The 106313-nt window shown below is 45.9% G+C and overlaps 1 protein-coding gene across 2 annotated transcripts; it reads left to right on the forward strand.

Moving 5' to 3' along the window:
• Window positions 1-43015: 43015 nt before the first annotated feature.
• nrp1a (neuropilin 1a) lies at window positions 43016-102239 on the forward strand. 2 transcript variants are annotated; one of them, XM_068709655.1, is made up of 18 exons: window positions 43016-43587; window positions 45000-45445; window positions 46754-46928; window positions 63683-63864; window positions 70653-70880; window positions 73433-73588; window positions 76144-76310; window positions 85502-85657; window positions 87628-87772; window positions 91426-91757; window positions 93121-93265; window positions 95451-95561; window positions 96303-96353; window positions 98266-98409; window positions 98522-98799; window positions 98910-99006; window positions 99118-99171; window positions 99312-102239. In XM_068709655.1, exons 2-18 carry the CDS (start codon window positions 45379-45381, stop codon window positions 99596-99598), a joined length of 2775 nt encoding a protein of 924 aa, XP_068565756.1. In that variant the 5' UTR covers window positions 43016-43587; window positions 45000-45378; the 3' UTR covers window positions 99599-102239. The 2 variants fall into 2 exon arrangements, with proteins under 2 accessions (XP_068565756.1, XP_068565758.1); XM_068709657.1 differs by having other exon boundaries at window positions 95451-95540.
• Window positions 102240-106313: the final 4074 nt, after the last annotated feature.

The raw sequence follows: 106313 nt of genomic DNA on the forward strand, positions 1-106313 counted from the left end.
ATGCAACTAGACAGGGCTGTTCTTTCTGATCCCACCCCACGCCTAGTGGTTAATGGCTGCCGCCATCTTGGTTATTGGCTGTCACCATCTTGGTTTTTAGAAACCAAAAGTGACATGAGAGGGTGGAGCTATATACGAATATTAACTCTCATGAAGTGAAAACACACAGTTTAAGTTCTAAGACGAAAACACGTACAACTTCCAGACTGAACAACGGCGTGGTAGCGACCCGTCAATCACAAGGTAGCCACGCCCTAAAGCATACTCTGCTTTATTGTTTATTTAACTCTAAATGGACCATCATTTACTAAATGAACATCATGCTGAACTGAAGACTTGAAACTAGTGATTGAGACCATAAACTCATGTTTACAGTGTTTACTGAGGTAATGAATAAATTGAGAAGCAGGCTCATTTTCTCATAGACTTCCATTCAATCTGACGTCTTTTTGCAACCAGAGGAGCTGCCACCTGATGGCCAGCAGAAAGGCACTTCCGCATTCGCTTCACTTTTCAGACCCGGAGGTTGAGCTTGTTAGAGGTTTAAATACCATTGATTATGGGATCATATTATTTATCCTATTACACGAGATTGTGAAACGTGTCAATTGCCTCAGTGTCACAGTCAATGCGTGAGAATTGTCAGAGAGAAAGGACAGGATGAAAGAAGACGGATAGAACAGGCACTGCTGTTTGACAAATTGATGAGGCGATCCTCTCTTTCCTCCGCCCAAAGCTCTGCCATTTCGACCAGCTGGCAGTTTGTTACTGACTTTGCCAGCTGACTTTGCTACAAGCCGATTGGCTGTTGAAACAGGTGGTGCCTTACGCTGTACAACCGGCCACTGGCGACTTGACAAACGGTTTCGTCTCGTTGCAAATCTTTGGTCTGAACTGGGCTTTACTCCTGATCCGCCTGCAGACAACAGCATTGCAGCCCCTCTGAAATGATCTCCCTCACCTCACCGTTAAACACTCCGCCAGTGGATTTGCATGGTACCTGGGTAAAAATGTCAGGCCGTTAATTGCCAGGACCACAGCTTTTTCGCGTTTTTATACCTGAGGCCCCTGCAAGTCACGGTTTCTTTAATTGATTTTTCACCGGGTCACCAAGAAAGGAAGGCTTAAGGGCAGATGTGGACCCGGGTGACATAATTGACATATGAAGTTAAAAGTCAAGCCCTGGTGGCTAAACATTCCACAGCAAAAGACAGTTAACTCAGCCAGCAAAACTGTGTGACATTATAAGGATCATGTGTTGTGAATAAGAAAACTGGCTGCCAGATTGTGATGGCAATTTCGTAAACAGCATCCCCTTTCCAAAATACTAAAATATACTATTTCATCAATTACAGAAAACAGACTTTAACAATTAAGCAAAATAAATAATTTCTTAAATTTTTCCAGTCAACCGTTTTTTCTTTTAAATGCACTTGTGCCCACTGTCACTTGTTTGTCTGCTTTCACGACAGCATCCTTCAGGTGTGTGTGTGTGTGTGTGTGTGTGTGTGTGTGTGTGTGTGTGTGTGTGTGTGTGTCACCCTTTCCAAGGTGTCTGGGAGCTGAGAACCCATCTGTGGGCTTCCTCCTGAGCCTCTTGTGAGGGCCACAAAGGCTTCTAATTATCCCTGACCTTCTGGCTCTCCCTCTCTCTGCCTCCCACTCTGGGCCCCTGTGGCTCTCTCGGGCCTCCTCTCTCTCCCATTCACTCCCTCCTTGCACTGTTAGCCCCTGCGCACGTTCAAAATAACCCTTCCGCTTGGCTCCAGCTGCTAATTGCTGCCATTTCAGAGACAAAAGACGGCGTTTGGTGCGAGGCAATCCGGAAGGTCGGTCAAGGAGACAGGCTCCACTAACACCTGCGTGTCTGTCGAGGCTCGGTGTGTGTTTGGAATCACATTGCTTTGACAGGCACAACTCTTTGTTTCAAGGTGTTCCATTTGTGGAGAAAAGTGCCGCTTCGAAACCGGTCATTAGCAGCCAGCGAGGTAGAGAACAGACAGGGATGATGTGGGGCCTGACAGGATTGCTGTTATTGCTGAAAAACAATCATTTTCAAGCTCAATTGAGTCTGTTTCTTTAATATTTATTGTATGAAAATAAAATACATGTTACTCAATGCTACATCATATCTGTGTGCCACACAAAATTCAATTTTTTCATTAAAAGAATGTCACCCTGGCAGATTTAGTATTTTAGGATGAGATATAATCTCATTGATAAGTGGTACTAAATGGCTGTTAAAACAGCTCCCACTGTTCTGGGATTGTTTTTCACCAGGTTTTTTTTGTACCTGGCAGCATGGATTTGTTCCTATTCAGCCAGAAGAGCATTGACATGGGGTCCAACACTGATTTTGTTTGCTTTTCACAATACAAACAAACTGCACCAGAATCCCCTAGAAAGCGGACAAAGACCCACCTTTTGAGGCGGTCTCGGTTCGGTTGTTTGGTCTGCACCAGGGTTTGATTGACAGCTTTCACACCAGCCCAAACGAAGCAAACGGACCTGAGTTTGATTTAACAGAACCAACATGTTAAGTGTGAAAACACCCTAAGAGTCCACAGCCAAAACAGAAAATGTCAACCTCATGGTTGTGCTTAAGGAAAATCCACAGTCAATGGGCTTCATCCTCTGGGGACCACGACTTTCTGTACAAATGTCCATTGCAATTCATCCAAGGGGTATACAGATATTTCAGTCTCGACGTGGGGGGGCTGACCGACAGACCAACACTGCCATACCTAGAGCCAAGCTGTTAACGTGGCTAAAAACGTATATAAGATCAAAGCTAAATTCTTTAGCTGTAAACACGTTGTATTGGGTTTGGATTAACAGTGCAACAGTGAATTTTGCATTTTGTAATCCCCATTATCATTTCTGTTGCTATAACCTACCAGTGAGAGAAAACATTTTGATGAATGGGAACAAAATTGGTGGTGACGTTGGGAACTGGGGATTTGGGGGGGGAAACACCTGAAGTTGTCGTCTTTCAAGCATTTGGTTAAACAAACCCCAATTTCTTAACCACAATCTAATTTGTTTACAGTTGTCTTGCGGTATCTAATAGTTAACCAAAGTTGATCAAATGTTTAGTAATGAAAGTGAGCTGACATTGCCCCGATCTTGACAGCTGATGATGAATGGGTTTGGGACAAGGTGAACTCCATTTGTTTCTCCATGCATGCCACAGCCGCTCAGAGCACTCTTGTTCAGTTTATGGTCATGGATGAATGGAGAAAGTGAACATGGGCGGTAATTAAGACCCCAGCTTATTGAATTTCACACTTTTCAAATTTAGATTTATCACCCAGTAAAAGGTGGACTTTCCGCCTGCCTTGCCTCATTGTGAGGACGTTGAACCAACAAACAGTGATTAGCACGTAGAATAACTCTTCTAATTAGCCTTGAAGCACATACTTGAATATGAACCTTGAGTTCTTTGCAGTTTCAGAGCCCTATTAAATATGTCGTTTTTAGATTTTAACATGCATTCCCCACCTGTCACCAACAATAGGGTTTTTTCTCTCTTTTTTTCATAATAGATAATAGGTCTATTTCAAAATGTCCAGTCAGTAACCCGACCAACAGCATCGCCATGGAGACTGTAATCATGTATGTCCTGATGAGGGGTAGAAATAGACATGGGAGGAAAGGGGGTGACACTGTAAAGCATGTCGGTGAATATCAGAGCTTGAGCCCTGCAGTAAATAATGACTCTACTGCCTCACTCTGTCTCCTGCCGAAACCTTGCTGGTCTCTCGGAGAGAGTTGCCAAGGAAACAGGGAATGAAATAAATCCACAGTTTCATGTCAGAAGGTTGAGAGAGAAGCAAGACAGGAGACCACGGAGCAAAGATTCTAATCTGTAATCATTTCTGTCGTGCATACGTGTACACATACAGAATAGCGATGGGACAAAAAGGAGCCGTGAGGCAGTCCAAAAGGAAAGGGAAGCCTTTTCTGTATGGGTAGTACAGCCTGTTTCTGCCATGCCATGGCATCGAGGAACAGAATACAAAACTGATGAAAACCAGTTTCAAAATGAATTCCTTGAAGTCCACCTGAAGGGTGCTTCTTCTTCCCTGAAAACACAAACTAAAACGGGAGGTGCGAGAAACTGTATGTGAATCAAAACAGCGGCACATGAAAACAAAAAGCCCACTTTCAACCAGCCGCGGCAATGACACAACTGCAGAGCCTTGTTTGCGTCTTGTTTGTGTGCAGTCGGTGTATCTGTCAGTTATCTGGCTCGTGTTGTTTTACGTCCGTGCTTCTAATTGACAAGTTGAAAGCTGTTGCCCCCCTGTCCTTAATCCTCCCCACCAGCATTAATTAAACATCCCTCCCCTCTTCTAATTAACAGAGCATTACAAGAGCAACAAAATAAATCAGCACTCTGCATACATCCAACTGATAATGTATTCTAAAGTACTTATCAGGCAACACAATTCTTCTCTCTCATGTAATTAGACACTGATCAAAGTATTGCTTAATTTGATAGGATGCAAAAAGAAAACAGATTTACTGCATAAATTATCAGCAAAATGAATACAAGTTGGCTATAGTTGGTCATCAAGAAGAATGTGAAAGAATCCCAAAGTCTAAATTTAAGTTTAGGGTTATAGGTTCTTCATGTGTTTTTGTGGTCTCTGGTGTTGCGTCAAAGTATCTGGAATTTGTTACCAACTCTTTTCTAGTGGTGGACTCTTGGTTTTTGAAGAATAGCTATTTGTGGCAACCGGCTCCTCAGAGATCAACGGCGGAAGCTCCTTCCTTCACTGCGATGATAGTTTTGCTGAATCACATTTGTAACTTTTTTGTTTGTTTTGTTTGCGTAGGTGGAGAGCTCTCGAACACACAAGCATGCAGACATACACACTTCTTCCCCAAGCCCACGGTTCTACTCTAACTAGCTGTAGATTTTTAGTGCATGATGATAGAAGTGTCACTTTCTGTCATCCGCCCACCTCCCCATGTGGCGGGTCCTGAGCAGCCAACCTGTCTTGTTGTTCAGACCTCTGTAATGATGCGCTAAGATTTGTGTTTGTGTGTTTGGCGCATGTTCAGCATGTGTACGTGTTTATTCTTCATACATTGATGTAGCCGCCTTGTTTCCTTCAATTACACACGTACAGCTTGCCAGCAAATTCCCCAGTTCATCTATAATGGATCAAGGGATGTTCTAGCTGCTAGTACTGAAACACCTCGGTAAGCGGGCCTCAAACAGCCCGGCATGTCCTGGCACTTGTCCCAGCGAGAGGAATGGGGACCCCTATGACATGGACGGGGAGCTCAGGCAGCGCCGAGCTGCTCAAATATTGATCAGTGGGGCTGTCTTTGAGCTGGTGAGTCTCAGCCAGCCAGCCGCCCGCGGGACTCGGTGGCGGGTGGAAAAGGCCACACAAACAAAGACAAAGAACTCACAGGCTTGTCAGACTCGATCCACATTCCAGTGGTAGATGCCGCTGCTTCTATCGCGGCAGAAGTCCTCGGAGAGAGCATCACCTTTGTATTGATGTTCTGCTCAGCTCTGCTGGACGACGCATCCCTGAGGATGGTCCCAGGGCGGATGGTTGGTCAGTAGGCCATACAAGACCAATGTGTCTGATTTCAGTGGTGTCATTATGAGTGCCACATATCCATAGGCTTTATTAAATGAATGAAATGAAAAACATTCACAAAAACGTGAAACAAGTCAGGCTACATGGAAGATGTGCGCAATCCTCAAGGTTGTCACTGAGATTTTTTGGATGGACCGACCATCCAGATCAAACCACAGAAGCCACTTCATAAGGATTATGGGGGACTCGGACTTGGAAGTTGAGCCATGCTCTCTGGTGCTGAATGTTCGAAATATAACTTCTTTGGCACTGAAACTCACCTGGCTGAGTCTATAATTAAGCTGAACTTTTTGATGAGCTCTAACTTCTACCCAGGTATGCTGTCCAGATGCCAAAGCCAATCTCGCTCGCACTGCTATCCATACTCTCAGATCCCATTTGGACGACTGCCACTGACTCCCTGCACGTCAGTACAGCATCAGGTGCGTGGCTGCATTTCGACTCATCCCTTGCCCAACTTGAGTTTCCATCCTCATGACTGCATGCGGCTGAGTGGCGACGGCTGGCCGAACATCGCGGTTCTGCCAGGATCCTGACACACGCTGCAGATGCACAGAGTGACACAGGGTCCCCTCACCCTGTTGGCATGGGCCCCCCACGCCTGGCCATCTGGTGCCTCTAGAACAGGTGCCAGTCAGTCATCGCACCCGCCTGCAAGACACAGCCCTCCGCTGAGGCCTTCGGACCGGCTTCACAGCTCCCGCTCCCACCTCCTCACCTCCCTTTCGCCAACAGCGCGTTATCTGGTGCCCAGGACCGAGCCCACGGGACGTCAAAGAGCCAACACGCCGTAGTGGTTCAGAATCCGCTCACACACAAGATGGGGAGCTAGTCACTTGGCCCGGGCAGAAAAAAAACAAACAGGGATGCTCAGAATAAGTGATGTGCGCTTAGACAGATTGTCACTTTGCATGTTCCAGACAAAGAGGAATGTCAGGGGAACGCGCAACCAGGCAACCAGTCACTTTGTCTTGTCTGTTCAGAGCAAACTGTTGAAGGGGAATAGAAGTGTCGCCAGGGCAGACAAGCTCGAGAGGAAACCCTCATCAATCCTTCCTCTGTCAATCAATGTTGGGCTGAAAGAAATCTCCCGGTCGAAGCAGCTGGGAGCAGAAGATGAAAGCGCCGATTTGACTGATGACATTTCAGTGGACATTAGCACTTTAGCCGGCTTTCAGTAAAGCCCATCAATATGAACGCCTCCTTCTTATAGACAGGCGGCACTTTGCTCCAGCCCTAATTTTTTCTGTCTTTCATTTCATTAACTCAGACGTCGTCTGAAATGAGCAGCTGTTGTTTGTTTGTTTGCTCGCTGACATTTCCTTTGACATGGACAATACATCAGAGCGGCCATAATCTCTGCACGTCTTCTTGAAAGGAGGCATGGCTCAAGATTTGACACCAGTTTGCCCAGCAGTTTGTCACAGAACATCAGTGGTTACAGTTGAAAAACTAAATGAAACTGTTTGAAATGTTTTTGCATAGAAAGGCTGAAATCCTTCAATTTGTGGTTTGAAACAAGATACTTCAATTCAAATGTCTGGAAGTCCTTTTGAAAGCTGATCGCATAATGTACCACTTGCCGTGCTTTAGTAAAAGGTGTTTGCTTAAAAGTCTTCCAGCCACATCAAAACTTCTAAACAAACTAATTTAAGGCCTGATTGTGAACCCAGTCCGTCTGTTACACTCGGCGGTGTGTTTCGGGGTTGCGGGGGACGAGGTTGACATGAAGACAGATGTTGTTTGGGCTATGTAAATGCTGGAGTTGTTTAAGGGGTGAGCAGGGAGACACAATGATGAATGTGTGTCAGCGCGGCACAGCTTCCCTCGCACAGAAGTTCTCCTGGCTAGCGGGGAGGCTCGCCGCCTTGTGCTGTTATCAAAGGGCCTAAACCGTGCCAGAGCGCACGTTTTGCAAACCGCGGCTGCTCTTATCTGGGAAGCCCTTAAGCACTTCCATAAGGTTCTATCTGTGCCGGTGTCGTGGGTTTAATCATAAACCGGTGGATGTCCTTGTGGTCGAGGGTGATCTAAGCTCCACATGTGTTTTCAGCTCGGGAACTTTACTCGTGTGCCGCTGCACTAATACTTTAATGCAGGGTTATGCTTTTCAGTCTCAAACTGGACTTGCTAGGTGAACGTCATGACGCCCCTTCAACGGCTTCACCGCACACACACACACACACACGGATGCAGAGGCGTCCCCTGTCGTGCTCAGCGGTAAACCCCCGTGAGATACCGGCATTCCAGCGCACATTGCTATCTTCATCTTTCTGCTGCTCTTACACCCTGTGTATCTAACCCGCTCCTCCGAGATAAAGAGAAACTGGCCGCACGCACGCACCTCCCCGCCCTCCCCCCCTCTTAGATAAAGGCAAGCACAGATGAAAGCCCCTAAGAAAATATAACAGGGCGACGCATTTGTTGTGTTTGATAGCATCTGCATGGAGGGGACAATAGAGATGCACGAGGGGCGCTCGAGAGGAGCATTCACAGCCAATGTATTACTGGAGAAGGAGCACAAACACTGGATTCATCACGCCGGCAGCGTCTGCGCTTCCGAACTCTTGAATTCGAGGCTGAGTGTAATCTTGGTACAGTTTGGAGGGTGTTTGTATCGTTGGAAAAAAAAGCACTCAACCGACTGGATAACGCGGAACAGTCGAGGCGATTTGCAAGATTCCGCAGCCGAAGGAGTGGTTCTAAGTCGGATCAGGATGAGCCGCCTGAGAAGTTGATATCAGTTCGCCGCCATCAGAAAATGCGAGTGTGATTCACCGTTTTGGTTTAAAACCACCAAGGTTAAAACTATTTGTGCCGGCTTCCTTTTATTTTTGGATATGTCTGAGAAAGAAGAAAGAAATTCTGACATAATGGAAAAACAGTCGCACACTGTGTGATGCAGGTGGCGGTGTGGCAGGAGCTTTTCTGTGCTCACTGCTCTCGAGGTGATTCATTACTCTCATAATAAAGGCTCTTAACACAAAATCTGAAGGAAAGAAACAAAAAAGCAGAGTTATGTGGGGTCAACAGACTTCATGAATCACACCGGCACAGAGCCCTCCACCCCTCTCCCACCCCCACAGGTAGTTTACTGAGCGTTAGGCTATTACATTGTGGACACAGTGAAGGGCAACGGGGTTTTTTTTTTGCAAGTTGGTCAAGTAGTTATCTTATCAGATGTGATTTGTTGCGTTTTCGCGTCTGGTAGAACTTATGACATGCTGCGAAGTCTTAATGAAAAGAGAGCAACCAGAGATGACTCATATACCATCGTTAATTCAGGAAACTCATTAGTCTTTTTTTTTTTTTTCACAAACTGTGACTCTTAATCTGCCAATTACTTGATATAATACAGACACCAGCACTCAAACCTACTTATCCAAAGGCAGGCACTTTACCTGTTTATGAAGTTATTAAAACGTTATTATGAGGTTCAGTGTTTTATGGATCGCTCACTGAGTATGCTGATGTAGTGGACCTGGTGCGTGCTGTAGCGAACACATGATTTTGTTAATATTCTTGTAGATCGTAGCAGATTAATTGATCAGTCAGTCAATATAAAATGAAACAACAAAAATGTTATTGAAATGGAACAGATTGATGTTTTGGGGAAACACGTGTACTTTGCTCTTTTGCCAAGATAGATGAAAAAAATGTATACCACTATGAAATATGAAGCCAGCAGCTGGTGAGCTTAGTTTAGCATATAAACTGGAAACAGGGGGGAAACAGCCAGCCTGGGTCTGGACAGAAGTTACAAGTTTCACTTCCAAAGCTCACAAATTTACCCATCATACCACATTTCTTTTAGTCGCTGCACTGACTGAAGTGGAAACAAGACTAGATTTATGGGGGTTTATGTGAAAATGACTTCAGGGACACATGCCGAATGGTGATGAAAATGGTAAAAAAAAAAAAAATATCTATAGTGTTCAATTATATAATTGCTTGATTTGACATCTCAAATGGAATGAATTGTCCATTGTCTCCAAAATCTGTTGTGTTGCATGAATATAGGCAAACCTTATAGCAGTGGACCTTTAAAACTTTACAGATTGTCAGTATGAATGAGAGCTTTATTATTTTGTCTCTCTATGCCGCTTTAATAATTGACTAAGAAGAGGTCAACCAGTGAATGACTGGAGCCATTTACGTCCAATGTCAGATGCTATCTTTGAAGAGAGACAAGGATTACAATCTCTCTTCGCATGAGACCACCTGTCAGCACAGGACCGAAGTTCACATGATGTCAACTTGCATATCTCCATGACAACCAAGCAATCTCCATCTGCCGATGAATACTGTGAGATGTGCGTGGACCGTGACGTAAAGGAATAATTCAACACTTTATCAAATGCATTTTCCCCACAAGATTTACATGAGAAGACTGATATCGCTCTCATGTTTGAACTCTAGTCTTTGCTGGTTGCCTGGCAACCTCAGTATAATGACAAGACTCCAGGAAGTCACTGCGCCTGGCCAAGGAATAATCTGACACATGAGCCCCATTGCACTAAAACATGTAAACAAACAATACGGAATTAGTTAATTATTGAGCCTTAGAAGTGCTGGAAGGCAGATTGTGTTATCTTAACCTTTTGGACCAATCAAAGTCACGCTGTGTTGTCTCAATAGCAAGGGCTCTGACACATCTAGGGAAGGTTCATTGAGTCAAATCGACCAATCATAGGCCCTCAAAGGCCCCTGGAAGAGAAAAAAACTGGAATTCAGATGACAAAGTCCCATATAAACAAGTTCAGATAGGATTTAGGCTCTCAAAATAATGCCAAACTGCTGTATTTGGATAGATTGAACACTATTAGTGATAAAAGAAGTGAAATATAGAATTATATAGTATATCAAATTACAATGGAACAGCTGGAACAACAACATTTTGGCTGACCTCGCCTGACCTCTCTTTACTAAAATCTCTCTAAAGTAAAATTTTGCAGAGAGACTCTTAATGTATTGTGATATGATCTGGGAGAGGTTTAAAGCTTGCAGCTACATCATTCCTAAAAAAAAATATCCTGAAATTGCTTTTTTTTTTAGGCGAAAATTTAAATGTTCAATTTGTGCTGTGTGCCATCTTAATTTACTCTTAACCAGTAACATATATACTGATAATTACACACCTGAACAAATCTCACAAGTGTTCCCTTTATTATAACACCAAAACTATAAAAAATACAGCTCTTAGTTGCAAAACTATGCTCATTTTAGTATGGCTATGCAATTTTCGAGCAGAGGCCTAAAGATAGGCCCAGGGTCCAAGAGGTAAAGACAAAGCCAGGTGAGCTGTTTAGGCCTGGTTGCTGTCTCTTGGCTGTACTCATGTAGCATATTAGTATATTTCCCAAAATGCCGAAAACAATTTCTTTAAGATGTTCTTGTGAAATCAGTTTCCAAGGTCAAGAACACTCAGTGTTTGTCTTTGCCTTCCAAAAAAGATTAATATGGCCAGACAAAAAGGACTCCCCAAGAAAAGAAAGTAGACAAAGTGTACATCCGACCCGATTTAGGAACAGGTGGGGTTCAAAAGAAACGGGCAAAGGAACGTAAAATATAGTCCGCACACTTAAGTGTACAAGCTCCCAGAAAGCGTGCAGAAATGTGACTTCTGCTCCTGAAGTCTCCCAACCACAAGAGGTCTTTGTTAAGAAATCACAAACATTCTTATGCATTTGAAAGATTCTGACGAGAACACTCTTGTCTCGTCACAATCACTTTTTGAATGTAATATTTATACGTCAGTCTTTAACAACAACTTATCATAAATTAAATTATGTTTTGCGCTATAGGTCCCTGCCAAGGCGTGATTGTGGGTGTAACAGCAATCAGCAGAAGGTCTTCTAAGTGTTGTGTTCTTCAAAAATCAGCCATCTCATCACTTAGAATCCCTTTCAACCCTTTTGTACGACAAACAACATCTGCGAAAAAGCGCACTCGGCAATCAGCTTTTTAGAGCTCCATCTCTTAAATAGCCAATTAGTTCCTTGTTTTGCCTTTTGCTGTGTGTCAACTGAGACAGGAGTCAATTTGGTTTCCATTTTGATCGTCGGCAGCAGTCAGGAACAATTGATTGAGCGCGGTGAATGAGTCACTTTGAATCATGATATTGCACTCATAGATCCCATGAATAAACATCGGTAGTAAACACAAAGAGGGTGGTCTCTCCGCTCGCTGGGTTCTGCCTCGTATTATTTTAATTCTCACCTATTAAAATGCATAATCCCCTTTACCTCCTCACAATTGCAGAGAACAATTGCAGCCTGAGAGCCGTCTATTGTATCAACAGTATGATAGCGCGTAACAAAGGCCTAATTACTACCTGCTGGATATGATGAGGAATAATTAGCTCGATCGTGGAGAGCCGCTGACGACAAGCTCGCGAGGAGCACACCGAGGCCCATTAATGGAGTGAAATAAAATGTGTTATCTCACACGAGCAGTCAGCTGGATGTAATAAAAGCAAATCCTATCAGTATAGTTTGTTTATCTCTCAGGTGTTGCACGATTCAAATCACTTGAAAAACAGTTTGATTCGTTCCTAGATTGTTACTGAGAGTAATTGTGTTATGAAGCAAGCCAAAACATTCAAAAGAGCTGTTCAATCTAAAGAAACACTTCAGATAATTGCTCCCTCAGAGTCAGGAGACAAGGTGCCATCCTCACCGCCTGAGCTTTTAGACCCTCTCACTCTCGGTCAAAGTTTAAAAAAAAGAAAAGCCCTGGCCCCTCTGGCCCTCACTGCTGCCGGGGGTTAACTCCCCTCCCGGTTTCTCCGCGCAGCATTCCTGCCTCTCAGGATGACCGGAGATTGCCGTGGACCATTAGCATTGAACAAAGGAAGCCGACAAAAGAGTGCGTCGGGGAGAGGGGCCAGAGGAGAGGCAGGTGCATTTTAATGACTGCATGTGTGTGTGTGTGTGTGTGTGTGTGTGTGTGTGTGTGTGTGTGTGTGTGTGTGTGCCTGCCTGTTTTTGTGTCCCCATGCATGTACAGTCCCCAGAATATACTGTTAACAACTCTGAGACGCTGGTAGAGAAATACCTCCCTCCCTCCCTCCACAGTTTCTCTTCTCCAATTCTGTCACACCTCTGCCGGCTTGTTTGACAGATGTTGAGGAGCTCAGTCGGTTTCCATCCCTGCGTCCGTTGTTGTACCTACAAATAATAATGCGCTGTAGTTCGTAGGTATCCCACAAAATCAATTCATATGTAATCCACGTAATCATGAACCAGGAAGTATAAAGTCACCAAAAGCCCACACATTGAGGTGGATGGGTCAAACAAAATCCTTCACCCAGGAGACCACTGCTCGCTCTCCGTCTAAAAGGAGAAGTCAACGCGAAAAGCAGTTTTGTTGCCTAAACCTAACTTGAGTTGTTTCCTGTGAAGTTTAGTTTGAAAGGCTGTATAAGTATAAGTTGTGTGGTTAAATGTCAGTGTGTTTGCTCTCAGTGTATGAGTGTGGCCGTCTCCATCTCGTCTTTGTCAGCCAAAAAATTACAGATAGTTCCATAAGTCAGCGGAGGGAGGGGGGGGGGGGGGGGGGGTCTTTTCATCTCCACAGTGTAATTACATGCTAAAACACGAGCCTCCGAATTTCTTTGGTCGGATTACCGAACTACGTTATTGTAATGCATAGCTTTGCACACTACCGCAAGCAGAATGAGAAGGGCAGTTGAGTTGTGGAGGGAGAGTAGCGCGTGCAGATGAAATATGTTAATGAGCAGCCAAGGCATGAGCGCAACTTTGGGCTAATGGCACGACACTGCAATCTGGCCATCCAGGGGAGAGAGAAATGAGTATCTCCATCTCCACAACTCCCCTGTTTAAGAGAGAGAGAGAGAGAGAGAGAGAGAGAGAGAGAGAGAGAGAGAGAGAGAGAGAGAGAGTGGGAGAGAGAGAGCGAGAGAGAGAGAGAGAGAGAGAGAGAGAGAGAGAGGGGGACGAGTGGAGCAGACAGACGGCATTAAAAAGCCAAGTAGAAAGACAGAGCGAGGCTGCATGTCCCCGCCTCCCCCGTGCACATTATCCCTTCAACCAGAGGAGTGGGGATCATTAGAGAGAAGAATCTTTTCTTTGACATATCAGAATAAAGAGCACATGAAAGGAGATAAAAAAAAAAACGATTTTAACAAAAGTGGACAAGAAATACAAGAGAGAAAGGATGGGAGGCATGAAGCAGGGGGAGGGATGCACGATGTTAGGGGGAGCGGCAGGGGGTCGGTGTGAAAACGGCGCATCAACGCATCTCAGGGACCCCGGCGGACAGATCCCATCCCTCTCTGCGTTGCATTGCTCGCTCAAATGTGATGCTGTTTGAAACCCATCAGCCTCTCTCTCCCCTCATGTTTCTGCAAGGGTCCAAACCAAGAACATATTTTTTTTGGTTTTGTTTTTTTCATCTCTTCCCATCAAAGGCATTGCTGATTCTGGAGCTATGCGAGTGGGCGTGACAGGCGGCTGACATCAACGTCCCAGCTCTGCACTGGAAGGACATCACACAAGTGGGTGGGCCGACCGGGGTGAATCCCGGAGACGGGCCACGGCGAGGTCACGATGACAGCCCCGAGCGCGATGCAAATGGAGGAGGCGAGGTTCGGCGGCGGAGTTGCAATCAACCAGCCAGTGTTGATTAAAGCGACATATTTGTTTTGCACGGGGGTTCCAGCAAATGAAATGGGCTCATTAAACTGTGGTCCGTGTAGAGCTATCAGGGGAAAGGGAGTGTTAGGAAAAGAGAGAGAGAGAGAGAGAGAGAGAGAGAGAGAGAGAGACAATTTGACTTCCGTGCTCTCCTAATGAAACATCTCGCCACAACACAGAAATGGTTTGAGTGGCAGGCTGTTTGTCAATTCTAATATTCAGACAATTCTAGTTGGGTTCATGAATGAGAAACAATTTCCCTTCAAATATACCGCTATGATATTATATATTTTTGTTATTGTCAGCAAATCCAATGAAAACCAACAATAAATTGATCCAACTAACAGTACTGTGTGTATCTTGTTCACCATCCAAAAACTTTGATGAGCCACACTGGCAATTAATGCTGCACCAAATGTGGATTCATTTGCTGCTAAAAAATGTTCCCCAATAAACCCAATGTTTTCTAAAAATCTACAGGGCTCATGCATTTTTGGAAATTATCCATGCTTTTTCTAAAAGAGTACTACCCCTATTTAGCATTGCACTCCTATAACACTGTCAGACAATAGATTTTTTTTTTTAAGGGTCACAATTGATTGAGCAGAGCTAGATACTTTGTTCCGCGCGTTGTTTTTTTCTTGTCAAAACCTAGCGCCTTCATTACCCACAAGCCAACCCGACAGCTGACAATTCATTCGTATGTTGCGCTATTAGTAGGCTAGCATAACCAGAATACAGCCTGTAGCATAAAGCCTCCAGCATAGATGAGGAGTGGGCTTCAGAGGCCTAGTGAGCTCACTTCTTTCTTTCACTCAAGACCATTGACAGACTTCACGCAGCTCTCTCTGGAAACACAAACTCTTTTTGTACCTATCCAGTAGTACTTCCTGTACATTTAAAGGTCTGAAATCAGTGGAGTTCCCCTTTAAAAATCTGCTGAGAGCCACAGAAAGGGTGGGGAAGTCAGAAGTCATTGAGTGATGACTAATGCAGGGATCAGACAACACAGACCGATAATGGTCCAACCCAACAGATGTGGTTCATCAGAAACTAAAAAAGAGTTTTGGCTGCAATAATTACTAATCCGTGTGTCACAGGAGAGGACAACCAATCCAGAACCCTGATGGCGCGACATTATAGACTAGTCTGTTATGTTCTTGCATGTTCTTGTTCGACTACCTCCGCGACATGTTCCATGAAGTCCGTCCGCGGGAGCATCGAGCGCTCTTTTGCTTCGTCATGTTTCCAGTTGTGCACGAAAGCGGAACGACGTCGTCGGTGCTGTCTGGAACACAGAAATCGGTCCCTGGAAGCTCCCCAGATCACCTATGTGCAGCGCGCAAGTCGTAAAAGATGGTAAGCTACGACTGATCTGGGACCAACATGTTGTCTGCACGTCTCTCGGCCAAGTCCACGGCAAGAATGTATTACTCCATGATGGTCTGATCCCCGCATAAAGCATTGTTGTTCTGGTCTTTTTATGGGATTTGCAGACAATAAGAAAATCATAAAATAACACCAGCTTTATCCTTTAAAGTGCCCTTCGCCAGGCAATCCCCATCTTTCTACATTTACTTCCCAACAGTCAAAGAATTGTTTTTGAATTTCCAAGCTGAAATAAAGGTGAAGCAAAGTTTACCAGCATCACTTTAAAACTCACCTACTGCCACAAGTCAAAACTACAAAGAGATGTCGGTGCCTACGTGACCTCAGCCTTTCATTTTGGCTGCCTCCGTCCTCCCTCTATTTACACCCTGTTTGCACTCTTACTCATTTGCGCGCTTTGTTTATTTCACCCTGCAGCAGCCCTCGGGTTGCGTCTGTGTGAGCACGTGCACGCCCGCTTTTGCTCGTGCACAAACATGCGATAGGACGTCTGACGTGATGAAAAGAGCTTCTGTCTGCCTTTCCAATGGAGGCGGGTGATCATTTTGTCTTTTCTCTTCCACGCGACAGAAGAGGTCTACAGAATAATGATACACAGTGAGGATTCCGATCGCCCCTGTGGTTGCCTCTTCATTCCTCCCCGCTTGATTGATAAGGGATGTCGCCTGTGTGTGTGTGTGTGTGTGTGTGTGTGTGTGTGTGAGTGAGTGAGTGAGTGAGTGAGTGAGTGAGTGAGTGAGTGAGTGAAGAATGAGAGAAAGAGAATGAGAGAAAGAGAATAAGAGAAAGAGAATAAGAGAATGACAGAAAGAGAATGAAAGAATGAGAGAATAAGAGAATGAGAGAAAGAATGAGAGAATAAGAGAATGAGAGAAAGAGAATGAGAGAAAGAGAGAAAGAGAACGAGCGAGAGCCAAGACGATAAAATTCTAGTGCAAAATTGACACGGCTATTTAGCAGCTAGTTGTGCATAATTATGCTGCAAATCTGTTTTGCGCACTTAAGAGTTGGCATCATAGACAATCACTTCCCCTTCTATTGCACACAGAGGATAACACACATACACACCCACACACTTATCACGGTAATAGCGTTTGTTAGCGGGCCGGTTAAAAGCTCCAGTGTTGACAAGAAAATGTTTCGCAAGTTTTTTTTTAGAAATCAGCCTTTATTCACTTAACAATATTAGAGTTTTTCGAGGAAATATGAATGCTCTGCACTGTCCATGTCCTTTCCCCTAATTACATTTCATGTACATGTTCTGCTACAAGGCCCACGGTCGGGGAGAGATGAAGGGAGCGCTCCACCGCAAACCCCCGGCTGGCTAATCAAAAGATTTAGCAGAGCCTTGGAGTTGGAGACTCACCGCGTTGCACTAGTTGAAGTGGGGAAGTCTAATTATGTCCTGAGGGCCGAGAGGGTCTTCCCTCTCTACCTCTTTCTCGCACACTTTTCTCTCTTCACAAACACACATGGGCTATTTCTGCTAACTATCACACACACACACACACACACACACACACACACACACACAGAGGGGTCAGCTGAGCTCCGGCCTTCAGCTTGTTTACCATCTCCAGATCCCTCTGACAGCTCCACTCTTTACCTCTTCACACAGGAGCCTGCTTGGCCGTGGAGGCCAGGTGACAGATAAGCCGGTGGACTCTCCACCAGGCCCACAACAACGCTGACCTTTCGTAAACACAGATAATAGGTGACTCATTTGGCCCTGAGTCCCAGGACCTCTGTTGCTCGGGAAGGTTATCTCCTTTTAAAAGTGGAGTCTGGACCCTGCAGGCATGTGGACTGGGTGGTTAGCTTGCGCGACCTTGTTAGCCTTTGTGTACGCAGGAGCCTCAAAGCGGCCCCCCGGTTAAAGGTTAACACTCGACATTATAAAATGGCTTTTGTAGTTGTTGACCTGTGCGAGCGTGGATCTCGTCACCCGTGTAAGTGTGCGAGTGTGTAAAGCAGACATTCTACTCCTGAGCAAATCAAAGGGTGAAACAAAGTGCTTGTTCTGGGCTGTTTTTTAGTGGAGGCTGTGTCTTTGACCCCTGTACCACTTCACAAAAGCCCAGATTGTAATCAGCTGTTTCCGTAGCACATTCAACACATTTAAATGCAGACGGGACACCGGGATACACCCGCAATCGCACACTTCACTTAAAACTTGTTTAAGTTCATGAGGTCATTAATCAGTTTCTGACCAGTTTGAATTCAAATTCTAAACAGGTTTGTAGAGTAGTGTGGTCACATTGAAAACCAAACCTGACTAAATGAAGTATAGTCAAACCAGTGGATATGCAGACTAAAATAAAGGTTCTTGGGAAATAAAACAAAAATAAAAGTTCTCAAAAAGAAAAGGGTTAGGGTTAGGATTACTCTGGTTTGTGTTAAAAAAAAAGTAACGTAACAACCGTAAATAAATAACAACCACCCTTAGTGGACTTTTCTTACGTAACAAAACGTAAAGAATAGTATAGAATTAGTATGTGGTACAGATTTGAGGCATGTCATGAAAGTTTGGTAGATATCGACTTGATTTGTCTGACTCTGAATGTATTTTTGCAAACACTGGGGACTGAGGATTTTGTTGTCCATCTCTTACGGTATAATCAAGCTTGGAAGGGATCACTCAACGGCCTGTGTGAGGAGGACTGATTGCAGCGATCAATATGTACGATAAGGTGAGTCATTAAGTCCGTCATACCCTGCTTTAAGTTGCAAAAATCTCTTTTAGAAACCTGGCAACGCAAAATATATTTGCTCTGTCAAATCGGGTTTCTCTGAAGCGTCCAAGTTATGGAGACCGGTTTTCTAATGATGTTGCTGCAGAACCAGTTACACAGTAACCAGATTACTGGAGTTCACGCAAACCCACTGACTCAAGAATGACCAAACTCTGTCAATTAGGCCAGACATGTGACCCCAGGCAGGCAATAAAATGCTTTGTGACATTTCCACATGTTTCTCAACTCCCCTGACTTATTTTGAGTGCGACGTTTCAACATTTGTCCGGCTCCACAAGGCAGCCCAAACTCTTTTTTCCATCGCTCTGAGTGAAATCGAGCACTCAAGATCCTATCTATTTGATTTCTCACCGTCCTAATATAACCTCTTCCAAATTTCGGCTTTTTATTACCGCTCAGGGAGACAAGCTTTATTTGCAAGTTGTTTGCTATAGCAAATCGTTATTGCTCCATGGCATTTCAAATGAATAAGATATCAAGTTATTGTGTAATTCACTGGGCCTCAGACGTGACTCCAATAGGAAACTGGGATATTGAAATAGGGATTCTAATAAAGGGAGCCGAAGATATGATTCTACCTGAAGAGGGGAGGAAATATCCAACAATGGAGTGAGAAGAATAGTATTCCTAAACTGATAGCTGTTAATCTTAAGCACTCAAAGCATCCACGTTCAGAGGTCGAGGTTCTGCTGAAAGCTCACACACAAGCACTTTCACAACTTGATGTGAGAATCTTGTTGTCATGCTGTGATTTGTTAATGTCAGTATTTGTGCTTTATTTAAAGTTTAAGTTCACCCAATTCACACAAAAAAAACAACATTTTCACTCACACACATATTGTGATATTTAGCTTTCCCATGACTTTTGGCAAACTAACCAAAGGCATTGAGCCTGACAAACACTCATTTAAGATTTGTTATTCAGTGTAATTAGAGAACATAACTTTGTGATAGCGGCACTCGGAGCTCCCCGCTAATGTCATTTGTGCCATTTGGCACAAATCCAACGGTCTTTCCCAGGGCAACATCAACAGCTACTAGAAAAAAAATAAAAGTGTCATCCTGCAAGACGTTGGGGTGGCCAATCAAATATGTGCAAGCACACAGTCCTGGTATATTATTTGTAAGTTAAATGCTGTATTCCTACCATTTAACCTTTGTGACGTGAAATCATTGTCACAACTTTCCAGAATTGTCTCTTCTAGATTTATATCCCACTGTGCAGTGTTTTGGCATTTGATAAGCCTTCAAACTCATGGATCTGTTGCTCAAACTAGACTTTCTGAACAGCATGGTATCATCTGCAGCCCCTTAGCATTTTTTGAAGTGCAGGACTCTTTACCTCTCAATGCCCAGATAAATTGTTTACTTTCCAGTGAGAAGTTTGTACTTGGTGATGGTGGTATAGTGGTGAGCACAGCTGCCTTCCTAGCAGTTGACCTGGCTTTAATTCCCATCACAAATTCTTCCTTCCAGTGACAGAATACACTTGCTTTGCTTTGTTGTCAGCAATGTGTCGTGGTGTCAGTCTGAAGATGTTGTCACAGTCATTTTCCACACTCTTTAGTTGTACACCGGCAAGTGGCTCACTGGTGTTCCATTTCCAGCCGTCACAGTTGTGTTTCGTCTGTCTTGCTTTTGTCTGTCTGGATTCGATGTCAAAGATGAGTTTGGTGCATCGGTCTGAAAAGCTATCCACAGTTTAACCGTTTCATCTCTCAACTTTGTCAGTGTTTAACAATGGAACGACCTTTCCTCCTGTGGAGGGGCTTTCTTGGATGACACGTCTCTTCAACATTGTGTGGAGGTCTGGGACGGTACCTAGGGAGTGGCAGACCGGCGTGGTGGTTCCTCTGTTCAAAAAGGGGGACCAGAGGGTGTGTGCCAATTACCGCGGTATCACACTACTCAGCCTCCCTGGTAAAGTCTACTCCAAGGTGATGGAAAGGAGGGTTCGGCCGATAGTTGAACCTCGGATTGAAGAGGAACAATGCGGATTCCGTCCTGGTCGTGGAACAACGGACCAGCTCTTCACTCTCGCAAGGATCCTGGAGGGGGCTTGGGAATACGCCCATCTGGAGAAGGCGTATGACCGGGTCCCCCGGGAGATACTGTGGGAGGTACTGCGGGAGTATGGGGTGAGGGGGCCACTTCTGGGGGCCATCCAATCCCTGTACGCCCAAAGCGAGAGCTGTGTCTGGGTTCTCGGCAGTAAGTCAGACTCATTGAGGGTTGGCCTCCGCCAGGGCTGTGCTTTGTCACCAATCCTGTTTGTGGTATTCATGGACATATGGAGGCGTAGTCGTGGGGGGGAGTGTTTACAGTTCGGTGGGCTGAGGATTGCATCGCTGCTGTTTGCAGATGATGTGGTCCTGATGTCTTCATCAGGCTGTGACCTCCAGCACTCACCGGATCAGTTCGCAGCCGAGTGTGAAGTGGTTGGGATGAGGATCAGCACCTCTAAATCTGAGGCCATGGTTCTCAGCAGGAAACCGGTGGATTGCCCACTCCGGGTAGGAAATGAGTCCTTACCCCAAGTGAAGGAGTTCAAGTACCTCGGGGTCTTGTTCACGAGTGAAGGAACAATGGAACGTGAGATTGGCCGGAGAATCGGAGCAGCTGGGGCGGTATTGCAGTCGCTCTACCGCACCGTTGTGACGAAAAGAGAGCTGAGCCTCAAGGCAAAGCTCTCTATCTACCGGGCAATCTTCGTTCCTACCCTCACCTATGGTCATGTGGACTGGGTCATGACCCAAAGAATTAGATCGCGGGTACAAGCTGCCGAAATGGGTTTCCTCAGGAGGGTGGCTGGCATCTCCCTTAGAGATAGGGTGAGAAGTTCGGTCATCCGTGAGGGACTCGGAGTAGAGCCACTGCTTCTTTGCGTGGAAAGGAGCCAGTTGAGGTGGTTCGGGCATCTTGTAAGGATACCATCTGGGCGCCTCCCTAGGGAGGTGTTCCAGGCACGACCAGCTGGGAGGAGACCCCAAGGAAGGCCCAGGACCAGGTGGAGGGACTATATCTCCAAACTGGCCAGTCAGAGCTGGCTGATGTGGCCCGGGAAAGGGAAGTTTGGGGTCCCCTGCTGGAGCTGTTGCCCCCGCGACCCGATCCCGGTTAAGCGGTCGAAGATGAGATGAGACGACCTTTCCGAGACCAAACACAATGAGCAGATTGGCCTCACTGACAATATGAAGTGTGAACTGACCAATCACCAGACCGCACTGAGGATACTATTTACGTAAGAAAACAAGGTGGGTCCGCATTAGAATTTTCAGGTCATCTCAGTAAAAGACCTCCATCCACACTGAAACAAAAAATAGGAAAATGGCTAAATTTCATCTTCCTCCTCCACTTTTAATCAGTTTGGACTTGTGAGTTCACCAGGCCTCTGTGGGCAAAATCTCTGCTACTGATACATTGATTGTGATCTTTTTTTAAACTGTTCATTGTGAGTCAGGCAACTCTGTCCAGGAAAACCAAAGTGTAACAATTTCAAGTCGCGGACTGCTATTGGTTCTTGGCATCGAACCATATGTCAAACTATTCCTTCTTTATTTCTGTTACAGCACAGATAGTGTTAACAGATGTTGATAACAGATGTAATGTTTTCCATATTGACATGACTAAATATTTTGTGTAAGTCTGCTTATTTCCAACAGCAGCACTTAAAGCCCTAGATGGTGCTTTGCTTCCTCTTACTCTTGGGTGTCATGTTTGAGAATGGAACTTGCCCCCACATTGAGCATCCGTTATGCTGATGATCAAATCTCCTGAGTGTGCACCTACCGATACTTGGGTGGTATCCATCAAGTGGAAATTTACAGCCAGTTTGTGCAGTAAAGCTACGAGTGTTTGATGAAACCTTTTGGTTGACATGATTGGAGAGTTTTGTGATTAAGAGTTGTGACTTTAATTCAGCAGAGTAATGTCACACTGCAGAAAGCCTGAAGGCCCCAGGGCCCATCTTTGCAAACCTGCCTCCACTGCTGCCGTGGAAATATTTCACCAAACTTGCCCGAAATGTGTCCACACTGGTCTCTTTCCTGCTGAAAACGTTTGGACATACACAGACACTTTTTCCTTATCTGCTCGCTGTCAAAATTGTTGTGGGACGCCCAGCGCGACAACACACACACACAAGCTCACATCAAGCAAACGCAGACAAACGGACAGACTCTTTTGCCATCCAGCTGTCAGACACCTGCGCACACGCAGACCTTATCACAGCAGTGGGAGGTGGTTCTGAAGCTGTGACAAACTGTCCAGCCAGCTTAAGCTATCCATGGAGAGCTTTTCTGTTCTGTTGTTTGATGCTGTTTTAGTAATTAACTCAGACAAAAGCCCCAGCAGCTCCCTTCTGATGTGCACTCAACACGCACACACATTCCACATCTACCTTCCCCGATAAACAAGAGAGTCTGGGGACATGCGGAATGTGTCAACAGCACGAACAGGTTCATTCAGAGATAGCTTCAAAGCGGCTTTGTGGGGATCTGTGGTAATCTTTGTTTGTAGATGTGTTGAAGAAGGTGAGGTTGGAACTTTAGGTATGGTATCAAATACAAAACATTTGCTTAAACATCGCTCTACAGATCTGAAAACGTGAGACTCGCACAGCAGTAAGTGGGGTTCCCTGCAATGTAAATATGTCAGCACATGATAATTCAGTGTAAACTGCTAAAGGCAGCACCGGTAAAGTGAGATGAGAAACGAGAAAGAAGTGAGAAACTGCAAAGAGATGCTGTAAGGAGGAAAATCTCTGGAATGACTTAATTGTAGGAGCTTTTGCCCTGCAGACAGGAGTTATCCGGTATGCTTGCATTCTCACTGCACTAAGAATAATTGATTTTACACTTGCCAAAATAGTTTTAGTGGCTAAAGCCGGTTTTAAAACAGTTTACCCGTTTTGTTTTGCACTCCCATGAAGCTGGGGGACAGATTAAAAAAAAATGTTAAAAATCAAAGCAGCAGAGGCTCGAAATATCCTGACTTTGCGTCAATAGCGTGGGCCAAGTTCCAGAAAAGCTGGATCCTGCATTTACCACAGTGCAACTGGATAGTGTGTTTCATTAGACCTTCCGTTCCTTCAAAATGGCCTCTTCTTTCAAACCCCACACCTCCACTTTGTAATGCAAGCTTTACTTTAAACAGTTTAAGCTTTCACAGTCCCCCCCGATGACATCATCGGGATTACTTTTCAAACTTAACAGAGCAAACTTAAGTGTTTTCACAGGAGTAGCTCTCGTCGTGATGAGTACACCCAACCTCACACTGGAAGAGTAACTCTTTTAAATGAAAAGGCATTCAGAGAAAACTAAATGTTAACTAAATATGTGGACATGTGGTGTAGTTTAAACGTAGATGTTCTTCTGTTCATCTGACAGTAAAAACAGCAGTTGAGAGAACAAACTCAGCATAAGATCCATAGAAGCTGATCACATGATCTCCATCCGCAGATGTACTTCGCCCCGTTTACAGAGTGTAGATGTTCAAGTTTCCTTTTTTTCTGAGCACTTTAAAGGTTGTCTATACAATAGTCAATCTACCTAACCAGAGAATGAAGTCGCTTTCCCTCTGTGTGTGTGTGTTGTTGTCTGATCTTCCTTTTGCTTTGTTTACATGAGCGGGATGGGCCTTTTAGTGCATGTGAGCGTGCCTCACTGGTTAGCTCACGGCCGCTATGCTGCTTTCCTCCCTCAGGTAATCACTCAGCACTGTTGCTGATGTTGGCACCGTTAGATGCCAACCGCCAGCTCAGCCGCCTTCATGTTGAACAAGCTCACATTGTTTTGATGGAGAATTTGGTCAAAAGTTGTTACAAAAAAAAAAATATTACAAAAAAGGCAAACGGTACCCTTGATTACATGCAGTCCCTTGTGCGTGAGAAGGTAATCCATTGTGGGAATGGCAGATTAGATGCAAATACATTGAATAACTATTCCAGAAAAAAAAATTACGAGCATAAATGCTATCAAAAACAGGGACTGATTTCAATAAAACCCTCAAAACTTTGAGTTAACATGGATGAGAAGTGATGGACTGGGCATACTCTATTTACTGGGGAAGACGGAATTTGCGGCGATATTGCACCAATGACAGACTTTGTCATAATGGTACTGTCGTTACCACGGAGGTCAGCAGTGACACGCCAACTTGTACTTTTCCAACTTCAAACCAGACCAGACTGTATTTATTTAAGCCTGTGTCTCGTCTCGAGTGTTTGGTGAAACAGGAGAGCTGTGTTTTCATGTTTGGAGAGAGGGTTTCCTTGGCAAATAACTAAATACGCCTCTCATGTGGCGATGCTGCGTTTGAGAAAGGTGAACCTCACTCCATGCTGTTTGGTTTAGCTTTTATAACGTTTATTGTCCTCCTCCGGTTTGACATCGTACCCTCTACATTTATAGGGGGACTTAAATGTTTATATTATAAGGTCAAAGGAAAAATTTACCGTTACTCCTTCACAATAAACATAACTTTTTGTGGGTACATCAACCGTGAAATCGTGTAACCCGTCTGAACGTGGGTAGCAGGAATGAAGCCCTTTGAATCCTGGAATAAAAAAAGCAATAAAAGACCCAAGTATCATGTGTACAAATTTCCACCAACGTCTTATTGACTCATCCAATATATGAGATAAACCCCCAAAACCCACCTGGCGCTCTCAGCTGAACTTCAAGCTGCCCTCTCCAAAGAAAAACCTTCACCCACATTGAAAAACCGAATAGATTCCAAGCATCGCATAGCCGAGCCAAGTAAAACATTCCACATGTCCCGGTATCAGAGGAGCTTTGAAGAGAGTTGTGGGTTTTGCGTAAAAGACTGTCAAAGCCATTTCCAAAGCAGCATCGCATCTAAGTGAGGTCATTCTGAGGAATCACACCCCGAAGCGAATTGCCTAAAAGGCCCCTAATAACTGTATTACCATACATACTGTATCAAGGCCAAGCTTTGGTCTTGCTCAAATTTGCGGGAGACTTGGAAGCCGTCTGTGAGCCGCTGCGCTGCTCCTCCACTCTTCTCCTCGCTCGTTTGACCTACAGTCACCGCCGGCTTCTGTTTCCTTTTTCTTTCTTTTTCCCTCCTCTTTGTTTCCCTGCCTGTCTTCATTAAACTTGTCAAGTTCCCCGCGGCAGCTCTGCCAGCCCTCGTATTACGCTCCGCTGTTCTCATCGCCGTGCCCTTCAGTTGCCTGGAAACCGAGTATGACGATGACACGTGAAGAGGCGGAGAACACCTTCTGACACAAAGTAAACATCGAACCTTGTTATGTGAGGTGTGCGGAAAGTTTTTGAGCGGAAGTGAAGCGCAATTAGGGTGAACTGTTGGGCAGATCAACATCTCCCATCTCAGTACACAGCATTGATGTGTCTGTGTCCTCTGCAGTTAGGGCTGCAGCTGATATATGATTCCAGAGCATAAAAGTCCGGACAGTTATTATCCCTGATGTCCAAGGCAACCAAGGACACTTGGATTATGACTTTTTCAGTTAAAAAGAGGACGATAATCTACATCACAGAGCCAAAACAACAAGTCTGTTTTATGATGTGAACGCTATATTTACGTTTTTTTTTTTACTCTTTTATTTAGGCACAATAATAATTTAGAAGTTTTGCCAGTACAAACTTGGTTATGTTTAGAGAAATATCATGGTTTGGGTTAAAAACATAGATTTTATATAAAGATGGACAACGCGTCTCAAATACCTCCCCGGTACAAAAATGAAGCCAAAGTATCCCTGGATACGGGAGCTGCCATCTTGCCATTTTGACGTTATTTGGAGCCACATTCTGCACAGTAGCGATTAACCATAACACCTCTATGAACACATTTATGGTCGAATCGACGCATGTTCTATTACACACTTTTGATTCATGTTTTAGAAAGGTTATCTGCGTGTATCTGCAGACGGTACAGTTTGTTTGGGAGGATCTGAACTCAGAAGTGGTTTCGGTCCCGTCCGAATTCCATAGCGTTTATGGTGGGAACATGAAAACGCTTTAGGTCATTGGATGCTGTAGCATTAAGATTTCTCTTCATCAAGACTAAGAGGCCCAGACAAAAAGTAGGCAAACGTGCGCACTAAACAGACCTACTTCAGTCCAGAAAGTGCAAGTCTTCTAAAGTTATTCTAAACAATAACGATGAGTGTTCCCTTCTTATATTCTTGACAAGTTTTCTGCAGAAGGCCAGAGGAGACCGAGGCAAGGCGGAAATTTTCAATTTTGTTTTCTCGCAGTCATTATAGATGTGATTTCATGGTCCCAGCAAGTTCTTTTTCCGATCACAAAATGGTAGCAGAGGCAGATAAATGTGGACGGTGGAGAAACAAATGCATAAGAAACAAATGCATAAGAAAACACAGTAACAACAATAATGCAAATATGGAATGTGATGTGAATCATGCTGCTATGAAAAGAGGTGTGTGTGTTGATTGTGAGGACCCCGAAACCCCAATCCGTATGCATGTGTGTGCTTCAATGAGCTGAGGACTGATTATGTATTTATGCCTCACTTTCAGACTGTATCAAGAGCCATACATCACCAAACCCATTTAGACAACTATACAGCAAATCACTTTCATTCGCTCAGTCAGACTCCGCACAAAAACATTTACAAACACGCTGTCAAACATAATGCAATGTGTTACGCTCGCAACATTTACACAGTTTGTCTTTTAGATAAATGGCCCGACTCGAACAAGCACATTCATCCATCCTGTGTGCCATAAAATGTTCCCACCGACACTGACGGGGCTGGGCGGCTCAAGACGCTGCGATTCGCACAAAATGCACTGACTAAGTCTAATTGGCTTATTATTGCGCCTGGTATGAAAATAAAAAAAAGTCAAGCAATCTGGGAAAGAGAGAATGATGAATAATAAAATCAACAAAAATGCTGTATTTCAGCTACTGGTGGCTAACAGTCACTTCAAATCAATTTTTAAAAAGGCGTTCTCAGTAGTCACAGAAGAAGGATCACCGTGTTCCCTTGGTTCACAACAAAGCAGTCAGTCCCCGACGAATCGATCCATTTTGACAGAACACATCTGCCGACAGCCAAAGTTCAACTCTCCAACACAAGAGTTTTGCAATCAAATTCAATTGTTTTTGGTTGGAGGGCATTGTTTTGTTTTTTTTACTTCGGGGTGTGGTTAGCACTCTGTTGGATTTCTCCGGCTTCCTCTCACTGTTCAAGGACATGAAGCTTAAGGTTAATTGTGGATTCCAAATTGCCCGTAGGTGTGAATTGGAGCGTGAATGGTTGTCAGTCTCTATCTATGCATTCCAATACCCGTACTACTATACTATTTAATATGCCAGATATTCAGTACGTCCCAATACATAGTATGTCAAATGCTGTATGCCCAAAATACCAGGATGTTCTACTACAACCGTTCGCATTTTGCTTTTCTGGCAATTCTGACCCAAGGGCAGCTAAAAGCATTGTGGAAAAAGTGCAAGTGCAATTCTGAACGCAGCTCATGCGTCAGCCCTGTGATAGTTGGACGACCTGTCCAGGTCGAAACCCCGCCTCTCACCCAATGGCAGGTGGGATCGGCTCCAGCCCCCCCCCAGCATCCTTGTAAAGGATAAGCAGTTACCGATGATGGATGGATGGATTTTATTTCATGCTGAATATAAAAATTGTCATATCCACTTTTTGCTTTCAAAAGTTCTCTCTATTCAGAAGCACTTTTTGCCAATAAAACTCTGAAGGCATTCTCATGGGGAGCTTGGCCCATTTCAGAGGAAGCTCACGCGTCCCTAGTGCCCTCTTCCCACCGTGCATTACACAAATGGATTATTCCAGTATATTTTATTATTTATTTTTTGCTTTCTCATCTGACGTAAATAGTCCTTCCTTTCAAATTGACAAAATCATTTTCTTGTCATCTTTGAATCTTTATTTTGCAATTGCAACAATCCTTCACAAGCCGTACGTTACATAATCAAAAATACTAATAGATCATGTGGTGGTGCGATGGTCTTGTTATGTCCTGGTCACCATCTGATCTTCAGTGGATTTAAGTTTAACTGTAAAGTAAGGTGCCAGATGAGAAGCGGGAGCAGAGGGCGGACATGATTCCCCGCCCCTCACATATCGAGGCGGCCCTCCACCAGTTCATCATCGCAGCCCGCGAGCCTCCTGTATGCATTGACTTTTCAAAACACCAAAATGCCATCAGTCCTACTTGTCACCCACTGTATCTTGTCAATGTGACGTCCCGTCAGTTTCTGAAAAACAAGGGGCGTGCGATCCGTGCGTCACTGCCACGCGGCGGCTGACATTAAATCGATACGGGGAGGTCATGTGTCTGCAGGTCGCTCCGCAGCCACAGAGCTAATGACAAAACAAGAGAAATGAAGTGTCTGCTTAGGCGCACTTCCTCGGCATGACAGGATGATGGGAAAAGACGGGCCGAGAAACCATACAGCTGAGAAGAACAGGCCTCATTTGGAGAGTTGTTAGATATGCTGCCCACAGTGTGATGTGACGCTGATTACCACCAGCATGTCAAGGCAAGATAACCTCTCCGCGTGTGTGTCAAGCCTGGTGCTTATGTGCATTTTTTTTGTGTGCGCCCGGTTCGCCTCAAGAGCCCCGTTGTGAGGCTTGTGAAGGTGGCAGAGTCGGGAGAGAGAGAGAGAGGCACAGACCAGGCCTGATAATGCAGGCCGAGGCATATCGCCACATCAGGCGCCGGCGGTGAAACAAATGGGGTCACGGAAGGTCAACAACATCACAATGTCACTCTCAGTCTGCTGTTGGTCTAGCAGGAGCAAGGGGAGCTGATAAACCAACAGCTGAGCTCCGACACACTGTTGCAAAACAAACACAGAATAGCGGCATTTGATTCCTATCGGGGAATTTGCAGAGCCTGAAACGGTTGTGTCCGAAATGAAAGTAGCAAGAACGCGAGCGAGTGTGTCGTTGGTGTTGCTCTCGTGCCAGTTTGACGAAAGCTTGTGGCGATTTACACCCGGCCATATGTCTAGTCTGTGAGCGCCGCGGCATCGCAGCCATCCATTCTTCTTTCTTTTTTTTTTAAAACAGCCACTCTCACCGAAGGCTTTGTAACTAACCAAAAAATATGACCGGGGGAAGTGTGGTGAGCTGTGGCTTTTGTCCGCTGTCCAAAAAGCGGGCCTGGCGTCCTCGAGCAGGATGATTTCACGAGTCGTGAAAGCAAATTAAAACAGAGTGGTGTGACTGTGTGCAGCTGTGTGTTTATTTTCTCCCAATATCTTGTAATAAGAAATGTAAAAACTTGAAACTATAGAGAAATATATCAGAGTTGGTACTTTTACAACCACCAGACAAAGTTAATACGTGTATTTGTGTTTTTATCCCCCTCTTGAGAATCATGTCAGGAAAAGTGAAAAGACCATAGTGGGGCTACTTAGGGACCAGTATGACATGTGTTGGAGGCCTGTACCAATAAACATGTACTTGTGCGGGCTCAGTGCTCAGACAGCCGATGTTCACCGGGGACCAGGTTGGTTTTCTTCTTCTCCGTTTAAAAAGCCACTTAATCTGTTGAAGCCGTGGAACTGAAAGTTCCTGTATTGCCTAGTTTCTCACTGTCTTCGTCTCTCTCTGTTTGTCTCTCGGTCTCCCTTTCTCTCCCTCCCTCTGTCCAACTTTATCTCTCTCTCTCTCTCTCTCTCTCTCTCTCTCTCTTTAGAACACTGTGCATACATACAGGTAGAACATTAAGAACATTTTGCCAGAGCAGACAATGCCAAGAAAAATAATGCATAATGACTAATGGCTACTTTATGTTACATATAGTCAATGTAGGAACAAGGACACAGGAATAACAATAGAACGTGTGCATTCTCTCTACATATTCAAGAATGACCTGAAAGAAGAATTCATTATTTCTTTACTTCCGTTACCCAGAGTACAGTCCACTTTGCATTAATGTTGGTGTTTTTTCTCTTTTAACTTATGTGGGACACATGTATAAATATTATAATTGCATCACCTCCCCCAGTTTGTGTTTTTAACATTAAAAAATAAGGCTCGAATCTTTCTGTATTATTATCATTATATTTCACTTCCTTACAACTTCCATACCCAGTCCTGTCTCCCAGAAGTTCACCCACCGCTAACTTGTTTCGCCTGTTATGTTTTAAAAGAGAACGATATTGCTTCCTGTAATAATGTTCACCGGTATGTACCAGAATAAAAGCATAGGGAAAAAGCACTTTGGTTAGAGTTAGCATTTTTTTAAGCAAGACCACAATTTTTCTCCAACCATAACCAAGTGCTTTGAGTGCCTGACATAACCATGCATTTATCTGTTAATATGAAACATAATTCAGGTGCCATTAAGTCTTTTCACAGTGTATTTGCTGCTGCAAATGCGTAGATTATAGCCTTGAGTTGCCCCAAGTAGAGCTGCGACTATTAATCAATGAACTAATTAGTTGTCTACTATTAAATTAGTTACCAATTATTTTGATTACCGATGAATCGGTTTCAGTGATTTTTTTCTAGGGCAACAAGTCATAATTCTCTGATTTCAGCTCCTTAAATGTGAGTATTTTTCTGGTTTCTTAACTCCTCTATGACGGTAAAGTGAATTAGTTGAGTTGTTGACAAAAAAACAAGACATTTGGGGACGTTATCTTGGGCTTTGGGAAACACTGATCAACGTGTTTTACCATTTGCTGACATTTTATAGACTTTTATAATTAACTGATGAATAATCGAGACAATAATGGACATATTAATTGACAATGAAAGCAGTCATGAATTGCTGCCATAGCCCCAAGCCCATTCGATCCTACTGAGGATATAAATCTTTAAAAACAGCTCACAAATATACAGTTGCATTTAAAAAAGGCTCAGTAATTTCCTGAGCAAACATCACTCAAAAAGGAGGAAATAGTGCAAGTTGGGGACTATTTTCAGCTGAGGATTAACAGACATTTGGTGCTTTACGGAGTATTTACAGGAGAAAGAGGGTGTATATGGGACTGAATCAAAATAAACTACAGTGTGTGTGTGTGTGTGTGTGTGTCCATGGTAATAGAGGACCATGTCATACGATGCAGCGGCGTGGCTCACTGATGTGTTTTTAATAGATTTTGGGCGACAAGGGAGCTCCATGGCACAGAGGAATACGATAAACCAGGCGTAAGCAACACACACAATACTAGTAGATCCATTCCTTGGTTTCTCTTTTTATGGGACTTGTTGACAATACGGAACATATAGAATATCACCCGCCTCATCCTTTAATATATCTTACAGCATTTAATATTCTGCACTTGCAGCATCATTTTGTTTAATTGATGTGCGTTTTTTTTTCTGGTAAACAAGGATGTGATTACAGTGTATTCCTCTGATCCACTCTCTCTACTCGACTCCCCTTGCTCTGTTTCTCTGTCTGCAGCCAATTACATTTTTTTCTCTCTGCCTGTCACCCTCCATTTCTCTCTCCCTCCCTTTTTGTCTGGATTCAACTCCAAATCTCTCTATTTCTCTCTCCTTCCATTGCTCTGTCTGTGCTGTGCACAATTTCTCCCTCAATCTCTCTCTCTCTCTCTCTCTCTCTCTCTCTCTCTCTCTCTCTCTCTCTCTCTCTCTTTCTCTCTGCATCCAATTCCATTTCTCGCTCTTGATGCATGTACATTTCTCACTCGCTGTCCCTTCCGCTGCATCTGATTCCAAATATTTCTGTCCCTTCTCTCTCTCCCGCCCTGCCTCTCTATTTATCTCTGCCAGTCTCTTCCTCCTCTCCGTCACTGTCCGGCCGCATCGCTTTCTCCCGCTGTCCGTCTCTATTTGTCTTAGCGGACAGGTTTGGTTTCTCCGAGGGCTGCACTCTGACATGGTGAAATGGAGTTAGTTTGTTCCTGCAGCGACGGCGGCACTTTGCAGTCAGGATAACAACTCCAGATATTGACGGAGAGGAGGGAGTGGACTTCAGGGGTCACCGTGAGCAGGCAGGAAAGGAGAGGGGAAGCTTTAAAGCGCTGCACTCATCAGCTGTAGGTTTCCTGAGAGGATAATTGTGGTTTGATACAAAAGTGGCATATTTCTGTAGTTTATATCAGGGTTTATTTTGGGTAATGTTGCTATGTTCGCAGATCGCAACTATTACGTAACGTGGTGATGACTTAGGCTAGAGCTGTATTGATACCTACTGGGAGGCGCAAGAGCTGTGTCAGATGTGTTTTCTCCAACACTGATCTACTCTTTTTCAGGTGAAATCCAAGGCTGAGGTATACGTCACACCTACGCCATTAGTATCAATGGAAGGACTGTTGTTAACCACTCGCGTCAAGTATAAATCCAGCTTTATACTCAGTCTGTCTGCTCTTTTTTCACTATAATTCAACACTTAGTAGTTTGTTATTTTCTTGCAATTACAGCTCAGCCAAATAGGTACATGGCCATTAAGTTGGTGTTAACTCAGATACACTTTCCTACATTTGCATTTCGTGTCACTGAAGTTGCAACTTCCTCCAATAACTGCGCTGTCAGATAATTAGGAATTTGGATGTGACAGAAAACAAGCATGTAGGAGTACTGTGAAGAAATACCAAACAGAATGTTCTCTCTCCGCCAGTCATAGAAAGTCAAGTAGGGCACTAAAGTATCATTTTGAGAATTTCCATTTATTCTTCTTTATACTCCTCTAGTACAGTTCAGAGAGAAATATTGTTAGACGTTGCATAAAGAATCATCATTATTACAGTCATAATCGTATAAATGCAAAACATTGTTAAATATTAACAGGCTTGTTTTGACTTGTGACCACTTACAAAGAAAGCAGTGTGTAGTTGGGGCCCTTTATCATATTTTAGATTTCTATGAGGGCTTAGCAGTTCCACCAAAGAGTTATTTCCACTCTAAGCCTCTCACATGGTTTCATTTAAACAACTGTTCAAGGCCCAAAGGGAAAACATGATCCAATATTTCACAAAACAAAGCAAAAATTATTTTCAAGATCCAAAAACTGATACTAGTTTGTGTATTCTTCTTCTTTCCTCTTCCATTTATCATCTCACGACCCCCTCATATACATTTTGTGACCCTTTGAAGGGGCCCGACCCCTTGCTTGGGATCCACTGAACTAAACTCCCTCGGGGTTGCCGTGGTTAAGTGGAGAGCAGGGCTGCCTTTCAATCAGAGGGATGATGGTTCAATCCCCGGCTTCTTCCCCCAAACTTGAATAGATAGATACTGAAATATAAGTCGCTTTGGATAAAAGTGTCTGCTAAATGATTGTAATGGTGCTTACTCATTTAAGCATCCATATTAACAATCTAATAATGTTATATATAATGACATCAGTCACAGGGAGGAAAAAATACTTAGAATTATTACTCTAATAAATACTTAATTAGGATTTTTCATGCACTTCTACTTGTAAAGGAGTATTTTTGCATTGGCACGTTTACTTAAACTTTCTCAATTTGAAATTCAGAGCAGAGGGATTGCCTCCACACGGCTCTCAACATGGCCGCGTCTGAGTCGGCTGCTCGCAGCTAACGGTGCTAACAGCGCAAACAACAGCAACAGTGCTGACAGAGCTAACAGTGTTTACCTAAAGGGGGAACAGTGAGGCAGTGCAGAAGGCTACGTCAACAAAGCACCGAGAAGCTCTGATAACAACACACACAGAGGGAGAGCGACTTCATTCTCTGCTCAGGTAGACATTACTCCACGATAGCTTTATTCAGATAATAGTCGTTCGCTGCTATATTAATGCTCTTTTTTTATCAAAACCTTTAATTTCACGAAGCCTTGCCCATGCACAGCCTGAGGATGATGATACATCCCGAGCAGCACGCGATGTGAAATGTTTTCTGCGGGAGGCAGTTCAGTCTTATTGACAAATGAATCCTTTACTCTCATTGCATTTGTGTGGCATTTAGATGCTGTTCTATCGTGTGAGTTACAACACTTTGATAATGAAATGCATTTAACATGGGTGCCAGCCCATTTGTGTCACATGGTCTTCGGGTAGAAGTCATACATTTGATGTGAAAAGTCCCCTCAAGTCATTCCCCTCTTCTGATGAAAAACGTCTTTCTACCGATTGCGATCACGTTTAATCTTGTTGGGAAATGCGGTCTTGTGAACGTGCGTTTATATGAATGACATATCTTAGCGCAACAACGACTTCCTGTCCATGTTGGGTCTTAATCAAACATGAGCCCCTTTTTTTTTTTTTTACAGCCTGGTAAACCACATCCTGTACGTCTTCTGTGAATAATCCAAGACTAGATCACCAGTGCCGTCACATGATAGTGTTTGGTCAGCAGCAGCAGCAGCTTCGTGACAACAGTCAGACCTTGTGACGAACGTTAGAAATACAAAAGACACACATCGAGTTGTTAAAATAGCCACAATTCTATTTTCTGCATGACAGCATAGATAATGTATGAGTGGTCAAGCTCAACAGTGAGACTGATAGGGTACCTCCCACCCCTCCAGCAACACACACACACCCACCCACACAACACACACTGATGTACAAAGGCCAGCGTCTCATCTTCCTCAGTAGCCCGTCTCACTGTTTCAGCTAATCTTTACCATCACAGGTCGGGCCGCCATTGTTGGGATTTCCTCTTCTTAATTACTAGGACACTGAGCTTTGTGCTGACTGTGGCGGCGGTTTCAGGCTCCATTTCTCACCCTGTTGTGTGTGTCTTTAACCCCCCTGTGAGACTGGAGGGCCAGAGGGGCAGCTAGGTTTACCACCTGTTGTGGCAATTACTAACTGAACAAAGCATGGGAGGTTTTATTTCAACTGACATTGTTTTGTTTTGTTTTTTATTTGACCAAGGAAATAGTCACCATAATCAGACGAGTAAACTACCATCACTAATATCCAACACAAGCATTGAAGCTGCTGTAGATTTTTCATGGAATGAAATACAAACTACATAACCGGCATGGAGCGAGTGCGTTAAGAAGGGGAACAATGACTCAATACATTCCACCACCTCCACCCTGATCAGTCACAAAGAAGGAGATTTCTAAAGGTTAATAATGTGCAGTGTCATGTTGCATGATTAGCGTTTGTATGGGTGACATTTGGGCCGATAATTATTTTTATTCATTGTTTCTCATGTATTGTTTTCTGCTGCAAAGTACCTGTAGAATGACACTCATTATTGTCCACCACCTGTTGTCCCAATTATCCAGTCTGCCTCGAATTAATGTATAAAACGCCTGATGGGATTTTTCTCACTTTGAACCTTGATAAAGACCAAAACATCATGTTAATGGTATGGCCCCATTAAAGGCTATTTCTTGTAACCATCACTTTGCTCCTGTACGTGCAATGGCCTGGCTGTGAGACACCATAAACCGGTTTGCGCCGCCATGTGGGCCGGAGTGACACCCGTTGCTATAGGCAGACCGTTACTTGCCACTCACGTCTACCTGCTTCCAATGTTATCAGCCGATTAAATGGGAAGCATAACGGTTGTGATAACAACCGATAAAAAGCCATTTTATGGGCTGATAACATTTGATGTGAACTCCCAGGTAGACTTACCCCTTGAACTCAACATTGTTCTTCTGGACAAAATTTGAATTGGACAAGAGTATTGAGTCTTCATGTTCATAAAAGATTATTGCACACATCACGATTTCCAGGAAGCAGTGTCCTTTAGAGAATTGTCTCGAAAGGTTGTAGGGTTGAGCATGGAGTGCGTCAGACATTCATGTGAAAGACCGGAGTTTTTGTCCTTTCACAGACGTGGAAACAATCTTTCCCTCACCTTGATTATACATTAGTTGCCTTTGCGCAGAAAATGTTGGCATTAAAGGTTCAAATCTTGTTCTCACTGAATGTATTGTGGAGAACTTTCCCATATCATGGGGTTGCTTTTAAATGCTAGTTAATATACACACAGTAGGAACTGATGTTCTGTTCAGCCAGCTAAAGTGTGGATAAACTGAGTGAAGGCTAGCTCCCTCCCCGCTACATGCCGGCTTATATCTGAAGGACACACCTTCACAATGCAGAAACTGTATGAATAAGCTTTCCTTGAAGAACTTGGACAGAATTTAAGTATATTTGTTATCCAATATACTGTATAGATCTCTATGTACACATCCCCCTGAGAGCAGAGGGTTTCTCCCCCAGTCACCAAGGTGATTTTAGTGAGGGTAATCTCTCATAATTCAAGTCGGATGGATTCACCGGAAATCAAATCAGCTTCCCAGACTGTGAGCTGAGGAGGCAATATCCCAGTGCAATTCTTCATTGACCTACATAGCATTTCTCCCTGACAGTTCCTCTCCGCTCTACACCTCCCTGCCTCCTTCTCTCCCTCACTCCCTCCCCTCCATTGCCCTAATCTCTGGGGGCTTCTCCCTGTGCGTTTGATGAAGAGCAGCACAATATTCATCATCGCTGCCTCCGAAAGTGGAGGAAAAAAACAAAACTCGAAAAGAAAAAAATATATATCTTCACCAAAAATTGGAATTTAACAGCCATTTTGCTCCCTAGTTTTTCCAGAAATGTAATTAAGCATCAGAGACAAATGTGAATCTGTGTGTCTCCAAAAAAAAAATGGTCGCTTGATTAGGTATCGAGGATTGGGTAATTTCCATCAGTGATGATGTGAAATTGGGGTGCTGCAAGAGTGTGTTGGATATGTGTGTGTGTGTGTGTGCCCCAAGTTCACACATACACACGCTCGCGCGTACACACACACACACACACACACACACACACACACACACCACTTGCAGTGAAACGCTGCCACATGTGCAGACCCACATGCACACCCAGAGACAGACAGTAGGCTCCCTCATCATTAATTCAGGAGCCATCACTCTCACCCTCCTTCTGCCCCTGAGAAGCTCTCGATGCTTCCCGGCAACATTATGCATATTTATTCATACATCCTCCCCGCTTCACTAAATGTCACTGTAAATGTTTCTACTTCTAATGAAGCCATTTCTTTATGTTTTTGTACTATTCCCTCTACCCCGCTCTCCTCCTCGTCCTCCTCTTCTTCCTCTGTGCCCCCCCCCCCCCCCCGCCTCAGTTTGAATAAGGAATATCCCCAAAAACGTTTCAGGTCCGTTGTTCTTTCTCTATTACCATAATGTCTCTGAAACTTCAGAAGCGCTTTATTCAGCCCTCTGCTAATTCCGTTCACACTTAGCTTCACCTCGCCCAAGCGCCTCGGAGGAGAAACGCCGCCTTTGTAGCAATTACTCCAGACCTTGATCTGACTGAATACCCCCTCCACCTCCGCACCACCGCCACCGCCACCGCCCCTCAAGAGTCAGTGGCGCGAGATGTTTCAGGCTCTCCTGTGTCCTCACCCAGAGCCTCAGAAAGTGAATACAAGAGAGCCAGCTCACTTCGGCTTTCTGTTTGTCTCCCTCCGCTTTGTTTTCGACTCCATTCACCTCCCTTTTCCCTGCTTCCCCACCTCCCGGTTTCACAGAAACACGCACATGTACATTCCACATTCCTCCGAACAATACACCCCCCCCCCCCCCCCCCCCCCGGTCACAACACATTGACAGAGTTTGAAGGTGTGCCGTTTGTGCCCGCTAGCTCGTTCAAGAGCATATGGAGCATATTCTCAGGCTGGTAATTATCAACGGCTGCAGAAAATTGTTTAACAGGTACAGCAGCTTCTATCGTGTGAGAGCCATATAGCCCCTATTCATGTGCACAATAATCTTTCAGCCTGTCTGTTACTGCGGTTGTCATGGAACTGGGAGCTGGAACACTGCATGATTAGTAGGTAACAAGGTCTTTTTAAAAAGTTCATGGTCTGCACCTCTAATCCACTTTGTAATGTAGTGGAGCGAGAACATGCATTTAAATATTCCATATCTGTCATCTCATACTGAACTTAGTCCAGAGTGTGTGCCGCAGTGATGTCTCCGATGATGCACTCTGTGACAGTCAGAGTAGGAAATACTGCCAAGATGGAAATGGTGTGGCTCATATCAAAAAGGAAGGTTTGGGGTTTTAAGTGCATGAATCCAAGAGATTAAATGGTCCGTATGACAGCAGCAAGCAAGATTCAGTTTCCGACTGAGATCAGTGCAACATACGTTGGACGATATGATGTCAGGACTGGAACCTGCACCCAGTCATTTGGGGCAGTGGGGATGAAAATATCAGGCCTGGCTGTGCAGCTGCAAGCGGAAAATGGACAAAATCTCTGAATGGGTGGCCCATCTTAACCTCCTGATGCTGCTAGCTGGTTTGATTTGCCTCCCCAGTAAACTGTTTTGGGTACTGTTAAGCCTGTAAGGGTAACCAGGGTAGTGATTAATCCAGTTGTAATGGGATCTGATATACTGTATAACCTATGGAGTGTTTTCCTGTGGTCCAAGTAGTTAAACTTGTTGGGTTTTTTCCTTGTTTTGGTTTCAAGCAAACCAAAACGCATTACAAGCCAGGTGAGACCGTTCCCTCAGCTCATTGGTTAAGTGTGTCTGGGGCCAAAGGAAGGAGGTAAAAAAGGAAGGAAGGTCCTGAAGAGGGTCCTGTCCCAAATTGAAAAAGGAAATATATTTCCTCGCTGAGCCAGGTCAGATTCATTCTAAGGCTGCAGGAGGCGTTTAGCTGATGATCAAGGTTTGGATCATGTTCCTACCACAAGTTTGTTCCAAATGAATTGTACCAATGGGGGGAAACCGAAGCAGTGTTCCATTCAACCAGACGCAACAAACCCTTAGAGAGGAGTATTTCAGAGATGCCAAAATGTCTTATTAAGTCTTACTGATAGATCGGAGATAGATCGTACTGATAGATCAAAGTTTGTGATGAGAACAACTCCATATTGGACGAATCTGCACCTCATGATCTATGTCCAGTGCCAGTGCAGGAAGGATTGTGCCCTGTATTTAATTGCCATACCTCAACCATACTTTATTCGCCTTAACCATGACCTTTCCCTCACCTTAACCATAGCTGCCATACGCAAATATGGTAGAGAGCGAGATTTACAAAAATGTCGGATATGGATGAAACGAAATCTGAACGGAAGCCAGGGTTTAGCAGATTTCTCCAATGATGACATTCTCGTCTAGCGACAGGGTTGCTTCATCCCGGGCCGCCACAAGACACACACAACGGCTTCACTGTCACTCAGGAAGCTCCTTGGTATAGATTCTACAAGACTTGCAGAATTGAACTGCACTGAACTGCTGTTGCAATATCGGAGCACAGTCTCCCTTGGGTGTTCAGCTGGGTTGAGTTCTGACTGTGAAGGCCATAACTCATCACTCATCCAACCATTCAGTGAGCCCTTGTGAACTGCATGGACTCATATAATTCATTTTCATTTGTCACCCGTCTGTAACCTCGAACCCGAGACAGCACAAAAAAAAAGGTGTCAGATCGTGCCCGAATTCTTGGCAGATGACTCCGAGACAGACTTTTCAATCAGAAACTGAGGTGGAACGCTCACACTGACTCTGTGCCAAATGTTTTGGACCTGACCATTTCACTGCGACTCGCTCACGTCGGTGAATAAAGGCCAGGCTAATGAAATCAAGTCCGGTGCTCACAGGAGCCATAAAATGTCTCCTTTTGTACCGGAGCTAATTATTCATCGGGGCTGTACTCAAGATTAGTGCGGATATACAGTATGTGAAGAAGCAAATCCTTTAAATGGCTCTTTTATTGTTCCCCTACAATCCCCCACAACCCCTCATTTTAGATACGGCACAGGCAGGCACCCTTGTGAAATGACTCCAAGCCATTGTTCCTGTGTTATCCTGAAGACACGAAAGGCTAGTTAGTGCTGCCTTTGATAGAGATGCCCGACACCATTTTAACATCTGTGTTATCAGCAAGACAGAGAATTACTAAGGCTGGGACGGGAATAAAGCCACTCAATCCTCCCTCTCTCTCTCTCTCTCTCTCTCTCTCTCTCTCTCTCTCTCTCTCTCTCTCTCTCTCTCTCTCTCTCTAGGAACAGAAAATAATCACGTGCAGGGATTGTAGGCTTATCCTGCTCTTTTGTGTCACAAAAACTTTTCAACAGGGGGACGTCTCGATGCGCATAAAGCACGACAACCTCCTGAATTGACAGCACCACTCGCATTCCTCCTAAGGGCGACACAACGGTTTAGTTCTTAAAACAAGCAGATTATAACACACTGTGCGTGGAAGTGATGCAGACCCATGGGAAGTCTGAATCAAGTCTCGAGTCTGCCAAAAAAAAAAGAAAAAAAGAAACTTTAATCAGCGCACTTGTTTCTAAAAACCCAGCTGTGCAATCTCAAAGGCATTACAGTGAGGTGAGCGGGTGAAGAGCAAAGGGTGGCTGTCTCTCCCTCCGAGCTGCTCGTCAGCTCTGTTGCCCCCTACAGGGCAGAAGGCTCCTAGGCACGGAGACCTGCAGCTGGAAACCTCCAGTTATTGCAGTCGATTGAGCTGAAACAGCAGAGAAGTAAAGCAGCAGTGTTTGCCAGGCTTTTAACCCTCGAGGCCCAGTGACGATGGTCAGAGAAGCAGGGCCAGGGTACTTTTTTAGTTTCACTTCCCCTTTCTGGAGAGTTGCACAATGAGAAAAAATTTGAATGGAATTTTTATTTTTTTTTGTCTGAAGTGTTGCTCTCTCCACTGTTCGTTTTAAATCAGTTTTAAAAATATTATGGCATTGCCTCAAAAACGAGTTTTTAAATGATGGTTTGTGAATGCACTTTAGAGGGTCGTTCATTATTCAAACCTTGGGGACTCGTGACCCAAAAGAGGCTTGTTTTCCATTGTTGGTCCTTGTTTTTGGTGTTTTTGTTTGACCTCTCCAGAATCCTTCCCTGTCATGTGGTGCTCATTCGACAGTTCCTGTTTTCATTTGATCGCTCGTGTTTTGATCATTCATGATTCCAAATGTGTCACCCATGAGGAGATTGTGGTCAAAATGTGGAAATGCTATCATTCAAGAGTGAGTCTGCAGTGTGCAACAGACAGACAGACAGAATCACCATACACCAAAAGAGAACAGCTTCTTTGTTCAAGGAAACGACTGTGCACACTCAGCCCCTATAGGCTCCCAGAAAACAGGGCACCAGCCCATATAGTACCTCTATGATGTTCCTCTGATATTTTCTATAGGAACTTGTAGTGTGTATAGAGTTAAACAGTGCCTTTGATACCACTTCAATAATACCTACAATACCCCCAGGGAGTTACAGATGTACTGTGATGGTGAAGTATAAAAGTATACATGTATTTACACTCTCTCAAATATTCCACAAAACGACTATGTGTAAATGTTAATTATACAGGAAGCTCAAATCAAAGTTCAGCACAGTAGGCCTATAGCCTGCGGTACCATAACAATGTGTCAGTACAAACAGTTTAAACAGGAAGCTAAAATGTATCGAAGTCCAGCACAATAAGAAAGAAATCTAAAAGGTCCAATTAAAAAGAGGGGGGAACAACCACTGGCCGTCCGCCCCCGTGTTATGTCCCTCATTGGTGTCTGCCGCTGTGTCCTTGACCTCGCCAGTCCTCTCCGATCACCGGGGATACCTGGGAACAGAGCATACTTAGGGAAGTACACCTCGGCTAGCGCCAAGCCTCATGTGCCAGAGTGCTTGACACCCCCCATATGTGCACGGTGGGGCAGAGCTTCTCCGTCTGCCGCTGCCTCCGTGTCGCGTCGTAACACTCTGGACTTTCTGCTTGCCATCTTGTGGCTCCCACCTCACGCTAAACCCCAAGCTAACCCAAATCCAGCCAGCTTAACCCTAACCCCTGCCAAAGGGGGTGTGATGCGGGCGCGGTGTGAGGTGCTACAGACTGGACCATATTGCTTAGCATCTTGCATCACCTTGCACCCACCTCACTTTAACCCTATCCCTAGCCTTAAACCCAAACCATAGCTGAAGGGGGCGTGGCGTGAACTGGGGGGGCCGCGTGATGTGGGCGTGGCCTGAGGTGCTACAGGGCAGCTGGACCATATTGCACCTCACACCATGTCACTCTGTGCCCACCTCAGGCTGGCCTATGTTTGTCACCTTAACCCAAACCCTAACATGCATGAGGTGCAGAAGGCCTCACCATATTAAAATGTCCTCATGTGTCCTCCACGCTATTGGCCATTCATTCCAAGGGAATCGTATGCAGGGAATCGTATGCAGGTGCAGTGATCAGGGTTCTGCTTGCAGGAGTCAAAGGGCAGAGTAGGCTTTAAAATATACACTTGCTTTAAAAACTGTACGTCCTTCAAACAAATCGATAAACAAATAAATGCATGTATAAAAACCCTGCCATAAAAGAGAATAAATAAAACCACTCTAAAACATGCAGACACAGCAAAGGAAGGTACAAACCACCCAAGACTCATTTGCTCATTTGCTGCTGTGTGACACGCTCAGAGACGCCATCGGGTTAGTGCATCTTCTGTCTAATGTGACTTTCTGATGCGTCCAATGAAAGCTAAGGGCTGACGGGAAGAGAGAGAGAGCCAGCTGGGTGAAATCTGCATCTCGATTGCGGAGACACCCCCTCCACACACACACACACACACACACACACACACACACACACACACACGCACACGCAAACAACCACGCGCACGCGCACTCATCCCTCGTAAAGGGGCGTGTGGCGCTGGCAGGGACTCAAACCCTCTGCATTTGCATCAGCGTAAGGAGCCGAGAGCGGTGGCGCGCGAAGAAACGGACGGAGTGGAAGAAAAAAAACTTGCAACAGATCAACCAGGACTTTTACCTTTTATCTACATTATTATTTGTTTTCGATCCCTTTGATATTTTTGGGGACTGCTTATTTTTTTTTACCCTCACACTGGCCGGATTTCACTTGTGACAGCGCCGAATGAAAGGGGGCGAAACAAGGAGAGAGACCCGGAGAGATCAGCGCCGGGGAGGAGATTAGCCTGTACGGGAAGAGGAGAGCGAGGCTGTCGGCTCGTGCGTCTTTGCGCGGTGGGGACCCAGGACCAAACTGGACTGCGCTGTGGTTCTCTCCCGGCGTACAGCAAAAAAAAAAAAAAGGAGGAGTTGGGGGGAATAACTTGCTTTTGAGAGTCTCCGGAGAAGATCTGGTGTAATTTGAACAGAATCGGAAGGAGCCTGTCGGATCGTAGCTGCACTCCGCTCCTCCACGCATGTTGGAAGTGGAGAGAGGAGGGCTGGATGCCTGCGGCTTTGCGAGTCCTCAAGACGCAGGTGAATGCAGCTGTTTTTATCTGACTTACCGCATAGGGCTGAAAGAATTACCGCTGCGTGAGAGCGCACTGACATGATGATAGATTTATCACCACTTTCCCACGATTTCACCAACAATTCTACAAATTCGATCTCATATGATCTTGCTATTGTTCTTTATTTATTTTTGGTATATTCATTTTGGTAATATTTAGATTACAACTTGCATATTCAAACTTTTTATTTTTTTATAATCGTGTATTGCCATGCGTTGTGTTTATGCGGGATTGTGACAGTATATGTTCCAATGAAGGCTTTGCTGCTCCGTTCCGTGTGTGTGTGTGTGTGTGTGTGTGTGTGTGTGTGTGTGTGTGTGTGTGTGTGTGTGTGTGTGTGTGTGTGTGTGTGGCGCAGAGTGACCCAGTAAGGGCAGCCTTGAGTAAATGACTCGAGGCTGCTTAAATTTACGCTTTAATTGATTTCCCCTAAATATCGGAGTGCCAGTTTAATGGTGTCACTGTTGTGGGGCAGACAATCGGCGCATCTGGATAGCTGCCGGTGCACAAAAGAAACCCACAAGGTCTAAGGGGGGGGGGGGGGGGGGGGGGGGTACACACTTTCTATTATTTAGTTCCTGTGCAAAACAAACTGGGCCTATTACAAGCACTGCGGTGCAGATATGCTTCAATCCGAGATGGAGGATCGGTGTCTAAAGGGATTGATTGGGAGACACAAAAGAGAACTTCCGTAGATTAGTTCAGTTTGTGTCACATAACATGATAAATCCCAGATAGAAGCGGAGGAGGACACCCCCCAAAGAAACACGCCTATTCATTGTAATCTGCGTTTATAATCGTTCAAATCCATGGTTCGTGATGTTCGGTAGTGGCATCTTTTTGATAAATATCATATTCGGTACATGGTGATATCCCAAATTAATGTTTTTAAATTAGAGTCCTGTTCTGGTACTACGTCTCAGGTTAATGATAGCTTCTTTTTTTTGTAAGAGAGGGGAGGGGAGGGGAGGGGAGAGAGAGAGAGTAAAAGAGAGAGCGAGGGAGGGAGAGAGAGAGAGAGAGAGAGAGAGAGTCATGTCACTTAACGGACTGCTGGTACTCTGTGACTCAGTGTGCGGCTCCGCTTACATATAAAGACACGAGGCTTTACCCACATAGGTCGGCTGTTTGTCATCAAGCCAATCATCCTCCTCTCCGAGTCCCCCACTCTGAGCCTATAGAAGCAAAAGTGGTCACAATTTTGGGTGAAGTGGGGTGCATCTGTGCCCTTTTTCTTATAGCCGTGTTTTGTATCGGCAGCAGCGCGTATACAGACGGACCCGCGGAACGTCCAGAGCGCACGGCAGCGGCGTGCAAGCGCGCATTCCTCCCTAACTCCGCTCACACCTCCGCTCACATCTCTTTTCCTTCCCACAGCCAAGGATTACCTCCTGCCCGGGCATCGTTTGACGGACTAAGAACGCAACAACGAAAACGGGGAGTGGGTCAATTCTTCTTCCACATCTTTGGGCTTCTTCGGGGAGGATATGGCACGGTGGGCGCTGGAGAGAGGAGCGCAGCCGGCACAGTCGAGAGGAAACAGGAGCTGAATGACAGGATGCCAGCGACCTGAGCCCCTACACTTCTAACTTCGTTAAAAAAGAAAAAGAAAAAGAAAAAAAGAGACGCTCCCGCTTTATTTTGTCGAGTTGAGAGAAGAATACTCGCTTAGAAGAACCTGCCGGAGGAGTTTCATTACGGAGTTTTTTTTATCTTTTTGTATGCGTAATTTAATTTTTTGGGTGAGGAAACAAGGATGCATTGTGGATTAGTCTTGATCCTGGTCATGGGAATCCTTCTGGTGGTCAAGGCTTTCAAAAACGGTAAGTGTGATATCTGATATCTGTATAAATAACGCTTTTGTGTACACTGCAAAGCTACTAATCCCAATATTTTTCTAAAAGATTAGCCTGCTCTGATCTCCGCTGATCTTTTGGCAAACTCGCAAGGCGCTCACCTGCTCATTCTGCCAACACCTCGGGAAAATCCCTCTTATTATATTTCAACAGAGACTTCAATATTATTGCTTAATAGCGGCTAGAGATCACCGTGGCCCTATTTAATTGTGTTTCCTCTTTCTTTTATACCTTTTTTAGTCATGATATCCCTCCAGTATTCCCATGTTAGGCGTTTTTATCTCCCATGATGCCCTCAAAATATCCCTAAATATCTCTTTATTTGTATTCACGCAATAACAGTCTCTTGTGATAGTTGTAATATATCAGAAGCTCCTTTGAGAGCACGTTGGTATCCCGTGTTGTAGAGCCAGCTATCGGTTAACACGCTCTGTGTTTTAGTGAAGTTCAAAAAGTCAGCCCAAATCCTCGGCTTACACAATTTCCCCTTGTTCTTTTTCCTACAGCACCCGTTTCGTTTCTACTTTGCGCTTTTATTCCTCACTCGTTTTATTCCGATTTAACTGATTTCCAAGAGGTGAGCGCGCGTGTATGTGTGTGTGGTTGCGCGCGTGAGTATTAAAGCAGCAGATGTTGGCAGCTTTTATGTTAAAATGATGAAAACGCGCGCGAATGAAGATAAATGTGAGTTGCGGCCCTTTGAGAAGCATAATTCCTTTTAATGGTGAAACTCATAGTGTAGCTTAGAGGAACAGACTAAATCACTGGGACTTTCGGCTTCGGCCAACCAAAAACTTTTTTTCTTTCACTGAAGCTTCTCCATTCACACTTTTTAATTTGCATTTATACATCTGCCCAAAGCTGCTCCTTTTCTTATTCTAATGTGAGGAACTGTTCCTTTATCTGAACTTAAGTTTCATCTCAGTGTGCCACAGCAAGGCTGCTCCATAACAACTCACCATAAATAATAATAATATTATTAATAAGGATACTAAATACCAACATGCATATACATTGTGTGCCAGTTAAAGTCTGTGCAGACTCTAACATTTGTTTGTCTTGACCAATTCAACTTTGTATAAGATATTTTGGACTCTCTTAGGGAAGAAAAAGTTTCTCTGAATCTCTCCTGTCTTAAGGAAGTTGCACATTTTCTGATCTAATCCAACTATAAATTGCTAGATAGATAGCAATGTATGAAATTTGAGCATCAGAATTGTGAAATATGAGTTTCTTTTCCTGAAAAACGTTTTTTTCTCCCACTCCCCTTGGCAGATAAATGTGGAGGCAACATCAGAATCTCAACCGCCAACTACCTCACCTCGCCCGGATACCCCCTGTCCTATCCCCCTTCTCAGAGATGCGTGTGGGTGATATCGGCGCCTGGTCCTCACCAGCGGATCCTCATCAACTTCAATCCGCATTTCGATCTGGAGGACCGGGAGTGCAAGTAAGTACACCACAATATTTTCTATGGAAAACAGATGTGCTTTTGGTCCCCCTCCCCCCCAAAAAAACCCTCATTCATCGAATGTTTTTTTTGTCTCCGAATTTGATTTAAAGTTAGTCTGGAATAAGGACGATAGAGTGAAACCTCTGAAAATATTCTGTATGCTTTTGTTCTGCAAAAATGAGTGAATTAAATAACATTATTAGTGAAAATAATCTGTCTGGGAAGCTCACTGTGGGAGCCACTACACCATGAGAGGCTGCGTAGAAGCTGTTCACACAAACAAACACATTCATATCGCATAGCCTGTATACATGTGTTTTCCTTTCATCTGTGTGTGTGTGTGTGTGTGTGTGTGTGTGTGTGTGTGTGTGTGTGTGTGTGTGTGTGTGTGTGTGTGAGACACACATCCCCCCTTCTCCTCATGCATATTGCACATGAAACTGTGCCATCTAGTGGCGACAGGCTCACTGAAACCGTGTCAATGTGATCCTGCTCTGCCTCTACACAGGGCAGCAGGAATGTCCCTTCCCTGCCATCTGGTTTTGGAATGCCCTCGCCTCCCGTCCTCGTGGAGTGAAGTCACCGGTGTGTGATATTGATTTGAATTGCCGTAATTTTGCAAAAGGCCTTTTGGGTTCACCGGATGCCATTAACCGTGGTTACTTAATGCACTGCAAGAAGAAGAAAAAAATGTCCGTCTTAATGAGCCATTTACTTTCACATTTGCTCATAAAATCCCATTACTCTCCCAAAACAAGTAATAACTTCCAAGAGTGGGGTTCAATAAAAAAAAAAAAACAACCTCAGCCTATTTTAATTAGGCAGTCACTCTGTTAATGTCAGAGCTGGAAACAAGTGAAATGATCTGACTCATCTGTTTTCCTTCACTTAGATTTAAACTCAAAACTTGGTGAAATTCCCCCTTTTTTTTTAAGGTGAATCCCTCAGCGACAGTTAGTTTCTGATCCTTATTTGACTTGCGAGCCGCGAGCTGTCGCTTCCAACAAAGAGCTAAGCGGCTAACCTGTTGTCAGATAGATAGTTTAAGCCGATGAAACGGGAGACAGACAGTAATGTGATGAGCCTGTGTCAGTGTGGGTGCCCTGAGGTGAGCCTTGCCTGGGCAGACCGCCTCCCTCTGATTGCCCGTCTCTCTGTGTGTGTGTGTGTGTGTGTGTGTGTGTGTGTGTGTGTGTGTGTGTGTGTGGTTTTGGTGCGTGTGCCGGTGCCTCTGCCCTGCACTGTCTCAGCTGTTTGTTTACGCTGCAGGGCTCGGGAGAGTACAGGGCTTTGCTGGATCCTGTTACTGTATCACTGCTCCACCCAAAAAACCTGGACCCTTTGCTTCTTTTGTGCTCCCTCAGTGTCCCCCCCACCCCATTCCGTATATATGTCTGCAGGGTGTGTTTTCTTTTCTTTTTTAATCCCGGATCTCAATCCCACTTTAACCTTTCTTTACTGCTTGTCAGAGATTTATGGCAGGACGAAATGGCCATCTTTTTGAAAGCTGGATGCTCCTTGACACTTCTTTTTGGGTCCGATTTCAGCACCAGAGGGACTATTAAACTGTCCAACATCCTCAAGTTAGAGAGAGAGAGGAAGGGACAGGGGAGAGAGGGGGGTGTTAGCAGAAACAATGCTGGCGCTAATCAAATTAGTCAGGAATGAATTTCCTGTTTCTAAACACACGCAGTAAAAAGAATTTGGCCCCCTCAGGCTCCACGAAAGCTGCTTTTATTTTTTTTACCAAGTTGAAAGGAGGGCGGGCTTTGGGCTCAGCGATCCATCCATGTATCAATTACAAATTAGCTCGACGCTTTCATTCAGCAGCCGCCGAATTTGCAGATTGCCAGTTTTAGCTTGTTCTAGCAGATGAAGTTTGTGTCGTGAATTTGTTTGCGTCTGTGAGCGACTCTCTCTCGCTGTCTGCCCTGTTTCCTTAGTCATTACATGTGGAGCAGACGCGACCTATATGTCATGCCAAAAGTGTGGTCAGGAGGATCTGAGCCGCTCGTCTAGAGGAAACGCAAAACAAATGACACCGGCAGACGGCTGTGAAACTTAAGTGAGTCTCTGATTCATGTGGGCCACGCAGAGACTGCGCTGGGAAACGGGGTCGACCTGACCCACAGCTTCTTTCCCTAGTTTTACCTCGGCGTGCCGTTTCATTTTTAATGTTTCTAATGCAGTGGTTTTCATGGGACTTTAGTTCCACTTCACAATGTATTCCGCCTCGTGCTGCTTCCCTTTGGCATCAGCCGGCAACGACAGGCCATGACGTGAATTCCATTTTCCCTTTTTCCTCCTTAATTTCAAATTACGGCTCGATGTAACATGAGAGTGGGCTGCTGTTCTAATCGCTGACAAGGCATGTCATAGGTAACTGGATTATGGAATGGGGGAATAGTTACTCATGTGTCCGTGGACAGTAGTTGGGTGTGATTTGCGTTGGACCCATCAGACTCCCCGTCGCAGCTCCACTCACCAAATCAGCCCTTACATAAATGGAAACTGATGAGAATGGCTTCCTTATCTGATGGACTGGCAGAGTGGGCGGAGGCGGCGGGGGCCACAATGCATGCTTCAGTGCACTGCCTTGCAATCTAATTAGTGGGCAAATGGAACACACATGCACCACATGTTCCCCAACATGGCTGTTATCTGCAAACCAAACAAGAAGCACTCAAAGTAATGCTCGTAAAAGGGAAAAACAGCCTTTCACTGAGTGGAGTCTGTCTGGGGGGGGGGGGGGGGGATTGTTGCACGTGTGTGCTCCACCCGACAGGTTTGTTTGGGGAAGTGCAGAGGCCTGTATCCTGAGAGCCGGGGGAGGAAAGCACTTCATCACCGAGATAAGGAGACTTAAGTGAGCCCTGCGATTCTGAATGCAGAGCGTGTTTACCTTTCACGCACCGTCGTAGAGTGAAGTTTTCGGGAGGGTTTCGCCCTCGCCGCTCCCACGGCTAATGAAGTTTGAGGCGAAGGCGCCGCCCGCATCGAGGCAAATATTTGAAGTCAATTTCGTTCTGAAAAATGGTCGGAATGAGCGAGCTAAGCTCAAGTTAGGAAAAAAACCCTGAAGTAAATAGATACGCTTTCGCTCTTCTCCCTCCCCGGGCACTCTCATTTCTCTGCGATCTGATAAGGGCTGCCAGGCTCGTCTCCATCATCTGAAGGAAACACAGAGGTTTCAGTGGATTTCAATCTAGACAAAGTGACGGACAGGTTTTACGTAAGGCAGATTGAAGGGCAATTTATTAAATTTGTAAGACAGACTATAGTTCTTTCTGTCCAAGTTAGAATTCTGATAAGGTTTCCAGGTTTGAGCATAGACCTGCTGAATCTCCCATCCTGAGTTTCAGGCTGTTCTCGGAGAGGAGAGACAACTTTCTGTAAATGTGATGCACCCTTGACAACATTATGAATCATTGATAGCATCGGATTTGCTGACCCAACCAAAAAAAACAACAAAAAAAAAACAGTGACTTCTTCCCTTGCAGCAAGCCAGCCAGCCAGTCAGAGCTGCACTGTTTGTTTTTGGAGGCGCAGGAGAGAGGGGGTTGAAAAGCAGAGACACTCTCTCCTCTTTCTCAGCACTTCCTCGTTTCTTTGCTTTTCTCTCTGTCTGGTTGGTGTTTTTCTGGGACAGTCTGTGCAGCAGTGGATGGAGAGGGGAGGGTTCACATGTATGGCAGGGTGGTACTATAGGCGGCGGAGATATTTGAGGAATGCCTCCTCAAGCAGCAGCCCTTTGTGGAGGGGGGGGGGGACGGGGGGACGGAGGGGGAAAGTCAGCCTCCCACCTCTCCACGCTTCAAAAGCCCGCGAGAGCCCCCCCCGCCGCCTTCAGGTGCCTGTAACTCAAAGCATGGGAAAGCACTCTCTTCCTCTTCTTTTTAATTGTAGTCCGCTCCTTTCTCCGTCCCACTGCCCCTTTCCGCTGCGGTCTCCCACTGAGCTGCCCCTGTGGAGCTGCTGGGCCTGCTGGGAAGGCAAACATTCTCCGCTGTGTACCCTCTACAATAGACATCCTGCCCCTCCTGGCATTCCTGACCAGGCCCCGGACTCCAGAGATGACTAACGGGAGCTCGGGGAGGGGGAGGACGGGTATGACCCTTCCCTAGATCTATAGTTGGCTCTGTCTTTGTCATGTGGAATCCCACTATCTCCACTCATATGGCCACGGTGCCCGACAAAGAGTGCCACCTGTTTCTAGGAAGTGAGAGTGGAGGACAGAAGGAGCTTTAGGGAAAAGATCCAGTCGGCCAATTTCCCTAATTCCCCCGTTGCCCCTGTCACCTGAATAGCAGCTCCACGATAGAGAGCGGTGGAGCTTCACAGCTGGGGAGTGAGGATCTGAAAACAGCTCTTACTCCCCGCCCCCTTTATTCCTCTTTCACCCTCCTCTACAAGGCGACCCCGAGCAAATAAGGAGAAGTGGGCTGTGCGACCGTTTATCAGCCGTTGTCATGGAAGAAAAATAAATAAGGCAGGAACGCAACAGGAGCCTTTTTTTTTTCTGAACGGGCCTGTGGCGGTAGAGGCTTTTAAAGAAGGGAAGTGCTGTGACCTCCCGGGCTGAGCGGACGGGGCTTTGGAGTGACACGGATTGTTGGAGATACTTATGGCTGTTAGGGGACATTTATTTCTGTTGTGGATGTGCGCGTCTTTTCATAGTGCGTGTCAGGGAAGAATCCGTGCTGGTGGAGTTCAAAGCGGCGCTGCAAAATAGGCACAGCAAAAAAAGAACAAGGAGGGTGTCGAGGCGACGCCGCTTCATTTAACTACCAGGTTTGACAAAAGCAGCTGAAATTATGCACCTGGTATTTTCCACAGCAATACAGAAGACTTGCATGCTTCATAATAATGGAAATCAAATTGCACCTCAAATGACTTTGAAACAGTGTGCTTTCGAAAGACCAGCTTGTCAGCAGCAGATCAAAGAGCAATCCACCTTGAATGCGTCTTGTTTGCTCTTCATGGCAATTACACCAAATACCTATTTTGTCAGAGTGGTAAAACTTCCAGAGACGAGCACTATGCGACTTAAATTTCTGTTTACAGCTCATCATTCCCATTTGCGACTTGCAAACCTTAAGCGTGGATGAGGTGAGGGGAGCCGGTCAAAGCAAATGAGAGCTGCAGATGAATGTTAAGTGTTCACTTTGTTAGCTAACCAGTGGGCGAAAGAGACAGGACGGCGGACGGAGACGTTGCACCGGAAAGCCGTTGACCTTCACTCTCATTACTCTCTTTCCTCGTCTTCATCTCTTTTAACCATAAAGGGTTAGTCCCTGGCTAATGAGCAGGATATAAGTAGGTCTGTGCATATGCCTGCAATACGTGTGTGTGTGTGTGTGTGTGTGTGTGTGTGTGTGTGTGTGTGTGTGTGTGTGTGTGTGCGTGTGCGTGTGTGCGTGAGACTGGGGTTGAGGGTCTTTTTTTGGTTTTTTTTTCATCCGCCGGTGAAGTGTTTCACCTTGGCCGCGGCTTGGAAGGGCAGCCTGATTGAAAAGCTTTCTGTCCGTGGCATCTGCCATCCTCCCCGCTGCTCTGTCACCACTTTGATTCATGCACAACCTGACCACAACCGGGAGGCGAGCCACTCTACCTCGCAGCGGGAGGGGAGGTCCACTTCACAGCCGAGGAGTAAGAAGCGGAGGAACAGGGGGGAGGGAGGGCGAGGAAGAGAGAGAGAGAGAGAGACGCGACAAGGCCAGTGCTCATAAATAACCCGCTAGATTTCAAGCCTGGGTCGCATATATATATATATATATATATATATATATATATATATATATATATATATATATATATATATATATATATATATATATATATATATATATATATATATATATATCTCGGCACAAAAGCATCATACGTGTCTGCCTGTTTTGTTTCTCATCTTGATGTGGGAGTTAGCGGCTTGTGTTTGCCAGAGATTGAGTGTCCCTAAGCTGTATCTGGCACACGGCTGGTGAATTCTTTTTTCTTTCTTTTTTTCTCCGTCTTTTTCATTCCAGCCCCAAACCAATGCAAGCTTCCCTATATGGAAGTTTCTTGTGGAATGGAGCCGCACACAGCCCACACAGCTTAGAGTTGTCAGTCGTATGCTCTTTTACTTTTTTTTTTTTTTTTTAATCCAAAACAGATTGATAGAAAAGAAGCCGTATGGAGAGTCTCATGATTAGAAGACAACATGTCTTAATCACAGCTCTCTATCTGGACACACATCTATTGACTGTAAGAAAATTCATACTCATTTTTCCCTCCAGCGCCGATGAAAAAGCATTAAACACTGGGGCTAGGATTCAATTATGCATTTCTGTTTCCAAAGGACAGTTGGCAATAATCGCCGTCTCCCCCTCTCTCCGCCTCATATAATATAATTAGCAACAGGTTTTCGTCTCGCGCCTTCTTTTCTTTCCGTTAAATGCTGATTTCTCAGTTTATGAGGCCGCGTGGAAAAACAACAAGAAGGGATAAGGAGGGTGAATGAATGAGGAATAATTTGAGTTCATAAGTAGCAGAGCAGTAGCCGGGGTGGATTGTAGCTCCCAATGTCTGACATCTCCCGTCCCACAAAGAGAAGACGGAGATCTGGACACTTTAATGCGTCGTGTCCAGGCTTGTCAGACATGTTGCGTTGAGTGGTCTAACCTTGAATGAGGCTCATGAGTTTAATTGATTTTCGGTCACTGTGGTCGCACACAGCGGGTCGGCTCGCTGGTGTTCCTCCACCACTCGGCTGGCCGTGATTCGGCCCGGGCGGCAAGCAGACAGTGATTGATGGGGCGGTACCCCGCCGCTCTCTGATTGAGTTAGAGCCACTCACAAGCCCTTGCTTTGTTTGCTCTTTTTCTTGATCTCTCCTCACTAAATTGGCAACATTAGCTGTGGTCTTCCTTTTTTTTTTATAGCAGCCGCCACTTTGCTTTTCTTTTTCTCACGGCTTCTCATTTCTTTTGTTAGATGGCAGTAATTGTAAAAAAAAAAAAAAAGAAGGCTGTAAATTCAGCCTTACAGCAACCTTCTGTGCATTATCACAGTAGGGTGGTGCTGAAAGAGTTATCAGAAGCCTGTACCCCAAGCTGTTCCAGGATGACCCCTGCCCACACTGAGATAAGCGGCAAGAAGGCCCCTCTTTTCCATGAACTTACACAAACTCCCAGTGGATTTCAGCAGAAAGCTGAGGGGAACAATACTACCGGCCAGACTGTCTCCAAGTTGGCAGGAAAGTTTGATTGTAGGGCCAGTAAATGAAAGAGTCACCTTGCCCTCCAAATACTGGCAAGGGCTGGCTGGCCATCAGCACTTTGATCGGTCCAGTAATGCCGAGCATTCGGCTTCTCTGCCCGGCTCCGCGGAAGAGACACGCCGCTTGGCGCGTGGCCCTCGCAACACGGCTCATTTGGCCTTCGAAGTGCTGCATCATTGGAAAATCTGAGTTCTTTGCACGCAGTGGGAACAATACGGCCGTCAGAAGGAAATGAAGGATGTGGTTATAGACGGTAGATATTGTGTCCAAGGGCTGATCCGCATTCAAAGGAAACTTCACAAATCTGGCAACAACTGGCCATGCTGTAGCAAATGTGTGCCTATTGTCGAAAAAAAAACCCCACTCCCCCTTATTTGTTTTCGTCACCATCCTTTTTCCTGTTCCTGTTAAGATCTACAAATAGCTCGTCTTGTCTCAAGGTTATTGTGTGGTTGAAGGTCAGACGGCTGTTTGCATACATATAAGCGGACATTCCAAGTCCTCTTTCGGGGGCCTGTTCACAGTCGCCCCACCGCTCCCAGCCAAGTTGCTCCGCGTCGAGCCACATGACCGGGTCACGGAGCACCCAGCCCAGACTGCTCTCCGACCCCCTCGCTCCCCCTCCGCCTCCACAGACTGCAGGGAGGACAAAGGCAAAGAAAGAGGGAGGGAGACCGCTACGGGGGACGGATGGGGGGGGGGGGAGGCGTTTAATTGAATAATTCCCAGTGCAGTTATTACCACCATTGCCCTCGAGCTTCCCTAGCTGTTGCTGAGCATGCTTCACGCCTCTGAACCCTTTCTAGATTCGTGTTGGCACCTGTTTGCCAGCTACCTCTATCAGCTATTTGCACTACTTCTCTCTTTTGTTTCTGTTCCGCCGCTCTATCAACCGCTCAACTTACGCGCCTTCACGCTCTGTCACCCCAGCCAGTCAGTTTCCTTTTAACCCAACACCACCACCACCACCCACCCACGCCACACCACTCTTTCTCCCTTCCTGCCCATTGTGGAGAGGCGAGAGAGTTTTGAACAGCACCCAAAGCCTTTACCTCTAGTTGACCCCAGCTTCAACTCCCCCTCCTCCTTTCCCTCTCCTCCTCAGCTCCTCTTGCCTTCTTTGAACGCGGCGTGCTCCTTGCGCACACAGCTCGTTACCCAGCGGGGAGCGCCGCTAGCTTCTCACAGCATCAGGAACAGATAGATGATTGCCTTTGCATGCGGCGCTCCTTTTTCAGGGAGGGCATATTGGTTTTTTTTTTTGTCTTTTTCTCATCAGCACGTAAAATGTGATGTTATGTAGCGTTCACTCTGCTAGAATCAGTCCATTGTTAAGTTCAGTGACTCACTAGCTCCAGGTTGTTGACAATTATCTCCACGTTTCCTCATGTTTCTTCTCGTCACATGGTTAGAGCGTTCCGGGCGATCCAGTGCATCCCATACCATGTCCTCATAAACAGGATATCAAGTAAGGTATGTCCCCGAATAAGCGCCCCCCCCCCCTTTTTTTGGGACATACCCAAATTAACCCTTTTGGTTCTTTTAATTTTACGATCAAAAAGTCACAATTAGTCCAAGTGATAGTGAGGCGAGTTAACAGCGGCATGAGCACGGTTTTTCCACCAATCTTCTGTTTTGTAATAAAAATGTATGCCTGTTTTTTGGTCAAATTGAGCAATCTGGATTTTTTTTTGTCTTGATGTGGTTGACTTTGGTTCACAAAGAGATTGATGTAAGCTTAGTAATGGTTCTAGTATGTTCCAGGCCCATTTTGGACCCCTGCTTACGGGCCTCCAAGGCATCAAGATATTTTGCGAATCCGTTCATTGTGATTATGGGTGTTTGTGTGTTCATTATACAGTAGGTGAAGATGAAGCAGCCCAATACTCCCTGCAGGGTGTGTGTGTGTATCTCTGCCACCGAGTCCCGTAGGTGACCAGAGCAGGGCTGTGACAGTGTGTTTTAAAACGGAGCGTACACGCGGCGGCTGCTGTGCCACATCGCCCCCTTACTCTGAGCACCCTGTTATTTTTACCCTTGACTTCTCATTGTTGTAACGCCGGCGTATCATCCGAGCCGTGCCACAGACCCCTGTGGAGGACTCTCTCTCCGCTCACCTCTGCCTGCCCCTCTCTCCCGTGTAATCAGAGATCCTCTCAAATGTCAAGGTGGGACAAATGGGAGTCATTCCCTACTGTAATGGCCCCAGAAATGGGCCGGAGTGCTTCTCTTCCCCTCCCTCCCTCCCTTTCTCTCCCCCCTCTCTGAGGAAACGCACGGGACTTTTCGTCCTTTCTAATTTACTATCGGCGTCCTTTCTTTTCTCGTATTCTTCAGACTTTTATGCCAATAATTTCCTGCTTTTTTCTTTTAGCCCTTTGTAAAACATATCACAGAGTTCCTGGCTCTGTTATGTTAACGTGTTAAAACTTCTCAGGATAGGGTGTATAACAGACATATTGCATAATAGCTCTCAGTCACAATGACTGTATAATAAGGCCACTGCTACACTGCTTTACTCCCATGAAGTGTTTCTTAGAAATGTAGCCAAAGGGATTCATTCGCAAAGGCAGACATTCACTGTGTGAATATTCATATCTGCTTGCTAAGATGCATACGGAGCCCTGCTGTATGCTAAGCAATTTCATTTCCGCTCACTTAGCGGGGCAGAAAGTGCTAAATGTGTATTTCCATTTAGCCATGGGCAGTTTTTCTAATTAATTGTAGTTACTCATTCTGGCTGTAGTCACGATAACAAGATGTGTGATGGGGAAGAAAAGACGTCTCAACCCGACTCACAACAGCAGCTATTATTTACCGCGGTCATGTAGGCCACACATCAGCAAAGCACTGAGAATGGATGTATTTTTGTCTTATTATTGTTATTAATAATATTTATCACCTTTTTTAATATTTCACTTTATAATCACTTTTTAATTTGGAAAATGAAATATACACCTGAATTTTGATAGAAATATTCAATAATGCAAAAAGCTTGATGAACAAAAAAATACATTTTAGATATGATCAGCCGCTCATTGTGTCTTTCTTTTAGCAGAAGCTTAACAAGACTGTAAAATGTGGTGAACTTTGTTGTCTTGGAGCAGGAATCAAAATAACTTTTTTAGATGCATCACAACCAAAGAAGTCAGTTTTAAACCAATCAGCCCATTTATGAAATCCTTCGATTGAAAATAGTTTATTTTATTATTTATTATTTATTTCTTTGATTAGTTTATCTTTAAGTCAGCGGCGTTAGGCCACAGAAGACAAATGACTAAGTAACGGCGAGCCAATTGACTGCGTCTTTTGTTTAAACTGCCTCACATATCTATCATTGTGTTATTGTGACCCATTTGTCATGCCTCGCAATTTTAATGAGGGAAGGAGGTCGAAGTGAGCACAACAGGATGACTGAAAATATGCAACAGCCCGGTTTTAGCCCTGCAGGCATGTCCCAGTCCCCCATGGGAGCAGAAAGCAAGTGAGCTGAACATACTTCACTATTGGCAGGGTTCAAAGTGCAGCGGGCCTTACATATGAGGTGAGCACAGGGGATTTAGTCGGCTTGCTAACAGTAGGAGCTTGTGTGGTCAGTTTTATTTCCCCTGCTTGTTTTTAGCCCCCCCCCTCATCTACGTCCAGTTCACAGCAGTGTGAGCCTGCTCTGTGCTGAGCAGAAAGGATTCCCCCTTTGGGGCAGAATCCTCCCCCTGTCAGTCAACGCTCATATCTCCAAATAAAGGATTATTGTGCGTGTTGCAGAGGGGGGAGGGGGGATGCAATAATTGAGTCTAAATAGCCAAATTCATTCATTTGATTGTTGGCGACAGCAGATCTCTCAACAGTGTAATTAGGAAAGCTAATGGATAAAGGCACGCTAAATCCATCAATGCTAATGATAATTGCTGTTCGGGAAAGCGACTAGGCTACACCAACGTGTGGCCGAGGCCGCCACAAAATCAGAAACAGCCACACGGCATCTAAAAATATGAGTGGCGAGCGGAGTGTAACCAGTGTGGGGGCGACACCCAAAGAGGCCAGTTTGAGGGGCTGCAGCTGGGCCGTCTGGGCGGGGGACTTCCATCTTTTCATCCATCTTTTTTTTTTTTTTATCTTCCATCCATCCATGTGGCAGCGAGCGAAGCAATCATGCCCTTCTTCGCCGACGAGGAACCACTTCTGAACCCATCAGCTCTGATTGGTTGGTGGTTTGTCCCGCTGGGTGGGTTGCCCCGTTCCGAGGCCTTCTGACTCCTGCAATAATTTTCTGCGGATTCAGAAGTGGAGACACATCAGTGGAGGGGGGGGGGGGGGGGGGGGGTGATAGCTGCAGATTTTCCTTTTTCCTGCTTCATGGTAAAGCTTCTGTTTTAACGACGAGGTCCTGACCTTTAGATAAAGATTGCAGTGTTAGCAAGTCAATTAATGTTTTCAGCTGACATCATTAAGACGTAGACTCGGCTTACTGCCCAAGTTTTTTTTTTTCCGTACTTCGTTGTCTGTCCCGGCAAGCTGATGCGGGGGCCATTACAGGAAGGAGTGGACCTGTTATTTTAGTGCGGGTTAATGAATGTCCCGTGCACGAGGGAGGCGGAGTGGGAGGGAAGGCAAAGAAAGAGAGACCGTTTTATTTCAGCAAGGTATGTCCCCTCCAGGCTTGGAAAAAGTAAGTCGGGGAGCAGCTTGTCTCGTGCCCCCCCCTTGTACAAACGTTAATGATGTTTTTCCACAGCCCCGAGTGACAGTTTGTTCGCCGAGACTCGTTAACACGTGAGCTCTCCGGAGTTTTCTGACAGCTGACAACAAAGTCCTTTTTTCCTGCTAAGTCCCCCCCGGGCCTCACAGAAGCCGTCCCAAGTCCGTTGTTGTTTAGGCCTCTCCACTTGTGTTACCCGGAGATGTTTTGACATGGACGTGGTAGGTGACATGTTTTCGTGCGATAGCGAGTTGCACTTTGACAGCCGCGTAAAGAGAAATGCCGGAGAAAGGCGCACGGCATTTGTTCTATGCACAGCTCGACCAAAGGGAGTGATGGCAAAGAAAGAGCTCTTGTTCTGGGGGTTTCCACAGCATGCTTGAGCTTATAAATGGTCTGATTAAGAAATCCCACCAATTGTATGGGACTCATACAGTCTGTCATAGTGTTATTCCATTGCCTCAGATTGTATTGCTTTTATGGAGCCATATCAAGCGGACATTTATAGAGGCAGGACAGATTGTTTCCATGGGAAAGCTTCGGGCAATATAACTGTTATATTGTTAGGCCGTTGGTTTGTCGCCTTCTCTTTGGCTTTGCAAGGAGGGCTAATGTTCTCGTTTGACACTGGCGGATTGCTTTCTCTCTGTGCCTGAAGAGAGAAGGCAGGCTAATACATTTGAGTCGGTGAAGCGAAGGTCGTTGAGAATTACATTCACCCCCCCACCCTCCCCCCCCCCCTCTCCTCAGCCTCCTACCCCTTTTCTTTTTTCCCTGTAATTTCCCCGCTGGATTGGCAAACGCTTTTCACTGTTAGCACTGTGGTAGGCAGCTCACTGCGTATGTGTAATCGTCTGAGTGTGTGTGTGTGTGTGTGTGTGTGTGTGTGTGTGTTGTGGTGTGCTGGCAGGCCCACCCAGACCCGAAGCAGACTAGACCGATAAATAGATGCATGGCTCAACTGGAATGTACTGTCATGAGGAATAAGAACAACAACAACGGGAGAGATGTGACGTAGAATATCACCACGCTGGTCCCCTGAGAGGAGGAATGTAAGTTTAAATTGGGAGGTCAGGAATACCCCAAAACTGTGGGACCATAGGGACCTTAAAAGTAGGCCATGTTCTACTTTTATGATCCTGAATAGAGGTTGTTAACTGCCCCGTCTTCCCTGAGGATGCTCAACCCTTAGAAGCGGGTCCTTACAGGTGTTCGGTGCGATGAATTAGAGGTACATTTAACACAGCTGGCAATAGGAGAGCCTTTTTGCGGAGCCCTCAAACTGCCCCACCAAGCGTTCGCCGTAATGTCTTCCAGATGATAAGGGCCTGGATGAATCTGTGTTAGCAGGGCGAAGCGTGTGGGCCCACTGGCGCAGAACCGTCGGAGTTCTGGCTGACATACCAGTCATTTAGGCACCAATAGAGACATTTTGGAGAAGGAGGCCTGTCTCTTTCTCGCCTTGCACAGCGAGGAACCCCGGGGGCGTATTCTCTCTTCCATCTGCATCCTCTCTCCCGCTGTGCTGCCTTTACGAGGGCCATCCGAGCTGACGATAAAGCACCAGGGTAAAAAAAAAAAATGCAACAAACAGCTTTTCTGGAGGTGCGAGGAGTGAAAATAGAAACGAAATAGGAGTATTCCTCTTGTTTGCATGGCAGGGAGTTTATGAGGACAGGAGAAATGAAAACATCGGTTGCCTGTTTTCTCTAAAATCACGCTACACTGGACACAATATGCACAATGCTCTGCATGTTACACACTTTTGCACCATCATCGTGCATATATGTACACACAAACAACAAAACCGCACACTTGAGCTGTACTGCAGCTTGCTCTTCTCTCCTTCTGCATCTCAATGATGCATCTCAGCATACATTTTTTTAGGCGTCTGGCAACGCTCAGCTTTTGGCAGTTGCTGGGTGGAGCAAGGGAGTGTGTGTGTGTGTGTGTGTGTGTGTGTGTGTGTGTGTGTGTGTGTGTGTGTGTGTGTGTGTGGGGGGTGGGGGGGGTGGGGGGGGGGGGGTGGGGGGGGTAGAAACAGAAGCTCTGAGGTGAATTATAAGTCTGCTGATAGAACAGAGCGGGGCCACAGGAAGATTGATGCTCTCCGTTGTGAGCTGGGAATCAAAAGATGGAGAGGAGTCAGGAGAGGAATCGGGAGAGAAGAGAAGAATCAGGAGATGAGTTAGGAGAGAATAAGGAGAAGTGAGGACCAAGCAGATAAATTGATAGCACAAATTATATAAAGATAATAATACTATAGAGAAGGCAATAACTTAAAAAAAAAAATGTACTGCTGATTTCATCGTAAATATTTGCTCCGGTGGCTAAACTAGACGATGACACGCTTATAACAGAAAGAAACTCGATCCCTGCAACACAGGAGCCCATTAAACAAAATAATGAGTAACTCCCCAGCCATCTAGCCACAAAGTTCACAGGGGGGGGGGAGGTAAACACCACGTGAAACTAGTTTTGTTTTTTTTTACAGTGCTGCAGCTGATAAAGTAGCTAAAACAAAGTGGTACTTGTGTGAGCCGAGCCGGGGCTGTTGCCACAGCTGGTGGCCCGACGATGAGAGCGGAAGATGACCTGGTCTGAAATCACAAGATGGGGAGAAATGAAGAGGATACAGAAAAGAGGATTTCCAAATTATTTGACGAGTCCAAGTAGGGGGGGAACCAGATTTTTCCTCGACAGATTTTGATGAGATTTGGGTGTGGATCCTGAAAAGTGGAAAAGCAAAGCAAATGGCTGGCAGAAGAAGAAGAAGAAGAGCTTGATGCATGGTGACAGCTCCATATCACCTCAGATCACTCAATCCGAGCAGAAAGACAAGTGAAGTCATCCATCCACCGCACCTCCTCAGGGGACCCAATTTCAGGGAGTGCCACTTCTATCCATCCAGCTCTACATTTAGTTACATTCTGTCTCTGCCTCTCTCTCAATAGTTGACTCTTACTAGTTATAGTTCACATTTTTTTAAATAAACCTGATGATAGCCCTTGCCCACGAATCACCTCTGGTAACTTGATTTTTGTTCCGCAAATAGGTTTTATTCTAAATTTGAAGCAGGTGAAGGAAAACATTTTTGTGGGGGGAAAAAAAGGCTGTAAAGCGTGCGTGTGGATACAAGTCAGGTCCCACCTGAGGGATTTACCCCCCCCCCCGGGCCATCATTCAAAGTGTAAATCGCCTTTTTGTGTGAAATCCGGCGCATTAACTGAATTTGAAATCGCTAAGGAGACGTGATGTTTTGACAGTAATTTGGGAATCGAGCACAACTATGAAAATAGGCCCCTTTGCCCGGAAGGCGCATATTTTCTGAGGAAGGGAGGAGGAGACAGAGAGAGCATGTGTGTTCACCGAATGTGCCCGCACACCTGCTGCACATTATACTTGCATACATCAGAATTCATTTCTCGATTTTACCGTGAGCGAATTGCGTTTTGCGGCATCCTGATGAAGATGGAGGGCCGTCGCAGCGGGTCAGCGGTGTTTGGGCAGGAATATGTGTTAATGTAATATAATAATATAAGAATAAGTGTTCCGCAGAGCAGAAAAAACTTGGCGAGACACGGTGCGTTGCGGGCAATTAGGAAACTGTGGAAACCCGAACCTGAAATCTGCTTTCTGGAGCTCACAGTCAAAACACAGCACGGAAAAGTCATCTGAACCATCATGCAAACTCACACACACACACACACACACACACACATACACAGGCAGTAGAGTTAAAACCACCACTCAAGTGCATTTAACTAGTGCCTGAAAACACACACTCACACACACACACACACACACACACACACACACACACACACACACACTGATAACCGGAGGCTATTTAGACCACCCTCGTCGGCCAGTCACTCTCTACCAGCTTGAGTTTTTCATGCCAGATTCCGTGTGCGTGTGTGTGCATGCGTGTGTGTGTGTCTGTGTGTGTGTGTGTGTGTGTGTGTGTGTGTGTGTGTGTGTGTGTGTGTGTGTCATGGTTCCTCTTCCCAATCCTATTTCAAAGCTGTTTTCCTCTTCTGCTCCCAAACTCTGCACCGACTCAATTAGGCGACTGCACCCTTCTATAGCCGTGGGTCTGAAATTCCATTTTAATGTGATGATTTTGTGTGTGTGTGTGTGTGTGTGTGTGTGTGTGTGTGTGTGTGTGTGTGTGTGTGTGTGTGTAAAAGTGTGTGTGTTTAACAGCTTTAACACCTGCTCTTTCTATACACCAGCCTCAGCCAAAGGCCAAGATATAATCACTCTCATTTTCTCTCATACAAGAAGCACACGCACACACCGTCAGTGTTATCTAGTGGTTAAACAGGAGATATAGACAGCTGTTCAGCTAAAGTTCAGTAGTCAAAGCAGTTACATAAACCTGACCTCAGTGCAGCTGGGAGCACAAAACCTCTGCAGTGCGCGTGTGTGTGGTTGTGTGTGTGTTCTCTGAGTTTTAACCTGAGACCTCATTAGTACACTGTGTTTATTTCCACTACATTACCTGCACAATATGCTGTGTTGCTCTGTGTTTGTGTTGGTCCTCTGAGTATGAATCTATGGTATGTGTGTTTATCTGTGTGTGTGTGTGTGTGTGTGTGTGTGTGTGTGTGTGTGTGTGTGTGTGTGTGTCTTCAGACACGCACATGATATAGTGATTTCCAATAAATCCAATCGATTAGAAGAACAAGAACAGAACTGAATGAATACCGAGCCTGAAGGGAAAACAACAGTTTTTCTAAAGCACACTGTGACTTACACTGCTCCTCTCTCTCTCGCCTTGCTCAGGTACGACTACGTGGAGGTGCGAGACGGCGTCGACGAGAGCGGCCAGCTAGTGGGGAAGTACTGCGGCAAGATTGCTCCCTCTCCGGTCGTCTCCTCGGGAAACCAGCTTTTCATTAAGTTTGTGTCTGACTACGAGACGCACGGGGCAGGTTTCTCCATCCGCTATGAGATCTTCAAGACAGGTGGGTGGCCTAGCACAGCTGCAGCTTCACTTTGTCCCAGACAAACCACTTTACCTACTTTTTTTTTTTTTTTTAAAAGCTCCATGCAACTTTTATTTTGTGTTGTTTTTGGCGGTCCCTGTAGACGAAAGTGGTAGTGTTTCCAAGCACCAGGGTACCTTTAGAAAACCTCTCATTTTACTGCAGCAGGGTCTTGATGTAGGTCATATAGCGGCATCGATATTAAATTGAGACTAATTAAAAGTTCCTCACTGTAACTTTAAATTAAACAACCTGAGCTCTTAAAATAGCCATTGAGCAACATCATCAAGTAAATTCAATCTGATTTGTCTCAGCTGACACTGTCACGTTTACGCCGTGTGACACATTAGGAAAACTGTAGGAATAATTGTGATAATGGAGCAAGAAAGAGCCTCTCCGTCTAGTTTCATGGTTTGTTTGTGATTTAGTCAAGGCACCAGAGCGTCAAATTATGCACTTGCAATATGGCAGGCAATATGCTCCATTCAAAACCAATGAATCATAGTCCCATATGTTCCATAATTGTAGCAGTTTTTATCTGGTGTGAATGATTGTACAATAAGCAAGGGCATAATTTGCTGAGCAGTGATTCGACAAATGTTTTTTTTTCAAGTGTTGGTTTACCGTCAGATGGCAATCCACAGCGAGGGTATGAGCATGCCATTATAACCGCAGGCTAGCTGGTTGTGGAGAAAGTGAATTCAGGCAACTGAACTGGGTTGAGGAAGTGCTTTCACTGCAGTGGTGTCCATTCAGTTGGAGGTTCCCACCTAAAAATAAGTCCTCTTTGTAAATTAGTCTGGAATCATGGGCGATAAACCACAGATATCCTCAGGGGATGTCTGTCTTATCTGAACACAGCACCCCAGGAGGAAGGATTTCCTGTTGGGTGGCTGCCGTCCTTTGTTTGCCTGGATGGAGGAGGAGGAGGAGGAGGAGGAAGACGGCACATATCTGGAGAGTGACATGTCGGCAGACAGGTGCTACAGACTCCACTTTCATTAATTAACCTTAGCGGCAGTCAATGGGACGGCCCTCCCCGTGACCTCGGAGACATGATGAATGTCCCTGCGATGTTCCCTCCTTCCTTTTTAATCCGGGCCATGTTTGTGCTTGTGTTTGTGTCTCTGGGCTTGCGCGCGTCACCGTCACGACAGGGCAGCTGGCGGAGTGCGGCGCCGTTTACGAGATCAAAAGCGGCACTCCACCCCGACATGTGCAAGCTCATCAGCACACGCTCCCTCTGTCCCCCTCGATAGGCCCGTTAAATCTACCACATTCTTTTCATGATTAGCTTGGTGTTTCCCAGTCTCATCTATTAGCCGGGGCTGATTACAAATGAGGCGTGTTAGGGGCCCAGTGGCGATAGGGGAACTGCTGAGCACACTCATAGGGCACTGAGATATGAGCGAGTACATATCTAGCAAGAAATGCGGATGTTGCTGCAGATAGAAGATAGAGAGTCAGGGCTCGAGAGTTGGACCTCGATGAGGATCTTTGCTTATGGGATCCAAAGGGGACTCAGCACTTGGGGGGGAAAAATGCGCTCCAGGAGCATCGCTGTAGCTCAAACCCAGGACAGAACCTTTTCATCTGGGTGTTTTACACCTAGCGTCATCCCCCCCCGGCGGAGAAGAGCGCCGTGGGTGTGCCGTTGCTCCCTATAGTGGATCCAGGCCCCTCGTTATGCTCTGAGTTTACTCCGTGTTTTGACTAGAACAGTGCTCTGAGATCAATTAACAGCCCTGTTTGTGAGTGCGAAGCCAAGCAGAAAGAGAGATTCAAAGCTAGCTGATTAGCACAGCTTATCAACGAGCAGGGTATTAGCAGGGAAAAAAAACATTGTGTTGGCTAACACGTGTAACGTTAATGATGATACACAGATGCTCTGATAGCGGCTAGAGGAACGGGAAGCTCGCGCTCACGCATGCCAATGAGGGGAAATGCAAAGAATGCAGGCTGTTTATCACCGCCATTACAGGCGCGGAGATCAGTGGGAGTCAACCTCGGGTACGGCACCGCCTTTCATCTGGGGTTACGTGCAAGCAAAGGTCACACGGAAGATAAATATACCCGCATAGCAACCATAAGCAAACATGTACTCCCCTCAGGGATTCAGCTTATACAAACATGTTTACATGTGCAGGTTTTACCCACTTAGACTGTAAACTATGTAAATACACTTTCACACACACACACTTCAGCACGCTGGCGTTTGGAGCCCTGGCTTTCATCAACAGTAGCCTGCGAAGTGTCTAATTGGAAGAGTGCAGGTTGTTTTGCGGCTCTCTATGGCCGCTTCCGCGTCCGTCTCTACCCCACTCCACTCCTCAGTCCCATCCAACCAACTTAATTAGCATGGGCAATTTATTTTATAGCCTGCAAATTGGCAGCCGCGCTCCGCTGGCTGAAGTTTGGCAGGAGACGGGATGAGCGTAGTAGATGGTGAGGGAGGAAGAGATGGAGAAGCGGGGTAGATGAGGGATAGTTGTGCTGAAGGGAGCTCCAAGATTAGCAAGCTGGCTGTGTTTGTGTGCGGGTGTCTCTGCGGAGGCCTTCGATTTTATGAAATGGTTCATAAAACAAAAAAATAACAGCTGGGAAAACTATGGCCTTGACTTGATAAACCACCACCAGTAAGATGAAAAATCAGGAGAGGAAACTGAGATGAGGCCGGGTTACCCTCCACCAAGATCCTGGTGCTTTAGCAGAGGACCGAAAGCTGTGTTTATCCCGTCGTCTGACAGTATCTCGCTTAAAATCCTCAAGTGTTTCTGAAAAAGATCCGTCCTCTTAAGTACACATGCACAACATATGTTTTCCCTTAACGGCTCTGCGTTAGCTTTGAGCCACATCAATGCTGGCCGACGGCCCATTGAAGTGGGCAAGGAGATAGAGCCACTGACGGCCCTCCCTCCCTCCTTCCCACCCACTCACACACCCACACACAGGCTCATCCCCGTCTCCTCACGATTACTCAGCAGGATGACTAAGTCTATTGGACGGAGGCCTACGCAACGCTTAAAAACACCATCTTTTCACGCGACAGCCCCGTTTATCATGTCACTGTGATGCGGGGCCCTTTGACTCGGAGCATGCACCTGTGAAAACACTGTCAAGGTGTGCGTGTGTGTGTTGGGTGGGGCCTAAATAGGGGGCACGCTCTGCTTTCATGGACGGCACGCCCTGATGGCATAGGTCACATCTGGCATGGAGACGCACTGTCATCACACACACACACACACACACACACACACAGCCCTCATGGAAACCTAAGACAAAAATCTCTTTAAGGGGAGCCAGAGGGAGACTGTGACTCCCCCCCCCCCGGCCCCCATCCCATCAGCACTGTGGCACAGTCGGTGCGCTAAACAGCATGTCAGTAATCCAGTGCCTCGGGGTGTGTGTAAGGGTAAATGTAAACCTCCCTTTTTCCATCTGTCACAGTGACGGACACTCCGCAGGCTTCAGGTTAATGTTTGATTTAGTGTTGAAAGAGTTAATTCTCCACCGACCATTAACCCCTCCGTCCGTGTGGCATGCGAACAGAGTGGAGGGGAGGGGAGGGGCGGTATGAAGGGTGGTGGAGGGTTGTGATCTGGGCTAATGATCAGCCGGAGAGCAACATAAAACACAAACAGTGGTGATTTACTTAGCGCTCCTTCAGCCCCTTTGGCTCCGGCCTCTAATAAACCGGAGAGATGAATAGATGGGGGAAAAAAAGAAAGAGGAAAAGTGAGAGAGAGAGAGAGAAACAGATTAAAAAATGAAAATAGCAAGAGGCTGTCACATTTAACATCAGTTCCTTGGCGCAATGTTGTTGTAGTGATTAACGCCCAGTCTCTGGTCCGCTCTCAGCACTTTAAAGCAACAGCTTAATAGAGACATAGAGGACAAGTCATCAGGGAGACTAACAGTGGAAAGGCGCCCCACTCCATTCATGTTGAAACCATATTTATTTAAGATTTGTATCGATCTCTTAACACTTGCAAAGACTGAAATCAGAACCCCATTAAATATCATTTCGCCGGCTATGGCTTGTCGTGTTTAACCAACTCTGATCGCTCAGTCCGAGTGACATCTGTTTACTCCTCCGTCCAGAGGAGAGGGGGGGCTCAATGTAAACTAGAGTAAAAAGAATCCATTACTCCTGGTAGTAAATGTTTGAGTGCCTGGTTTGAGATTGCCGGTAAATGTTCAAGGTTACTTCTTTTTCTCTCCCTCAACTTCCTGTCGTATACTCAGCTGTTTGTTTTAAAGCAGTGGGTTCAGACTACAGGCCAAACTGATTTTCTTGGATGAGATGGGACAATCTAAGTGTATGATCCCTGTGAGTCTTACCTGAGTCAAACCTTTCATATTTACAAAACCCTTCCTGTTTCCCCCCCCACATCCTATTGGGACGACAAATACGCCAGCAACGGCAACAAATACTGTGATAAAACAGAGGGTGGAGAAGGGGCAGGGATGTGGCTACGGTACGGATGCTGTCACAGAAAAGCACAACTGCTATCACAGAACGCCTCTCGCGCGGACATCAGCACAATGCATCCTGGGTATATAGCGAGCGGGAGCTTGGGGACGGAAGCCTTTTTTCCCGCGTGGAGGCACTAGATAAAAGAGATCTGTCGGACGATTATCACGCCGGTGGGAGCGACCGGAGCGCTCTGTCTTCTCTCGCCACTCTGTTTTGTTTGCGATGTCTTGGCTCTGTCCTTTTCTTAAGGGGCTGTGAACGCAGCCAGGCACACAAAGGCTGACGATGGGGGAGTCTGTCCTTTTGGCTCGGCCTCAGTCGTCATAATTCGGAAAGAGCGCAGAAACAGGAAGACCTAATGGTGACGGTGATGGTGATGAAATAAGTATCTATACATACATTTCACAAATACATTAATTTATTATAGTGTCCTCAAATTGTAAGCTTAATCCTGGCAAAATGTGATGGAACATTTGCATCAGTCCAGGCATTACATTCGTCTATTGTCTGAATTCAAAGTGAACCATTCCCAAAGACCAAATCTGTTCTGGCCAACTGCTGAGCCGAGATAAGGGTCATGGTGGAGGCTGATGAAATGGACGGAGAGCGGAGATCTGAGCCAATATCCACAGGAAATTCAACATGCCGACCTGAATTGCACTTTGGATACTGCAGCTGTCTAGAGCACTCGGGGACTCATGGGCGCCTGTTATTTTCAAAGAAGTGGCTCCCATCTATAGTTTTTTCCCCCCCCGAAAAACTGTCTGACATTTCTCCACAAATACGTCGAGGTAAAGTGCAGAACTGCAGCATCCGGCAACCCTCTCATCTCGGCGAGCGCTCGCTCTCTCTCGACAAAAAACCCTCCATTTTCCGGGGGTAAATACGAGGGGAAGCTGTGAAATTAATGGTCGTCCACTGTTCTCGAAAAGCCACACTTTAGCGGCGGCACTAAATGTCAGCTCTCTTTAGAGTCAGAACGCCGCTCGCCATGGCTTTCAACTTGGGGAAAGGGAAAATCAACATGGCTCTCGCTCCCTTCCCTCACTCCTCGCCGGTGGACAGGCTGAAGTGGGCCCGATGGTCCTGAATTAGGGGCCCAGCAAGGAGTTTGAGTGACAGTGGAAAAAGCAGTTTGCCACATTTATTTAAGCTACAATGACTGTAGCACGCAGGCTCTATCTAGCGATAACTCCCTGCAATTTTGGTTTCGATCGGCCCCATCTGCGCCCATCACGCCGGCTGTCAGACTAGCATGAAAACGACGTTATCCTGTGCACATTTCTGCCACTAATGGCTCCAAATAATTGCACTGGATGACGGTAGTCCTCTTCTTTTTTTTTCATGAGTTTGTATGTGTGTGTGTGTGTGTGTGTGTGTGTGTGTGTGTGTGTGTGTGTGTGTGTGTGTCAAGCCCAGGCCCGGCGACAATCCGGCCCAGTGCTTGAGCATGCATAGTGAACATGTCTTAATGTCTCTTTCTATCACTCTCCTAAAAAAATCTCCTGCTGCTGTTAGCGTCAATTTTTTTTTATCACACGTCAGTCATTCTTAAAACATAATCTTGTGCTCATGATGTTTCCGAGAAGTGGCTAACGTGGGAAACATGTTTCTGCTCCTCATCAGCTGGAAGGCAGCTCTCCCGGGAAGCTGTGAATAAATATTTTGACTTTCCCTTGTGTAAAATTGCGTGTGCGTGTTGATGTATGCGCAGTCTTTGCCCTCGCCCTTCCATCCCTGACGCTGTAATTCTGCCTGAGCACCTCTCACATGTTTCACAGACGTGTCCTGATATGTGGTTGTGTGTGTGTGTGTGTGTGTGTGTGTGTGTGTGTGTGTTTGTGTGAGAGACAGGTTTTTTGCACAGTGAATCAAGCTGTTTATGCATTGCTCCCTGATTCTGGTGACTGAGGCCTTTCACTAATGTTTATGCTCACAGTCCAGATGTTTGAGGAGTTACTGATGTAACACACACACACACACACACACACATATAGGGATGAAGGAGTTTGGATGTTTGTGACCATGAGGGAATGAAAAAAAAAAAGGCACATAGAGGAGGGTTGAGAGACCCAGATGTAGCCTCAAGTAGAAGAACTATCAAGGTGGTCTCTGGTCCCCGGGGCCGTAAACTGTCCTCCACTCAATAGACCAGCTGGGAGGCAGAGCTTCTCAACACCAACCACACAAAGCCTCATTGAAACCGATCACTTAACCAACAGTCATTCAAAAGAATCAGAAGAATCCCTGTTGTGTCTCACCTTCTTACTCCTCCCCCTTCTCCCCGCAGGTCCAGAATGCTCCCGGAACTTCACCTCCAACAGCGGTGTAATAAAGTCACCGGGTTTCCCAGAGAAATACCCCAACAACCTGGACTGCACGTTCATGATCTTCGCCCCCAAGATGTCCGAGATCACCTTGGAGTTCGAGAGCTTCGAGCTGGAGCCCGACCCGACGCCCCCCACCGGTGTGTTCTGCCGCTACGACAGACTGGAGATCTGGGATGGCTTCCCTGGAGGTGAGCAAGCGCTGCTGGTTACGGCCGTAGTGCCATTGTGCGCTTTTTATTTGTCAAACTACCAGAAAACAGCAATGCTGTGAAAAAATAATAGCTGAAATCCCACTGCTAAGAAATCCTGTAGAAGCAAAAGAAAAAAAGATGAATAGATACTTCTTTTCTCACTGTTTTTTTTTTTTTTGAATGAACAGCTTTACACAACATGACGGCATTATTCGGGCCAGTGGGCTAACTGCTTTAACCAGACTTGGCAGGGGTCCAAGAGTCTGTCGGCATGAGCGTAACGCTTAGTCATCGCTCAACGCCATACACTTTCTGGTTACGAGAGCCTCCCGTCCTTCCTTTTTCTCTCACGGGCTGCATTCTCTGACGCATAGAAAACTGACTCTGAAAAGAGATTTCCTTCAGAGGCTTCTTTTAGTTTCCCACAGGAGAGAATTTAAACTGAACCAGCTTGGTCCTGATGGGAGCAAAAGGCCCGCAGCTCTCGCGCTGATTCGGACACACGATAAAACTTTGCCAAAAAATAGCATTCTCTAATCTGCAGGTGAGAGACAGGGTGAGAAGGGGAGCGCCGTGTTCAAAGCGATGCCTCCACGGCCCCCGAGATGAGGCTTTGAACTCAACGAGCGAAATCACCTCTTGAAGTTTTGCAGTTTTTCTCCCGGCCATTCAAACGTGGGGCGCGGACGAGATGAAAGCTTTTTCTCACCCATCAGCGGCTGAAAATTGAAAGAACATCAGTATTCTCTGCCGCGGCGTTGCGAGTGATAAGGTTGAAGTGTAAATCACCACGCCTTTTCAAGTGCGTTTACTTGACGTTCAATATTCTCTGAGCTCGCATCTCCGTAGAGTTGACCTTTTGATTCCAAGAAGTATTTCCATAATTCATTTTCAGGTTCTCTCCTAGAGGTGGTTTAATTTTCAAGATTTGTGTTGATTAAGGAAACCCGCAAAAGCTTGGAGAGCTGAGAATATGTCACATTATTATCACCTTTTAATACATATTTTTTTGTTACAAAAAAGTAACTCGGGAATCTGGGAGAAAAAAAAAGTTTCCCGTGCTACTTCCGACTTTTTAAAATTCAGAGATTTCTCAGTATGCATGACACAAAAGGAGCAGAATAAGACACACCAGAATCTCTTTTGTCCAACAGCGAGCCTATTCACTGGAAACTGCCACTTCGGACTGACGTGGCATCACACCCTTCAAGTGTTGTTGTCTGTGACAGACAGCCTTGTATAAAAGAAAATAAGTCATGCGAAGGAAAAAGTGTGTCAGCTTTCGCCAGGTGGCTCCTGTGGTGCCTGCTGGATCGATAGTGCATTAGCACGGAGGCATGCTGGCCATCGGGGCGTGCAGGGGTGGGAGATGTCCGGGCAAATACGGGCCCGCTTGGAAGAACTGGAGTATTCGCGCCTCGCCGGACGAGTGCTGCGTAGGAACGGCCCCCACTCCTTCGTCCCTCTTCCCATGAGGAAAGGAGAGCCAGGCAGGACGCAGACTTCATAGCGAGGCTCTTTAAAATTTCATAGCGCTGGGGAGTCATGCAGATAATCCGGGAGATGGCATTTTTATGTTCGGCCAGGGCCTTAGCGGGTTTAAAAGCACACATAGAATCTCACGCAAGCACCTGGGTTAGTAAGATTAATCGGAGCCATCACACCCCCCCTCCGCCCCGCGAGTCCCCGTGGCCCGGCCTTTGCCTTTCATGTATAAGAGCTGGGCTGAAAGTGGCATATTTTGGATGACAGGAGGCCACAGGGAGGCAGGCCTGTCACTCGCCGCTGATCACAGCATTACTAATCACAGATAAGCTGCAGGTCCCCACACACTCACACATGTGCATGGATCACAGCGCACATCAGAGACGCAGGGCAAGGTCACTGTGCTCCCTTGCTCCGATCCCCCCACCCACCCACCCCATGTTACCCAACCCCATGTTACCCAACCCCATGTTTCTCTCCATGCCGCTCTATCTCCCCCTAACGTCCCTCCACCTCCCGTTCCCTGTCCCTCCCGCTTCCTCGTTCCGCTCAGACTGCTCCGTGGAACATGTCCCTCTTTTGCTTTTGTTGCTTTCTCTCTCTCTCTCTCTCTCTCTCTCTCTCTCTCTCTCTCTCTCTCTCTCTCTCTCTCTCTCTCTCTTTTAATGTCCCCCCCCTCCCCCATTGTCTCTAACCAGTCTCCTACACTAAACTCACTCGGGCGCGGCTGTGTCTGCCTCAAGTCCACACCAAAAAAAAAAACGCCGAAAGAATTTACGGCCATTCTAAAAGACAGAGACCGTGACCTGCCCACACCACAGGTCCCTCTCCTGCTCTGCTCTGCTCTTTTTGTGTCCGACAGGCCGAGCAGGAATGTCTTTTCTCAAGCATCTTTATGGTGTTCGGGTAAAAAAAAAAACTCACTGACACACTAGTTTTCACACCTCCGTGGTCAGTAGTTAAACCCTTGTGTGACATGGCTGTGGCACACAAACAAATATTGAGTTAACCCAAGTCTAACCTGACTAACAGTGTTTGTGCTTCTTTCCGCTTTCTCTCTCCAGTTGGTCCATACATCGGGAGGTACTGTGGGCAGAACACGCCAGGCAGGATCATCTCCTACACGGGCATCCTGGCACTGACAATCAACACCGACAGCGCCATCGCTAAGGAAGGCTTTTCGGCCAACTTCACCGTGATCGAAAGGACCGTTCCGGAGGGTGAGCTGGCATGAAAAACACTGAATATCAGACAGATGGGGATGTAAAAAAAAATCTGTATATTGAGATAGTAATCAAGATGAAACCACAATCCACATTTGTTCAGTGGAAGATAATCTGGATTTGATGAGCCTGAATTGAAACTGGGTAGTTGAAGGCAATAAAGTGACCCCCCTGGGGAATATTACTAAAGAATAAGTAGCAGATGTTGTCTGCAACTGAAGCCACAAATGCTCCCATTATGACAAATTCCCACACGTTTAACAGAGCTGAAGAGTTATTAAATAAACACCTACTGCTTTTTCATTTGGGTCTGCCTCCCGTGGTTTACAAGACCCACACGTTTACACACTGTGAGCTCAGACGGGCTCCAAAAGGCAGCTTCCCCACCAGCAACCACCCCGGACGCACAGCCCCTACGGCTTTTAGATGCGGCGCCGTCATCACGGGGCTCGACCCCCTGACCCCATTCTGCAAAACGCTCCGGCTAAACATTTCATTAAGGAAGACGAGCGCTGGTAGGAGTCATAAATCTGTCCATGTTCTAGACCACCCCAAGCGAACACAGTCAGTCTTTGAATAGCGATGGAGATGGATGACGTTCAAGAAACCTACTAATCGTCTCCAAAAAGGTCTTGGCCTGAGGAAAAGACAGGCGCTGAGCACACACACACACACACACACACACACACACACACACACACACAAACAGCCCCGCCTCACAGCAATGAGCGATGACTACTGATGTCATTTCTCCTCGGTTTCCTTTCCGAGTTACTTGACTCGCTTTAATCACACATCTAAGATCAGATTACATAAAATCAGCTTTTCACATTCCCCATTAAGAGGCATGGCTAATTATCTGACCCCTGATCAGTAAATACCTTCATTTGCATGAGTTGCTCGGTCTTACGTCACCGAGCGAGACCCAACCCAGATAGGAGAAAAATCTCCAAACTGGAAGCTTGCGCTCTTCCAGTCTTGTACCGCTTGAATCATTCATAATCCCCTTATGCATAATACACGGTGGATTTTCTCGCCTCCGCATGGCAAAGGGAAGGGTACCACTCGAGCTGAAAGCCACTGATGCGAGGTGATAAGGTGATGAAAGGAGGCCTTGTCTCTCATCCCCTCCACCCCAATCACCCTACCTACCCCAACCCCCCCCCCCTGTCTTTTCAGCTATCAGCCCCGTTTCGGTCGGTAACCCACATGATCAGATACCGTCCTTAGCGGCAAACAAGCGCCCCTTTGTGTCTCCGCTGATCATGATCCAGTTATCTACGTGATGTGGGCCAAAAAAATAGTGCAAAAGTTTGACGAGAACGGGTTCAAAGAGAGCCGTCGACGTCGAGGCCCGAGACGTGCGAGACTGTGTTCTGCCTCTGAGACTGAGACTCGGGCGCAGTCGCGAGCGCGTGCACGTCCGTACGTATGCGGCCCTGGGTCGACACCGCGAAGCCCAGAAGCACACGCTGACCCAGTGACTGAGGTGTTTTAGCAGTGTGGCAGATGGGGAGACCATCTGTGTTAGCTCGTAGGCGGCAGCCACATAGCAGGTCCACACTGCTCCCCGTCCTGTGCCCTCTGAGTGAGTGTGTGTGTGTGTGTGTGTGTGTGTGTATGTGTGTTCGTGCACACACAGGCACATGACTGCATTTTTGGGCAAAGGGCCGTGGGCTCATGGCAGCGGGAGCCTCGCAAACCGCAGGGTTTGAAATACTGTCGAAGTGCTTTGTGATCAACTTCACCATCAGGCGAAAAAAAGGAGTAAATAAACAATAAGAAGAGTAACGGTCCACAGGAATGTTTGAAAGTGTGCCCTTACACACCTCTGTGTCGTTGTGGCGGCATTATACGACTCCTGCTCAGATCAAAAGGTCGTATCGTTCGTTGCAAACGTTGCGGCGGCTCCGTCCTCGGCGGGGTCAGCATGTCTGACCTCCAGGGGTTTAGGGAGGCCGACCCCAAGCTGACCCGGGTAAGTCTTTAGCCCCGGAGTCCGGGATGCCTCAAAACGGCTGCCCCATGTCAACACAAACAAGGGAAGCCACCTCCTACCAAGGCTGGTTTGTCCATTGAGTGTGATATATTGCTCCATAATACAGCAACTAAACACACCTAAACTCCCTCAAGAGACCAAGTTGGGGAAAAAATAGTCACTGTGTGCAAAAATTGTGTTTCCCACAATGAGGTGAGGGAAACAGATCCAGTCAGTGGAAGAAACAACTGGAGGGAAAGTCACTTTAACGCCTAATACTGGCGTAATCTTAGCCCACACTGAATGTTTTATGAGGACATTTTTATGCCTTAATGCGAAACACTTCTATCCAGCCCTCCATTAGAAACTAAAGAGGGAGAAACAGGGAGGATTTACTGAGGCGTCACTGATGCGCTGTTCTTTTCCGGCCAGCAGCGCTGAGTGCCTGTCGTGTGGTGTCCTCCTCCCCAGAGACGAGCCCTGATTCCGGGGGACACTGAAAGCAGGCGCCGGGTACATTCTGGTGCCCTCGGTGCTCAGGATTCGACTAACGCATCTCTTTCATTCCCCTCAGACTTTGACTGCAGCGACCCTCTGGGAATGGAGTCGGGAGAGATAACATCGGACCAAATCATGGCCTCGTCCCAGTACAACCCCAGCTGGTCCCCAGAGCGCTCCAGACTCAACTACTATGAAAATGCATGGACGCCGGCAGAGGACTCCAACAAAGAGTGGATACAGGTACCACGTCTTTTTTTTTTTCTCATGTCACAAAGAGGTGATTTTCAAGAGGGTTGTTTGATTCAAATATCACAGAGCAATGACATTAAAAGGTGGTTTCAGTTACGGAGGAGAGGTAGAGAATAACTGAAGAAAGTAAAACATGGCAGCGTCGAACAATTCCGGCCCACGGTATGTTTTCGGCGGTGAGTCACAGTCTGAGGGTGTATTAGAAGTGACTGCTGCCTGCTTGAACACAGCAGGAGTGTTCTGTGTTTGTCCCTCAGTGTCTGGAGGTGCGGTGTCTCTGTAGAGCTTTGACGAGAGCGAACAATTTCGATGATGAATGCCAGACGTCCTGATGGACCTCAGGGCGGTCGAGTTCACGCCTCGCAAAAAATTGCCCTTATCCTCTCTCTCTCTGTCTATCTATCTGTGTATTTTCTCTCTCTCTGTCTTCCTGTCCTACCTGATAACTTCCCCTATTCTTTGATAACAGCGGCCGCCTCTGGGGATGCTGGGATTTAGTCCAGGCATCGTGCCCAGCCTCACACACACACACACACACACACACACACACACACACACACACACACACACACACCAGAACAGGGCCCTGTCATATTTTTCTGTCTGTCGGCTTATCTGCACAAAGCGATCATCAGCCACCGGGGGAACTTTATGTGGAAAGATTAAGGATTTAGTTCTTCCATCCCCAGATGGGGATAAGTCACATATCCCAAGTCCACTCACAGCACACACACCCCCCCCCCGTGACACAGCCGCACTACCTGGATGCATTTGCCGCACGTTTGATTTATTAACCGAAAGCCTTCAGGTCTTGTAAATGCCCAGACTGTTTTTCTTTTTCTGCTGTTTTTCTACAGTCTTTGCCTCATCGCTGAAAAAGTTCGGGCCCCTATATATTCCTCGGGGGACGCATAATAGAGCTGACCCGAAGCCAAATATTTGCTCAAGGAGGGCCATACGCAAGCTTTTCCTTTATTGCTGCTATGAAAATATTTTCCTGAAGGCCCCCGTTGGTCCTTCGGACTAATTGAATCAGTGTTGGAGCATTTCTGTGTGTGTGTGTGTGTGTGTGTGTGTGTGTGTGCAGGTTTGGAGTGCATTCTCCCGTGCACGTGTGTCCATATGTGTGCGTTCCTTGCTTTGTGGGTGAGCAGGAGGGTCTGGCCGGGTCCATATTGTCCCGCAGAGGAAGCCGGCATGCGTCTGAGTGGATCAGGAAGAAGCATGGCCTCCCTCACCACTTCCTCAAGCAGTTGGACAGTCTGTTGTATTAAAGCATTTTTCTCTCTGAAAGGAAAGGCCATTGTTCACAGTCAGATATGTGTATTAAGGGCGGCGGCATCGGCTTGCAGGCCTCTCTTGGTCTTGCCTTTTTGTCAGCGGAAATCACAAGTGATCACAATGATTTGTTGCCACTCTAGCCTTCCCTCTGCTGTAGTATTGATCATATTGAGGATTTGATTTGGCAGTCAAATCTGGATTTTGCTCTAATGGGCGCGCTGATTTCCCCGATACTAATCACATCAAAACACGGAGTGGGGCTCCTCTAATTTCAGAGCCAAGTCTGTGGTTGCCACCTGATTTATGCTTTCGAGGGAGTGCGATGCACTTGTGCCGAGCACTCCGAGCGGAGGCCCAATTATCACAAGTGGTATTAAAAGAGTAGGATTCTTCATTCCTCTTTCATTAGGCCTGTCCATGGTGCCGCAACAAGCTCAGGCTCCCCTCGCGGCACGTACGAATCATCTCGGTGCGCCGTCAGATGCATAGTAATCAATTCATTATTTATTTCATTATCATTCCCTGACTGCAATTTGAGGCCGACCGTTTTTATTATTCATGACGGGCGGCCGTTTGATTCCTGGGCTTCTTTTTTTTTTTTCCTTGGCTCTGCTTTTCTTCTTTTTTTTTTCTGAACATAATCCAGATTTGTCATCCATTTTAATGCCGCCTCATTCTAATGCACTGAGAGGAGGAGGGCAAGATGCTCTGCTCTGGGTAATTAGATCGGTGTGGTGTGGTTCAGCATCGAGTGCCAGGTTAGCCAGGCCATTAATCAGCCCTTTGGTGTACACAGAGATGGACAGATGTCCTTTTGAGGGGGTTTGCAGTTTGAGGAGGGAGCAAAGAAAGAGGCAATAATCCTTCATTTCATTTTTTTTGCCTTGTTCCTTTCACATCGTCTCTCTCCTTCTTTTTTTTTCCCTCATTCCTCTTGAAAATGCCCGTCCACAGATCAAGGTAGAGATTTCTGCATATTATCTGCCCGTGTGAGTCATGGCCGTCTTTGAAGATTAGGAGGATGAACAGCAGGGGCCTCCGCAGCAGGTTGTAGCAAAAAAAACGAAATGAGGGATGCGCACACCCCCACTCTATCCAGCTTACAGGCTGATCCTTGCTTTACGAACTCTCCTCCAAGAAAACCTGAATGACACATAACACTGCGTCTGCACAACACATCGGTCTCTGAGAGGAAGCTAGATGTTTTTTTGCGGCCCGTAAACTGACAGGTTTACCTCCCAGGGGAGCGTGACAGCGGGGTGAAGCTGCAAAGAAGCTGACGTAGTGTGGAATGACTTTGTCAAATATGTCCGAGCAATGAACTGATGGTCACCGAGAGTCACCACAGCACCTGAATGAAGCGATAAAACCCAAGACTGGATCTCTGTCGGGCAGCTGCCATTGATCGCGTATACACACACAACATGAATAATTTACACTGGACTGGAGAGAACCCAACTGTCAATACCTGAAAGCCTCTTTATTGAGCATCTCATAATGGCAATATGCACTAGGTTATCTCATGAGCTGACTTTGCTCTCTATATCTATAATTTAACTAACAGCGGCTCCTGCCATTATCCTCTTGCCAGGATGCATAATGCCTTAATTATCTCACTGGTATTTATCATTCTTTATATGATTATGATAACCTTAATTGTTTAATCAGAAGAGGAGATAGGGAGTCCCTTATACCTTTGTCATTTGAGAAATGCTTTTAATCTCGCTCGTCTGACAGCTGACAGCACTAACCATGAGAAGCATATCAGTGTTTGTTTGCACAATATGCTCCTTTATCCTCTGCATGTGATACTAATCTCAACAGTCAACCATTTACAGAGCAACTAGTCACGGGTTTACATGGGAAGGGAAGAGGGGCTGTGTGAATCCATGAGGCAAACAGCACTTAGCAAAGATAACAGGTTCTGCCGCCTGGCCAACCAAACCACCACTAATCGCTCATTTACTCGACGAAGACGCCGCTCCGGCATTCGTCCTCTCCGCTGCCCCCCCCCCCCCCCCCCCCCGAGTGCAGAGCCTAACATCAGATGCTAAACCTGCGCTCTCTGCCATATCCTGCAGTTATGAATGTGCTCTCAATTACCCCAGGTCAATGAGTTGCAGAAATGGCGCCCTTCATCGCCATTGTCTCTCTCTTCACGTCCGCCCCCGTCCCCCCGTCCCCCCGTCCCAGGGCTCACCGCCATGCCGAGTGATGAGCAATTAGAATACGGAGCGGCAATTAACAGCGGCTTCTCAGTTGATGAAGTCCAGCGAGGGCGGAGGAGCCGAGGCTGGCATGTGGCCGCCGGTGAGATCACCATCGGATGGAAACAATGGACGCTCTCTGTGCCTCGCCGCTCCCGGGCCTCGGCTCTCAATTGGAAAATCAATGAGAGGATAGAAACCCACGCTCGAGTGGAGTAGCCCAAAAAAGTGGGAGCGGAAATCGAAACATGAAGGATGGCATGATGTAATGAAACGAGACAATGCCGCATAAGTACCCCAAGACAAAAACTGCCGTAATCAGTGTGATTTTCAGCTTCTGCACCGAAGACAAAAATGAAAAAAAAAAGAAAGCCTCAGAGGTCTAGAGTCATCCGCCATCCGCAGCTGTGTATCCTGGGAAAGGATCGTCAGGCAGCTTCCAGACATGACATACCATCAGGTCACCCTCTCTTCCTTCCTGATCACTGTTTCATAGTTTCATAATCATGACTCAGAGCGTTAGTCATGTGCGTGTTGCAAGGACAGGAATGACCCAGGAGTCTTAAAGGTGATTCAGAAGGAAGGAATAAAAGCTCACTGATAAATGCTTCCTCTCACAGCGGGGCCGTTAATTCAGCTTAATCATAAAACGGCACATATCTGAGCACACTTCACGCACAACAAACCACACAACCTGTTATTCTATTACGACTGTCACCCGAACCTATACATACCTCTTTGTCAGGGGAAAAACACAGACGATCGGCGCATCGGAAGACGTGCATAATTTAATGCCACCAAGGAGGTGTCGGGGGTTGCTAAAAATAGACTGTCAGGTGAAACGCCGTGATAAATGGAAGGTCGTGAGCGGAGCTCATAGGTCCCGCAGCATTTGAGTAATACAATTTTCATGGAAGGGGAATTAATTACACTTTCAGGTAATGGAGCTATTCCGAAAAGCTTCCGCTACCAAAGCCCTGTAGGTGAAATTAGGGAACAGATTGCTGAAATACTGTGTCTGGGGCTGGAAAGCATCTCTTCAGCTGCACCGCTGAAGTAGATGTGTGTTTGTGTCCGTTCACAAAAGTGTCATCTTTCTCTTATTACCATACAAAAGACATTCAAATCAGAGATTGTATGCGGAAAATAAAAAATAAAAAAAAAACAGGTGACTATAGAGACTGTGCATGTATTTGATGGCCCGAAATGCTTCCGGGCTGTCTCTCTCCTAAATCTACCATCCTTTAAGATCCACAAAGCATTTGCAGAGGTTGTTGGGGGGAGGGGGCTCCGTCTCTGTGTACCAGCTGCTCTCAGACACAGGAACACAGAGGAGCGCTCCCTCCTACCTCACCCTCGGCATCTTTCTTGTTGTTGTCTTTTGTTGAGGGAAAACGAACAAACTTGTTCCCCAGAGGCCTCAGTTATTCCCCCCCCCCCCCACACACACACACACACACACACACACACACACACACACACACACAGATTGGAAGCTAGAAATGGATTTAAAAGAAAGTATTCGGTAAACTTCTCCCAGCATACGGATTGCTGGCGTGCAACTTCTAGGCAACTCAATTATGGGCCAATCAAGCGGCGAGAGATAAAGCTTTTGAGCCTTCGCTGTTTCTTGAATGCCCCCCCCCCCCCCCCCCCCCAGCCTTGTAAACCACATATGTCCTCACTGCACCCACACAACAATGACTATCCTCAACCACGTATCATATGGCCTTGCTGCACATCTGAGTCAGTCAGCACAGGGACAAGACAGTGAAGCAACGGAGAGGCCTAATGATCATGCCCACAGCTGCCACTGCTGATGAGGGATAATTGGGAAATGATCTCTTGAAACTTGTACGAACACACACAAATACATAAATACACTGCCTGTCTGTCACTCCCCGACATTCATTCCCACACACACACACACACACACACACACGCCTCAATCAAACGCCTGATGCGTATTTCAGTACAGTCGATCTAATTGCATGCACACCAGGCTTTAACTGATGTTACAAGCCCGAGCACGACTAATTCTTTTTCTGCCTCTCTGGTTTCATTAGTCTGCGAGATGACTTGCATCACACTGGCTGTTGTGTGGCAAGGGGCTTTGAGTCATCTGTTTGCCTCACAACAAGAAGGGAGAGAACACCCAAAACACACATAGTCAAACATAGTTTGCCGGAGCAAGGAAAAAAACCTCCCGGGAGACAAAGATGCGTAGAAGTCCTGCCCACACACCAGCCTGCCTTTTGCTTTATGGAAAGATTCTGAGAAGTCTGGGTGATTTCTTATCCCAGCCTGGCATGTTTATGGCTCAGTGTGTGTGTATGTGTGTGTGTTTGTGTGTCTCCAGATATGAGTTACTGTGCACCAGCTTGCCCAGAATGCATGGTGTCATTTGTCTATAGGTGGGCTTCAGTCCAAACACGCACTCTCAAAGGAGAAATAACAATATGGTGAATCAGTACCAGACGTGGGCTCCATTCTGTTAGATCAGCAAAGGCTCAACACGCAGCACATCCCTGTAGATGCTAGATTAGGAGTCATAATTCACACCTTTCTGCGCGGTGATTACATCACCCATTAAGCATGATTCTGCCTTTCAGGGCTCGATGACAAATAGTTTATCATCTGGGAGTGATATGCCGACCCGAGATCCACTGTGCACTGCTTGCGATTTCTAAATGTTGGTTTATGTATATAGGTCAGCAAGTGCTGTCCGTGGCTCTGGGCTAAAAGGAGTCCCACTAGCAATCATTATCAGGGCCTGTTTGTTTTCACTGCGGTCTCTGTGGTCTGAGACAGACTGTGCTTTAGATCCAAATGTACTGGCAGCCAGTCTGCTCTCCCTGACCCGTGTAACCCCCTGGTCTGTCTCAGCCTCATTCCTCCGCTTCTAACAAGCAGACATTAATAAATCATGCTTTGCTCATTACCCAGGCCCTGTTATCAGCCCACGTCTGTGAAATTGATCTAATCTGTGCACTTCTTCACTGGAGACCCCATGCTTCTGTCCTTCACGTCTTCCAAGGCATCACTGTCAGCGTCTCTTTTTTTCTTTCCCGACCTTCTCCTCTTCACTCTTCTCTCTCTCTTCTGTTTAGCTTTCCTCTTTCCATTCCTCCCAATCGCTTTCATCGTTTTTTTTCCCCTTCGTCACATCCCATCACAGAAGGGTGACCCGGGTTCCCAAAATTCCGAGCAGTTGTTCCAAATCTCAAAGTGTTCGACCAAACCTGAGTTTTAATTAGATATCGCCGCTGCCGCGTGACCACGACCACCGCCAACCACCCATCCCTAATATGCAACCCATTCTCATCTGGTCACCGCAACGTCCCAGCTTTTGGACTCAAGTCGCATATATTCAGCATCATTCAATTTGTGACCCCAAAGCTATTGAACTGCAAATGATGAAAGTACGTTTCCATCCCCTTAAAACTGGCCAATTCACACAAACATGAATTCCCAACAACAATAAAATGTCCAGCTTGCCCAGAATGCTGATTAAAGTCGTACATCATACGTTTTACCCTCTTCATATTCCAGAGTCTGAGCACCCATGAGTGTTCCCAATTAGCCCCGCCACTCATTTCATTCCCAGGGGCTCTTCCTCTCCATTACACTTAATGAGGTCTTTTTTTGAAGAGAAACATTCCAAGGCCAAGTCCTCCTATTAGACTTTTTTTGGGTTGTTTTTTTTTAAGTAGACCTTTTCAGTAAGCCATTTTTCCATTGGTCCGGATTGGAAATGATTCAGGCTGGCCATTTGAACACAGATGTTAAAGACCTGCCTAGGCTAATATACGCCGACACAGGCCACTCTGCCATCCTGCTGCGCTTTCCTCATCCAGCGCTGCCAGATATGGCCTTTTACCCGGCAGAGAGAAATTTAGCTCCTGCGTTATTAAATGGGAACCGTCTGAAGCTGAAGGGATTTGATTTTGTCTCTATTTGTGGACCCAAACGAAATCTGGGACTTACTGTATAAGCCCCTTGAGCGAGTAGACAGGAACAAAAGTATTCCATCTCTGTATGTGACTTGTCTTTTTTGTTCGTCTCCATCCATCCGAATCTTTTGAGTAGCCAAGAGAGAGAGAGAGAGAGAGAGGGAGGGAGAGTAGCATGGTGGAACTTCATTTATTGCTCCCATCTGTTTATGTCTTTTAACTTCTGGAAGTGAATTTTGAGGAGCGCGAATGTCCCAGCGCTGTGGCTCGCAGATGTTCCTTTCCTGCTCTTTGCTCCGAGTCATTAAGTGTGGCGCATTGCTGCATATGAGGCTGGCAGACGAGGCTTTGACTGTGTGGTTTTAGCATGCTGGAGCTCTGCGGAGATTGTTGGTGGCAGATCACCCTGGCTTTGATTTTGTAAAATATGTGCACACTTCTGTGTCTGCCTGCTCACTCTCACATGAAGGACTTACATACCTCGGCACTCTACTCGAGACCCGCCAACCCATCTCACGAAACCCCGTTCCGCCGACGCCTCGTCCCCCTACCTCGCTGCCCCGTGTTTGCGCCGTCTGCACGCAACGCCATTACTCCTCATTAACGTCAGCTCAGCCTGTCAGAGACGGTGTTAACGCTTGTTCAACTCAAGCTCGCTGCTCTATACGCAGAGGAGTTAGCAGTGCTTTTAAAGCCTTTCAGTTTCTCACTATACGCTCATTCTTTTCCTCCGTTATGGATGAAGGGATGGTACGGTGGGGGTAAGTAGCCTCCGCAGAGGTCAGAGGGGGACGATTTGTTATCTCTGGTGGCTGAAAGATTCCTTGTGTGTCTCAGAGCTAACAGAAGCTGACCTCACAACCGGCCCGTAGTGAAGTTAGGCAGCGTTTACATCATCAAAAGCCAGTTTGAAGGCTATTCTTACCACAGAAACAGAAACCAGGTTGACATATAGAGGACTGTGTGTGCATGTGTTTTCCCTTTCCTGGCAGTGATGGTTCGTGGTTGTGAACAGACATGATGGTTGGCAGACAGACAAAGGTCTGATGCAAACCAGCATTATCTCTGAATTCATTACACACACACACACACACACACACACACACAGGCACATAAATATATATATGCGAATACAGGACAGACATACAACCAGACACTCGCTCACGGGCCTCGCTGACCCCACCGCCTCCGGCTTCCTCCTTGTGAAAATGTAATAGTCCTCCAGTAATGTACCCCACTTCATGATTACTTCATAAAGCCCTGCATATTTTAAAGGCACAATATTTGATATTCAATCTGTATCTCTCTTTCCTCCTGGCCAATTTTGATAATGTGATTGCAGACCTCGCTCTATTCAACATTCACTTCTATCCAATAAGCTCTTGTCTCCCATCTCAGGAAATTAAGTTGTCATCCTGTGTCTCTTTCATTAATGTGACTATCATTTCATTGCTGTTTATTAAATTCCCAGGTAGCAGACTATGGCCAGAGGTGATTCTAATAGCGGGGTTATATTTTTAACTCTCTGAGCTTGTCAGTGTGTCGTTAATACAGACCAAGCATTGAAAGGCTTTTCTACAAAAATGATTCACACATTTATTTCAACAGGCACTGTATTTCAGCTGGGTCTGCTCCAGTTAATCAGCATTCTCCTAAACACTGGAAGGGAAAATCTTGCTCGCATGGAATGTTTTATGCAGCGCTGTCTCACATGGCTTTTCTCTCTTTCACCCCTCCACAGGTGGACCTTGGGTTCTTGCGGTTCGTCTCGGCCATCGGCACCCAGGGCGCCGTTTCCCAGGAGACCCGGAAGATCTACTTCGTCAAGTCCTACAAAGTGGACGTCAGCTCCAATGGAGAGGACTGGATCACTTTGAAGGAAGGCTCCAAACAAAAGGTAGGAGACTCAATTCATCAACTCGTTTGTCATTAAAAACGTTGCTAGCCTGCAGAGGTCTAATGGCGTCCTCTTTAGGCTCTAGATTATGAGTGGAAGAAAGTGAAATACTGAAAAGCCCATAGCTCTACATGAGACTCTTAGAGCAGACTAGATAATGAAAATAGTTTATTTTTACTCCTGCCTGACCAACGATTGTGTCATGAAAGCCACCGCTGCACATGTACTGCACTTGAAAGATCTCGTCTTGGTAAAGTAGCCATCTGACTTGAATTGTGGTCCTTTCCAAGTTGCCTTTGAGCTCGACAAAAGGGGGAGTACCCAGCTATATGTACTTGAGTCTCTGTCTCCCAACGTGTAATTATACACTTCCCTCCGCATGGTAATATACCCACTGTGTGTACAAATCAATGTTGTTTTTTTTCCGAGCACAGACCACGGTGCTAATGCAGCTCTGCAGTAGCCATAGGGAGGATTACGTAAGGAACGTAGCCTCCGTTTTATGTCAGGCGCCCGACAACTTGTCGTAAATGAAGCATGGGGATGACAAAAGACTTGACAAACAAGAGTTTAAGTTGACAGGGAGGGAAGGCAGAGGAGAGGCTGTCATGTTTGAGCAGCTGCCGGAGGAGTGTCCGGAAGAGAGGGAAAAGACGCTTGACCGGAGCGCGACAGGCTGTAACCATCGATCTCTGATTGGACCAGGTTTTGTCCATCTGGAGGCAAACACCCCGACCACTGTGGGTGTCCGGAGGGTCAGAGAGGCGTGTATGTGTGCGTGTGTGTGTGTGTGTGTGAGTGTGACATGTAAATACCACAAGGAATTTTTGAGTGAAAGAGAGCAAGGCCGCAACAAAAAAAAGTTGTCAACAGCAACAGAGTATCCAAACAAGCGTGTTTGTGCTGCTGTGTACACAAACCTCTGGGCCCGGTTATTTCATGGTCTCTCCAAAGTATACAGTCCCTTTTAAAGTGGCGGCTCAAAGGTGCCGCGAACAGGCCCGACCTGTGTCTTTCCAGACTCAAAAGTGCTTTTGTGCGGAGGGGCACCATTTGCTACATGCTGAGCCTGCAGTTTGGAGTCTTAGCGCAGCTCTGGAAAAAGCCACTTTACAGTTGGCGAGCGCAGAGGAGACTCTGCGTGACATTTTAAGAGAGTGGATGACTTTGCCGCGGCCCCTTAGTGACGCGGTTGACGGCTGTTGCTCCTCGGGGGCTTGGTTGAAGAGGGACTGCACTGACTAATGGATCAGACCAGGTGTTGTTTTAGTTCATCCCAAATTAGCTGAACTAGCTACCTTTCTATCTGCCTGTTCATCCAGCTCCTCTCTGCTGCACTCCCCTCTGCCCCACAGCTACTCCGTCGGGGGGGTCAGGAGGTCATATGGTCACCGGTGTGATTCAATTACCCAGAATCAACTGTGACGGACTGTGGGGAGTTGTTTTGCCGGGTGGCCGGCCTCTTCGTATGGCCGCTGGTAAACTGTCAACAAACCCCAGGGGAGAACAGTGGCATCTCTGACCTTTAAACAAGACACTGCAGTAAAACCTCTACTAAATCTGGTACCAGAGGACAAGGAATAAGGGCATCTTGAGCCAATCTGGAGTTGTCAGTGTTACACATACTGCCTCAGGTTTCACAGTCACAGGCCACGGCCTGGTTGTGCGGCTTCATCTGGCACAAAACGAGGTGCTAGTTGTGACAGATTACTCACATAATGTGTCTTTTTAAATGTGTGATTTAGATTTCCACGTGTCGACATCTTGTCTCAGTACTCACTCAGCTACAGCTGTTGTTACTTATTTTCAGATTATTCTAGCTGCATCTCAACCTCATCAAAACGAGAATCTTCCACTCGCCTCCACTCTCTTGTTTCTCGATTCAATGCAGCCAAGGTCTCAGACAAGCTTCCATCCGGCATCTCAAATCGACGTGTCAATAATTTACTTTCCTTTTGCTTCTATTGCAGGTTTTCCAAGGCAACACCAACCCAACAGACGTTGCCAAGACGATGCTGCCCAAACCCACGCTGACACGCTTCGTCCGGATCCGTCCCGTTACCTGGGAAACAGGCATCGCGCTGCGCTTCGAGGTGTACGGATGTAAGATATCAGGTTGGTACTGCCGAGATCCCTGCTGATCTGCATACAAGCACACGTCTCAGCTCAATCTTGGCTCACAGCTGCCACCAAAAACGCTACATTATACTGCTTATATTCTAAACAGATACAGTTTCAAATGCAACAATCAGATGATGCCACTTCGGGCGTCAGCGCATGCCCCGCTATCAGCTCCCTACTTGTTGCAACATACTGGGTATTTCCCACTCTGGCCCCGGTTGCACAAACGTCTTACTTCTGCGAGGTGTGAGATGAAGCTCTGCTTCTGCGAGCGTCCTGCTCTGAGGCTAAAGCTAGCTACTGCATTATAGAGGAGTGGCACGTGAAGGAAGATTACCTATTTATGTTACCCCGTGTTTAGATGTACTTCATTCAATATAAATGGAGGCTCCATCTGGAGGGCAGAGAGAGCTGGAGCTGGGCGGGATCTACACGGTCCCACCCCTCCTGCTGAGCTGGTCACAGCCTCCTCTTTAGCCACAGTCTGTCTTTTGCTTACAGAGCTTTGATTTTGGCAAAGCTCCTCTCATCTTTGCCATTTTGTCGATGCTATTTTAACGAGCGGTGTGCGCGTGCGTGTGTGTGTGTGTGTGTGTGTGCGCGTGTTTGTGCGTGGCTCGCTTTCATATGGTTTTAACCCATCCGTCTGCATCTCTATGGGTTTTTGAATGTTAATTAGTGATCGCCTGTGTGTTTTGTTTGTCTGTACTTGGATAGGGAGTATATGTTACAAGGACAGCCATTTGTTGTCAGTGCTGTTAGTTCAGCATTAAGCCTTGGATTACAGTTACGGCATCGGATTATTTGTAGCCAGCCAAATGTGCTCATATGTGTTCTCTGTGTTCTCTGTGTGTGTGTGTGTGTGTGTGTGTGTGTGTGTGTGTGTGTGTGTGTGTGTGTGTGTGTGTGTGTGTTATGCAGTTATGCATCACATATGTGTGGCTCTTCATGTAATAGCAGAGGGCACTGCGGATACAGCAGGGTTACAGCTGGGGCGTGTGTTTCGGGCGCGCGACCAGACCGCTGCACAAAGCCCAAACACATCACAGGGCCGAAGTTCACCACAGGGCCTCAGTAAGGACGTCAGCACCCCTGGGTGCTGTGAAGTCACTGCCAGCTTCACTGCATGCTAGCAGCACAATCGGAGAGAGAAAGGGAGGGAGAGAGAGAGAGAGAGAGAGAGAGAATATTGAGAGGCTCTCGAGGGCTGCATAAACCCGGTGACTCACACTGCTCTACCTCGAAATATAATACCAGAACTTTACTGAAAAACTTTTGTTGAAAAAATGGGAACTTTTGTTCTTTTTTCCCCCAAAAAAGTATACACAGTGCACCAAAATGTGAGCTGCATAAAACTATCCACAAAGTAAGTGCCCAACTTCCACTTACGATGTCAAGACCATATGTCGGGCATCAGGTTAGAGGAGGAGCTGTACCCCGAATGTTGCAAGATGTTTTTCCATAGATCGTCATGGTCGTGTGCCCCCGCTGACACTAACAGCTACTCATTAATAAAAAGATCCACCGCCCTGTTGTTTGTAAATACGCCATGGTGTATAAATATCTCTGATGAACCACTGATGCTCCACCCAAAACCCTAAATGTGGCACACACCGCCATGTATCACCATCTACACGCTCGCAGTCCACACACACACACACACACAAGTTTGTCCCTCTGGGTGTGTCATTGCGTGCAAGCCATCATCTATGAAGCTTCAATGATCACAGCTGAAGTCGATTAAGAGCTCCAGATGACCCCGGGAAGTCTGAACTCCGATCAGAAACACACACGTATACCTTTCACTCACTTCAAAGACTCTGCTCTACCGGAGGCTGTGATCACTCTCAAACAGATCCTGGCCAAACACGAAAGCAAGAAGGTAGAAAAACCCACGAAAAACGGTTAAGAGGCTTCCGCACTGCCAGCGTTTGTTCCTTGAGCTGCGATTCTCTAGACTGCAGGACCAGAGATCGTTTTAGATAAGCAGAGAGAGAGAGAGAGAGAGAGAGAGAGAGAGAGAGAGAGAGAGAGAGAGAGAGAGAGAGAGAGAGAGAGTCTGAATGAGGCCTTGTTCTCCCAAGTCTTCGCTCGTTTTTTTTTTCCCAGATGCAGCCACGCTATTGAGACCTGCAGCGGTACGGTGCGCACTTTGTCTCATACCGACACAGAAAATGTAATAATGTCCAGATTTATCCCTCCGTGGGAGCCAGATAGTAAATATGTTATTGCTTACCACAGGTCCCTGACTCAGTGTCTTAAGATTATGTGTAAGGAAGAGACAGAAAGGAAGATTGACCCCGAATACAAGCTGCTAAGTGTCAGAACTCAAGAGGTAATTTCATTGTGGAGAAAATGTTGTGAGCTCCAGTGTATTCTCCTTGGCTATTTACACCCACAGGACACAATAAATATGAAGTTCTACAGATTGCTAGTAATACTAACTGAATATGAAGAAATAATAAATGTATCTTAGAAATGACACTGTCTCCCTAACTCCGAAGTAGTCTGGAAGTACAACAGAGTAATGAATCCTTGAAAACGCCACGTCAAACTTCAATGCAAAAGTTTTTTAAGATTTAAAAATAGTCCATTCGGGTATTTTTATGTGGACCACCAGCAATAAGAGGCTGGGTTAAACACAAACATTGACACTGGTGACCAAAAAATAGTACTCAATATAATATAATGTCATATATAAATGTTGATCAGGTTGTTAAGTTGGATCCGTCCTGGTTCACAGTGCCAGTAGAATTATTGTCAGTCATGAGCAATCGATAACATTTCATTAGATAGGACACCAACAACAGCTTAGAAAGCACTGTGCTGGATATCTGTGCAGGAGTACGAAGGGGAGAACATGTGGAAAGTTAAGAAATTCAGGTTTAAACATGCAAATGCTTCCGAGCCGCAGCTACAGGTTGTTATCCTGTTCGGCTTTTGATATTGAGGGATGGCATCGATGAGGGAGAGAAATAAGAAAACAGCTGTCTCCCTTTTTGAAACGAATGGGAAACGCATCCAAAGAAGCTCGAAAAAAAAACACCCACAGAGAGTGAGGCTAAGGTAAGATCAGAGAAGTAGAATAAAGGAGGAGAAGAAAGTCTGAAAATGTGGACAGGAAACAACGAGGTGTTAAAAGACACAGTCCTACAGATGTTGACAGCTGTGGAGCAGAAGGTGCAGCAGCAGATAAAACACAAAGGGAATGTGTTTTTGTGTGTTGGTATATGTGAGTCTACAGAGGGAGGAGGGGGTGGATAAGGGAGATGAAAAGAAATAGCACTCCCAGAACGTGCAGGACGTGGAAGCACCAACCGAGAGGAGGGTTTTAATTGGCTGCCTGGAGACAACCGCTTCAGGCAAATGAATTAGTATGCATGAGACAGACAGACAGAGAGAAAGAGAGAGAGAATGGAGGCAGAGATCACAGCAACATCACAAAGAGTTTGGGGAATTGTCCTACTCGTTTTGACTTTCACCATCCTTGTTGCACCAAAATGAACCTCAAACTCACCAACTGGACTAGTGGCGTGGTAAATGATGTTGGACATCAAGGACATCAGGATATAGATGAAGTCTTTTGTTGTCCCTGTAGGTTTTCATTGGTTTGAATCAAAATGCTAAACATCTTTTTTGTCTTGCAGAGTACCCATGCTCGGGCATGCTGGGCATGGTCTCAGGTTTGATCACTGACAACCAGATCACCGCATCCTCCCATACGGACCGGAGCTGGGTACCGGAGAACGCCCGCCTGCTGACCAGCAGGACGGGTTGGACCCTGCTGCCCCAGCCCCAGCCCTTCACCAGCGAATGGCTGCAGGTGGATCTTGGTGAGGACAAGCTGGTGAAAGGGTTGATAATCCAGGGAGGGAAGCACCGTGAGAACAAGGTCTTCATGAAGAAGTTCCGCCTCGGCTACAGCAACAATGGCTCCGACTGGAGGATGGTGTTGGACACCAGTGGGAACAAGCCAAAGGTGAGAGTAGTGTCCGGTGTATTTGTTCGATTTTTCTTACAAATTTGAAGCATAACCCTAACCAAAGAACCCTTAATGCTTTCTTTATCTTGAGGCAAGAGTTATTTCAAGGAAAAGGGGTTGGAATTGGTTTGATTTAATACACAAACCAAAAGATAGGTTTTACCTTCAGCAATAGGGAAAATTATTTGAAGACGTGCTACTCAAAAAAGTCCCTCAGACACATCAGAGCATCAATTCTGATTATGACGCATTTAGTCAATTGTCACCAGAGCGTTGCGCATGGCAGTTGTGAGTCATTTAGGAGTCGTTGCGAGTCAATTTCAGCAGTGCTTTGAATCACATTAGGATAAGCATCTTGAGTCTCTCGGAGCCTTCTCCCGCTTCTTTCCTCCTGCTTTATATTCTGCACGGCACCCACCGTTCAACCCCTTTCAATGGATAGTGAAACCTCTCCAGAGGGGAAGGAGGGGTGAGGGGAGCCAAGGGAAAACGAGGGAGGAAAGGCGAGGACGAGGGAGAAGGGAAAGAACGCGCAACAGAGAGAAGTGACCCAAGATTTATCTGCCGGTGTCATTGCACGCGCGGGAGACACACGCCAACACTTTCCTCAATGCATACACAGGCTTACACACATAGAATGTGTGTGTGTGTGTGTGTGTGTGTGTATATATATATATATATATATATGAGCACGTACATACACAACCACGCACACCTCCAGGAGCTGGAACAGCCAGTCCCCAATTACAAGCGTCCCTGACAGGGCATAAATCTGATCCAGATGGGCTGATGGTTGATTTATGAAGGGAGTAAGGAGGATCCATACCCCCCCCCCCCCCCCCCCCCCTCCCCTGTCCTAGTTAGCCGCCTCTCTCCCCTCGCCTGAGAGGTTCCCAGCATCTAAGGTGTACCAGGCTCCTTCACGTGATCACACCCATTAATCCACTTCCATCATTCCTCCTTTGCCTCCTTTGCTTGCTACTCTTGCATCCCAAATCCTCCTCTGTTCCCTTATGTATTCCTTTGCTCGAGGAGGATCTGAAGGAGCCGAAAGTTGCTTTTGACAGCGCTGTTTGTCGTGCTGTCGAAGCTGTGCTTTTGGTGTCAGCAAGATGAGAGAGATCTGGTCATCTTCTGTTCTTTCTTCTTACTTTTGTACCCGGCACATGCCACCCGTCCGGCCCACTTCTGGTTTTCGGAAGGCAGGGATGAGTCTGCCTCAGGGTATTTGCGGGAGGAGCTGTATGAGTCAAACGCCTGGCAGAGACATTATCAGCAAAAAAAAAAAAAATTTCACTCACTCTTTCCTTCTGTCTTTGTCCCCCTTCCCCACCACATTTTGTCTCCCTTTCCCTGCCAGATATTTGAAGGGAATAGCAACTACGACACTCCTGAGCTGAGGACGGTGGAGCCCCTGCTGACCCGCTTCATCAGAATTTACCCAGAGAGGGCCACTCCTGCTGGCATGGGCCTGCGACTTGAGCTCCTGGGCTGTGAGATTGAAGGTAAACTGGAACTTCTATTAATATCCATTGCATTTTGTGCACTCTGTCTAAGGTATCACTTGAGATTTGGTGCAAAATATGGCAATACAAAAGGCTTTGTTATGTCTACCTATGGTGGTGACATTTCTACCCGGTGAGGCCGACCTCTCTACCGGCAGTAATGTCGCTTTCACCAACGGTGGCAAAATGACTACCCATTGTGAAACATCATTGCCCATGGTGATGGCATTTCCAGCTGTGGCGACGCTTTTAACCATGGCAATGAAATGTTCACTCCTGGCGTTGATGGTTTTTTTCTGGACAGAACATTTATTTACTACCCACAATGCTATCCTTACTGGGCACACCTTGACCCCCCCCCCAGACTGCTTTTATATGTGTTAACATCTGAAATGTCTGGACGCATTTAAAGATGAGCTATCTATCATCTTAGCCGATGACATGGCTGCAAGTAGCTTGCGCTTCGTGTCTTCGCCACGGTCGGGGATATTTAAAGATGTGGGTGCTTCCTGTGTTGATCCCACAGCTGTCCAGCTCCTGCTCTTCTTTATCCCTACAAGTGACAGTTGTCTCGTCTCCCGGTTACATCAAAGCTGCCCCCATAGCTAGCCACTTCTAGAGGGGAACAAATGAAAGCCCACCTGGCCCAGTCGGATTATTGCAGCCTGACCCCCATCGCACTCTTCCCAACCCCTTGCATGTCTTTCTTCTTTCAAAGGACCGCACACACACACTTTGCTATCTTTAAAATTACCCTTATTTTGTTTTTCCCCCAGCTCTTTATCCGTCTCTCTCAAAGCTGACGTAGCACACAAACAGCTCAGCGATATAAGAGCGTGTAGCGCGCTAGCCCTAAGTGGATTTACATATTGGATTTCAGGGAGGCCCATTCCGTTGTAAGCCTCATGGACTCCCACCGGGAGCTTTAGTCAGATGATAATGCTTGTTTTCAGTGTTAATGCCAAATACACACACACACACACACACACACACAGAGCAAATGACCGCAATCACTCTGCCAAATATGTGGTTACCGGCGTGAATACACAATCAGGCACACACGCACAGGTGCTCGTACTGGTGTGTACAAGGGTGTGTGTGTGTGTGTGTGCGAAGCAGGCCATAGCAGGAGGGCCAAATCCTCATTTCTGTGAGAGGCTCCCCTGACGCAGCGCTGACCCCATCCCTGACCCTCCCCACCCTGAATCTGACAGGGTCTGATCTACCTCATATTTCATCTAGCACAGGGAGGGAGAGCGAGCGCATTGGCTCACACGCACACAGATACAGTACACATCCATTTTTCAGGCAGTTTTCCCCTATGCCTCTCTCTCTCTCTCTCTCTCTCTCTCTCTCTCTCTCTCTCTCTCTCTCTCTCTCTCTCTCTCTCTCTCTCTCTCTCCACCTCTCCTCTCCTCTCGATCATTACTCTGTCAGTGTAAACACATACAAATGCACGCACACCGCAGGACAGTTGTGCAGCAGCAGAGCGTGGAGTGGATCTAGGGCCATACCCACATCCAAGCGTGGCGGGGCTATAATGATAGGCCGCTATGGCAGCCAGGGGCCCTTCCTATAGCCAATCCCAAGCCCCGTTTCTAGATCTTTAAGGTTTCAGCTGCCCAAGCCCGAAGCAACCGTGCTTTAGCTTCAACTCTATTTATACACCCACACCTCCACAGCACGATAAAGGGAGGGATGCTAATAGCTCGGGCCTAGATTGAAGCCCAGTGGGTAACTGTGGGCAGAGCATGCTGAGCTTCTGAATACATATTTCAGTGTTTCTTTCCTTTTTTTTGATATTTGCTATTTAAACTATGAAGCAGGCTGAAAACCCACTTTTTCAGACTACATCTCCACCTCATGCTGACGCTGCTTGCGTCTCATTTTTTTCAGTGTTTGATTGTCTAAGAGGTATTCACTTCCATTTTACGGCTATTGTCCCTAAGTCACTTTGGACAAAAGTGCCAAATGAATTTGATGTGAATTCAAACCCTGCAGCATTTTTACCACAGAAATTACAGACAGTGATCAGACCAAACAACAGACATGTAACGTTCTGCATTAGCTACAGGTCCCCATCTCCGCACCTTCTCTGAACAATAACGAAAAACATAGAAATGAAAGTGAAGCAACTTGAAATCTAATCTATGTCTGCTGTCTCCATTCTCCTCCGTCTTCACAGCTCCTACACTCCCGCCTACCACGCTCGTCCCGAGCACTACTCCGTCGGACGAGTGTGACGACGACCAGGCGAGCTGCCACAGCGGCACAGGTGATGACTACGACGTGACAGGTGCTAACATCGCCCTCATGAGACTGCAACCAAACCCCCACATCCCCACACCTCTTACCCTTCCGTCTGCTCACACTCAATCTGCTCCACTTTCCTAGCTTCACCGCTCTCTGTTTATGGGTAGATTTGATACCGCGGCTAATCTGCCTCCTACTGTGCACACTCGCAGGCACGCATCCCGGTGCGTGCCGGCGTACACGCCGCTCTAATTATCTGCACCTGTAGCTCCCACCTCCCCTTTTACCCCCGTCTCCGCAAAGTCCCATTAGACGATTGTCACACTTGCTCCAGAGATCGCCAAATGTGCACACCTGCTTCTAAACCAACCGGCAGCCAGCTCTCTCTCTCTCTCTCTCTCTCTCTCTCTCTCCTTTCATCTCTTACCCGCCTTGTCCGCCTGCACCCTCTTTTCCACGCACTCCTCTCGGCCTCATTTCCCACTAACCCAGTAACTCTCTGAGCCTGCACTGCTGCCAACACTCCCCATTAACCAGCAGTCTCCAATGATGAGCATGGCACCGTTTCAGTCACGTGTTTTGGAAGTATTACATTAAGTGCGTCACGGTAGATATACCGAGACGGGGCCCTTATGAGACTGGAGGGAAAGACAAGGCATGTGTTGGCTAGCAAGATTTAGCTAGCAGGGATACATTAGGTGCATGTGTGCAGTTATTTAAATAAAAAGAAACTTAACTCTTGCCATTGCTAGGCTAACAATGCTAATGTGTTGTGTTGTGGCAGGGGTTACCACGATGCCAGAGACCACCACTGCTGAAGTGGATACCATCCCAGGTGAGAAAATTGTATTATATTTTTCTTTCCCATCAATGATTTCAAGTCTTACTAAGATGACATGCCAGAATGTTGACACATAGTAGATATCGAACTGCTCTAGGTTTTTTTATTTTTTGGGATTCATTTCCATAGATTTATCATGAAGCGTACCTTAGCTAATGAATGCCAGCTCACTGCGGCTTCTCTCCCCACTGCTGTGTGTCTGTTATTAAAGCTGATGATATGGCCCTGAGAGGCTCCTGCTGACAGGGTGAGGGAGGTTGCGTGATGCAGAGCTAGCTGATGATTAGCACTGGTGCTCTGTTGCTGCCTCCTCAGCATAATCACTAATCACCGGTCCGACACTGACACACACACACATGCACACAACACGGCACAAAAACAGGGAAGCACAATGCAAATGACCACAGGAAATTGGGTGTGCTTTGGGGTCACTTGCACAGACGCACACATACACACACACACACACACACACACACACAGTGCTGTTTCCTATAGCAGGTTGATGAGGGAGCAGCCAGCTGAGAGGCTGTGCCCCAGTCTGACCTTGGCTAATGGGCCATAGGCTCCACCGAGCCCCCTTCACTCTGTCTGCAGTCTGCTGGGGCACCAGCTATGATAGATGAGATCCGAGGTGTATGTGTGTGTGTGTGTGTGTGTGTGTGTGTGTGTGTGTGTGTGTGTGTGTGTATTTATGAACACAACTACATTTCTGTGGGTAAACACTTATCTGCCTGACTTTTCATTTCAAGAGTCTCGAACCGTGCATGCTAATCAGTTCTGTGTATGCAAGTGTGTGTCCGTGTCTGCTTGGGTGTGTATGCGCGCCCTGCGCTCTAATCTCAGAGGACGTAGTTGCCATTGGCATTCGGCAAGTCTCTCTTCATCAAACGGCCAAGTGAGTCATGTGGCCGCTCATCTTATCCAGAGCTTGTTGGTAGCCTCAGTCAAAGCCTCCCAAGAATGGAAAAAAAAGTAATTTTAATTGGGAATGGGATGTCTCGACAAAAAAAAAAAAAAAAAGTGGGTTGGCGTCTGAATTGCGGTTCCACATGGGAATTCCATCCTTTGTGTTTAATGGGTAAATAGAGTCGCTGCCTGTAGAAGCTAGTTAAAACCTTCCCATTATTAAAGGGAATATTGGCTCATACATTCTGTCATCGGGAGAGCCGCCTCACTGTTTCTCTAAAGGCAACTCATGCTGGAGTTTAAGGCCGTGGCTAACGTCCCAAACATCCCGCTCCCTTGCGTTCAATGGAAGCCCTTCTTTATCCAATTTGCAAAACACTAAAGCCCGAGCTCCCACACAGTTTCTTCAGCACGGCGAGTGTCCATGGGGGATTGCATTGTTGGAATGGGGCCCCGGCACTGTTACCATAGCTGTCTTTAAACCTCAAGTCTTCACTCTCATTAAAATCCTGAGCTCTCTGCGGGTTGCTTTGAATGTTGCTTTCTCAACTGGACGCCATGTCCAGACCCCATCTTCCTCTTCCCTTGTCCCTGTTCTCAGTGTCCCTCTATAGCTCTTTTATATACCCTGTTACGTTCATTACAGGAGATCATTAACTGTAGCCAAAAAATACGTTCTACATGAGGTCTATGCTGTCGGCTCGCTGCTTTCTCATGTTAGGGCCATAGCTGTCCAAAGTCTCTCTCTCTCTCCCTCCCAAGCAAAGGGACTCCAAGTTACGTTCCGCAGTTCTTTGCTGCCCTCTAGTGCTTGAAGCTGATCAGGATGAGTGAATGAAGCCCCAAAGTGTAGCCTGCAGTCATATCAAGACAGGCCCCCAGGTCATTCATTGTTCGGTTAAAGCCGAAAGCTCTCTGCAATTTCTCGTTTCGTAATAGGGAGGATGATGAAACTTGATTTCCTGACACGTGATCTGACCTCTCGTCCACAAATTTGCAGCTTTCCTGTGGTTTGCCTGCGACTTCGGCTGGGCCAATGACCCATCCTTCTGCAGCTGGACGTCAGAGGACACTGGTTCCAGGTGGCAGATCCAGTCCAGCGGCACCCCTACCCTCAACACTGGACCTAACATGGACCACACAGGTGAGGGCGCTGCAGGGTACCGCTTAGTTGGGCCAAACTTCCTGATGCAACATGTGCATTTCAGCCTCCGTTTTTTTGTCTGTCGGTGATACAAGTTCTTCTATCCAAACAGGTGGATCAGGGAACTTCATCTACACCTTGGCGACAAGTCCCCAAGAGACCGAGGTGGCTCGGCTGGTCAGCCCAGTGGTCAGCTCTCCGGACTCAGACCTGTGTGTGTCCTTCTGGTACCACATGTTCGGGCCGCACATCGGCACGCTGCATATCAAGCAGCGCAAGCAGACTGTTGAAGGACCGGCTGACATCCTGCTGTGGACGGTCAGCGGTCACCAAGGCAACCGCTGGAGGGAAGGTCGTGTCCTTGTGCCCCGCACCAACAAACCCTATCAGGTAAATCACAAGTGCTCTGTGACTTGTTTGGCCGTTTACCGCCATACCGGTGCTCTTTCCATTCAAGGAAAGGTTGCCTAAAAAATTATCCTGTGCCTTTTTTCCCCAAGGTGGTGATCGAAAGTCTGGTGGAGAGAAAGAGCTGGGGGGACATTGCTGTGGATGACATTAAGGTTCTCAATGGACTCAGCATGACGGACTGTAAAGGTGAGGCTTTTAGAGTTCATAGGTACAATGCCTGCATTCAGGTCTTGGTCTGAAGTATGACGACACGGTTTTATCTGCTGTTGGATTTCATTCGAATTTCTGTTCGAACAGATCCCGACGTACCCACTGAGCCGATGCTACCGGAGGATCGTTTCAACGAAATCCGTAAGTCATTTCACACAGAGGGTTTTTTTTAGCGGTATCACGTTTTGTGAGAACTATTTTCTCACCTCCAGACCCTTTGTAGTTCATGTAAGACCTCCCATCTCATTCTTTTCGCTTCTGCTTCTGTCCCTCCCCTGCAGTTGAGGAGATCACTGAATACCCAGACTTCGTGGAGACCAACCAGATCAGCGGAGCCGGCAACATGCTGAAGACGCTCGACCCCATCCTCATCACCATCATCGCCATGTCGGCCCTGGGGGTCTTCCTCGGCGCCATCTGCGGCGTGGTCTTGTACTGCGCGTGCTCGCACGGAGGCATGTCGGACAGGAACTTATCAGCCCTGGAGAACTATAACTTTGAACTCGTGGACGGTGTCAAGCTAAAGAAGGACAAACTCAATGTACAGAGCTCATACTCAGAGGCGTGAGATGGGAGCGGGTGCATTCACGTGACTGTATGATGTGCAGAGCTCGCAGAGCGTGCACAAGACTGGCTGTAGGCATATCCTCTCGTATATCCACGAGTAGGCCGGCTCAAAGGACTGCCGACGCCCTCAACTCTCTGGATGAGGGACAGGTTCAGGAACCAATGGGAGGGTCGGACTGATCCACGCTTTTCTCAGGAGCTGCATAAAAAGAACCTACCAGTAGGGGACACTGTGTACAGATAAAATACAGAAAAAAAAAATTATGTACAGATGATTTAGATATTTTAATTTTCTATTTTGATTTTCATTCATTTTTACAATCGGATGCTGGTGTTGAGACCAATTTATTAATAATGTTTAAAGTATTTATCGTTTTCTGGGAAAGAAATGTTTGTTTGTTTTTATTATCAGTTTATGAAGGCTGTTGTTAGTTTTCAAGTTTTGAAAGAGACGTATCAAAATCCGAAATGAATCATATCCGGCAAAACTGTAGATTTGCCCAAGCATACAGGGTTTGCCCATAACCCATGACCCTGAAACATGTACCCTTTCCCCTTCGACCTCTATCACTCTAATGTGAGGGTCCCACTCACGGCAATGTATGGTTCTGACAGTGCCTTTAGTACATTTCGGTTCGGCCTCCTCTGTTGATCTGGGTGTTTTTTACTGTACTCGGCCTGAGTTGTGATCACAGGAAAACAGGGGCACATGATCTTATAAATACCTGCAGAACAGGATGACAGTCTATCACAGCGCTTTGTTTTGTTTTTTTGTTGTTCTCTGTCCAAAAACCACACACTGTAAATACGTTTTAATATATTTTATTGCCCTTTTTAAAGAAAGTAAAAAGGAAAAAAACAAAGCTGCAGTATCCCTTTTTTCATGGGTTTGTATGTGTGTAAATACAATCTTCTGACTGTATTGTGGAAGGTGCAGTGTTATGTTTTTTGTTTTTTTTATTTTAGATTACTTTGCTCAGACGAGTAAGATTTGTGTGGTCTTACAGCGATTTCAATGTGCATTCAAGCCATCTGTCATCAACAACACCCACTTCACGAAAACCACCGAAAGACGAATGAATCAAAAGGTAACGGAGCAAAAAAACCCAGAAAAAAAACAACACAGCTGACATGATGAACTCTTTTTCGACTGATCTCTCATATCTTCATCATATCTCCGCTGTGAGTTTGACCGGTCACCAGAACATTTTCACATCTAACACGCTCACATCGATGGCAGAGGAGGTGGTGAAATATACTAAATGTCTGCCAGCTTACCAAAAAAAATAAAAAATAAAAAAAATAAATCAACAATCATCACTTTGCTTTAGCTAAGACCTAGACTAGCTCGTCACCTCCGAACGTCACTGTGGATTGTTCACTGAGGAAGTGCTATCCGGACAATGCAGCTTGAATGCACTTTGTCACTGATCCCCTCCTGATAGGAGCCTATAAGAAGAGGGGTTAAACACACTAACTGAAGAATGGTGCTATCATTACTTTAGCCAGACACGTTTGTCTCACGGTGAACCCAGTTTGTAATTGTTCACATGCTGTATTGTAGCTTCAAGGCCTCTCGGACCGCAGAGGTTGTTTTTTTAACGTGTTCCACGTGTAGCAGCCATAACGTTGTGATGTCATTTTAGGACAGGACACTGGTGCAGCGGGGGGGGGGGATCACCTGGCCTCCCCTCCGTGGCTTTACCAAAGGACGGTGGCCCCCTTCTGGTTCACTGGGGGGGTTCTCACTTACAAAATACTATAAGACCATGGTTCCCTTCATCATCACTCACAGAAGAACTGACTACTCGCTTTGCCCTGTCAGAGCTCCCTGGAGAGAAAATCAAGAGGGGGAATGATAGGACGCTTGTAGAGGAAAGCTGGGGTTTTTTCTATCTCTTTTTAAGCTTCAAACAAGTGCAAATGTCACCTCGATGTGAACTCTTCAGATCTCTATTGAGACTCTTGTTTGCAGATGGATGAATGGATGGAGGGATGGGACAATCCCATCGCTAGACACTACAAGGGGAAGGGACTCTTTGCGAACTCCCCGTGAGATTGATCAGGACACAAGGGAACTCTGTGGTTCCCCCGCGCCACAATAAAACAATCAAAAAACTCAAATCCTGAGAAGGGGGACGTCTTTTGCATCCGTGTGCTCTGTTCGTCGTGCCGTGGTGTTACACATCCTCAGCTTGTCCGTTACAGATTTGACCTCCCCACTCCTCTCACCTTTACGTCTACGGAGGACTGTAGCTCCAGCGACGTCTGCTGAACTAGAGAAAAAGGATACTGTAGCGTGGACTCAAAACAAACAATGTTGCACTGATAAATATATTTAAGAGGTTTATGTGTTTATAGCGTTCATTTGCAAAAAAAAAAAAAAAAAACAGAAGTCAAAAACACAAAAAAATGTGTTCATTTATTTCATCTTTTTTATATATATATAAATATATAGTTTCAGATTATGTGATATAATTCTGAAATGTAAAAATATTGAGATGTTTTCATTATTGAAAAAGGCATAAAAGATTTTCCAACAGTAATGTCCCCCCCCCCTCCATTTACATGGCATATTAACGCTTCGTTTTGTACTGTCATTCAAATTTTGTGCAGATTCCTTTTTTTTTTCTTTTTTTTTACGAGAACAAGAAAAGAAGACTTTTATTTTCAATACTGCTTCTGTAATTTGCTGTTGTAGGAAAAAAAAAATGAATAAACAGCAAAGCCTTAAAAGAATGTTTGTGTCGTGATCCAGGAACTGTTTTTCTTTCTGCTGTCAGATCCACATCACAGCCGGTAACCAGCAGCCTCACAAGCAGCCCTTTGACGCAACATCTGTTTCTTGCATCAAAGTAATGTTGAAAGCACTATTTCAGTCAGCGAGATGGTGATGTAAACAAGAGCCATTTGTAGTCTTTGTCTCACAGCCGTCGCTTTCCAAAGACATGAATAAAAGATCTTCAGATGAAAGAATTGGCTCATTTACTCGGTTATTTATCAATTACAGTGCAATTAAGTTGTTGTGGTAGATTTATTAGCGGAGAAAATGCAAACTGATTGATTAATTTACTCCAACACCAAGTCATGAATGGTGATCATTTATTCTCAGATCTCAAGAGCAGATGGAAACAACTCCAGTGTGGTGTCTACTGTGAGGACTCTCCACCTATTAAGAGTAGTAAACAGCGGTGGCGATCATGGCTCTGAGCGAAGGGCGGCCGCTGACCACTAATGGGAAGCTGATGCGAGCTGAACTCGGGCGCTCAGCTGCTTTTCTTCTCGGTCTATCATTAGCAGGAATTAGGCTTAGTCTTCATTTTCACTGATGTGTTTTTCATCTGAGGAGGTAAGGCCACATCCTGAACTAGTGGTGGGTTGTTTTGGCAGCACACCGACAAGAAACTACTTTGAATACATGGGGATTATGGACGGAAATTAGTTTCACAGTTTAATTTTAAAATTCCAGCTCTGAACGTGAGGGGAAAGAATATCAGCAATCATTTGCGGAGCTTACTGTCTTTGAATGTTAGCACATCTTGGATAAACAGCAGCAATGCTTCGCCCCCCTTTCCATTATCATAAACAAGCAAATTAGACTGGTAACATCATTCGGCTGCACATTCTCCACACGCAATTAACCGCGAGAGATTTGTAACCCAGCAACCCTGCTAGATCCTCTCTTATCTCTTCTGAAACGGCTTGAATCTTGCATAGAAATACTTAAGACTTAATGAATTAATTAGTCAAGCGTGCAAGGCATCATCAGTCTTTGTTGCACACTTAACAGAGAATGAAAGCTTAAAGTGCTCTAGAGAACAATCAAAGACTTGACAATGATATAACCATACAAAGAAACACAGGTATATGCCTTTAAAAGGTTATTTCTGTATTTTTCAACCTGGTCGCCTTTTGGTCAAGTTTTTTGTGTGTAAGACAACAATTTGTGAAATTGGTCCAGAATTGCAGGGGAACACCGCAGATGGCAGCCGCTAAACGGGATGAAATCTCATCATATCGGGCGATTGCGCAAAGTGTTTGTTATTACCACTGACAGGGTCAGACTGTTATTATATTTATATATATATATATATATATACACACATACATACATAGATACATACATATATATATATATATATATATATATATATATATATATATATATATATATATATATATATATATATATATATATATATATATATATATATATTACAGCTTTCTGACATCATTACAGAAGAACCCTACAGAGAAATAAAACTCTCTTCTTTACCTGTAGCTTGATCCGGTCTGTTTCTTGTTGTTTCCGGCGAAGTCCCGTTGAAGGAGAACTCTCGTTCCAGAAATCTCGCGTCACAAACATGTTGTTTTCACACGGTGAACATCTTTTAGGCAAGGCCAAGCTACACTTTTTCTGAACTCCAACACAACAAACTCTAACTGAAAGTGAATGGAAGAGGAAAAACGTTTTATTTCTCTGTCGGGTTCTTTCCCTGAAGTTGGCAGCCACTTCTAACAACAATGTGAGCCTGTCAGCTGGAAAAACAAGAACTTTTAGTGAACATTGACCGTGAGGAGTTGCCCCGAGCGATTACATCGCAGCCCATAAAGCGGATGCCTTCTGCAGCGTTCTCACTCAATACTAGAACAATTTAAAAAAAAAAAACCGATTTCCCCATTAGTCCCTTCGACACAAAAACATGAAAATAATAAATAAATAAGGCCCAGGTTGAAAAATACCAAAGTTACCCTTTAAAACAAATTACTTTGAGTTTGCTAGGTTGCTAAAAATCAGGAATAAAGCCATCACGGATGTGTAATCAGCCACCAAAAATCAATACTAAAGGGGCATTACTTTATCACTTTCTAATTATCCTTCATGTTGATAAGTTGTTAAAGAATGGCTCCTGGTCCAATTGCAGCTCTTTTTCATCAGAACTCCACATGAAGAAGTAAAGAGGATTCACAACCTGGCAACCCAAACGTTCGTCTCATGACCACGGCTTATGATCTGTAGAGCACTGACAAACAGTCTGTCGATAGATAGAATAATATCGGTCACAATGAATCACAGTCAATGACTTACTTCTGATACTTGAAGTGAATGTACCTGGTAATGTTTTTTGAATACTTTAACCTGAACTGGGGTATTTTTGCATCGTTGTATTGGTACTTTCACTTAAGTAAAGGATCTGTATACTTCTTCCACCACTGAACACTGAGCAGCCCCCCTGACTGACACATTTAAACTCTATCTGCAGTTTTCCATTTCACCACTGGATGGCTCAGTGGAGTGATGTTACTACAAAGTACAAGTGTCTCGTGGATGTGGAGTTCAAATGACCGCAGTTCACCACCAGAGCGGCTCTACATAAAACTAACTTAGTATCACATTTCCCACACACAAGGCACATGGTTTTCTAAAGAACAAAACGTGTTTGTGAAAGTCAGTTCAGCCGGTCTACCAGTGCATGGTTCACTCTTTTACTTTCCAACTTATAGCATCCATAGAAATGAAAGTTTTAGGAGACTACAAACATGTTTATGTAATGCTTGCTTTAATAGAACAGAACCATTCTTAATGTTATTAGTAATACTACCAGCTTATTGTTATGTTGTCATTACAGTTGATTGTTCTGAATGTGATGTTAACGACATGGATTGTGGATGCTCTGAAAGGAAAAGCAACAAAGTTTGAACAAACTGTTATTGCCCTTTTTTTCCATGCAGTGACCTAAACTGACCACAGGGAGGCTCCAGAAGTCCTGGGAGTACTAACATGTACTGTTTGTACAACAAGACAAAAAAAAAAAAATCTGTCATCGTTAAGTAAAATAAATAAATAAAAAGGGTTAACCTCTTTAAACCATGACAATACAAAGAAAACAAAGGATATAACATACTTTATATCAGTGAAATCCTCCCATGAGTTATGATGTATAACAATTATTCCAAACTGCATATTAACAACAAAAAAAGCAACAATGGGGAAGAGAATGTATTAAATGTAGAGTTTCCATCCAGTTAATGCAGATTGAACTTTTCACCCATCTCAAAGGGGGCAGGGAGGGAGATAAAAAAAAGCTGCATTCCTTGTAAACAGTCCCTAGAGACTAAACAGGATTCGAGGATCTTCCGGACGTTTGTTTTCTCTTACATTTTTCCACTACATCCCCACTGATGAGGCAAAAATAACTTTCCACTAAGTTTAAAACAAATACATAACTGGCTGGGTTGATTATTTTTACTGAAGTCAAAAACTGTGCAGTCATTGGCTCACTTTTATGTGGCGTGGAATAGTGTGGGGAAAACTCTTATTAGTATAAATGTTGTTTAAGTGTGGTGAACACAATATGCGGGAGCCTTCGTTCTTTCTTTAACTTAATTAGACTACAGATAACCAAATACACATCAGGAGAAGAAGTGGGATTAATGAGGAAAACACATCAGTTTAAGAGGCAGATAATATAACATCATTTTACATACAAGGTTTTCATTCCGCAGTAGCAAAGGTTTCACAAAGAAACGTACGCCATGACAGCTTAATAAACTACTTGAAAATCTGTAATGAGCACTTTATTTGCAAGGTAGCTGTCATCTACCAATAATTCATTTCAGTGATGACAGCAACTTTAATTCTATGATTAACAATGAAGTTGGTGATTCAACCTGTGGTTTAGATACACAATAAAGTGTTTTACACAGACTGTTAC

This window comes from Cebidichthys violaceus, unplaced genomic scaffold (genome assembly GCF_023349555.1).
Source record: "Cebidichthys violaceus isolate CVI_PGR_0920_01 unplaced genomic scaffold, fCebVio1.0.p SCAF_15, whole genome shotgun sequence".
NCBI classification, from domain to species: Eukaryota; Metazoa; Chordata; class Actinopteri; order Perciformes; family Stichaeidae; genus Cebidichthys; species Cebidichthys violaceus.

Excerpts from the sequence above, each read along its gene's own strand:
- nrp1a (XM_068709655.1), top strand. The coding sequence starts at position 45,379 with ATGCATTGTGGATTAGTCTTGATCCTGGTCATGGGAATCCTTCTGGTG. Across the intron at positions 45,446-46,753 it reads GGTCAAGGCTTTCAAAAACG|ATAAATGTGGAGGCAACATC; the intron begins GTAAGTGTGATA and ends TCCCCTTGGCAG. Across the intron at positions 96,354-98,265 it reads TGAAGTGGATACCATCCCAG|CTTTCCTGTGGTTTGCCTGC; the intron begins GTGAGAAAATTG and ends ACAAATTTGCAG.